Here is a 144,179-nt window from a genome sequence, read left to right as displayed (position 1 = left end):
CACTTGCAGTGTTCTTTAAAGGGGATGTGATAAATATTTTTCCACCCAAATGCATCATTCCCTGAAGTATTGTTTAAAAAACCTTTGGTAGCATTTAATTATTGGATTCCAGAAAATTGCATCCACACAATTTTCTCTAGTATTTTATCCCTTATTTGATCCCTTATTCTCTTTCTTGAGAATTCAGATGTTGTTTGTCTCATGGCAGTCACATTCTGTCCCGTGCGTTTAAGGGACTGGTTTGTGTTGATTTTTGAAGCCTCTGTCACTGTGATAGCACAAACTTTCTGGTATGAACTGACATAGTGCTATTACCTCACCTCTTTGGAGGTGTGGCTTTTGATGAGCTGTGTGATAAGAGTAGAATGCTGTCACTTTTTATTACATGTTTGCCTTTTGACAATTAACTTGCCCTAATACGACATCCTACTGCTGCAGAGTTCTTGTGACTGAACCTGCAGCGAGTCCCAGAACATGTTTCAAGATGGAATGAGGTGCCATTGACGAATATCTTGTCAAGTTCATTTTCCCCCCTACCTCACAGTTGTACCTGGACTTCAGAGATGAATAAATAGTTCATCAATTTCATGTGGCAGAGGGGACTCAAGCTGAGGAATGGCTTGGGATAGATAAAGTTTCCCAGTGTGGCTCTCCTATCCATTGCATAGGAGATGCACTTTGAAGGACTAGCACTGAATTGGGCTAAGGCTTGAAGAGCATTAGAAAAAGAATAGCTTTTTGTTGCTGTCTAGAAGGACCCATTATTTCATGATTACACAAAGAAACTAGAACTGGCTATAGGGAGATGCTCTTAAAGCTTCCTTTGATCACAGCAATGTTTTTTATCCACTCCTACAATCTTACACGGCCATGTTTGCTTCAGTTTTATGGCAACATCTAGGCAGGGTGCCACTTGGACTCATGGTAGGGAAGCTATGAAAGAATGGCAAAGTGAGTGAGAGGGGTAAATGGAATCTGCAGCTGTTAAACCACAAGAAAAGAAAGTCTGGCCAAGACACACACACCACCAGATGAGATAACGTGCCCACAGAGCAATACATGTGTGGAACCAGTCACAGAAAGACTCCTATGTGCCAAACTTGGTGTGTGGCAAATTCTTATCTGTATCATCGCTTGTATAATTAGTCATGTGCTTCACTGACATGAACCACAATTAGTGCCATCTCCACCAAATATCAACTGGGTTAAAAAGTATCTGAAGAAGTGTGCATGCACACGAAAGCTCATACCAAAATAAAAACTTGGTTGGTCTTTAAGGTGCTACTGAAGGAATTTTTTTATTTTGTTTCGACTCAGACCAACACGGCTACCTACCTGTAGTTAAAAAGTAAGAAAGACGTCACAGATTCAGGCCTAGACTGCAACATGGATAGGACTTTTATTTGATTTAGCAGCGTGGAGCACCTCTTCAGCAATGGTAAACCAAGGCAGTTGACTTGCAGCTTGTTGGGGACACAGAGTGTAGCCACTGTCCATTAGCAAAGCAGGCTGTTCACTTATGGAAGCCTTATAAGCCCTATTGAGGCCCTGCAGTTGCGATGGGAAAACATCAACAGAAAAGGGCTCTGGGGCCACGCCTCCAAGGGTGGGCGACCTGTGGCCCTCCAGATGTTGAACTACAACTTCCAACATCCCTGACCATTGAACATGCTAACCAGGGCTGATGGGAATTGGAGTCCAACAGCATCTCGAAAGCCACAGGTTCCCCACTCCTGCCTAGGTGGAAGCTACTGTCTATTAAAGACACCACCACCAAAATGCCCCTAGGACGATTCTACTTCTGTTCATCATATCTGGCAATGATACGTTTCTCATCTTCTTCTACTGAGCAGTGAGGGATCTTAATTATAAATACTAGCTTGGGAAAAACTGAGAAACCATTGTTCAAGATCAGGTAGGCACACCTCCACAGGACGCTTGCTGCTTGATTTTAAAATAATGTAGTAGCCTGTGGGAGGGCAAGTTAGGGATTATGTTATAATTGGCATTATGTTATCTGGAAGAACTTGCTCTGCCCATGCAAGTCGAAGATTCTGCTTCTTCAAACATGTGCTGCTTGTTGTGCATGTCTGGCTGTAGTGATTAGAGAGATAAATGATGAAAAGGCATGGGAGGTTCCCCCCACTTTTTTTCTTTTTGAACGTATGGATGGATGTTAAAATCCCAGCCCACATGGCCCCCTCAGCTCCTCAGAGTAGCTCACAATGATACTACTGGGAGAAACTGCAACAACGAAAACATAAATAAAACAGAAATCAGGAAGGAAAAAAAAGCAAGCAAGTAGTGGGAAGCTTCACAACTCTCCAAAAAATGCCCCCCAAAATCATGCAAAGAAGTTACTGGATAGTAACACCAACTGCCAGGTAAAATATAAAGCCAGATCAATTGCTGACCCTGTAAGACTGCAAGAACAGAAGGTTTTATGATCCTCTTAATGGACATAAGTAGAAGTGCTGGGACTGGGAATTTTAGAGTAGGTGCACTCCGCAGCTGAGAAGAACGGGCTCTGTGTGCCAGGTGCCCTAGCCTCAGACAAAGCTGGCACACAGAGCTGAGCCTCACCTGACAACCCCAGTCTACTGGAAGCTCATATGGAAGAAAACAACTTTGGCCTAGTCTTTCAGGGCTTTTACGGTCAGCACCTTTTGATTGAGTCTGACAGGAAAGTAACAGGGAGCCAATGCAGTACTTTCAGAACGATGTTATTATATGTATTCTGGCTCACTTCTGTCAGCAGTTAGACGGACTAATTTATAAACAGAGTCTTTGCACAAATTCTTATACCCCACAAATAACCCAGAGATGCATTTTAAATAAAAGGACACGTTCAATTCATGTAAAAACGTTCTATTCATGTAAAAAAGAACACGTTCTATTCATGTAAAAACACGCTGATTCCCTGAGTGTCCGTGGGCCGGATTTAGAAGGCAATTGGGCCGGATCTGGCCCCTGGGCCTTAGTTTGCCTACCCATGATGTATATCATGGAGGTGAGGTCCTCCTTTCCTAAAAGCAGCTGCAGTTGACAAGTCAGTTTAAGGCCACAATCCCATGCACACCTACCTAGGGTGCATAGAAAACCCCATGGAGCACAGTAGGTCTTACTTTTAAGTAAACGTTCATAGGATTAGACTGCATGCATGAGGAACTCCTAGCCACAGGTGCTACCTGAGTATCATAGCTGCCAAGTTTTCCCTTTTCTCACGAGGAAGCCTATTCAGCATAAGGGAAAATCCCTTAAAAAGGGGGATAACTTGGCAGCTATGCTGAGTATCCAGAACTGGAAACCTGGATTTTTATTGGGAAATCAGTGTAGAACAGGATCACAAATTGGATCTAGATATTTCCCTTTCATCCAAACCTGGGATTGGTTACTGGAACTTTAAATATAAGCTTAGCCATGCCATCTACATGGACTCAATACATTTTGTCAATTATGTCAAACACTGTTATTATTTTATTATTGATATAATAACATAGAAAGAGCTCTGCTGGATCAGATCAAAAGCCTATCTAGCCCAGTATCCTGTTCTCACAGTGGCCAACCAGATGTGTAAGGGAAGAAGCCCTGGACCAAAAGCACAACAGCCTCTCTTTTGCAGAAATCCTGTACAGGTGTGTGAGCACAGGTATGTTTTTCCTGCCAAAGAAAAAGGTGCCTTACTAGGAGGTTAGCAGACTCCTTAACCATGCTTTTAATTAACCTGCTCAGTAAATTTCAGTGAAACATATCCAGTCAGAAGTAAATTCTGCTGAATTCGGTGGGGATTTCACCCACTGTGAGCCTTTGTTTCCTTACTGCCATGTTCATCCTTGATTAGGCAGTGTACAAACTCCCATTTACTCTGCACCCAGTGCACTCTCACACTGGTTTGAGCCTCAATCCATATCTATCCTGTAGTTCATATGCACCAACTCCCCAGGGCCATGGTTGCCCGGCCCCAAGCTACAAAATTTTAAATGAAGGGGCCACCCCCCCTACATTTCCCTTCATCATTTCCAAAGCTTTCTTTGACTGCACATAAGCCAAACCCCACATCATTTTAATACACCTGCTTATTCCTGGCCATCATTTGATAAAACCCAAAGCTAAGTCTGTGGAGAAAAGATGGAAGTCCTCAGAAACTTCTGGTAAATAACTCCCCACATCCTGGTTTTGACAGTGCTGGCCACTCTTTGCTGGAGGCACTAGTAAGATCTGGGACACACGAAAACATAACACACCCATTTGGGAGCAGATCATGAACACTATTCAAATTTCACTTTCCCTGCAGCTACCTTGTGTAACAACATTAGTTGGCAAGTAACTCATTACGCGTATCTCATGAATCTTTCGTTGGTCCATGATGAAGTTGCCAACACTGTTATTTTCCATATACTGTAGATTCATAATCGGAAAAATTAAATTCCCAAATGGAAGAAACTGCCTTGTAGTTATCTACAATTCTTTTGACAAGTCTTGTTTCCTTATGTGTTGGTGTCTGTAAAAATGCTGCATTTTTTTCATTAACTTGCATCTTACACTGCAGTTTCAAATTGCTTGGTCTATCTGGTTGTAACAACCCACATTTGTAAAGACCGGAGGGTAATGTATTACACATAAAGATCTTTATCATGAAGCTGGCATAATGGCTTCTTTAAGAATGTCATTTAAAAGGAAAGTTAAAGCCCCCATCCTTCATTTGGCGCATACCCAACATTCTTACAGAAATTCTACTTATATTTCCTCCCCACCCCCTTCAGTGAAAGGTAATGACATATTTGTCGAACCAATTCAGCATGTGTTAGAGTTTTTAGGCCAGAATTCTAATCATACTTATGTGGGAATTGGTTCTACTGGGTTCAACCTTTGTAAATTTGCTTAGAATGGCAGAAGCCGTGTGTCTCTATTAAATGTGCATTTCCTGGTAGATTAGGGTTCTAGTATCACAGTCAGTACTCTGCTACTAAGTATGCAAAATGGTGTTCAGTCATTTGCAATTGCAGCTATGGCCTAATTCTCAGGTACCATGCTTGCTGCCAAGAAACCACTCTGTGTGGGTACTATCAATGCAATAAGTTCATTATGGGAAATGGTTTCTCACCACGCAAGGGAACCTCCTCTCTATTGATAAGTAGGTGTTTCCTTGGCGTAGTTGAAAATGGCCCAAGCAATGTGGGTGTTCACATGGATAGGCTACTATGTAGATTAGAACCCATAAAGTTTGACTTCCTGGTGACAATCACACAGTTGGAGTAGCACGTAGGAGTCCTACAGTTCCCAGAGTTCCCTGGGAAGAGAGACCGGCTGTTAAACTGCCCTGAGAAGTTTAGCTCTGGCGACCTAACAACGCTGATCATCCTTAACAAACTACATTTCCCAGGATTCTTTGGGGGAAGCCACAACTGTTTAAATGGTGTGATACTGAATACTGAGGGGGCTCAAGTCAACATACACTAGGTGACTGAAAAGCTTGTGCAAAAAAAAAAGTCTAAACACCTGCAACAAATAGAAAGGGAATTTAATTATTTGAATGAAGTAAAACAACCACCACCACCACCACCTCCTCCTGTTAAAAGTATCAGAAAAAAATGGCCTCACCTTAATCAGTCCCTGGTGGTTTTTTGTTTGTTTGACCTATTCTATGACTCATCAAGTGTCTGTGTTCCTCAAACAGCCTCAGAATTAGCTGGTGAGCACTAGGCAACCTACATCCTTGCATGGCATATTGCAGTGTTGTCATAGCAACAGGCACAGGATGAGTTAGCAAGCGCAAGGAGCCGCAGTTGGGCTAAGTAGGTTAGAATGAAATGGAGGCTAAGGATTCTCTTTTATCCTCAGTGAGATCCTGCCAGCAACCCTCACTCCTGCCCAGAGTATCAGAAATATGATTACATTAACAGTACTGGCGTTTAGGCGGAATCCACCACAATATTATGCTATGTCTGGATATATAAGCGTGCACGCACGCACGCACGCACACACACACACACACACACACACACACAGAATAATACTTCTGTGAAGTTTTGTTGAGGAACTTAATCACATAATTGGTAACAAGGATGATCATTCAACATATAGAAGCAGAAAAGGGCTGTATTTTCCTTGGAATGAGGAGAGGTGCATTCAGGACACATTGCGAATAATATGCAAAGGATTCCTGGCAGGAGATACTCTGCACAGCGCCAACAGCTGGGGAGTCAGGAAGGAACAAGGTCCAACACAGAGACCTTCTTGCTGTCTTGAAGGCTGCTGAACTGCCTAACAAAGATAGGAAAGGTTCTAACTGCAGAAATGCTCCGTATCCGATTAAGGCATATGGAGTGGTACCAATGCCACTCAGTTAAAGCTCTTTTTTTGCTTCCCAGACACTCAGACTCCTTTGACTGGTGACAGGTCTGTTTTACAGCTGCACAGAAAACACAGCCACTTAGCTGTCATGGCTTTCCCAAAGAATGCCGGGATTTATAGCTTTTTGAGGGTATTGAAAAGTCTCAATTAAAAATGGCGACCTTCCTCCATAGAAGCTAAAGTCCAGGAGGCACAGCTAAATTGGGTGTGGTCAGCATGCATGTCAGTGGTGAGGGCTGGAGCCTGCAGGGGTTTGAACTTTCCAAATGAAAAGGTTGGCATGACCTCAGTCAGAGATAGGGAACTCGAGGCCCAGGTGCCAGATGTGGCCCTCCAGGTCTCTCTATCTGGGTCTTGGCATTCTCCTCAAGACACTTGCCTTCCACAGCAACAACGCCCCTCACTAGTCCTGCTTTGCCACCTCCTTGAGTGTTTTTGCCGACTGGAATGTGTCCTTGAGCACTGATAATGCTTCTGGCTTCCTTGGACGGAGCAGAGAGGGAACACATGTGAAGAAACTAGCCTATTGAACAGAGGTAGCATTCATGTTGAATGCCCCAACCACTTTTGCCTCTGGGCCCACCCACCACTGTCACGTGGCCCCCAGAAGTTTGTTCAGAAGGGCATGTGGCCCTTGGCTTGAGAGTCTCACTCTGACTCAGAAGACACCCGAGTCAGAAAGGGCCAACAACCCTGGCTGAAGAAAAGCAGATTGCTGTTTTGGAGCATTGCTTTCCACATTCTGTACTTTTTTCAAATAGTTTGCATCCATGGCTGAGAACCTGAATTATCTTTTTCCAAAGCCAAAGCTGTAATACATTTCTTGGAAGGAGCTACCATTCATATTTTACATGAAGCTTTCTTTCCATTCCGTTAGTGTCATAATAATAAATATCGGCTTTCTCATGCATAGCAATGTTTTCACCCCTTAGGATCTCAAACTGCTTTCCAAAGGATTGTATAATAACAACATTAGTGACTTCATCATAGCAGTTGTATCTTGCCTTCCATTAAGGCTCGGTTCTGGGAAACATAGAAGCACTTATTTCCAGCTGAAACTGATTTGGCTGCCTTGCCAGCAAGCAGAGGCAATCCCCATGCTGCTCAGTTTAACTGCCCAACTCCTCCTGGGGTTATAGAAAGTTTTATAAAGGAGAGTTCCTCTATGTACTGCATGACTCTTGGTGGGAAATTCAATATTTAGGGTACGTTATAACTCTCCCAAACAACTTGGTTAGGAATCTCCATGTTTAATTAATTTGTCCCTCTTTCATTTTATGAATAGTAAATGCCAAATCTAATTTCTGTGTCAATATATGCCATCTGAATATTTAGCCAAACATCTGGATTGTGTGGGGACAGCAACAAGAATCTGAATGGATGATTATTGCATCAATATGTTATGTAGGTGTCTTCTATTGGTGTCAACAACATTTCACCAGTTCATATGTATTAAGGAATCTAGCCAATGCTCCCCCCCCCTTAGAGGTAGAGATATACTAATTTATATCTGCATCTGATGCACATCTGCATAATGTTGATAATTGAATTCATCTTTTTAACAAAGCCCCTGAGAGGTCTCTGCAGTTTCAGAGGGCCAGGCTTTGAGGCTTTCTGCACATCAGGGTCAGTTTACAATGGCATTATTATGTAATAATAATAATAATAATAATAAATCTAAATATATCCAAGTGTTGCCATCAGTCATCATGTGATAAATTATCATGGATCATTGCCGCATATATAATCAATTACATGAAGGCTTTCTCACTGATTATTTTGTGGGCAGTGGGAAAAGGGATCCCTGCTGTTGATTTTGCCTCACCAGAGCTTGTCTGCCTCTCTGATTGGGTGAGCTTTGCTGAAGGCGGAAGTGGTTTTAGAAACTGTATGGCCCAGTGCAAAGGATCATGAGAAAACATGGGAAATAGAAAGTGTTGCATATATAGTAGTTTTGAAGGAACTCAGGGTTGGTCAGAGAGGAGTTCCTTTGGCTTCTGGTAGAACTTTGCATTTTGTTTTATTTCTACTTGGCCTTGAATCATAGGGTATACAGTGGTACCTCTACTTATGAATTTAATGCGTTCCGAACACACATTTGTAAGTTGAAAAAAAATTGTAAGTCGAATCCCATAGGAATGCATTGGGAGAAAAAATTCGTAAGTCGAAGCAACCCTATCTAAAAATTCGTAAGTAGAAAAAATCCTATCTAAACCGCATCCAAGATGGCGGACGGAGCTCCATTTGTAAGTAGAAAAATTCGTAAGTAGAGTTATTTGTAAGTAGAGGTATACCCACTGTATACACATTATGGGCTTAACGCACAACAAGGCTGCTTTTTCTTGCTGTGTACGCATCACCATGGTTTGATGCGTTTACTCTCCTGCCATTGTCTTCCTCCAGTTCCCCCCACTTCCTGACCCATGACCAGCCCTACGTTCCTCAGTCCTTTTCTGTTTCAGCTATGTTGCTAGTCCTCGGGTTTCTCTTCTTTGGTTTCCTTACCTTTCACACTGCTGCCATCAACAGGCTTCATCAGTGGCTCAGCTGGCTCCTTTGCTTGATATGCTGGTGGAGAGGGCAAGCTAAGAAATGTCAGAATGCACTTACGTTCTCCCAGGAAGCGACATGAAGGTGGCTAACCAATGTGTGTCCAGTGGCCATTGAATAAATGCAACTTAGCTTGCTGTGAAGTAGGAAGAGACACAGTAGCTGACTGGGCTTGGTCCCTCTTTTTATGCTCCTGCTTGCTTCAGTGACTGCCTCTGTTTCTTCTACAGGGCAAGATAAACTGCTGCTGAATACATTAATCAACCGATTCCAGGTCACTTCTAAAGGTGTGTGTGTGTGTCCCTGCCTAGATATATGGAGCAAATGACCCACTCATCAAATAGCTGGTCTGGTCCAGTGCTATTTTTTCTAAGTTCTTCCAGCTTTAGGAAGAAGTACCGTGTTTTTCCAAAAATAAGACACCGTCTTATATTTATTTTTCCTAAAAACAACAACACTGTGGCTTATTTTCAGGGGATGTCTTTTTTTTTAAATTAAGTATGGTACAGTTTAACCTACAAGGTTAAGCTGCCTATCACTATGGCTTATTTTCGGGGTATGGCTTATATTCCTTGAATGCTTAAAAATCCTGCTATGGCTTATTTTATGGCTACATCTTATTTTAGAAGAAACAGGGTACCGTATGTGTGTGTGTCATTTTGAGAGGGAAGCCCTTTTTATTCCATATTCTGTTGCTATGACTTTGCATCTTGACTTGTTGTTGTTGTAAAAATGCACTCCTATCCCCCTGCCAGCAAACTGCTACCATTTGCATGCATATTTTCAAGTTATATAAGTTGTTTGGCAAATGAAGCAAGCTGCATCATGAATCAGCACTCATTGTTTATCTCAGTCACTGTGCATAAGCGCCAACCCAGCATTTCTGAAAGGTTTTTATGTTTCATTTATTATTGATCAAAGGTTGGTATCCATGAATAAAAGCTTGATAAAAAAATCTCTTTGTTCTGCTCTTGTCTCCATCAACAAGAGATTAGAGATATTGGCAGTGGAGTCTACAAGGCAAGCTTAATCTCTGCATTTTACATGGGTTCCCTCACCTGCAGGAGGGTTTAAAAGTGGGCAGATCATGGGATGCATTGGACCCACAGGATCCAACACCACCAGCCCCATTTCCACAGTATATTCCCAAGCAGAACAGAAAACGGCCCCAGCCTTGGAGCTGGTGTAGTGATTTTCTCTCACTTGGATGCCGATGGGAGGAAACCAGGGTTGGCCCTACCATTAGGCAGAGTGAGGTGGCTGCCTCAGAAAGCAGATGATGAGGGGCATGTAGTAGACTCAGCTGTGAAGCCACCTCTGTCTCCCCTAACCTAGCCTCCTGCAGGATAGTTGTTGTTTTCGATTTTAATATTAGAAAGTCCAAATAATGCAAGAAGGAAGCTCAAACCATCATAAATCTGTATGATCTACTGCCCTAGAAGCTGATATATCTATGATTCATCCTATTTCACCTACCCAAGATTTTGTACTGGTGTTACTTAAGTGATATTAAAGCATATCTGTTTTCACCCTTCCTAATGAATCAAACTTCCCACAAAAACAAGGAAAGAATGAAGAAAGGTGCCTCTGCTTTTATTGTCTGCTACCAGCTTCTGCCCCACCCCCACGTTTCAGATTTCCTGATGATAATGGCTGATTGATTTACAAAGCAAACAATGAAAAGTCTGTACCCAAAGAGTTTATCATTTTATTTATTTATATTTAGAAGCTCAAGAGAGTTGCTGGTGCAAGTGAAAGCTATTCCTTTCTGATGTTAGTGTGACATACCCACACCCCAATTGGCAGAAGCCTACTAATTTGTTCTCAGACAACTGGTTTTTTAAATAAATAAAATCAAATGAATTTATATTTATCAAATAAAATACTGCCCCTTACAATTGTTATAAAAATAATTAGAAAGAAGCAATGAAAAAGAGCAATGACAAATAAGGAGCAAATGAACAGGAAGGAAAAAACCCCAAAGTGGTAGCAGAAAAGGTGATGGGGGCCTCATAAAGTGAGGTCAGGGGTCATGTGTTGGTCCCCAGCTACAGGCTGCCCACCCATTGTTTAACCTCAAAGGAAGGAAACAACAATATTTTTCCGGAATAGAGACCCTGTGTCTTAGAATGGTTTTACACTGCTTCAATGAGCGCTGGAAACATTCTCTGATAGGATGAGGTTCAATAAGGAAGGATTGGCTTAGCTCAGAAGCTGCCTTTCCCTCCATTTTTATATATAAGCCAATCACAACATCAGTTTTATACCTTCCTCAAAGTTCCCCGGTGTGGAGGAAGCAGACCCTACAAATCTGATCTTCTGTCAACAATAACATCAAGTATAACATCAAGTTGGAGAAGGAACTGGCAAACCACTCCAGTATTTTGCCAAGAAAACTCCATGGGCATAAAAAAGGAGAAGCTTTGAGATGAAAGTGAGAGTTTCCAAGGCATGCTCTGGTTCATGGGGTCATGGAGAGTCAAACACAACTAAGACGACTAAACAATAACAACATAACATAAAGTGTGGTACCTTTACTCCAAGCAATCTGAGCTTCCTCCTGGCTTGCTAGCAAAGTAGAACTGTGTGTGTGTGTGTGTGTGTGTGTGTGTGTGTGTGTGTGTGTGAGAGAGAGAGAGAGAGAGAGAGAGAGAGAGAGAGAAAGAAAGAAAGAAAGGGTGTACACATGTGTGGAAGTGCCTTTCAGGCACATAATGATTTAGCACAGGCATCCCCAAACTGCGGCCCTCCAGATGTTTTGGCCTACAACTCCCATGATCCCTAGCTAACAGGACCAGTGGTCAGGGATGTTGGGAATTGTAGTCCAAAACATCTGGAGGGCCGAAGTTTGGGGATGCCTGATTTAGCATCTCAGCTGAAGATGGCAATTTAAATGCAAGTCAGCTAGACAGGGTATATTGCAGGATGGCACTGATGTGGTGAGTTTATTGTAACTTTACTCTGAATGGTTAAGTCTTTAAAACAGAATGCAAAATCACAGTCTTGAAGGGGCTGCTGCTTCATTAATTCCTGCTGCCTGAGTTAAAAACAGATCCAGGCTTGCCACAAACCCAAGTGAAGCAGTGCTTTAAGACACAGATTCTCAGTGGACATTTTTTTGCACCCAACTTTCCAGTTGGGTGCAACTTTCCCTATCATTTTTTTTTTACTTCCCTGATGTCTTCATGGTTAGCACTGGTTCAGATAAAGAAATGAAGACAAATATTTCTACAAAGAGAAGATGATTATTTGTTTCTGGTGCTATAAACCTCTTACATCAATGGAAAACCGCCACTGCACGCTGAATACTCCAGGGGGGAAAGAAATGGCAAGTGTTGGTGAAATAGGATGTGTATACCTGCCCATTGATGTGCACTCAATTGGTCACCATCTTAGTAGGTATCACAATGATGAAATGTTTGATTTAGATTATTGGAGAGAAGAGCTTGGATCCTCACTCATCACAGCCTAGAAACATATTCTACAGATGAACTATACCACACTTGTATTCTCTGTGAATCATTCACAAAAGAGGCATGTAATTTGTATTCCATTATGGAGGTTTGCTGACTATCCTTTGTTAGGCTGATCAATTGCCAAAGGTTAGAATGAATTGGATCATGTAGCAAATTTGTAAATGTGATGATGCAACTGTCACAGGCATTTCAGTGAGCTGTTTAGCATGATTGATTGTGGAATCCACTTCACTGAAGCATCTTAATTTTTGGGGGGGAGGTGGTATTAGATGCTTTCAGAATGAAACTTTGCTTTCTACTGTTGGCTGTTAGGTGTTTTGCTTTGTTTTCGCTTTCGGCGAAAGAGTATCTGTTTTAGTTCCAGCCGTGATATGCCAATAGAGGGCTGTCATAACTAAGGCCATGGGTAGGCAAACTAAGGCCCGGGGGCTGGATCCGGCCCAGTCGTCTTCTAAATCTGGCCAGCAGCCGGTCCAGGAATCAGCATGTTTTTACATGAGTAGAATGTGTCCTTTTATTTAAAATACATCTCTGGGTTATTTGTGGAGCCTGCCTGGTGTTTTTACATGAGTAGAATGTGTGCTTTTATTTAAAATGCATCTCTGGGTTATTTGTGGGACATAGGAATTCGTCCCCCCCCCAAAAAAATATAGTCTGGCTCCCCACAAGGTCTGAGGGGCAGTGGACCGGCCCCCTGCTGAAAAAGTTTGCTGACCCTTGGCCAGGACTATACCTCTAGGTATAGTCCTGGTGGTGCGGGGCGCCAGGGCGCAGGGCCGGCAAGTGGGGCGCTGCGCGGCAAAGCCACGTGGAAGCCGTGCTGCACGCTGCGAGGGCGGGGCGGCGGAGCGATCTCCGCGCCTCAACGTCAGGGCGCCCGACCTGCTCGAGACTGCCCTGCCCTTGGCTAAGGCTACGTCTCATCTAGTTACTTGCACTGGTAAGTGCAAGAGCTCCTCATGGTGACCCACACAGCCACATCCCCCAAACTGCAGCCCCAATACATTCTCTGATATCTACCATGCCAGGTGTGGGGAACATTTGGCCCTCCGGACATTGCTGAACTACAACTCACATAATCCCTGGCCATAATGGCTGAGCTCGATGAGAGTTGTAGTTCAGCAACATTTGGAGGGCCAAATGTTCCTCTGGAGGACCAAGATGCCTTCTTCTGAATTCACTCACGACAGGTGAACATGGACTCTATTTGCCCATCACTCCAGTTGCTACCCCATTGACAAAGGAGCAGTCTAAGCCTTCAGGCCACAGAATGTCTGTCTGCTAGTGAGTCTGACTGCTGTAGATTCACCTGTCAGGAAGACTTTAGCAGGGGTTGGGCTGGGTGACCCATGGATCACTTCCAGCTTTAAGATCCTACTTTTCTGTGCAAGTCTATAGACGAGTTTATGCTGCTATTATAAAACCAGAAGATGAAAAACATCATTGTCCAGAGACCAAGTGGGAACTACAGGCCCATAATTTAGACCATGCTTTTAAAACATAATAATAGTTATTCCATACCATGGCAATCTGAAATGGAGCATCCGTCTTTCCCACCAGCAGCCTTTCCAAGAAAAGCGGCCTCTGATATCTCAGCAACAACTTTTAGGACACACACCCAGATGTCCAGCCTTCTCAGAAGCCCCCCACTCCCTTCTCACAACAACTCTTGCACAAATATGTCAGCATCCAGATGTTTGTTTTGTTGCTCAGAAGATGTGTTGGCTGCCTCCCAGATTTCCTAATTCTGTAATGTTGCATCAGTGTGACTCACAAGTGATTTTCTGTATGTGCCCTGTCCAAGCTAGATTTTAAATTAACCATTTAATAGGACCTTTTACTCAAAATCTTCACGACTATTATTTTTTTAAATCATCATGATACCAGAATAGAAACAGACCATTAGAGAAAAGTAATTCAGACCAGCTTTCCCCAATGATTTGGATGCCATGCCAGCTGAGGCTGATGGGAGCTATAGTCCAAAACATCTGGAGGGTGCCTGATGGGCTGGTTTAGATTTTAATGCTAAGCCAAACTTTGCTTAGTGGGACCGCTAGGGAGGAGCTTGCAGCCTCCCTAGTCCTATTTGCTGAGCTAAACCATGGTTTGGCTTGGCATGCCATATGGACTGGGGCTTGTGGTTAAGATCTCTCTTCACTAACCATGAATTGTAACCACAAACAACCCTGGTTGCCTGCTCGAGGGTTCCATCTTCCCAGAGTCTCCTGGATATCACATTTCAAAAGCTAGGGAGAGATCTCCTGTGATTCACTTCCATTGATGAACCACCAACCAGTTATCTGGTTGTCATGCCTACAATTACGTACTGGGTTGCAATTAACCTGGCAAAGGAGGACCTCCGAGGACCAGCAGGCCTGGACCTACCATTAGGCAGAATGAGGCAGCTGCCTCAGGCCACTGATTTTGGCTTTTACGAAAGGGCAGGAAATAGTTAATTACTGTGGTTTTGCTGTCAAGGAGGGAGGGAGATGCTGGTGGGCTTTTCTGGCTGAAGTGCCAGAATAACTCGGATGGCCTTAGATATAAGCACCCTGACTTGGGCTTTTCTGGGCCAACCCTGAGCATCTGTGACACTATCTAATAACATCAATAAACTAATAAAATCAAGTCTATCATCTTTGCAATGGCAAATGATATAAATGCTACTTTATAAAGTAACATAAAAGAAATTCCTGCCCCGAGAAACTTACAGCCTACATGGAGCAGACAACAGAACAAGGAAAAGGGAGGGTATGGCTGTGTACACTTTTGCTATGCACACACTTCTGTTTACACCCACTGCAAGCCCACTACTGTTTTGGGATGTGGTATACAGTAGGGCTGTGCACTAGATCAAGTCAAATCTCAAACTGAATTGGGCGGATTTGTGCTCTGTTGGATCAGCCTGAAGCAGCTACAGATCACTTCAGATTCGTTTGGATTGTCCTAATAAACTTGCAGAGATTTGTGCCGATATTATTATTACTATTTATTAAATTTGTATACCACCCTTCATCTGAAGACGATTGGGCAGTTTACAACATAAAAGTACAAAATGAAACCACAAAATACCGAATAAAACAAAAACAGACCCATAACCCCTTTCCTACACACACATTTAAAAGACCATATAATTTTTAGTCAGCCAAAGGCCTGGTTACAGAGAAACGTTTTTGCCTTGCACCTAAAGATATGTAATGAAAGGCACCAGAGGGACCTCCCTGGAAAAAGCATTCCACACGACGAGGAACCCCCGCATTTTCATGTGTTTATCCACAAACCAAGCTTCATCTGAATTGACAAAAAGGTGACCTAGCTGTGTTCTAAAGGTAAAGGTAAAGGGGCCCCTGACCATCAGGTCCAGTCGTGTCCGACTCTGGGGTGGCGGCGCTCATCTCGCTCTATAGGCCGAGGGAGCCGGCGTTTGTCCACAGACAGCTTCCGGGTCATGTGGCCAGCATGACAATGCTGCTTCTGGCGAACCAGAGCAGCGCACGGAAATGCTGTTTACCTTCCCGCCGGAGCGGTCCCTATTTATCTACTTGCACTTTGATGTGCTTTCGAACTGCTAGGTGGGCAGGAGCTGGGACCGAGCAACGGGAGCTCACCCTGTTGCAGGGATTCGAACCGCCGACCTTCTGATCAGCAAGCCCTAGACACTGTGGTTTAACCCACAGCGCCACCTGGGTCCCCTAGCTGTGTTCTAAGCCAGTAATATTTATATCATCCCCTTTAACTACTTTTAAATTCTTAAAATCAGGAAGGTTCAAAAGTTATAATGGGAAGGTTTCCCAATATGCTTTAAATGTATTTATGGGTGAGCTAGGGCTTCTACGATTCTGGTCCACGTTTGTCCTCCAGGTGTGCGGCCGGGGCTGATGAGAGTTGTAGTCCAAAACATCTGGAAGTCCCCAGCAGCTTGGGGAAGGCTAGTATACAAAGCGTAGGCCATTTCAGCCAGTTGATGTAAGTCAGCTCCGCTTGCTTTGGTGCAGAATGGAGTCTACTCCTATCACAGAACTGTAAGGCAGAATCAAAGAGCACTCAGTAACACACAGCTGAGCATCTCCTCATAAAAGTTACAGATGACTAACCACTTTAAGATCATTTTCGCATTGTCTCAATAGGTTGCACATTGAGACTTCATCTGTACCACAGGCCATTACCTCACTGATCGTGCTTGCAGCAAGAACAGCCACGCCTGCTTAAGGGGGGGAGGGGGGGCTGGAACCTGAAAGCAAGCCAAGTCCTTCTTCAGCTTGAGAAGTAATCGAGTTAATTCTAAGTATCTGCACAGGAGGCCTTCAAGGAAATCCCCGAGTATTAAAGGAAGAAGTATTGATTATGCAATAAATGTCACTCTTCCCCTGCCTCTCAGTCAATTCTGGAGAGGAACGAAATAGGCTGATAAGATTGCCACTGGGCCAGTTTCAGGCTAGTCAGAGAATGCTGCTCAACAGCTCTCCATTTTCTTTTCTTGCTCATCAGCTTAAGGCCCAGTTTTCATCACAGCCCCTCCCCCACAACTTGTTGACTGTGCTGCACAAAACCTCCACATGGTGGTGCTTAAGCAATGTGTGTAACGTTTGAAGGCTTCCCCCTTGACACTTATTGATCTGGTTGGGTGCAGTGGGGGGGGGGGGTCATGGAATTTGCATATTGGAATTTGTGTACGTCTGTAGGGATCACGGGAATGTGAACTAGCAGGCAGAAGAGGTGCCTGCTGATTCTCTCCTGTCAATGCTGTTTTCCCCTTAGCTGGGCTCAGTTTAGGTTTCAGAGCCTGGCTGGAGAAAATACCTATTTAAAATTGTCTGGTAGGGGCACCAGCACTAGCTGGGACAAGGATTAAGCAGGCTCTCTGCTTCCATCTGCTAAATGTAATCTGCAAGGGTGAGAAAATGTGTGTATGTTATCATATAAAAATGAGCAACAAAATGAGGTTTGGTTTGCTAACTCTTCCTATTTAGATCTGGAAATATAAACATATATAACATAGTCTTATTATGACTAGTTCAGCAATGCCTTTTTCTTTTTTTAATGCAAGAACCCTATTTATTTAGTGTTAGACTAAAATTAAGGACACCTATGTGAGAAAGAGCAGGTTGTTAATTGAGATGTCATGTCAACAGTTAGTATAAACCGTGATTTGCAATTTTGCTTCAGACCACACTTTCTGATTCTGGTTTGCTGATCATTGGCAAACATGCATAAAGATGAATGAAAGCTACAACTACTCCTAAAAGGTTGGCAACCTCTTGTTTTTTTTGTGTGTGTCAGTTTTTGTTTGCTCTGTCTTAATTAGAAATCCAAGGTGTATATATAGGGAGAAAATGTAGTATAAACACCAACAATTGGGAAATATTTGCATGTGAGTGCCCCAATTGGAGAACAGCCTTTACCAAAGGTGCCATGGACTTTGAAGACACTCAAACTCAGGACGCAAGGGAGAAACGTGCTAAGAGGAAGGCACACTTGGCAAATCCACACCGTGATCAACTCCTGCCCGGAAACCAATGCCCCCACTGTGGAAGCGTGTGTGGATCCAGAATTGGCCTCCACAGTCACTTACGGACTCATTGTTAAAACCGTGTTTATGGAAGACAATCTTACTCGGCCATGAGTGATCGCCAAAGAAGAAGATAGGGAGAAAAGGACAATTTATATTAATAGATAAACTGGGAAGAGGGCATGTCCTGCATATTTCACGCTTGATATGCCTTATGATTGTGCATATACATTCTCCACCCCAAACCCAAACTCTGCTTCGATAGAAGCCAAATCCCCTGACCAGAATGCAGAATAGAAATCAGACAGATCTGCAGGGGTTTGAATCAGCCAATCTGAATGACTGAGTCAAGGAGAGAAAGAAGGAACTATCAGAGTACGAAAGCTTACATTTTCTAACTGCTGGAAGTCCCCCACTGCCTTCAGAGAGTTCATCAGACATTGTCCTACTTTTTCTAGCATTCCTCCATAATCATAAAGAACTGAACAAGAGATTTCCATTTTAAATTTTATGTTAAAGATGAGATTCTTCGGGTGATGAACACTAGTATAGAGCTATCAGATTTTGCACTTTCAAGGGTGATCACAAACATGAAAGTCTCACCTCCCAGCCATGGAGGGAGAAAAAGGAAGTGATGCAAGAGGTGTTAGTTTTCTGCTAGCATACAAGGCCTGAAGTCATTTAGCGATGAAGTTTTTTTACAAGGTGATGTAGCTGAACAGCAAGCAGTGTGGCGTGATGGAAAGCCTTCATCTCCACCTGACTACAGCAGAAGCTCTACCCGAGATCCCCAGGGATTGTTGGGCATTCAGCACATAGTGGATGTGCATGTTTTCATGCTTTTGGTGCTAACATTTTTCTTTGCTAAATGCCAAAGCTTTTGAACAAGCCACCAGATCACTCTCAATGCATGCTGTGACTTCAGCCATTTCAAGTTCTATACTCACCTTCCTACTAATCCAACTGGAATTTGTCTTTCTTTTCTATACGCTTATACCCAGTGCCACTTTTTTTCTCCAGTTGAAAAAATGTCCCTGCTTATACTAAAGGCAGGCAATTTATAATCTTAAAACTACTTAAGTTTGAAAACAACAACAGTCGCCCAGATGAACTAACAGTGCTGATGGAAAACATGGTTTTTTTAATCTGCTAGTGGCGTTAGGGGTTGGCTTTCATAAGCATCAGCTATGAAATGCTCAAAGTGTTTCATTGACATTCTATCAAAGCCAGGGTGGTTGTCAGCCACTGGAATGCGTGTGTATATGTAAGTGTGTGTTAGTAGTTTGCAGTTTGCTCTGCCTTTGAAACCCATGGCTGATCTTGTTCTAAATGGGCCCAAGTGTGAGCTGAAGAATTCAGCAGTATATTTAAAAAAGCATAATTATTTGCTCTGATGAATGGAAGATTGGTTTGGAAAATCCTCCTCCAAATCTCGTTTTAGTGGTGTATATGTGAAACACATTACTTTGAAACCTTCTGAAGAGTAATCTTAGAATGTTTATATTAATAGGCGGTATATTTGAGCTGTTTGCACCCAGAGATTGCAGTGATTGCCATAGCAATGACGTAGCTCCTCTGTTTGTTCTAAGAAAGACAGTTGCAAGCTGTGCACTTTGACCTTTAAAAACAGACTCTATTTTGATTAACTGGTCAATCCAACCTGCACTTGTTGTAAGGGGGGGGGGGAGAGAAGGAAGGACAAAGCTGGGCAGACAGTCAAATGAAAAAAAGATCAAACCAGTAATGCCCTTTGCAGCAGGGAAATGACTTTCACCAGGGTAAGATTAGGGATCATTTACACCTCCATTTTCCCCTCCACTTTCCCGCAGTTTACCACTGAATCAGAGTAAATGGCAATTGGGTTTTCTGTGGATAGCCATTTCCCCCCAATTCATTTGTATGGAGTGTGTTTTCAAGGGGAAAGCTGCAGGGCAAACACAAAACCGCAAAGGGTCCAAAACCGCAAAGTGGGGCTTGCTGAGCAATACATTGTAGATGGCGATGTGCTTCTAGATGCACATCTGCACCCACATCTTTGAAGGCTCTTTATGTGCATGAATGTTTCTTGCTGGATTGCAAACTGCGTGCAAAAAATGCTGGTTTGAGAGGAAAGTGGATTACATGCTTTCTCCAGAGCTTCAGTGGTGTAACACCAGTGCCAACTGTGCAAAAAAAAATGTTTTTTAGTGATTTGTCTTACGTTGCTGGAGGGACCCAGGTGGTGCTGTGGTTAAACCACTGAGCCTAGGGCTTGCTGATCAGAAGGTCGGCGGTTTGAATCCCTGTGCCGGGGTGAGCTCCTGTTGCTTGGTCCCAGCTCCTGCCAACCTAGCAGTTCGAAAGCACGTCAAAATGCAAGTAGATAAATAGGAACCGCTACAGCGGGAAGGTAAACGGCGTTTCCATGTGCTCCTCTGGTTTGCCAGAAGCGGCTTTGTCATGCTGGCCACATGACCTGGAAGCTGTATGCCGGCTCCCTCGGCCAATAATGCGAGATGAGCGCGCAACCCCAGAGTCGGTCACGACTGGACCTAATGGTCAGGGGTCCCTTTACCTTTTTACCTTACGTTGCTGGTACCCTGTAAGTTTGTGTTCCTGCCTGATTTTGCTAGTGACCTGGATGAACCCTGGTCTACACCAGTGTTCTTGGGTCCCCAGATGTTGTTGGACTACAACCCACATCAACCCTGACCATTGGCTAGGCTGGCTGGGGATGATGGGAACTGTAGTCCAGCAACACCTAGGAACCCAAGGTTGAAAAACACTGGCCTGCACTGAACACCCACTTAGGAGTGGACGGCTTTGTAACATGTTGATTCTAAATTTGGCATGCCATAGTTTCCTGGTTCATTGGATGGCCATGTAGACGCACAGTGAAAGGATGATTCAGCGGGCTTTGAAAAGGACATCATATCCTCTGCAGAGAAATTCAAAATAAGTCAGCAGAGGCTAAATGGAGATGGATGACAGAGTAAGGTTGCATGGCTTGTGAAGGGTGGAGTGGGGCATTAGCTAGACATAATTGCTAGTTAGGTGAGTCTTAAATGTGAGACTTGCAATGAAATGTTGCAGGAAGTGGTCCCAGGGTTTAAGCAATGTAGTATTTCCTAATGAGTCATTGTTGGCATAAGGCCCAAGTAAAATGGAGCTCATGGGACTGTGTTGTTGTGTGTGACACATACTTGTGAATAAAATAGTGGGAACCAACTAGCTGAGTGGGGTGAAAGGCAAGGGGAGAGTTTCCACAATGGCCAAATACATTGTTGCATTGTGATAAATTGCAGACAACCCTTCATCAAAGTGGCACAACTTGAGTCGTATTTACTGGCTCCCAAATTTCCTCTTTTTGTGATTCTGCTGTAACGTTTGAAAGTTTCACTTGCTCATCACTCCTGTGCTGACATGTGCAAACTCCGCTTGGAGGAACATTGCGCACTGTTGTACAAGTTCCCCCTCTGCACATTAAATCAGATGCATGAAAAGAGGAAGTACTAATATGTCCAAGGGTCCCAAAGGTTTTTTTTTGTGTGTGTGTGGGTGGGTGAGGGCATGAGCACATTTCTTTCATTCTTTATGACAAACATTTTGTATGTAGGCTCAAGGGAGAAGTGAAAGGAAAGAATATAAAGTAATATTAAGCCCAGTTAAACCAGCCATAACATGATGCATGCTAAAACTGTAGTTTATAGTCTTCTAGTCTTGAAGAAGGGCTGAAAGTGAGTGGCAAAGCATCTGCCTTGGATGAGGAAGGTTGCTGGTTTGGCTAGCTAGAAGAAGCCCCTGTCTGAAAAACTGCAGAGATGCTGCCAGTCTGTGCAGACAATGGTTCTAGTTGGACCAATGGTCTGACTTGGTATAAAGCAGATTCCTATGGTCCTAGGAGATAAAAGTACAAAGGTGTTACAGAAATAATAATATGGGCGGCTTCCAACAGAAGAATAAAACACAACAATCTATTAAACATTAAAAGCCTCCCTGAACAGGGCTGCCTTCAGATGTCTTCTAATAGTCTGGTAGTTGTTTTCCTTTTTGACATCTGATGGGAGGGCGTTCCACAGGGCAGGCGCCACCACCGAGAAGGCCCTCTGCCTAGTTCCCTGCAACTTGGCTTCTCGCAACGAGGGAACCGCCAGAAGGCCCTCAGCACTGGACCTCAGTGTCCGGGCAGAATGATGGAGGTGGAGACGCTCCTTCAGGTATACTGGACCGAGGCCATTTAGGGCTTTAAAGGTCAGCAGCAACACTTTGAATTGTGCTCGGAAACGTACCGGGAGCAAATGAAATGGAATTTAAGCTATTCACACACACACACCAAATAAATCTGTTACAGTGTGATGGGGGAAGGGTGGGGAGTAGCCATGTTCTAGGAACACAAAGTAACCAGGTTCAGCTTCTGATAAAATTAATCCATTGGCTGGCCACAAAATTATGGGTAAAAATGTTGGATATCTGCAATGGTATAAATTCTGCACCAACAATTTTAAAGGCGTGCAATAGCAATGGAGGAAGGCTAGGACAATGGTTGGGAAAAGGAACGTAAGACTGCTTCCCAGATTGATTGTGGGTGTGGGGAAATTGTACCTAGTTACCCTTTACCATGCACAAAAAGCAAAGAGCTTGCGTGAATTGTGATGCTTCCCTTATACACATATCAGTGTCCGATCTTAGAAACAGAAAGAAAGGTAGCGTGTCTGGATGCAGCCTTAGAGAGCCCAATGACAGATTTTCTGGAATTTATGTATTGAACAATTCTGCTCAAGCATGGTGGGGGCAGGGGTTGGCAAGGGAGTAGCGTATTGTAGTTGTTGTTGTTTAGTCGTCTTAGTCTGGATCCAAAATTTAAATCCTTGGCACAAAATCAGTATACACAACCTTGTGCATAAGGGAGTAGTAGTTGAAATTACATTTTAGTCTTTGCAGCAAAGCTTCCAGCTGCTCTTAGTGATTCAGTTGAGTTTAATTAGGTTTGAAGTTGACACAAATTTTGGAAAACAATCTAAGTGCACTGTAACTTAGGAACTAACAGATGTCTGGGCTTCATGCTTAACTTGAAAGAGATACAAGGAGGGGGGGGGGACTAGTTCAAATTTGGTACACAGCTGCACAGATCAGATGACTCTTGTCAGCTGAATTTCCCTCCTTGCTGGCTCTTGGTGATTTATCGCAGGCAAAACTCTGACCTTTGTTTGGTCGCAAAAGATTCCATCTTAGGAACTTTTTATGAAGGCTGACAGAGTAAATGCTGACAATGATGGTGGTAATAATTCACAAACTAGGGAAGCAGGCAATGACTGTACATCACTGCGATATCTACAGAAATGAAACACAGACAGCTTAACTGTTAATGATTTGCTCTCATTTTAGATGCAGAAGCATGCAGGATAAAAGAGAGAGAGAGAGGGAGGGAGGGAGGGAGAGAGAGAATGAACGAGAGAGAGAATAAACGAGAGAGAGAGAGAGAGAGAGAGAGAGAGAACAGGGCAACATCATGGCACATGTGGTATGCTTTCAAGTCCAAGGATGAAAGGCTTGAGAAAGCAAAGCCCACCCCTCACCCCGCCCTCAGTTAAAAAAAAAGAGAGGCATCCCTCACGCATTCAGCATCATCAGTCAGCATTGAAGTAATTGGAAGAGCACCCACCACCATGAAGTCATCGCAAACAATACACTGAGGAAGGAAGGGGAGGGAGATCAGCAAGGCGTTTCTACCTAGAACCTCCTGGGAAGGGCTGTAGGAGGCTTAAACTGTATGAGGCTTAAAGTGACCGCCTGCTTGCCGCACGCAGCGTAGATGCTTTTCTGGGTATGTAAGTGAAGTTTGTAGAAGGTGGGGTGGTTTAAGTCCTCAGCCTAATTTCGTATGGATGGCAAAGAAGGTGAAAGGGTGGCAGAAACAAGAGGAGGGGGGGGGAAAGGTGACCCTCCCCACTGTTGACTCTGGCCACATCCATAGATGGTATGCTGGCTCAAGTCTTGACATGCCCAACGTGGCTCATAATAACACCACCAACTTGCAGGAACAATAAAAAAAAATCAAAACATAGCATCACATTTCAAAATAATTCAAATAACAATTCATTTCCAGAACAAGTCAACAAACGTACAAAAAATACAGAGTCAGCAACTGAGAGGCACTGTGGTTGTTGTAAATATCCTCTTCCCAGGCCTCTCTTATTACTGTTGTTGCTGAAACTGGCCCTATGATATGTAGCAGAAGGAGTCCATGTGCCTTAGAGGTGTATGGCTCAGCTATTTGTGTCTTTATGGCTCTCTCTATGCAAGTCGTGTGCTCAGGGTGGGGGGCTGTATTTGCAGCTCTTGAGGTTGATGCCATCTTGTCCTTCCTCACATATATCTATCTGTGACCTACAGAACCAATAACATTACTTCATTCCTATTCTTCTTCCAAGTTGACCTTGAAGTTGCTGAAGAAATGCATCCTACCATTGCCAAGGAATTACAATATAGCCTTCTCCAGACCTGGCAAAACATCTGGGCAGGCTGAGCTGATGGATGACCAGAGGTATCAGGAGGATGAGCCAACCCTCTTTGTCTTGTCTCTGAGAGATTTAGAAATCCCTGGCTCAGACTGCACTATTGTTGATGCATCTCCACTTAAATATAATATTTTATTTGGATTATAATTTTGCTGTGCAGGACTTCAATTTATCTCCTAAATGCCATGCTATATAACACTCATATTCTGTGCATTATTGTAAATGCAATTATTTTCTGCAGGGGCATTATGGCACATGATGAATGATAGGCATCATCTTAATGATATATTGAAAAATAAGCGGTACCAACATTGCACTAGAACAGTGGTTCCCAACAGGTGGTCTGGGGACCCCCAGGGGTCCGCGAGCTATGCCAGAGGGGTCCGCAAGATGCTATTAGAATAAAAAATATATTAAATATATTTCGTATGATAACAGATTTTTTGTTTTGGCCGCTTCCTGCATGAGCAGAGTCTAGCGCAAAACTAGAATTAGATAGAGGCAGTAGTTCTGCTGTATGCCGTTAGGTGGCGCTTTACAAACACGACTGTTTTGCAAAGAGGCAGCGCGCGCATTCTACTAACGCTCACCTCCCCAAGATGCTTTGCGCGCGTCGGCTTCATTTGTGCGCTACTGCGCAGGTACCCTGTCTTCTCCATTCTCCTCCCTCCTCCCTGGCACGCACTGCCTCTTTGCAAAACAGTAGTGTTTGTAAACAAAGCGTTGTTTTTCGCGGAAGCTACAGTTCGCGTAGTTTAAAATGGACCGTTGGTTAAAAAGTGGTTCGTTAAAACGACAAAGGCCTACAGATGAAGAGGAAGAACTGTAAAAAACGTATAAATATAAAATATAAAAAGACTCTTAATTTGGCTCTCACTTTTTAATTTTAGGATTAGTAATTAATGGGGGTCCTTGTCACAATAGCGGCTCGATGAGGGGTCCTCGAGAAAATTTTGTTGAGAACCCCTGCACTAGAATTACACTTAGAGTGGAGTCTTGCCATGGAGCAAGTCCCATTGAACACAATAGGACTTACTTCTCAGCTGATGTGCACAGGAATTGCACACTTAACCTTTGCTGCTTTCCTAACTGACCAGTAGGTAAAGAGCTTTGAGGCTTGCCTACAGGCTTGCACAAGCCCAGTGGAATTTTTGACCTTTTAGTTTTGAAGGGCAGGTCCCCATGCTGTATCTTACAAAATGTTTTTTTAAATGTATCTCAGTTTCAAATGCAGCTTGCCATGCTGCTTGGGGAAAACAACAAGTGTAACGATCTATTGGACTCCTGGGACTAACTCTATGATTCATTGGATCCAGTATTCCATACTGATGATCAGAACAATTATAGCAGGGGCTGGGGAGGTGTGAAACAGCAGTTTCTCCACTATGTCCACAGTCCTGTTGGCTCCTGCCAGGCAGGACAGAAGACACGTGTGTGTGTGTGTGTGTGTGTGTGTGTGTGTGTGTGTGTGTTTTGCTGCCCCAACTCTGGATTGGGTCCCCCATCTGGCAATGGGCAGGTTTAGGATCTAGCAAGGCTATAGCTGGCCCTGCTCTTATTAATGTCCCATTTGGGACATTGTGCTAGCTACCAAAGGTGGGAACACTGCCAGCAAGTTGCTTTCCCAGCCAGATGGGCACAGTATAAATTATTATTATTATTATTAAGCTTATCTGGCGCTGTGGTGCAGGGATCCCTTGGGCGCCCCCACCCCACGGGGGTAACACACACGCCCGCCGCCTCGTCCACACTTTCCTTAGCTGTGCACGGTGTGCTGCAGCTCGGCACTGGGCCCTTCACAGCAGAGGCCGAGCAGGTCATAAGCCCAGGACACCCTCGGCCACGCGGTACAGCTCCCGCACGTTTGGGTAGTGCAGGAGGCTGCGGCCCATCCCCACGCCACGAACTGGCTACCTTGGCCGGGGAAGAGCAGCACCGAAGCCTCCTCGGGAGCCTGGCGCGCCTTCCCGCTAGGCCCCAACCACACCGTCTCATCCTCCGCTGCGTCCTGCAACCATAGCTGCCAAGTTATCCCTTTTTTAAAGGGATTTTCCCTTATGCTGAATAGGCTTCCTCGCGAGAAAAGGGAAAACTTGGCAGCTATGCCCGCAACAGGCCCGCCACACTCACCACCTCCCCTGCACTAGGAGGCCTCGGGGCTCCACCTCGGCTGAGCCATCACCCCGCGGAGAGCCGCAGGGCTGGGAAGGGGAGAGCGCAGCCTGCGGAGACGGCGCTTCATTTCCTTCCCGCTGTGGCGGCTCCGTCCTGCCCGGCCCAGACTCACGCAGGCAGAGGGCAGCCAGCGGCCACAGCGTGCTGGGTGCCCAGAGCACCGCGGACGAGGAGGAGAGTACTGCATCCATGGTGGCGGGTCTCTTTGCCCGGGGAGGTGCGCTGAGCTTTTGGCCGCCGCCACCTTCGCCACAGCCAAGCTCGGGGAGGAGGAGGAGAAGGCAGTGTCATGGAAGCGGTGCTCTGTGTAGCGCTGCAAGGCTGCTGCTCGTGACTCGAGCCGCTGCCTTGCATGAGAGTCAGCCGGGGAGGGAGGGGGTAGGGGAGCCACTTTGCAGGGAGCTGGCGGGACTTGCTGGGGTGCCCCTGAGAGGCCAGGCGCCCTGGCGCAATGCACCAGTAACCCCAAAGGGAATGACGTCTCTGGTTGGCCCCCTCCACCCAATCCTGGCCTCTAGAAGCCCTGGTTTGGGGTTTAAAATGGCAGCCTAAGCTTCTATACAAGGTTGCTGTCACCAAAGGAAACCAATGATCTCTCTAGCAGGCTAAGAGAACCTCATCCTTATGCCAGAGTAGAAATAGTGAGGGAGGCGTCACTTGCAAGCCAACTGTTTCTAGCTAAATCTGAGAATGCGGATGTGTTCTTAACCACAGGGAAATGGTTTCCTTAGTCACAGCAGTTAATCATACCAGTTGGGAGAAATGTGTTCAGTTGGTTCCAAAGGTCCTGTTTCCAGATGATTTTTACCCTCTCCCATTCAAAATGACTCACATTTTTTTTGGTGTGTGTGTGTGTGTGTGTGTGTGTGTGTGTGTGTGTGTGTGTCTAACTCACATTATGGCAAAGTAAACAGTAGCTGTGTTATTGGAGAAGTGGAGGCCCTCTTAAGTGTCTGAGGCATAGCCTGTCACTGACTAAACCATGCTCTCAGAGCCTCTGGTTGACGGGAGAGACAAGAGGAAGGGTGGCCTATTGACGTCAATGAAGCCCACGCTGTGCTGCATTCATATTACTCTGTGTCTTGGCCTCCCCTAGTATGCTAAAATTCCATGTGAGGTGCTTGAAATTTCATGTTTGTGCTGCTCTCCCTTCAACCAAAGAGCCGATTAATTGCCAGGAGCTTGAAAGCTACTTGATTCCTTCTTCAAAGGTCTGAAACAGAAGGGGGATTTCCATGAGTAATTATTCAGGCCGTGCCTGTGCAGTGCACTGTAGGCAATGGTAAATTGATCCAGCTGCTTGCAAGGCTGGATGGAAAAGTGCCCAGGGGCCCCCAGGAATACATCAACAGATGGAACAGGATTGTGTTGTCATCACGTGCTCAGCCTGGTCTGCTGAGCATGCTCTGGCTTGATCTTCACCGTTAAGCTTGGAGGGTGGTGGTTTTTTTTGCTTCCCTGTCAGTGCTGACTTGCAGTGTGAAGCAAAATTTCCAGCCGATGTTGCAACCTCTTCTCGTGAAGTAAAATGGATAATTTTAGATGAGCTGAAACTGCCTTGACATTTCCCTTCCCCTTCCTTGCCTCCATTCCCCTCCCCAAACATCCTGGCTTTACTACTCCACAGAAATCCTCCCAGTGACAAAGTCTACAAAAATCGCTGAGAGCGCCCAGCTATCTACGCAAATAACCCAATTTGGCAAGGTTAACCTGTAACTTGAGGCTATGAAAACACAGATTCTTCTCTCCAGATGGCAGAGTTCAAAGTTCCAGCTACTTCCTGACTGAATGTGCGCAACTTATTGTGATTTCAGTTAAAATGGGGGTCAAAAGTAGTAATCTAGCAACAAACGGTTTAATGAGTTATATTCTCCTAGCTCCAGTCAAATTTACTTTACTCATGTTTATTTTATTATCAGTATCTGGAATTTCTTTTTATTTTATGCAAATAATGTGAATTTGTTCAAATATATTATAGAGTTATCTGTCATTTTGAGGATTTAGAGCAGGCATCCCCAAACTTCGGCCCTCCAGATGTTTTGGACTACAATTCCCAACATCCCTGACCACTGGTCCTGTTAGCTAGGGATCATGGGAGTTGTAGGCCAAAACATCTGGAGGGCCGCAGTTTGGGGATGCCTGATTTAGAGCCTTTCCCCAGTAATCTGACCACCATGACTTGTGCCACCGGCCATAGTCTACTGCATCAGTAGTAACACAATTATTTTATCTAACAAAATTGGTTTGCTTTCTGACTCATTTAAATTCCCAACACCCTTGTCAGAAAGTAGGGGTGTGGATTTTTGGAATAAATAATAATAATAATCTAGTATTTGGGTGGCATCTGCTGGGCTAGAGCCCAGAGGAAAATCTGTGGGTGGAGCCAGGAACAGGATCTAACAGATTTTTAGTGAATGTCCAAAAGAGATTTGTTTATTTATTCAAACTGGTTGATTTTTGCTCCATTCCTTGCAAGGTTGGTTCTGGAGGCAAAGCTTAGAGACAACAGGCTGCCCCCCCCCCTTTCCCACATAGTCTTTCATGCAACTTATGACTTCTTTGGTCATATCATATAGAATCCTGGAAACTCCAGTTTGTACCGGGAATTGTAACTTTGGGGCTGCCAATCAATTCTCAGCACTCCAAACCAACTACAGTTCCCAGGATTGTTTTTTTTTGTGTGAGGAAGGATTGGTGATTGTTTAAGGGGTATAAGAATGTTTTTAATGTGTGGGATATATATCTCTTCCTTGCTATCAGGCCCTTCTAGGGAGCAACTCCTGAAAAAACAAACCTGGAAGGGCTAGAGCTATAAGGATAAAACACTGAGGGAACAACGTGGCCATGTTTCATGCTTTTTTGATAAATGATCCTGAAGCCAAGCCAAGCAAAACAGACCCCCCCTCCCAAACCCAGTGAGGCTACCCGCTGGTCCCAGTTCCCTGGTTGGTTAGCAAATGTTTCAGGAAGGTTTGACCAAGAGTGATTTGCCCACAACCAGTCAAGGCAGCTTTGCACAGGACACAGAGCAACAGTGCAAGTGCAAGTGAGTGACTGCTTATGTGTTCCGAATAATTCACGTTTTTCCCTCAGGATTTACATCTGCGAATGTTAAAAAAATCCTTACACCTCAATTTAAACATATCTGCTTGAAAGGAAATAGGCCCTTTTCCTTTGGAATCCACATACTTATTTATAAAACAGTCCAATTTCAGTCAGCGTTTCCAGCGTGTCATAAAAATACATTCAAAGCACAAGAAGCACTGGCAGCTTTAAGATGCGCCGTCGGTAATAAGATTGTCTGGTAGGCAAAGAACGAAACACTTTTAACAACAATTCTTTTTAAAGAACACATGTTCTTTCCTTCCTGAGCTAAGTGTTAATTCTGCCAAAAAAGAATGTGGAAGTGTGAAATTTCGCTATCTGCTGCCTTAACTCTTGCCATGTGTAATTCTGGGGAGTGTTTGCCCCTCAAAAATTTCCCTTTCCTTTCCCTTTTTCTAAAATGCAAAGCAGAAGAGCAAGAATAAAGTTCATCCAGTTGGTTCTGTTTTGCCCTCACAGACAGGGTCATTAAAGAAAACAGCATCTGAAAAACTGCTGGCAGGACTCCTGGCTCGACTGAGGTACACTCCAGGAAATCAGCACTCTGAGTTCCAAGCAGAGAGCTTATGATTAATTTTGCAGGCATTTATTGTGCAATGTCAAATGGCTACTGGCCAGCTCAGGAGTTAAGCCAGGAGATGACTATCAAACAAAGCTGTTATATCTGGCAGCTTTTCTCAAAGCTGCTGTGCAAAACAGACATATTGAAGCTAATTTCTGGATTTACTAGAGACGCATACTTTTATCCTTGGGATTTCCCCCCCCCCTTCCCTTCTGAAATGGAAAAACATGTCCTGACTTGCAGAGTGTGTGTGTGTGTGTGTGTGGTCAAGATTCATACAGTGGACAGTTTCATGGCTTCTTTGGATGTTTACTAGAGACAGCTTCTGCTCTCCACCCCCACCCCACCCCACCCCACTCCACTCAGCCCTTCCCTGGTGACCTTAGAAGGAACTGCTTGCATGTTATTTCACTTTCTAAAAATGAAACTCCCCATCCCTGCGAAGGACTTGACTGCCTCTGTTTAGCTAACGAGAGATGAGGGGCGTTTTTGAACAAGCAATCAGAAATAATAGTTTTAGATTGCCTTTGGAAATGGTGTCCTTCTCGGGTTTACCTTGGTTTAAGGTCAGACAGAAAACTCTGTTTAGACAGTACCTGGCACAATAAAGCTTAATGTGTAACCGGGTTTTGTCTTTCTTCTGTGTCAGCAGTTGGCAAGGGGGTACTGTAAATACGGATCCCTGTGAGTAAACAGATATCTGCGTGGAAAGGGGAGGGGGCAGCTGGTGTAAATCAGTTTTGAAATTCATGCCCGTGTTATTTTAAGTGATAAGATTATTTGAGTGACCTGCCAGCCATGCAGGTGCGTGGGTTTCAAAAACAGGAAAGAGCCTTGTTTTAAGAAGAAAAATCAGCTTCTGAGGCAACACTAAGAGCTTGAAAAAAAAGGAAAAAAGAAACTGCCTTTGTGGTTACTTGATTCTACTTTCTTACTAGCATAATGATTTAGGTGGTGCAAAGCATCATGGGACAGCAGTGTTGCTAACCACAAACCCCAACAGTTACTTACGATGACAAAGTTCTGAAACAGGCCATGGAACTTTCGGAAGAGATGAGAAATCAAAAGTTTCCCTTTGAATTCCCTCCGCCCTTCAACTCTTTTGTTATCGTGGTTTAAATGGATTAATGCAGAAGTTCTTGGAAGCTGTCATTAAAAAGGAAACTTTTACAAATTTTTGCCCAAGTTTTCCAAGAATCTCCAATGTCTATTGTCTTTTTTGCTTGTTCTTTTGTAAAGTAAAGGAGCCTAAAGATTAGAACTTCAAGTTGGTCACTGAAGGTGTTGGTTCCTTCCTTGAGAAATGGGGCATCTTTAAGAAAGAACTAATTAATCCTTATTCTTCCCCACTGCCGGTCTGGATTTTTAAAATTATTCTTAAAAAGAATGTCCTTCACTACTATGATTGACACACAGCATTTGATATTAAACAAATTATCAGGCTGGTGGAAGACCTTCCTGAAATGGAGTGTTTTTTTAAAGAATTAATGCACACAAGATATTTGATTAAAATAATACTTGCTTAGATCATCACTTGAAAATCTTCTCCTTCACTCAAGGTGCATTGCCACCACTGACAGATATTATTTCCCTGCTTAAAGCTTTAGTTTAGTTTATTTATATGCCACTTTCCCATAGCAATAATGCAAACAATTGGAAAATACAGAACATATCAATACAGTGGTACCTCTGGTTAAGAACTTAATTCGTTCCAGAGGTCCGTTCTTAACCTGAAACTGTTCTTAACCTGAAGCACCACTTTAGGTAATGGGGCCTCCTGCTGCCGCCGTGCCGCCAGAGCACGATTTCTGTTCTCATCCTGAAGCAAAGTTCTTAACCTGAGGTACTATTTCTGGGTTAGCAGAGTTTGTAACCTGAAGCGTTTGTAACCTGAAGCGTTTGTAACCCGAGGTACCACTGTAAAACAAATTAAGACAAAATCAATTCAACAAACAGGATAAATTCAATATTACAAAGACATAATCTAAAGTAAGCAAGCAAGCAAGCAAAAACATCAGGAGACCCATTGGTAAAGGGGAAAGGGGGTTCTTTACTTACAGTTACTTAATATTCACAAAGGCAGCTTTGAATTCATAGATTCATGAGATTTCATAGATACCTCATGCAGGAGGAGAGGGAAGAAAGAGAATGAGCAGGAGGAAGGGGTAGTACTTAGATATTTAGTGGGACACCACCAAATGTATTTTCCCTGACTACCCATTAGTCTCAACGCTGCCCTCTGCTGACTGGGGGCAGGTTGCTTATACCCAACAGTACTGAGTCAACACAGTTCAAGGGTGGGGAGTATTCTTATCAGGCTAGGAGGTTCATAGCCGCCTCCTCACCACAGCTTTAGGGGAAGTTGACACCAGGAAAAGGGAAGTGCTGGGGAGGGCAATGATGGTGGGTCTGCTGACTCAGCTCCCCAGATGGTCCAGCTGCTGGTGTGAGTCTTATTGCACTCCAGGGGTGGGGTGGGGGGTGGGGGAAAGGAGAGCAGCTAGCCGGGCTCCTCTCTTCTGTTTGTACAGTTTAGATTTCAAAGAACCCCATATTTTCCCATGATACGATGACTTCTGCAATCATTGCATGATTGAAATCCATTGAAAGCAGATTGTGTGAAGAGAATCACTGCACAAATGACTGTTGCCATGCTTCCAACAAGCTCAGTTGGGTTTTTTTTTAAAAAAAACTTTGTCCAAAGAATAGTGACTGCAGAATCTTTCAGGCAACCTGTTCTGTTGTGTCCTAAACAATTGGAGAGTAGTATAAAGGATAAAATGGGTGTCTTAGATCATATCCAAAATTAGTTCCCATCTTCATTGCTGTTATTTTCATCCTTCAGTTGGCAATCAAGATGACAAGTCATTATTAAAGAGGATCAGAAGTTTATGCAGGGTGCCATTCAGAGCAGTGAGAATCTCCATGTAATAGAGCAAAACATGCCACACACAATTAATCCTCAGAAGCACCTATATCCCTGTCCATCTTACTGGTTCTACACTTTGACTTACAGTCAGTCAGATTTTTATTGTTTGTAGCCAATGGCTGTTACCACATAATTTAGAAAAGCAAAGTAAAAAACCCAAAAGTAAGTTAAAGGTATACTTTTTTGGAAAATGCATGTTGTTGAAACTTAAGATTGTAAATCTCAACAAGTTGTTGTTGTTGTTGTTGTTGTTGTTGTTGTATTGGTATTCAACACTGTTTTGGGTCAGAAAAGTGGCCACTCTGTAGCTCATTCTTGCTGCTAGTGCCTTTGATATGGCTTGAGCCATGTACACAAAGATGGCCATTTGCTGGCCTATTAAAGAATCTGCTCATCAGATATTCTGTAATTTTTTTGTCCCGGAGCTTTCCCCACGAAAACCCACTCTTTAGCATTCGACCGGAGCAAATGTCAGTGTGGGTTTTCCCCAGATTGATGTTTGCTCCAGTTGAGCTTTAAAGAGTGGGTTTTCACAGGGAAAGCTTCAGAGCAAAAAAAGTACACTTGGACACATGAGCTTTAAATAATAGACAATGCCTGGAAAGAGTGGAGGAAAGGTAAGTGTAAATAAGCTAAGTGTGAATAAGCTCCTAGTCTTGGAAAAGTAGACATTTGAACCTTGCTGAAAATGGACTTCTTACATACCTATCTACCTACCTCCTGAAATGGTGTCCTTAAGTTATTGCAATATTGTAGTTTGGGCACAGTACTACACTATGACCTTTCATGTGTACGAAGCAGAGTGCACAGTTTTAGCTAAAGATTATACTGGGTGGCAATAAGTCTCTTGAATTCCTGCATCATTTTGCTCCACTGATATAGCGAATAATTAGACTGTTCAAAATTTACTAGGTTAAAAGGTAATGATAAACACAAGCCAATGGTATTTCAAAGGTAGGTTTGGCTGTTTCCAGACGTTTGACACTTCAATCTTGACCACCATGAAAAACAGTAGTGCAAACTCAGTGTGGACTACACGAAGCAGTCATATACTGAACTTATTTCACCCAAGAGTGAATATTTGGATACATCTGCTTTAATTTGACCTTTGTTGTCTAGTACTAAATCCCAGAATGCTTATAATTCAGGACCATTTTGAAGAAGTAGAACTCTGAGTGTGTTCCAGGCAGGTCTACAGAGTTTACTGTCTATTATATTCTTGGCTGCTATGCTTCTGCTGGTAAATGACTGATTACTGGAATTAGTTGTAACACCTACATGTACAAATAATATTACCAAGTGTGCAGAGTGTTTAAACACTACTTAATATTACCTGTGTCCAAGTTAATATATAGACACATCATAATAGAATGGAAAGTATTTTAGAAAACTGAGCAGTCATTTCCAGAAATTAAAAATAAAGTTTGCATCACATTGTTATGAGCCAGTTACTTTGTCTTCTAAAGGGTTCTTCAGAAGAGCCCAGATGAGGTCATGAGTCATTCAAGGCTTAAACATCCAAATGTCTTGTGGCTGTTCCAAAATTCTTTCATCAGCATCCCACATGACATTAAGAGACAGTTATAGTATTTTGTTTTCCTTCCAAGTTTGTATCCATTTGTTGGGAAAGCCTGGAAAAAAACCTGTTTTTCAGATTGTTGGAAAGCTATTGGCTCTTTTGCGTAAATCAGTTCTGTGTTCTCCTTTCCAAAGTGAGCAGCTTTACGTGGCGTAGAGTATAGCTGGATTATTCATGGCTTTCAGATGGTCCTTCTGTGTCTGTTAGTCATCCTTCTAATAGGAAAATTGGCCATGCTATGATGGAAGTGTCACAAGGCTGGCAGCTCAGCGATGGACAAAAGATGCATCCTCTTAGCAATGATACCACATTCCTGCTGTTATTCCATCCAAAGCCATCTGTCATGGCATTGCACTCTGCTTCTTCTCCCAAGCTTTGAATCATGTAGTTGGAAGAGACCTTGGAGGTCATGCAGTCCTGTCCCCACTCAGTGCAGGATGTGCAACGCAGATGGCCACAGTGGCCAAGGGGGTAAATACTGCTTAATGGGGATCTGCACAGTTTTTCTTTTACCTTTGAGAACCTGGAATGCTGCACTAAAAAACCTTAAAGGTGCAATTCTATGCATGTCTATAAGCAGTGCTTTTTTTCCTAAAAATTTTTTTAGGGGATACTCTCATTTTCCTAAGCATATTGAAATACTGCCCCTCAATGATGCCAAACTTAGATTCACAAAATGTTTAGGGGTATGTGTACCCCTGCGTCCCCCCCCCGAAAAAGCACTGTCTATAAATTCAGTGTGATTATTTCCACATAATATTGGATTGCAGGCTAAACGTGGCAACCAGCTTGTGCAAACATATAATCTTTGAATAATGTATGCAAGATAGGAAAGTATGCAATGAAGTCCTTAATTTTCTGGATCCGTTTCAGTCAAGGCTTTGGGCTGGTTTTGATCTAGAGTGGTTGCCTGAGTTTGGCTGGGTGGTAATGTTTTGCAGCAGTGCCCTTTCTACTTGTTTGACCGAATCCGGAAGGTGGTGCTGGGAAAGTATTGTCTGGCTCCTTGCAAGCCCTAGGGCCTGATGTTATCTTTCATGCTGTTTAACATCTACATGAAACTGGTGTGTGATGTCATCTAGAGTACACTATGCTGATGACATACAACTCTCTTTCTCCTTTTCAGGTGTGGTGGGATATCTGGCTGTGGTAATGGACTGAACAAGGGCCAGTAAACTGAAACTCAATCGAGACACGACAGAGATACTGGCAGTAGATGGTTCTGCCGTCTGGGTAAACAGAGTTTCACCTGCTCCCCCAAAGAATCCCAGGAACTGTAGCTTGCCCTCCACAGAGCTACCATTCCCAGCACCTGTAACAAACTACCGTTCCCAGGATTCTTTGGGTGAAACCATGTCCTTTAAAGGTATGGTGTGTATGCTGCGAAGTGTTCACTGACACTGAGGCATCGCATAGCAAGTCAACATTGCCTTGATATATGCTTACTGCTTGGCTGGAAAGTTTATATGGAACTTCTAGGTGTAATAATTTGTGCTCTCAACAGGTTAAAACATATGAAGGCATGGGTTTTACAACTCAGACAACGTTGAGCTGAATATGGGCTGGAGATGTTGTTTGAACAGTCTTTTCTTCGGGGTCCCCCCCCAAAAAAAACCACTTGAGAAACTGGTAATCTCCAGCCATGAACTTTTTTTACACGGGAACATTTTAATGAAGGCTATTCCACATGCATATCTTTTGTTTGCTTTGTGAATTGCAAATTTGTCACTAGTTAAGTGGGTGGGTTACATAGTCATACATTTTGATGTACGAAGCCAATTGTGTTCACTGTTACACTGTCCTTGAAGTACAAAAGTTCACTCCAGGTGGCAGCCCTACATTTTGTGGGCCTGTAGGCCCAATGTTAAAATGCCTTGTTTCCACCCCCTCTTTAGTATGTTGGACTGTATCTTGTCATCTTCCTAGAATCTTCCGGTAAATTCGTTGGAGGACATTTGATGAACATGCTCCAGCACTAAGGATGTCATATGTTCCTTGGAGTTCTCCCTAGACAGTTTAAGCTTCTTTGAGATGCAAAGTAGTGGAGGGAAAGTCATGTTTCCCACAAAAAAAAACAAAACAATTAAAAGTTCCACGAACTTGGAGTGGTAAAGAGTCACATGTAATCCTTTACAACAGCAACAACAAAATCAAGCTGTTTATAGTTCTCATTAACTGCAGAGGTTTGGGGAGGAAATGATGAAATAAGAACTAAGGACTGGAAAGTATTGTGACACAGAAAATGAACACCAGGCTAGGTCCATCTAAAGCCAGCCAAAACCCTATCCCCAGTCAAAGAAAATACCTCAAACAAACAAAAAGCCCTCCAAAACAAAAGGAAAAGGAAAAATAAAAACTTGCCTGCTGGATGAATCTGTCTATGAATCAGAGAAGAAGTGGAAACATTGTCTCCCTCGGTGCATGATTTGGAGCAGAATTAGAATGTATGTATATCACTGCTGCAATTGAGTTTCAGGCTGTGTACAAATTCTTGTTCTTTTCCTCAGTTTGGTTTGAAGCTTCCAGTGGCTTTGTGAAGATTTGTAGGGGTTTGCCCCAGGCAGAATGGTTTCTACTGGAACTGTCTCTTTAAGGAGGCCCCGCATCCACCCCTACTGGGTTACAGGCTGCTGGAACTTAGCTGCCCCAGGCAGAAGAAGGGCATGTGAACCACCATGACTCTTGGAGATCATGACCTTATTTTGCCAAAATGGAAAGAGAGGGGCAGATGGGGATAGGTGAATCTGACCATTTCAGTTCCTCATTTTTTTCAAATTGTAAGCTGAGCTCTTCACATCTACACATCAGTTAGTGATTACCCCCTGCAAAATCCTCATGAAAATCCATCAGCATTTTTGCGTGAAATTCATCCTAGATCAGGAATATCCAAAGTCCATTTCAGGGGCCTAAGCTGGCCTGCCGGTCAGTTTAATCCAGCCCCTGTGGCCTGTGCCAGTTTATTTCCTGGGGTAAAGTCATTTAAAAAAGCTCAATAACTTCAATCTTAAAAAAGGGTCAACTTTGGTCGGCCTTTTGGTCAGCCCTCACACATGTTCACTTCATCAAATCTGGCCCTCTTTGACCCCTGTCCAATTTTTGTATGCAAGATACACATTTTTGTATGCAATTTCCCCTAAGCTAGAGATTCCCCCCTGATATAATGAATGATTACATTTTATTTTCACTAGTATGTTCATTTATATGTCCATCTTACCCTGGTAAGTGCAAGTTTGTAATGTAAAGGTAAAAGGTAAAGGACCCCTGGACGGTTAAGTCCAGTCAAAGTTGACTCTGGGGTTGCGGTGCTCAGAGAATCATAGAGTTGGGAGAGACCACAAGGGCCATCCAGTCCAACCCCCTGCCAAGCAGGAAACACCATCACAGCATTCTTGACATATGCCTGACAAGCCTCTGCTTAAAGACCTCCAAAGAAGGAGAGTCCACCACACTCCTTGGTAGCAAATCCCACTGCCGAACAGCTCTTACTGTCAGGAAGTTCTTCCTAATGTTTAGGTGGAATCTTCTTTCTTGTAGTTTGAATCCATTGCTCCGTGTCCACTCATCTCGCTTCAGGCCGAGGGAGTTGGCATTTGTCCACAGACAGCTTTCTGGGTCGTGAACCAGCATGACTAAACCACTTCTGGTACAACGGAACACTGTGACAGAAGCCAGAGTGCATGGAAATGCCGTTTACCTTCCCGCTGCAGCGGAACCTATTTATCTACTTGCACTGTCATGCTTCCAAACTGCTAGGTTGGCAGAAGCTGGAACAGAGCAATGGGAGCTCACCCTGTTGTGCAGATTCGAACAGCCAACCTTCCAATCAGCAAGCCCAAGAGGTCTAGACCACTGAATAACTAACTGCACAATTCAGGGAAGTGCAAATTTCGAAGGATGTATGGGTTTCAGTTCACATATAGTTCACTCCCCTACTTACATGCATTCCACTCATGTGCAACGACATTTACACTGGTTGCTGGGAAATAAATTTATTGGCCTTCCCTCACTTGGGTGAGTGAGGGAAGGCAGTAGGCACACTGGGCCATTTTCCAGTGAGGGTTTTCCAGTGTTTTCCAGGCAGCAGCGAAGGGACCAGGGCAGTCTTGAGCAGGTCGGCCGCCCTGGTGCTGAGGGGCGGAGATTGCTACCAGCCTGGCGCCCTGGCGCACCGCGCCACCGGGGGTCTACCTAGAGCCGTCCCTGCTTGGGACAGGCTCGGCAGTGGCCCTAAGTGACTTCCAGGCACACAGCCCTGCAGTGCAAATGAGTCTCTCTCTCCCCCCCCCCATGCACCCTCCCTGTTAAATTGGGGTGCTCCCTACTTTACACAATTTCACTTATTCATGTGGGGGCCAAGTATGTAAGCCCTGCATAAGTGGGGTGGGTGGGTGCCTGTTTTATTTTGGAAAGTGTGAATTAGGTAAGTTGGCTGAAAAGTGTGTACTGAATGGAATTTCCTTCCCATCTCTAAGAGCACAAGCCTGAAAGACTGCCATCTCTTGTTGGCACTTCGCCAATCAGCGGAAAGGGGGACTTCCTGAATACCTTAACTCTCTTATTAGAACAAATTGGGGGACCTGGTAACTGGGTGTGGCCACAGGATATGCTAAGAAGGGGCCACCAACAGAACCCCTGGACCTATCACTCTCCAAGTCTCATGGCTCTGGGAAAGGGGCCATTGGGGTGCTTCAGGCTTCACTAGTTGGGAGACCCTATCACAAACTAAGCAAGATTACCAGGACTGGACTGAATTCCTGGTGTCTACACTAAGGTTAACTGAGAGGACCTAGGCACATAGAAAGGTGAGGTATAATTCACTGAGAAGGAGCTGTTACTGCTCTAATAGCTTGTGGGTATTTGGGACTGTACTGACTGGGGAAACAAATCCTGAGTCTGTAAGGTAAAGGTATCCCTGACCATGAGGTCCAGTCGCGGACAACTCTGGGGTTGCGGCGCTCATCTCGCTCTATAGGCCGAGGGAGCCTGTGTTTGTCCGCAGACAGCTTCCAGGTCATGTGGCTAGCATGACTAAGCTGCTTCTGGCGAACCAGAGCAATACATGGAAATGCTGTTTACCTTTCCGCCGGAGTGATACCTATTTATCTACTTGCACTTGACGTGCTTTTGAACTGCTTAGTCTGTACTAAGGGCCAAAACTCAATAAATCTGGAGTTGCCATTTTGCCTGTATTATCTTCAATTGGGTTCACATTGAGCATATTCCCCCATGGAACCCAAAATAAAGCAGTGAGCATTCAATGTGCCCCTCCCCCCAGGACAACCCCGCAGACCTCATGCTAAGGAAGTGAAACCCAGGAAATTCCCTGGGCTTCTCATTGCTTGGAGAAATGGAGCAGACGTAGCAATATGTACAAAACACGTTTGCATACAGATGCTTTGGCCATGCACAACCTGTCCACGTGCTTTAAAGTTTAACTTACTGAAATTTAATTTTTCAGAATATACTTTAAACAGATGTTCATCCCACATGTAGTTTGCAAACGAGCCCAAGTGTTCCTTTTAATGACTAACACTGGCATTTTTTAAAAGGTGCACAATGATGCAAAAATGCACGATACTAAAAAAAGATTTTCCCCAAATTATTTTAGGATACTTCTGGATGTGTGCTTAATACTGCAGGTCATTCAGATCTCACAAATGGGTGGTTGGAAACAGATTTATTTTTTAAACTGCTCGATTCCCTTCAGAAATGATGGTAGTGGTGAGGCATATGTGCTTGTATTTTGACGCCAACCATGTTGGACACTGTGCAAAACTTGAATATTGTAGGATTAGTGTGTCCCATGCAAACATCCTTCCAGAAAACCCTTACTCATTATTTTCCTGCATCTTACAAGAGAAAACAAAATAAGTAAATCACATCATTTATCTTTGTACATTCAATGTACACTGAACAAAATTTCCAGAAACTGGATTTAGAAAACAAGGTTGTGCTTGAGGTTTTGTTTCACTGCAGTACAGTTATGCTTGAGCTTGGCCAATCTGAGAAGCAAGTGAGAAAACTGCTGGTAAAAATCAAACACTATTGTAAAGTGTTGTTAGAAGTGCTGCTGAGTCTCTTTTCAATTTCTGTTTTCTCTTCCCTCAATTTTACTTTTGTTTTTAATTGGAATTTATTTTGATGCTATCTTAAGATTCTCAAACACTCTGAAGACCCACAGGTGGAAAGGAAGTGTGTGTGATGCTTAAAAGAGCTAACAAAAATAACACATTTTTGACAGTCACACGCCATAACTCACAGCATTAGCATTGGTTTTAACATTTATGGTTTTCTTTTCCAACAAGCCTGTCAAACAGGTTGAAAGCCTATAAGACTATCGCCAACACACAGCTGATAAGAAACAGTTATAAAACCACTTCTTACTACTAACCACAAATAAAAATATCAAAAGCTATGCATGCATGCCAAAATTATAAACACAAATTATGTGTGACAAATGGTGTTGCTAGCGAAAAACCAATGTCTCACTGGTTTGGGGTTTGTTTCATTTTCATTCTTGTTTCTTTTTTATATCACCATCAGTTTTTAATCGTTTGGGCAATTGGTGATATTTAACCAAGTTAGCAAACTCAAGCCTCTAGAGATTCCTATTAGGAAATTATATTTATTTACCAAAATTTATTTTGTCTCTATCTGTATAGGGTTTAACATCATCCTGTGGTTGAGATGGCTCACAGCAACGCTAAGAACATCACTAAAAGCAGTAAAAAGAACATTTCAACAACAACAACAAAGAAAGCACCTCAAATCACCTGACCTCAACTCTTCAATGGAGCTCCTTCCCACTTCTTTCTAAACGCCATCAGCGATGTGTTCCAGAAAATCTCCCCTGGGAGGCCATGCTACAGACTCAGGGCCACTAGCAAAAAAGCCCTGCTACTTCTTGAGGTCAACTTGACTTCTCACATTAATGGAATACAGAGAAGGGCACTCAGTGTAGATCTCAATTTGGTTGAAAAAGATTTATGGGAAGAGGCAGTCCTGTAGATATGCAGGGCAAAGGAAATGAAGAGCTTTTAAGACTAATTAATGCCAGCACCTTGAATATTCCTCAGAAAGCTAACTCATCTCCCTACAGCTCCTTTCAGGCACTCAGTGTGGTGTGGGTATGCTTGGTGCATGCAGAAATGATGGAGGCTAGAATCATAGAATTGTACAATTGGAAGGGACCCCAAGGGTCATCTAGTCCAACCCCCTGCAATGCAGGAATCTTTTGCCTAATGTGGGATTTGAACCCATGATCCTGAGATGAAGAGTTTCATGCTCTACTGACTCAGCTATCCCAGCTATGTTTCATGTTTATTCATCAAATCACCTTATTCAAATCGAAATTATTATTCTTATGGGAAGTAATGCTGCTTTTTCACTCAAGACTGAGGAAAATTGGGATGGAATTTAGATATGTCTTATACCATAGATTCATTCCCAGGTTATATCACTTTTTATATGCCTTGACTGCTTATACACAAAACCTTGGTGAAATTGGTTTAGGAACTGCAAATTCAAATCCATTCAGACGCTGCTAAGTGTCATGTGACAAATAAAGCAATTACTATGTTGCCATAAGCGGCTTGGTAAGAAGGTGACTTTTCTGGATTAGATAACCAAGAGCTATATACTGTTGAACACAAAACAAGATGTGATGACGTGTGTCTGATATTGCTCAACCTGAAGCATGAATAATGCATAGAGTGGAAGCTCCAACTATTGCAAGCATGCACAATGTGTCATTCTCTGTGAAGGAAGTTCAGACTCTGAACACAGATGTGTTCTGAGCATCTCAGCTAATTGTCATTTTTTTAAATAGAGAAAGTTCCTTGCCCTAATTGAAAAAGACATATGGCCAGGGTCATGTTAAGGATCAAAAGCAAATGGACAGTTTCCAATAACCCAAGTTATGTTCTGGGTAACTCCCTGCGCCACCCATGGCTTCCTGACCCTCTGCTCCTATTTCCTCCATTCTTCTCCCACTGGTCAACCTCCCACCCTGACCCTTTGTCCTCCTTTATCTCTGGCCTTGCCAAAATGTCTAGGATAACCAAACGTTGCATTTGGAATCACTTTCATGACTTAGAGGCACATTTACGAAGCGTTTTCTGGGCACAAAATGCCGTGTCTCTGTGCTGATTTTGAATGTGTTTCTCGTGTATATAGAGAGTACAGCCTGCCCTATTTACAACTTAAGCTGCAACTATGCAAAGAAGCCACAAAGATGTAGCTACTTTGAGTTACTTCCCCTGGTTTCCTAGAACTGATCTAGGATCTAAGAATTAGGGCACCAGAGACACTGTCACCAGTGTGTGGGCCTGAACATGTCTTACATGCAAGGAACTAGCATCAGCACCCAGCATGGGATTCCGTAGACAGCGCCCACTACAAAATTGGCTGCCCAAATAAATTTGTGAACATCCTTCAGCTCTTCCATGATAACATGATGGCAACTATCATGGATAACAATGGCTCTCAAAGCGAACCATTCACAGTTGAATCAGGCATTAAACAGGGATGTGTTATCGCCCCAACTCTGCTTATTATTTTCATTGCCATGATCCTACATCTGTTGAAGGGAAACTCCCCACCAGGGTAGAAATATATTGAACAGATGGAAAGCTCTTTAATCTGAGTAGACTGAAAGCAAAGAGTAAGGTAACCATAACTTGCGTCCTAGAGCTTCTGTATGCTGATGGCAATGTAGTGTGTGCACACTCAGAGGATGGGCTCCAAACCATGCTAAATATCTTCGCAGAAGCTTATGGACAACTTGGCCTATCACTCAATATCCCAAAAACCAAAGTGCTGCACCAACAAGCACAGAACAACCCCTCTACAGTGCCACAAATCCAACTTAATGGTGTAACATCGGAAAGTGTTGATCACTTTTCCTACCTGGGCAGTTATCTTTCCACAAGGGCCGATATCAATGCCGAAATCCAGCATCGCCTGAGCTCTGTGAGCTCAGCTTTCTCCCGATTGAAGCGTAGAGTGTTTGAGGACCAGGGCATTCATAAGGAAACCAAAATGCTCATTTGAAAACCTATTGTACTATGGTACCAACTTTACTGTACGCTTGTGAAACATGGACCTCTTATAAATGCCATCTCCAGCTCCTTGAAATATTCTATCAACGGTGCTTCCAATTTTTATTTTTATTTACATTATTTGGAAAGACAGGCAAACTAATGTCAGTGTACTGGAAGAAGCAAAGATCACCAGTGTCGAAGTAATGATTCTTCAACATCAACTTCATTGGACTGGTCATGTTGTTTCGATGCCTGATTATCGTCTTCCAAAGCAACTACTTTATTCCCAACTCAAGAATGGAAAGTGAAATACCGGTGGACAAAGACGCTTTTAAGGCAAACCTTTAAAAATGTAACATATAAAGCACTGATAACTGGGAAATACTGGCCTGCGAGAGCTCCAGCTTTTACCAAGACTTTGAAAAAGCACAAACTCAGGGCAAAAAGGAGAAATAAGCTAAGAGGAAGGCACATTTGGCAAACCCTCACCGTGATCAACTCCCACCTGGAAACCAATGTCCCCACTGTGGAAGGACATGTGGATCCAGAATTGGCCTCCACAGTCACTTACGGACTCACTGTTCATGGAAGGCAAACTTACTTGGCTATAAGTGATCACCAAAGAAGAAATAAGACTACAAATGCCTGCCTTGTGCATCTCTTTTAATCCCCCCCTCAACCCATCACTCTGCGGAAGTGTCAGTCATCTGGATCTAGCCGTACTTTTAATTTCCCATAATCCCCCTAGCCTAGTGTTGCTCTGGGAATTGTGGAAAATTTAAAGGGTGGGCAGGCCCAGTTGCTAAGCATTGCTTAGAGTGCTGGTGAGCCCACCATGGCCCATCAACAGAGGAACAGACCCATCAGAGGACATTTTGTTCAGGGCTCCCATAGATCTGAATCTGGCCTCACACAGACTGTGCCACTCCTTCAAACAATAACCAATAGCTGGCTACTTGCAGAAAGCAATGCCCTTTAAGTGCAGTTTGGCTCAGAATGAGCAAACGTCAATATTGATTTGAAGGACACGCAGACCCTGGGACCATGATTACTCCAATGACTGTGAACCTCTCAGTTCCACTGGGCTTCAGAACATTTCCAGTGTGCAACTGTCCTTGGCCCAGGAATTCAGATTTTCCATGTGCAGGTGAGAGAGAAGCCTTGTCCCTTTCTCCAACACTGTGATGCCTTCTAAAAGGCATGGAAGAAGCAATCCCCCTGTTCCTTTTCAAGAAGGAGTAAAACTGAAAGATACTGAAAAAAAGGGCGTAGAGACTAGGGAGTGGAGACTATGATTGCCTGGGGAGGATTTGGCCTGATCAACTTTGCTTCCCCTCGCCTTGATATTCCCACAGAAGGCAGTGCAGTTCATGTCATTAAAGTGGAATACTTTGGTGCAGAACATGCACATTGCCAAAGTTCAAGTGATCACAGAATCATGGAATTGTAGATTTGGAAAGGACCATGAGGGTCATCTAGTCCAACCCCCGGCAATGTAGGGATCTTTTTGCCCAACATGGGACTCGAACCCATGACCCTGAGTCTCATGCTTGGTCGACTGAGCTATCCTTCTTAATGATTAGTACAGTGGATGCTCAGGTTGTGAACATGATCCGTGCAGAAGGCACGTTCGCAACCCACAGTGCCGCATCTGCGCACGCGCGGGACGCAATTTGGTGCTTCTGTGCATGTGCAAAGCGCAATATAGTGCCTTTGCATATGTGCGAGCACCAAAACCCAGAAGTAACCCATTCCGGTACTTCCAGGTTCAGCGCAGTGCGCAACCCGAAAACACACAACCTGAAGCATCTGTAACCTGAGGTATGACTGTACAACAACACTGCAGAGGATGTGCCTTGTGGTCTCTCACCAGCCCACACGCATTTCCCCTCCCGAATTGCGGGGCAGAGAATAGGATATATCTGTTGCTAGCTCAGTGAAACGCTGGCTCGCCCATCTGGCAGAAATTACACATGTAACAGTAAGCCCTGAAACATTTGAGACCAAGAACATTTGTCAGTTGTCGAAGAGGGCAGCCTGCATTTGCTTCCTTCACTTACAGGGCATGTTTTACTGCTTAGTCAGCTGTTAGGGAGGCATACAAACCTTTTTTTCAGTAGAGTTGTGGTAGAAAATAACTGATCAGTAAGTCAAAAGTGTCAAATCTGTCTGGGTAGGTGGAGGCACTAACAGGAAAGCAGGAAACCTTGTCTGCAAGTTTAGAGCTTGTGGAAAGGAAATAGTTTCCATCCGACACAGAGATTGTAGACTAACTTTGACAGGAGGGCTCAGACATTTCTCCCCCTCATCCCACTTTAATGATTTCTGCTTGCTGCAGTTTAGCACTCAAGGGAGGAAGTGTGGCTTTGACTACATTTAATGCTTTGGATTGTTCTTACTATCGACATTGCAGACATGGAGAGACATGTGTGTAGAATAGAACACCCATTAATGGGTATGCACAAAACAAACACTACATCTCGGCTAAACCAGACCATACATCTTATCTTGAATTTAAGCATGTTTGCTCTGTATTAAAAAAAACTAGCACATTTGCACATTGCACAAACAGTCTAGCGTTATTGCTGCATAGACTGATTTTTACCACAAGCCTGTGATTTCCTATTAATATATTTTTAGTAAAGCGATTAAAAATCTGTAGCCACATCCCATGATACAAACTTTAAAATATAAACACCATTAGAACATGCAATAAAACAACCCCGTTAAAACAACTTAGTTATCATTAGTGAAACCATAGTTAAACTACGGTTTATTATGACATCTAAACTAGGCTGTAAGAAAAGCTTTTCAGACAGCTTGAGCTTTTAATTAGAAATGCAACCATCTTGCAAAGAAGTGCTATCATTAAAACTGCATGTGAAGCAGGAACCTCATAGAAAAAGGGGCCTGAAAGCTGTTATCACTTCATTTACTTGTCAGGACAAGGAGGGTGCCTCAAATACCCTTGTACTCCGGCAAATGATGTCATTAATTTTGTTCTGGAAGAATCCCCCTAGGGGGGTTCCCTCTCCTGCGTCCCCATTCCACTGCACTGCTGTTAAAACTACCTGTTAAACAATATGCCTGGAGTCCTGTTCACAACAACAAATGTACTAATAGTGTGGACAAGGGGATGTGTGCAGAGAAATGGGTAGGAGAAATCCCAGCTACTATGTCTCCTGCTTAAAAGGAAAGTCTAAAAAGATGGAGTGAATCTCCTGAATTGCACTCTGGCAACTGTGAAGTTTTTCCAGGGCTGTTCTGGGCAGATGAGAGGGGACGGTGGTCTCTGTGTTGTTGCATTCTTGCCAACAGAAAGTAGGCCTGAGTCAGACGAGTCCCTTGGAGTCCATGCAACAAATACGTTCAGGGCCAAGGGCTAAGTATGAAAACAGCTCTCTGCCCTTTCATGTCTTACGGGAAGGAGCGTCAGCCTGACCGGGCTGTAACTGAGATGCACGAATAAGCCTCATGCTCTGGAGTACATGGTTAATGTCACTGTACTAGAGTAATCTAAATGCTACTGCTGGGTATCTCAGTGCGTGCCAAGTTATTTGAGTATCTGGTGTACTGACAAGTTCCTGTGAAAGCTACTTGGCCAACATCTTCTGTAAGGCATGGATGGCAGCTCGAAGCACACACTGTTGCTATGAACAAACAATGCCGTGACAAGTTGGATATTCCTCTTTGTCGGTCAACTTACTCTCTTCACTCTGCTTTTCAGGGTACAGAACAGCTTCACGACAACATCCATGCAAATTATTGAAGCAGTCCAGGACTAACAGACAGTCCTTTATCTTTTAATTACCCTTGACAGAAACATTCCTCATGACGCAAAACATCCAGGAGAGATTTCGAAGAAGTACTTCTTTTCACACAACACATAAGTGGTGATGGCCTTCAGCATAGGTGGCCTTAAAAAGGATTAGACAAATGTATGCAAGACAGGCCTGTTAATACCTATTATGAATTAGGTTCTAGTATGACTCAAATTGATGATGATTATTATTTTTGTGTATATTTCAACAATCTCAACGTTTGAGAGTCAATAGCACAGATGTTGTAAAGTGGAGTGTTGCAGTAAGCTGGCTGTTTTGCTGTGGCTAGTGTTATCCCCCCCCCCTATAACAAAGGTCAAGACCCTAGAGGAATTACAGTGAGCTCATGAAAGTACTTAAGTGGATACTGAAAAATGCAAACTTGCGGAAAATTTGTGGTGATATCTATTTAATGCCACCGAAGGAGAGAACACTGGTTACTCATACCTCATTGCTGGTTGTGAAGGGGCCCTCCTAACATTTCAAGCTTCAGGGACCCCAAAATGTAGGTCCATCACTGAGACGCAGTATATCCCTGGTTACAAGAGCTGGAGAGAAGTAACAGAAGATGCCCTCATCTGTTGGTGAACTTAATGAGACTCCTGGCTACCTCCTGTTGGAGAGAGAATGCCAGATCTTTCTCAAATTTCACAATGCTTTTGTTATGTTATTAATAAAACAGCGAGTTGCCTGACAAATCTGTTTTCCTTTTTCCTGAAGCAAGCAGGGCACTTTCCTTTCCAGAGCGCTAGAGTTTTTCCATAGTTTTCCATCGAACTGACTCACCGTGTAGTAAATCTCAAGTTCAATTGGTTACCTCAGTGCTTCTCTCATATGAATTTCTACACCACCCTTCATCTGAGGTTCACAGGGTAATTTAGAATATAAAAACTCAAAAATGCACACCATAGTAACAAACAAAAACAATGTGTGTGCATTTGAATGTGGCAGACGCTGCAGAGACAGTGGCCAAGCCCATCTGTTTGGATAGCTGACAGGCAGAGGAAAACCATCCCAGACAAAACAGAAGTGTATGCTATCAACTTCAGCTCTGTATTATTTATGGACATGTCAAGCAGTAAGGGCATTTCTTTCATACATGAAGCTTAAATATTGTTGTGTGGATATAAAACCTACACTGGTCCTACCTCTTTTTGCTACATGTGCATGCTTGGTGTAGAAATTGCTTTTCAGCCTGTGCTTTCTTTTCCGCCTTAACAACATTCACATGTTTAGCCCAAGTAGCTAAGGAGGCTTAAAGGCATTATCAGGGCCATATGTTAAAATATCATAAATCTTCCATGGGAAGAAAACCTTTTTCTTTAGTATGTACAGCTACTTTGACTGTTATGTACTAAGCTCATAGCTGTCAAGTTCTCCCTTTTTTTTAAAAGGGGAATTCCCTTATGCTGAATAGGCTTCCTCGCGAGAAAAGGGAAAACTTGGCAGCTATGGTAGGATCCTAGAATGCAACAACCTGATTGGCCTGCAGGAGCAGCCCAATCAGGCTCCAGGGAGAAGCAGAATCAACCAATCAGACAGAATCAACCAATCAAAGCCTGAGGTTTGGGGAAAAATTCACTCACTGTTTTATGAGCTGCTATAAAGAGCATGGAATCACTACACGACTCCGAGTATATTTCATTGACGCTACTGTGGGAGGTTTGTGCATGTGCACATGCATGTGTGTGTAAGAAAGAGAAAAAGAGTTTTGTGTGCATATTCTTGCACATCTAAAATCAGTAAAGGATCTGAATTCCAATCGCTGTAAAAGGAAGGGAACAGCGGTAATCACAGAATGAGATCCTACCTGCCTACGTACTATCTCGCCAGAGTGGTACATGCTCTGGTTATCTCCCGCTTTGACTACTGCAATATGCCCCAAAGCTACCTTTGAAGGTAGCTCGGACAATGCAACTAATCCAGCATGTGGTTGCTAGACTAGTGACTGGGAGTGGCCACTACATGTATAATTGGCACTAATTAGCTTCCACACATTGCTTTCTTCAACCATTGCTATTGCTATTCCACCACTTGCCATCCATACCATATCTGGAGTGTGTTGATTTGTCCCTCTTTGACATCACTTGCCCCCCTACCTTTTTTTGTTCTGTCCATGTATGCAGTGGTGCAGCAAGGTCCAGACTGCCAGGAGCCCTATAGAAAATAGAAGAAAGGATGAGGCACATGTGGGCATATTATGCATAAATGTGTGCAATGAAGCTCTGACAGGTTTTTTTTTAATGGAAAAGCAGCCTCACTAGGCTATGATTTTGAGCAAAGAAGTATACAGTAAGCGGAAATGTGAGATTTCACTGTCAGCGATATAGTGCAACACATCATCCCTACCTACCTTCTTTCTTGTGAAATGTGAAGCCACAAGAGAGGGAAAGTAGTTTTGGAGGAAATGACATAGGGGTTATGTACCTCTCCCGCCTCCTCTGCTTAAAATGACAGGGGTCAGAGTCTAACAGTGTGGTCCCAACAGCCTGGTGACCAGGTTCTAGCAGCCAGGCCAATCGGCACCATCCTTATAGACTCATACTGAGGAGAGCATAAACCTTGGAGAGTTCTTAAATAAGGCCAGCATGGCGCCAATTGGTTCCTCAAGTCTCCTGATTCCACCTGAGCTGGTGGGCTTCCATTTCCCTTCTTGCCATTTTTAGGGAAGGAGAATTGTGGGAACAAGTTCAGGCCAGGCATTTTCTCCACCTGTATGCTGTCCTGCTGTAATTTTCTTTTGCAGCTAGTGTGGGGGTTCCAATCCAAATTAAGACCCTAGTGTGGGGGATAGGGGAACTTTAACCCTTTGCCCTCCTGAGATGTGATCAAGATTCATATTGGAGGTCTACACCATCAACTGTGATTCCCCAAACAAGGACCCATTTGTTAGGGTTTTTTTTTTGGGGGGGGGGGGTGTAATGCAAATTTCAGGCTTCTTAGCTTCCCCACCAGGGTGCTGATTTGGATTTTCTCCCACTCCACCTTCTCTGCAACATTATCTGTTTGAACACACACCCCAACCCTGCACTTGAAGGCAGAGCCATGTGACTAGCATCAGATGTAGTTTGATCCTGGCTGCCAAATTTCCTGGGTATGAGTCTGAACAAGTTACTTTATTTTTAAAGTCACGGCTTTGTTATACACATTTGCATATAACCCCTTTGCCCCTTCGAAAACAAGGAAGTTGTGTCTAATTTAACAGTGTCTAGAGACCCAGGTGGGTGGAAGACCTTGAACATTTACATCACGTTAATGTCTTAAGCTGGGGGAAGTGCTTAAGGAAAAGCAAAAGGAACCATTTGTTTTATTTCTGCAAAACAAAACAACAATGACCCTTAGAATGAATTATTGTAGGCATTATTTTAGGTTGATGGGAAGCTCTTGAGGTGGATTTTCCTAAGGAAAAGACAGAGGAAAAGGAGAAATCCCTAGATGACTCCAAAAATAATGGAGTCATGCAATAGCGAGAGAGGCAATGCTATGACTTACCTTGCTTATTCGTTGTCTCCTTTCATATTCTGCAAAAGTAACAGAGAATAGTTTTAACAGCTTGAGTAAAACCAAATATGATGCAGAGATAAGTAAGGGAGCTTGCCAAAGGACTTCCCTTTCTCTAAGGTGTTACATACATGATGTTTGTTGTTTCAGTGGTACAACAGGAACCAGCAGACTCCACACAGGCCACCAACCTTTTAAAGCCTGTGGATATGTTTGGATTTTTGAGTGAGTGTCAAGGGCACCACACCCTCTGGACATTCTGCACCAGACTTTCCCCCACAATCCTTTGGAGCAGCACCAATCTCCTCCTTCAAAGCTGCCCGCCATGAAAGAGCCCACACCTCAGAGATGGAAAGAGAGATTGTGTACACAAGCACACTTTGCTTTCCCAAGGGATCAGGGTAAGAGTTGAATTCAGTAGAGTTAATTGGTGCCTTGAAAAGCACAGGGAACTCAAAGAGGAAGTAGGAAGGAGTGTCAGGAGGAAAAAGGTAACCATGTTCACCATCTCATGACCAAGAGGACAGTGGGTAGACATGTTCAGAGGCTACATGAGTGCTGCAGGAAGACCTCAAAGGTGCCGTTGCACTCGTGGGTGCAACGTTAGCAAACTTTGCTGTAGAACAAGGATGGGAAACCTGTTGCATTCCTAGTGTTGGAATAAAATTTCCACCTGCCCCAGTGAGCCTGGCCAATAGCTAGGGATGGGGGTTGTACTATGGCAATACCTGTAGAACCACAGCTTAGCCACAGCAAAGCAACAGCTGTAGGGGTTGTAGCATTTTCAAATTTTGTATGGCAATCATTACTTTTAGTGGAAGCATTAAAGCACATGCTTAAAACCCATACAGTGAAATCGGTATGATAGAAAAGTGCTTCATTAGGCTGAGTTGTCCTTCGGCTGAATTGTCTAGTGGAAATTTCAAGAAAAAATCCCACAAAATAGAGTTGCCAACTGATCAGCACTGGGGCATGCACTGCATTTTAGAGCACCTAGGATCACTGGAAATTTATAATGGACTTTTAAATCTGTGTGAGTGGATCCTGAAGTAAGGGATGTAGAAAATCATTTCAAGCTAATCAGCCCTTTTTGAGAATTGATCCCACCTTGCAGCCTGTGTTTGCATGGATAGTGGTCGTGCACGCTGCATGCAACAATAGCTCTGTGTCTGTCTTCAGAGGCTGCTTAGCTCTGAGTCTGATACACATACAAAAAGATATCCAGTAAAAATAAGCGAAAGCAGCCAACATAATCAGCTTTGATATAATTCTCGTTAAAAATGAAAGGGGGGGGACTTCTCTCCAAGATAATCAAAAGTATCCTGTAAAATAACAATAATTATGGAGGAAGTGCAATGTGGGATAGGATTGAGTGTGAAATCCAAGAAAAATAGTCACCATTGTTTTCCTGCTGACAGTGAACTAGACCAATGTAAACAAGACTCTGATCATGATCATATATGTTAAAAAATAAAGCTTAAAATACATTGTTACTCATAAGTAGCATGCCAGTTTGGTGTAAAGGAGGATTATATGCTTGTCTGAAAATTATTTGCAGATCTGATTAACACCACCAACCCATTTCATTTTATATCTACTCTATCTATATCTGTCTGTCTGTCTGTCTTGTCTGACTAGAACAATTAATGGGGTGGAACTCAATGTAGTAAAGTACATGAATGGAACAAGGTGTGCTTGCACAATGGGGCTCCTCCTTGCTCCCTGTGTCCCCTAAATCTGTTCTGGAAGTTCCCACAACCCCCCAAATAAATTTGGGGAGTGCAGGGGGGCTCAACAACTGAATCCTACCCAATAGTTTGTTTCTAGTTTGCTCCCAATATTTGGAAGTTTTAAATAAATAATCTCAGCTAATAATTTTCCACCCAAAAAGAATTTGCAGAAGTCCATGGTGTGTTCATCTGAAGTAGGAATGGTCTCCTTCAATTCAAACACCTAGTATATGTCAATATACTAAATGTGGGTTTCTTTACCCACAGATGTGGTGTGGTTATTGGTCTTATTTTTTTAAAAAAGGTAAATGACTCCTGACAGTTAAATCCAGTCGCAGACGACTCCGGAGTTGCGACGCTCATCTCACTTTACTGACCGAGGGAACCGACATTTGTCCACAGACAGTTTTCCCGGGTCATGTGGCCAGCATGACTAATCCGCTTCTGGCAAAACCAGAGCAGCGCACGGAAACACTGTTTACCTTCCCGCTGGAGTGGTACCTATTTATTTACCGGTACTTGAACTTGACGTGCTTTCGAACTGCTAGGTAGGCAGGAGCTGGGACCGAGCAACGGGAGCTCACCCCGTCCTGGGGATTCGAACCGCCGACCCTCTGATTGGCAAGCCCTAGGCTCAGTGGTTTAACCCACAGCGCCACCCGCAAAGAAAGGAGTACATTTATCATAAATAAAATGTTTTTTAGGGTTAAACGGGAGTGCTACAATTTGCAGTCACACTGGTTCTATCTAGGCTCTGAAAACCCCTCAGCAGATGTCCATGTGTATAAAAGTCATGTGATACTACCCATGTCATTATTGGCATTAAATAAATACTTTGTATCCTTAAAATAGGCCCTGCTTCAAGTACAGAATCGGGCAGTTGTTTATAATGCTTTAAATATACCAACAAGAATGGCTGCCAAGCATGTAATGAATGAAGCACAAGTGTACAGAAGCGCAGTAGGCAGTCGGGGGCCTGAGGTGGGTAGGCCTGTAAGATAATACCAAGGACTTATTTTGCAAAGTAGGCTGTAAAAAGAGTCTGTGTGTATAATTGGTGCCAAGTCCTACTCTGGTATACTGATGCAACTCCACTGAAATCTCAGGACCATCTGCTATATATAGCCTTCAGTCAGTGGTTTTCCAAAGGTTGGGGATTCAATGGAATTTTAGAAGCTTTGACACGCTAACGGGATCCTGTGAGGATCTTCCAGGCTTCTGCAAATGATTGCAGGCCACTTTCTCGGAACGGTGTTTACTGAGCCGATACATTTTAAGAAAGGATGTTTTTGTGGCTAAATACCATACACACATACAGAAAAGGAAAGAGAAGAATCAAGGGTACTAAGTGAAGTTTATATATGTTGAAAACATGGCATTTATATCTATTCCACATCTCATTTGTTTCTCACTTTTGTCATGCAATACCCTGGAACAAATATCTATGTTTTTTTGTTTTGCTACAACAGCCAGGTAACAATGCTACAGGGCATGGACCCACCTATCTGTGCATAGATGCACTTGGGGCCCTCTTCAAAAAATGGCAATTGTGTTGACCAGACATCTGATGGGGAGGGAGGGTGCAGGAGAAGGAAATTGAAGTCAGAACCTCTACTCATTTCCGGAACATGTGACAGACACTGTTGATAGACCAGTGTGGTGTAGTGATGATTAGGCAAGGGTTGGGAAGAGCCAGGTTCAAATCCCCAATCGGTCCTAAAGTTCAGTGGTGGTCCTTGGACCAGGAATTATCTTTTTTTTTTAAACATACTTTTTATTAATTTTACAAACTGCAAAAAAAAAACGGTACATACATAAACACCTTTTCCACCTCCTTCCCACCCACCCACATGGATCCTCCCCTGCCACAGAAGTATCTCATGTAGGTGAACAGTCAGAGATGGTCCATTTTATGCTTGGATTTCTGTCCTCCTCCCCCTCCCCTGACCCCAAAGCCCCCCCCTGCCACCAGGGAGCTCCAGCAAACCAGGGCAGTACGCAGGAGGACATCCATCCAACCATCTATTATCATACCAAAAAAAGAAAAAAATTGAAATAGGAAAAAAGAGAAAAAAGAAAAAGCAAAAAAAGAGAAAAAGAACAGTACAAAACAGAAATTTTTTTTCTTACATTCATAATTGTAAAACCATATTTTGTGGGCTTCTCCTCCCCCCCCCTTCCCCGGTTTTCATCCCTTTTTTATCATCTTTAACAGTTTCTTACTTTATAAAAATACACCTTTATATCTTATACAACTTATAAATCAATTATTATCATTTTCACCTAATGTTCAAATCACTGAAAAATCAAACTCCCATTTTATCTTCCCGTGCCTAATTTTTACTCCCTCTATAAGCCTCCATATTTTCACATTTTTCCAAAATCCATTCACTTTTAAAACTATAACTATTCTCAATTTAACCTTACATCCCCGATTACCGGCTCCACCCCCCCCAATCCAGCAAATTCCATAATCAGCAGACCAGTTATAAACCTGTTAATCCATCCTTATAATCACAACATCACTTTCCCTTCACCCCACCCCCTGTTTACAGTCTTTTGCCATCCAGGCCACCATACAAGACCCCTGAATTTCTTCTCTTCTCTGCATATTTTTTCCTTCTTCCCTGTGGGTGTTCTGGAGTTCCAGTAATACCAATCGTGCCCCCCTCAAATGCAGGGCACTCCATCCAACTTTTTGTAGAGTAAAGTCATCATTTTTTTCGTGGTGTGCTTCATTTTGTGTTGAATCATCACAGTCCTCATCTTCATCTTTTTCTTCCAAATCACAGTCACCATCATTGTCATTCTCACATTCATCTTTTTCAGTTTCAAAAGCTTCATCTTCTAGAAAATCATATTCTGCCATCACCATCTGAAATTGTTGCTGTAACTCTTGCCGTTTTGTCTCCTCTTGACATAGTTCTATTCTTGTTTCCCACATTAAGGTCAAAACAGACCGCTGGAACTCAGGGGAACACTTTTTTGTTGACATAGTTCAATCCTGCCAAGGTCAAAACTTGTCACGTGGGGTGGAATATGATCACAGTTTATTTTCTCGACTCCATTTTAACAAGCTGGCTGCATTCTTCAAGTCTTATTGACAATAAAGTTCGAACTCACATTTCACAAACATTTAAACCAAAAAAGAATTTCCACAAAGTTCAGAAATACAATGAAATAAAAATTGACTTATAAATCCTAATCAACTCACTGGGTTGTCTGGGCTGCCGGCTCCCGAGGAAAAGAAAGGTTTTTCTTAGTCTTTACCTCTTGCTGCAGGGCACTCACAACCACAGTCTCTCTCCCCTTTCACCCTGCATTTAGGGGAGATTCTCTTTGATGCCTTTGAGGGATCCTTTTAAGTTAAGATCTTCTGTTTACGGCTTCGGGTTTCTGTTTACTGTCTCTAATGTTACCGTGGGGGGGGTGGCTTCCTCTTTTCCCCCTCTCTCCCAAATCCAAATTGCCTTAATTTAAATTCCAAACAATCCAAATTACTCACAGTCTATTCATTTGCTAATTATTCTTGGAAGAATTGGCCGCCTCCACTTCCCAGACTCGCAGCTTCGCGCTCTCAGAGCAGCAGTGTCAGCCTGTCCGCCGCGGTTCACCTCCTCGCTCTCGGGGGCTTAAACAAAGCCGATCCGGGGAGGAGAGAGCCTGCTTTTGGCGCCGCCAGGCAAAATCCGTCCCCAAAAAGCTCGATTTGGGGCTTTTAAGGAGGTGTTGCTTCGCTGGAGCAATTCCCTCCACCTCTGAAGCGCCGAGGTCCGCTCCGCTGATCGGACCCCCGTCTGAGCAAAGATGGCGCGGTCAACCGGAAGCCCTTGGACCAGGAATTATCTCTCAGCCTGAGTTACCTCACAGGGTGGTTGTGAGGGAGGGTGGAGAAAGCTGTGTATGCTGTCGTGAACAGCTTCGTTTCCTCCTCCTTAGAGGAAAAATGAGCTATAAATATAATTTAGGTTGCATCAACACCATACCTTTAAGGCACATTTAAAGCACATTTAAAGAATCATGGGAGCTGTAGTTTGCCCCTCACAAAACTACAATTCCCAGCACCCTTAACAAAAAAGTCTTTGGTGGAAGCCATGTGCTTTAAATTTGCATTACATGTGCTTTAGATGCATGGTGTGGATACAACCAGAGTTCTCCATGTGCAGCCTCAACATCTGGATCAAGCTGAAATACCCTGTGAATACAGAGTATGTACGCTGCACCCATCTGTGGTTTCTCATGCCTGGAACCTTCCTACATACTGTTGGTCCCCACATGGATTTGGGTGCATAGTTAGAGAAATAGAAAACTCCCATCTAGTAAAAAGTACACCCACATTTTATCTAATAATTATTTTGTGCTATACTGTACTTCTCAGTTTCAGTATTAATACCTTCTTGGTGACTTCATAATCATTTCCAGGAAAAAAAGTGATAGTGATGTCACACTCAAGGGATTATTACCCAAGGTGGGAAATGAACAGCAGTAATAATTGAATGCTTAATAAGCAAAGTCTCTGTTTTCATGCAAATGGCATTAGCTATAGCTGTGAGGAATATAGAAATGTATTATATAGAAGCAGGAGTGTTTATGAAACTGACTTTTTATTCGTCATTCCATGAGGCGCCAGTTGCTTTTCAGTGTTTTCATTTTGGATTTTTATATGTGAAAGATTTAGCCTGTGTAAATAGAAAGTCTGCTAATGAAGAGTGAACCTCAGATTGGTAGGGTTGTCATATTTTGAAGAGCAAAATAGAGGACACATTGCCGACTTCTACTTTTAACTATGGATCTCTATGGCGACTCTCATTTTACACACCTATGAAAAGGAGGCCATGTCCTGGAAAAAGAGAACATACAGTAACCCTAAGATTGAGGAGAGATATTACCGAATAATTTTTTTAAAAAGTGTAGACATTCAGGATGCTTCTTGACTGCCACTGTTTTCTGGTGGGATCCAATCACATGCGGACAAATTCAGGTTGCACAACTGAAGCGGATCAGTGTTCTTGCACAAAAGTGCCAAAGGTGTGATAAGAAAAGAGATTTGTTCTGAGAATTTTTAGGACCTCTACGCAGAACTACAATTCCTAGAGCTGCATGGGAAGAGAGCTTGAGTGTCAAATCAGTTTAAACCTGTGGTGTAGCTGCAATCATACTTTCCTTCAGAGTACATGTCAGACAGAAGGAGGAAACCTTGCCCTCAGAGTACAAATTCCCCACTTTGTAAAGATTCCTCCCCGCTCTGGATTCCACTATATTACTTGGTTTGCTTAAAAGAGCCTGCAGCTGAAACCCCATGGGGACTTCCCTATGAGTCAGGGAACACACACACAATCTATGAGAGCCCTTTTAAGTTCAGAAGGGCTGTGTGAGCAAAAGACTGTGGGTTGAGAATCAGCTCATGCTCAGTCCTGAAAGGAAAATAAATTGGGTATTATCCAATCCCCCTTTATCCCATCACATGGAAGGCAAGCAGTGATAACATGATGATGGCAATGAGAGAAAAGACACCCATATCATCATCATCGTTATTATATCACAACTAATAATAATAATAATAATACAGTGGTCCCTCAGTTTAAGAACAGTCCTGTTTACGAACGATTTGGTTTACGAGCTCTGCAAAACCGGAAGTAGTGTCCCGGTTTGCGAACTTTACCTCAGTCTAAGAACAGAATCTGAACGGTGGAAGGGCACTGGTGCTGGGAGGCCTCATTAGGGAAAGCGTGCCTTGGTTTAAGAACGGTTTTGGTTTAAGAACGGGCTTCCGGAACAGTTTAAGTTAGTAAACCGAGGTACCACTGTAATAATAATAAATATATGTATGTCTCCAGGACAACCATGGGCATATCCCAAATTATAGCTGGTTGCTCATATTTGGTGGGTCATACACTTGATTTGAGATTTTGTACCAGATAATGTGATTACTGGGTGATAGATTTAACATAGTTATCTTGTTATGGAATCTAGCACAAATTCTGAGTGGGAATAAACTTATAGCCACTTCCAATGTCTGCAAAAATACAGGATCATTTATGATGGTCCAGCCCAAATGCTGATGGATCTAAGTGGTTTTCTAATGGGGATCCCATGGTCTATTATCCAGCTGAAGCCTAGTCAAATTCTAAAATGGGGAGATGTCTTGTGTGGTTGACATTATTGTTTCTATACCCTTTCCCACTGGCAAGTGTCTGTTCAGCACCTTGTAATATAAGGAAGCTGGGGCAAAGAAATGGCTAGATTCACAGAATGTTCATGGGAAGACTCAAGGTAATTCTAACCCAACCCAGGCCAGATAGCATTTTAGTGGCTATCTTGTGGCAAAGATAGTGAGAAGGAAAGTCTACTTTTCCATCAACATTGTGTCTGCACAATGCTGTCCAGAAGATCTCTTCCAAGTAATGAAGGGCTTGTTATAGTCTAGCCTCCATGAGGAGTTGCAGAAACCCTCAGGAGCTCTTTGCAAAGTACATTGCATACAAAATCACTCACATCAATGCCAAATTGGACTCCACTTATCATGTTTACTAGGATACTTTTTATGGGGTTTGTTTCCAGCCTGAGGGTGGAGAACAGAATGCTTGGAGTAGGGATGAAGAAGGAATGGATTCTCCTCTTTGAACTAAAGAACTCTAATGGAACGGAACTTGCAGTTGGGTTACGCTCTTCTCCAATTTTAGGCATATTGCACCTGTGCTAGATTTATCTCAAAACACAAGTTGGAGAAATTTTGCAAACACGGTATGTGAAAGAGGATAGACACTTTGGGCTGTATTCATGCAAAGGAATCCCCCTTACCCTCTGCCATCCTCAAAACTGCTCCAGAGTGTTGGGTAACCCTCTCCAATCAGATTTAGGAGATGTGGGGAGAGGAGAGGGGGAGAACATTCCATCATCAAAGGAGAAATACTTGCGCTGGCGGGATGTTCAGTTTTGCTCTATTTTGAATACAGTCCATGGATTCTCAATCCCCATTGCAATAGGGTTTACTGTAGAATAAAATTAGTGTTGCAATAGAATTTAGTGTTGTCAGGGCTAGATTGTTTCCTATTGTGAATTAAATGTCCCGAGATCCATTTCACTTTTTCTTTTAGCTTGTTGCTTGACAGCAAGGCCTGTAAAGTGCTTCCAAATTGCCTTCCTGAAAGGTGGTAGAAAAGTGTAAATGATTGATAGGTAGGTTTGCAGTGCGATATTGTAATGCATAAGGAGGAGTGAGCCTCCTCTATCTGCATTATTTATTGACCGAATGAGTTTTCCTTGACAGAATAGATTGAAGTGGTTCCAGAAGGCTTCTATGGCAAGATTTGCTGATCACTTCAAAAGGCATAGCTTTTGACTTAGGCCTCAATCAGCAGAGTTCGTTTTGTTAGCCGTTCAAATGAACCCCCTTGCATGTTCAGTGGAGATGGGAAGGGATGGTGGGAATGTGCCTAACCAGCCCTGTCCTTCCTGAATGGAGACGCTCACTTGTCATGCGTTCAGTGTTAGTGAGAAAGGGGCCCTACATTTGTGTGAGAGCTACACCTCCAGAGATTATATGAGTCTACCATTCTTTCTCAAAGAGGTGGATTTTCTGCAGTCTGAAAAGAGGGAATAAAGAGGAATATAGGAAATAATGATTTGATGCTGATGCTAACAGATGCCATGGCTGCTTCACCCACCTTGAAATCGGCTCTTTTGTTTCAGCAATATATTTTTTTTTTGGGGGGGGAGGCAGGGTGAGGTGAATTTCTTTTGGCAGAGGAGAAGAATAGGAGTGGCTGCCATGTTGTTTTTCTCAGCGACACCTTTTTAAATTTTTGGGAAATTCCAAATGGTTGCTGCCAAAGAAAATGGCCAACTCCTTTGCCACTCACTGGAGGCCACCATTATAGTGGACAGCAGTCATGGTTTGCCGTATCTTGAAGAGCAAACAAGGGGATGGCCCTAGCTGCTGCCAGCCCAAGCCAGGGAAAGAGGTGCTTGGGAGTGGACATGGGTGTGAGGGGCCACCACCTGGCAGCCGTGGCATGAAGACCAGCCCGTGCCTGAGCCTGATCCCAAAAAATTGATATTTCCTTTAAAATGTAAAAATCTGCCTTTATGGCCATGTTTGCCCTCCTAAAAAAGGACATTTCAAGGTTTTCATGGACATTTGGTAACTTTAGCATAGTCAGAACTAATTTTAGGGGGGCAGGGTTTATGGGAGGGCAGAACCAAGATATCTGCGGTGCAATTGGTCAGTTAGTTAAGTATTTCTATTTATTTACTTGATTTGGGGGTGGCAGCTATCCCCCTGTACCTCCCTGGCTATGCCCATGACAGCTGTGGAATAACTATAGACCAAAACACATTTCTACAGAGTGGGTGGATCATTCCTCCAATGACTCCAAGGTAGCAACTGAAGCAGACTTGTTAAAAAGATTATGTCACAGCGTATCATTCCATGCGACAGTATTCTTATTCCTGAACAGTAGTTTTTGAAATATATATCGGGTCAAATACCCAAACCAAACCCAAAGGTACTTTTATTATAAAGTTTAAAAGAAGAAGGAGTCAGGAATGAACCAAAATGTTCTAAGCATGTACGATCCGAAGTCAGGCCCATGAAGTGTCAGTGAAATTATCCGGAGAAAGAGAACTGGGGTTGGGCAGTTCCATGAAACTGTTTCTCCTTTAATTACTGTACTTGGTCAGTTTCATGACATTTGGAACATATCCTTGCATCTTCCCCAGCTTTAGTAGATATCACATTAAAAAGCAAGTGAACAAAGTGTGGCAATTATACAGCCAATGCTCAGTGTGGAAACATTTGATAATGTGATGAATATCTACTTCAGGGGCTTGTTGGTGTAAATGCGACTGTCTTACCACCTCTTCCTGACTGTAGCCCATTCCACTCATTTTCGGTACCTGCATTCAGTTCCCCCCTCCACACCCAAGGGTGCTGCTAACACAGTGGTTTGACTTCACCCCTGGAGGCACACTCCATTGTCTCTCAAGACAGACGTATGCCAACCATAGCTGCCAAGTTTTCCCTTTTCTCGCGAGGAAGCCTATTCAGCATAAGGGGAAATCCCTTTAAAAAAGGGATAACTTGGCAGCTATGATGCCAACAACCAAAGGAGAAATTGTATTTTGTGTTTCTGCCTTGTGTTTTTATGTTGTGAACCTCAGCGGAACCTCATTGCATGAGTAGCCTTCCTTTCTCATTCAATAATTTAGTGCCCTAATCTTAAATACCTTGCTTGGAAAGAGGCAATTTCAATATGGCTTATTTTCAGGTATGTTGGTACAACTCACACTACAAATCTTGTAACTTTTGCAAGGTTACAGCATTTTGGAATGCAAAGATGAATAGCATTGTTCATCAGTTACACAACTATGGGCTTTAACAGTGAAAGTTTAACAGCTACTCTTTGAACATATGCAGAATATTAAAAACGAAAAGCAACCAAAGATGGCAGTGGGGAGGTGGGGAGGGATATGTTGACCTGGGATTATATACATGCTTTGAGATGAACAGTGTTCTTTTATTATTAGTTGCTGTTTTATTTTTAAAAGAACATTTTATTAACCACATATCATGTTCATATATGCAACCTACCTGGTAGTAAAGGTAAAAAAGGTAAAGCTAAAGGAGCCCTGGACAGTCAAGTCCAGTCAAAGGCAACTATGGGGTGCAGCACTCATCTCACTTCAGGCCGAGGGAGCCAGTGTTTGTCCACAGACAGCTTTCCGGGTCATGTGGCCAGTATGACTAAACTGTTTCTGGCGCAACGGGATACTGTGATGAGTGCCAGAGCACATGGAAATGCTGTTTACCTTCCTCCCACAGTAAGAACCTGACTGCTCTTGACAGCTAAGGTACAAAAGTTTATTCTTCATAGAAATAACTCCAGATCTATCCTATGAGTCTTCAAATGGACTGGTACATTTCTAAGAATTCCTGTCATCCTGTCACAAATTCAGAACAGACAGGAAGGGCAGTTGTGGGTGTCTGGTGTGGCAGAACAGGGTCAGATCTAGAAAGGCCTTATAAAAAATTAAATGAATAGTCTGTATCTGCCTGACAGGTCCTTAAGTGGCAGAGCCACAGTTTTGCTTGAGACTGGTTGACAAAATAAGTGTCACTTTATGACAAAACCAAATGTCAGAAATAATCATGTTGGGTTTTGTGATCAACTGGAAAGCATTTTGATGGTCCATTTCTTTTCTAGTGATGTTGGATTCATGAACACCTGAAACATGCAATGGTTTGTTTTTTTAAAATGGCACAAGGGTGGGATGACCAGGTTCTATACTTTTCAAATTTACTCTTTTTTAAAAATTAAAACAACAACAACAACTGGCCTTGACTCCATTCAGTTGATTTTTCCATAAGCAAAGTAATGCAGTGCTCTGCTCTCCCATATTCACAGTAGTCTATTGAGAAAACGCAATGATTCCTCAATTCATATATTAAATATTCACATGGTTGCAAGAAATGGATTGATTTAGTGGCATGTTCCTAGTCACATCCACACCATACATTTAAAGCACATTTAAAGTAGCTCCATGAGAGGTAAACTAAAGTTCCCAGGATGCTTTGGGGAAAGCTCATGTGCTGTAAATGTATGGTGTTGGTGTGACTCCTATTAAGCATAATGTGGTATATTTAGTCCTGGAGATACTCTCAGCTCAGTAGAGTTTTGTTTCTACTGTGTACCATTCTGATGCAGAGATTATGGGACAACATAACACAAGGCTCAGCTGGGGCAGAGCAGCCCAAAAACAGGAGCCATAGACCAAGCTAGTTAGGACTGAAGAGCAAGTCTATTTTTAGTGGACTCTCAGGATCAAGAAGCAAGCCCGGACTGAAGGACAACCAAAGGATACAACCACACACCAGAGCTCAGGAATACTTTGTTACCCAAGCAAAACTTAACCAGAACAGGAACTATCATATTCCTTCCTATCAGCCTAGGAGGATCCAGTGGTTTGACACGGTCAGTCCAGGATTTGAGATTACTTTGCTGAGAAGCTGCCACCTGCAACTCAGTGGATTCAGTGATCTGCTTCCCCCAGATCCCAGCAGCTTCTGATAGTTCAGCTGCCCATGACTGCAGAAAATTCATGCAAAATCCCATCAATGAGATTCATAGCCTGACCTGAAAAAGGTTAGACCAGGGGGAGTCAACCTTTTATACCTACCGCCCACTAATGCATCTTTCTTGATGGTAAAATTTCCTTAGTGCCCACCAGTGCTGCAGTAACATGTGCTGTAGAACCCCCACCACCACCCACCTGGAATCCTGAAACATCCACTAGTGGGTGGTAGGGACCAGTTAGACTTAGAGAATGGTCAATGAATTTAGCTCAGTGTAAAGGCCACTTGACCTTTTCACCACTTCTCTGAGATTGTCACAAAGTTTCCTAATTGGGATAGATTTCTCTTTCTTTATAATACATTCACCTGTTAGCTAGGACAGCCCTGGGCTCTTTTCATGCATGTTAATAATGCCAGGCAGTGGAGGAGCCTGCTATTGTCATGCAGCTCTCTCCCCACCCCCATGTCACATGTTTATGAAACCCCTCTAATGTCTGAAAAAGACAAAGGATGTACTTCTAATGTGACAGTTGTCATTACCATGTAATCATCAAAGTGGCTCTAATGGTTACGAGGCATGTCCAAAGTCCGTTTCGGATTAGGGTTGCTGTGCCCATTACAACCAAAAATGCAGAACATAAAACACCACTAAAAAGGAATGTACTTCATTACACAGTATAGATTATAGCTCTTCAAACACATCACTTTGGCCTAATATTAGGGTTTAAACAGTAAGTTAGAATTTAGCTCTTGGTTTTAATGGAATTTGACCATGTTTAAAAAACATTCTCAGATAAACAGAATGCCCCTAAAAGCACATCCTTTAAATATCTTTGTTTGGTTATGCCTTCTTCTATACTATGAGATAGTGGTGGTGAGGTCTGTACACACTTTTCTTGGGTTCTCCCCCCCCCCCCAGGGAAGCACAAACAGAAGTTTGTTCCAGACCTCCCCCTGCCCCCATTTTCTGTTTTTTATTTGTGATTTCATTTCTCTCTCTCTCCCTCTCTTCCTCCCTCCCTCTCCATATGGAGCAAAGTGAAATTAAGGCATGCGGGGGGGGGGGCATTTGAAAGAAGAAAGGCTTGGAAAGAGCTCGTGTTTTCCAAGAGTCTGCTACAGCTGTTAATTTGTGGAAAACCTCAGTGGAAAGTAAGCAAGATGGCAGCATCATTTTACATGAGAATTCGGAAATGGCCAAATTCCAGTCCTTGGCTGACTCTGGGACTTGGGTTTCATTGCCAAAGCTTCAACTGGTGTCATGCCATTTTACAGATAATGTTGATGCAGCTGTAAAGGACTCAGATGTTCTTCTTCAGTGTGGAATTTTTTGCTATACACTCAAATTGAAGTCTCAATGAATTGTGGTGTTTGTCTTTGCTCAATAGATTATGGTGAACATGTTTGAGAGAGAAAATGAAAATAGGGTTTATTTTTATTGTTCACAGAGACTGGCTCTATCCAGACCTCAAGTGTCATGAACTTTGGCAAAGTTCTGAGGCAGATTTGAACTTTGTGGCTTGGGTAATTTTCAGCATCTCTCTAACAGACACGTACCAAAAAAATGTATTCTATACACTGTATAAGACTTGTATGCTCTGACATGCTAATGTTTGCTTTTCAGATGAGATTTTTCTTAAGAACTCAGCTTTAGCCAGGGAGTGAGGGGAATGCAACAATTAGCAATTTGTTGCCTTTTCATGACACTCAGAATCAGCAGCTTCATTCCATAGGACCAGCCCAATGGAACAGTTTTGCTGAGCTACTTCCAACCAAATATGTGGGGAACAGGATAAAAAGTACAATTATTTCTTATTTATTAAAAATATTATATCCCATTCTATAGCTTTGAGAAACTCTCAGGGTGGCTTGCAAAAGCTTCTCAAAATAAAATCACATTCACCTACTACAGGAACAGAAATTACATGGTGTCCATATAAAACCAACATTGAAGAATGCATTTGCAAACAGACACAGTCTCATCCCATTTATTCACAGCAGTGGTTCCAAAGAATCAGGACGTCAATCTGCCCACTTTCCCCAATACAGTCTTCAAGTCTGACAGTGTGTCAGGCTTGTTTCCCATTGCTTCACCAACATTTGCATCCCTGTACCATCACCACCTTTGTCTCAAGCAGCAACTGAGTTCGGAAAAGGCAGCCCATGTCATCCCGGGTGCCAAGGAAGGCTTTCCACAGCCAGGAACCGGTCTTGCTCATTACAGTAGTCTGGATATGGGCAACCCACAGCACAGAATTTGCAATGTCAGGCAAATGTCACAATTTACTACTTGTTGGCAGCCTACAGCCAGGTGTGCTGTCCAACTGCTCTGCCCTCATACATGTGCAAGGGATGACGACAATATGGCCAAAGACAACCAAAGGCAAAACAAGAACCTGCTCTTTCTTTTGTCTTATCAGTGTCTCACCATTGTGGGATTTTCACAAGGAAGGCAAATAATACATCATGGATGCCTGTTGATCTTTGCCATATATGGGGGGGATTCATAATTTTTTTTATACTGCTTGATTTTAAAAAGAATGAGGTGTGAGCGTAGGGATGTCAGAGGTTATCCACACACACCCTATGATTTTATGATTTAGTTACTGCTGGAGCAGCATGAGACTAAGCCACAGAGGAGCGTAAGAATGAAATCATAAGAGGAACACATACAAATATTGTTCCCCACCCTAATTGTTTACTTGCCTTGTGAAATTAAGTCAAATGCTGGTTAATCTTGTGTAACTGGCATGTTTCCAGGAATAAACACTCACCTAGCCTCAAAAGAGCAAATTTCAACCCAAGGTGAAACACTCTGCTTTATTTTTTACTTAACATGTTCTAGAGCTGAGCTCTGGCATCCAAAATAGGCTCTGCTGCTCAGCCTGAGGCCGTTTCAAGATGAGAACCCCTTCTTCTTCCTAGATTCTTTTGATGGTAAAGATCAGGCTAAGATAGAAATAGGCCACCACTTGCTAGCAGCACAATTTAGGATGTGGTTGCCAATGTGTTCTCAGAAATAGTGTTATTAAAAATATTTTTGTTTTGCCTTTCCATCAAAGACACAGAAAGCTGCTTGGAACACCATTAAAGCAATAAAAATAATCTTGGATTAGTGCTGCCGACTTGTGAAATACGTCCCTGGGTAGGCCCTGGAGCTGAGTTTCTTTGGGTCCAGGGACAGAGCCTCAAGCAGATCTAAAGGAAGAGACAGAAGAAAGAAGGCGAGCACAAAAGGATCTACAGCACACAGCTTCTTTCTTTTTAAGAAAAGCTGGCCAAAGAGAAGGAAATGGCCTCAAACCTTTCTTTTATGGCAACTGCCACAAAAGGAGGGGGAGGAAGCTGGACATACCCTCACTTTCCTGATTCATTGGCAACCTAACCCTGGACTATCCAATTCACGTTTCATCAACACCTGCTGCCTATCCACCATTGCAGCCTTAATAAGGATAGAGTGTGAACTGACTCTAGTCACTCATAACCATACCTATTGTTGCATCTACATAAAGTCGAGTACACAAATGAAAACAGTGTTCTGCACATAGCAGAAGCAACAAATAGTCAGTAGGAAGACCATACTGCTGTCAGTTGGTGCACATCACCAATGTATTTGAACAGTGAGAGACAATGCAATGTCTCCTTGACCACCTGTTTGTGCATTGTGGATATGTATACTTATATACTAGGTTTGTTATGCCATCAATGTGTATTTACTGGTCCCTTCTGTGCACAGTTATTGTTTGGTGCAATGTTGTGATTCATGGATGTTGTTGTGGGAATGTTGATTGGGAGTGTCATGTTACTTACCAGTTTTATTCTGCTATATATTTTGCTGTTGAGACGACATATGGTTTTGGACTACTACACAGATGTAATACCAACCTAACTGTGCTCTAGCGGATGCCAGCATAGCAAGCAGGAACACAGGATAGGGCTGGTTGGGCAGTAGAGAATGCAAGGAATGTAGTCTCAGCAACACAGAGAGTCTTCTAGCCTCATTCCGAACAACAGCAGAGATCAGGAGGGCACCAGCATGTCAAAAGCAGTCCCTCATCAATACAATGGGTGGAGGAGAGAAAATTAGGCACCATGTTGGTGGTGTTTTTTGCACAGATAAAGATCTCACAATGATTATTGTAAGCCTTCTTACAATTAATGTTACAAGCAGAATCCCATTGTGAGCAGAAAGATGCAGGGGTCATGCAAATCAGACTTCGTCCCGTCCCGTCCCCCGCGCCCCCCCCCCCAATGAATGTGCAGATACAAGAATGCTTAATCTGTATTCTGGCATGTAAGAGTGAAGCAGCCCCATATTACATCACACACAGATGCAGTTATAATTTAATCATTTGTTGTTGTGAACTTAGAGGATGAGGGTGGGGGGACACACAGCATCCAATGCTCTTTCTCCCACCCCTTATTACTGTTATTTACACTGTTGTGTGCAGTCACTTAAATCAGCCGCAGATATCAGGATAAATACACAGTTTAGTTCACAAGATTAATGTTCTGTGTTCAGATCTCAGTAATGCTGTTTGGCAACACTGATTGCTATTGGCACTGGGCTGCTTAGCAGAACACAGGATCAAAATGTCATTCCTCTCTGTATCTCAATGCATTATGTCATCCCCTGTGGATGTACTCGTATCCTTTCCAATAGTTCTCCTAGGGAATAACCTAATCTACAACGTTACACATCTGGTGGTGAGACTACATGATGCTCACAGATCTAAACTTGGATCCCGTCTTTGGTTCCCACATCTGAGTATAACTTGTTCATGTATTTTAGGAAATTATGGCTAATAAAATATTGAAAAACAATCATCTTCCTATCCTGCACAAATCAGTGAGCGATAAACTCAAGACACATGACTGAAATATGCATGCCATGGCACCATCTCCTTTGCATTGAAATCTTAATGCCTGAATGTAAAACCAGAGGCTTCCTGTTCTGATACTGCATGGTGTTTATTTTTGTGGGGTGTGTGTGTGCTGTTGTTTTGAGGGATGTGTTACCGTCTCTGTTATTGTCGTCAGTGTGTATGGGAGAGAAAGAAATGGATCATGCAACCAAACATTCCATGCAAAGTATTAAGTCTTGTCATCTATCTGATTGCAAAGCCATTTCTGACTTGTGTGGGAAGTCTGTGCACTGAATAATAGCAGGACATTTTCCAGGTTATGAATCAATGGAAAGCACCCCAGTGGATCTTCAAAGCGAAATGAACATACCATGAGTACATTTCATATATTGATATATGAAATATACTAAATGTGAGTTTCTTTACCCACAGATGTGGTGTGGTTATTGGTCTTATTTTAAAAATGGTAAAGGACTCCTGACAATTAAGTCCAGTCGCAGACGACTCCAGAGTTGTGGCGCTCATCTCACTTTACTGGCCGAGGGAACCAACGTTTGTCCGCAGACAGTTTTTCTGGGTCATGTGGCCAGCATGACTAAGCCGCTTCTGGTGAAACCAGAGTAGTGCACGGAAACACTGTTTACCTTCCCGCTGGAATGGTACCTATTTATCTACAGTGGTACCTCTACTTACGAATAACTGTACTTATGAATGTTTCTACTTATGAACAGAGCTCCGTCCGCCATCTTGGATGTGGTTTAGATAGGATTTTTTCTACTTATGAATTTTAGATAGGGTTGCTTCGACTTACGAATTTTTTCTCCCAATACATTCCTATGGGATTCGACTTACTAATTTTTTCGACTTACGAATGTGCGTTCGGAACGCATTAAATTCGTAAGTAGAGGTACCACTGTACTTGCACTTGATGTGCTTTTGAACTGCTAGGTGGGCAGGAGCTGGGACCGAGCAACGGGAGCTCACCCCATCGTGGGGATTCGAACTACCGACCTTCTGATCGGCAAGCCCTAGGCTCAGTGGTTTAGACCACAGTGCCACCTGCGTCCCTTATTGGTCTTATTTAGCTTATGGCTAATACATTCCAATAAAGTCCTCACAAATGGAAATATTTGAGTAGCTCAAGAAGAAATGATGGCAGCAATAGGGTTCATTTCATTGGTCAGGGTCTTACAACTTCAAGGAACAGCCAGAGCTCAGCATCTGATTTGCATGCAGAAGGTTCTAGGTTCAATTCCTGGCCTCTCCAGGTTGGACTGAGGGAGAATACTGAGCTAGAGGGGCTGTTGTTCTCATTCACTATACGCAGGGCCTGCCCTATGGCCAGGCTGGGTGGCGCAGGGCACCCGCCCGCCACGCAGCTGCGCCCTGGCAGCCGCGCTGTGCCCGCCCGCCGCAAAGCTCCGCCCGCCCGCCGCGCTGGGAAATGGGGCGGGCCGGGGCAGGGGCACCGGAGGGATCTGTCGCACCAGGGCGCCAAATATACTTCAGACGGCCCTGACTATATGGCAGCTCCCATGGTTCCTAATCTCATTCCCACCTTATTGAAAGTGCCTTGTGGAAATGATCTGCCAAGAGCCCAAATCCATCCATTGATCCAGGCTTGCTGATGGCCAGTCTTTATCTTGACTGTGACTGTGTCTTAAATGATGGAGCTAAATGCATAAGAATTAGTTGGTTCATAACAAGGGCTATCTTCCTTACTATTATATTTTTAACAGTATTTTTTGTTTCTTCTTAATGATATACGTATATATAGAGGTAAAAAGGAAACACTTCTCTTTGCCCCCCAAATAAGCTTTATTTAATGGAACAAAATGAATGAACACTCAAAAGATTTTCAGACAATATTCATGAAATTCATGTTATTTCTTCAACATTTTCTTTAGGAAAATCATTGATTAACCCGTCATAGTACCATCCTGCAGTACAGAACTTTCAATCACTGAAACTGTCGAACTCGTTAAATGCTCTTGAAATAAAGGGCAAAACATTTAATTTTTGACTCATTGCATCAATATGGAAAATGTTAAAAACAGTTTAAGAATTGTCTTGGCAATTGGAAATGTGGCAATCTAAATCACCAACTGGGAAACTTTGATGATATAAGGTCCTAATTGTTGGGAAAAAATTATGGGAAGTCACACAATACATCTTCAAAAACAACAGGATCAATTTCCTCTGAGTACATATCCAGTAATTTTTGGATGCTGTTGCCTGTTTTCACCCCATCAGTGTACTAGGGAGGGGTTTGTCACCGCGGCACTCCTTGGTGTGTGGAGTCCCGCAAGGTGCAATCCTTTCCCCAATGCTTTTTAATATCTTCATGCGCCCCCTTGCCCAGATTGTCCGGAGTTTTGGGCTGGGTTGTCATCAATATGCTGATGACACCCAGATTTATCTGTTGATGGATGACCGTCCTGCCTCGGCCCCGGACACATTGACCAAGTGCCTGGAAGCTGTTGCTGGATGGCTACGTGGGAGTCGGCTGAAGCTAAATCCTTCGAAGACAGAGGTCCTCTGGCTGGGTCGGGATGACATGGGGCGGGGGGGCCAACTTCCATCTTTCGCTGGGGCCCAATTAGTGTCAGCCCCTTCTGTCAAGAGCTTGGGGGTAACCTTGGATGCCTCCCTTTCCATGGAGGCACAGGTTGCAACCACAGCCAAGGTGGCATTTTTCCATCTCCGCCGCATTAAGCAGTTGGTCCCCTATCTCTCTCAACCTGATCTAGCCACAGTGATCCATGCGATGGTCACCTCTAGGCTTGATTATTGTAATTCGCTCTACGCGGGGCTGCCCTTGAAACTGACCCAGAAACTCCAGCGGGTGCAGAATGCCGCGGCGAGGCTCCTTACGGGGTCCCGGCTGCGGGATCATATTCATCCAGTGCTTTACCAACTGCACTGGCTCCCGGTGGAGTACAGGATCAGGTTCAAGGTGCTGGTTTTGACCTTTAAAGCCTTATGCGGCTTAGGACCCTCGTACCTACGGGACCGCCTCTCCCGGTATGACCCACAGAGGACATTACGGTCCACAAATAATAACATATTGGAGATCCCGAGTCACAAGGTGGCTAGGCTGGCCTCGACCAGGACCAGGGCCTTCTCAGTACTGGCCCCGACCTGGTGGAACGCTCTGTCCCAGGAGACTAGGGCCCTGCGGGATTTGTCATCTTTTCGTAGGGCCTGCAAGACAGAGCTGTTTCGTTTGGCCTTCGGACTGACGCAGTCTGACCCCACGGTTACCCTCCCCTAAGGTTTTATTTATAATGGTTTTATCTTATTCGTAGATTTTTAATTTTAAAATTGAATTTTAACATTGTATTATTCTGTTGTTTTAACTGAATTGTTTCTTTATATTTGTGTTGATATTATTTGTTGTTAGCCGCCCTGAGCCCGGTCTTGACTGGGAAGGGCGGGGTATAAATAAAAATTATTATTATTATTATTATTATTATTACTTTCCAAAGAGCACCTGGAATAAGTCCAAAGTTGACTTTGAAGCATCTTTTCTTTTTTCCAGCTGTACAACTAAGGCCACATTCACGCCATACATTTAAAACACTAAGACACCACTTTAAGCAGTCCAGGCTTCCCACAGGGAATTATGGGAACTGTAGTTTGCTAAGGGTGCTGAGCGTTTTTAAGAGACTTCAATTCCCAGAGTGATTTAACAATCAGTTCATCTTCATGGGGAATTCTACACCCATACACAAACATACACCTACCTCTGTTCTCTATTCACGCTAGCAGAATTAATTACAGTTTGTAACCTTGGGTTACAAACATCTCGGGTTACAAACACTTTGGGTTACAGACTCCGCTAACCCAGAAGTAGTACCTCGGGTTAAGAACTTTACCTCAGGATGAGAACAGAAATCACACGGTAGCGGTAGCAGATAGAGAGGTGTGATAGAGAGCCTGGGAATGACTAGGAGCTACCTCACAGGATTATTGTGAAGACAAGAGCAACATAAAAATTCCCAAAGCATTTTTCATGTGTAAAGATGTTCTGTCAATGGGAGTTAGACAGCCCACACTCAAAAAACTCAAAGGGGAAAAAAAACCATTTCTCTTTGTGGCTTAAAGAAACAAAACAGAAAACAAAACACCCTCCATTATAGAAAAAGTTTGGGATAAAGAAATATGCCTGTCCGTCTTATATAGTTTCCGGCAACCTAAAATATAATAATAATAATAATAATAATAATAATAATAATAATAATATTCATTTGTTTGTTTTAAAGAAAAGGAAACATAAACGATTACCCAGAGTTAACTTGTCTCTGGCCTCTTGTCTGGAGAATCTCTTTTATGAAGTAAATATTTATGTGTTCGGATTCCCTGCAGGCCTGAATAATTATTTAGCACATGGCAAGTCAGGCCTGCAAGATAAATCTGCTCCAGCCGCCAGCAATGGAGGAAATGCATTTTCCAAAATCCTCTGCTAAACCACCAGAATCGGAGAGACACCAAGCCAAAAAACATTCTTTTCAACGAGAGCCTGCTAAAGCTGTTGGGAAACAGGATCTTTTGGAAAGAAATTGGCCTTTCTTCCTTTGCTGGTTTTATTTCTCCTTTAAATCTGCAGTAGTGGAATGAGCGAATTATTCCCTGGGGCAGCTGCTGTGAAGCATCACATATTTTATTCTCTGGACTTGTAAAATAAGCAAATCAAAGAGAGAAAGTGGCAGGTTTTTAAGAATTTCTGGAAACTGGGCCACACTTGGGATTTCTTGCTCCTTTTGTTGACATGCGCCAGACATGTCCATCTCATTTGTCAGTTTCTGGGTGTCTCCTACCTGCCCAACACCCCATCCTTCCTAATAAAAATAATAACAGACAATATAAACCTGTGATGCAGGGCCTCCAGGCAGTCTGGAGAAAGGAGATAAATTGAGGACAGAGGAGTGGCGGTGGTGGGATACTTAGCACTCCTGGGAGGGATGGAGGAATTAGATAAAAACTGCACATCTGTGTTAAGGGCACATAGCAAAGCCTTGCAAAATGAACCTGGTAGAATCCTAACCATTCCAGAGCATCCTTTCTACAACAAGCATTTGCTTATAAAGTAGTTCATAAAAGTGGTAGGAGGGTTTTCCTCTCAGTTCTGTTTCTCTGAAAAACCCATTAATATACAAATATGCCATATTGCTTTGTCAGACTCATATCTAAACAATTACCGTGCTACTTATATACCCAGCTGATCAGAGGCCTTCTTCTGCAGATACCACCACATCAGGATGCATGTTCCAGACAATGTCAACATTGGGCCTTTGGTGTGGTGACACCTCCCTTTTGGAACTCCCTCCCATTACATACCCGACAGGCAGCCATCTCTGTGGTCTTTGCGGCGCCTACTAAAAAGCCTTTATAAGTGGAGACTTTTATCCCAATCTTGGAATTTGTTTTTCCGTAGTTTTCACTGTTGATATTTGCATTGTTAAATGATCCTCGGGGTTCCTCCCAACTCTACAGTTCTATGATTCTAACTCAGGTAACCAGAAATGAAAGGAGCTTAAACAAAAGAAGCTAAGCGTTCTCTAATTTTTCATAACAGGCATTATCTTTTTGTCTAGGAAAGGTATCCATTTTAGATGTTTGTACCAGGCCCAGAGGAATTATGCTTGCTTGTTATAGTCAGTTATCACACTTGGTTGCTTCTTTCTGCCTCAGCACAGGAAATGCCTGCAGGCATTAAGGAGTTCAGGGACTTGTCATTCTTGAGGGACTTGGTAAATTTGGGGTTCATGTAGGCTTCTCAAATTTCTATTCTTAAATTCCGTTCTCCACATTACCACATCAGTTTGTGAATTTCCTTTGAAAGTTCTCATGAAAAATCACCAGCAGTTTAGTGCGAAATCCTTCTAACACACACAGTTTTGTAAGCAATGTTGCCTACTATAATGCATTTTTGTATCTTATTTTCACTAATTATGCATTTATATGTGCACTTTCTCCTCACATATTCATGTTTGTACATATTACTTGGCTGGAGAAGTGTTTTGCAAAATTCAGAGGAGCATGAATTTTGAAGGATGGTTGTGATTTGGTTGGCCTATTGTTTGGGAAGGTGTTAATTAGGTAACCCCACATTTAAACATGAACTGAATATATAAACCCACAATTTGGTTTAAATTTCTCCTGAACAAGTCTTTCCCCTACCCTGATCCTCAGGCTTTGGTAATTTGTACATGTTGTCTTCCATATGTTTGTGCCCTTGCTCAAAGCTCCAAATTGTACTGGATATTTTATTCTCTTTTATTCAGCTTGCTTCCATTCTATGTGTAACTGCTTGATGTAAAAAACAAATAAGGGTTATTTGGCTGTGGAAATGGGTCCAGACAGAGCCACATCTTTTTTTTTTTTACTGCAACAGCCTTATAGTCTTTCCTACATGATTAATTGTTACCTAAAGTTCTCTAGTTAACAAGATCCTAGTGGGGGCAATTATATGGAAAGATCCAGCAGAGTGCATTAATTTCTTTCTTTAAAAAAAAATGCAACAGAACAATGAGGTAGGGGGAATAATGTAAGAAAGAGTATGAGAGGTTGCATACAGGAAATTAAAAGGCTCACGCTGTTTCAAGAGGAGTGTATTCCTCCTTATATTGTGGTCCTTAAGGAAGCTGGAATTCTCAGGGGCCACTATTATAGAGATCAAATGACTTGTAAAATGAGTTGGATAATGTTTTCAGTGTTGAATTAAAATCCCATTGAATTAATCAATGGCTTCATTCTTCCGTTTTACAACGTATTTATTAAAGCAATGGGTTGTCCTAAATTCTGTGCCCACACGGAGAGTTAACAGCACTGACTGAGGGCCCATTCAGTTTCCTGTGGTTCAGTGCATCGCCCCCAGGAAAATATCGAAGGCATGATTCAATGTGTGGCCTCTGAAATCACAGTGACATGTTTACAATCGAGCTCCTCACCAAGGTAAACTGGCATTCTTCCTGTCCTGTCAGTGGAGTGACATGATTTATGACCTACTATCTTAATCTTTCCAACTGAACTCTGAAGTTAAATTTGTCATGAGGACTTTGGACATCTGTTAGTCATCAGTTGATATGTGGTACAGACAGCTAATTTCCATTCAGACAATATTCAGAATGAAACCTATCACAGTGACCTGAAAGAGGAAATCCCAGCTGGACAGGGGGGGGGGGGGGGAGAAGAACAGCTCTGCAATTTTAGAATTGCAAGTCTTCTGGATAAACTGTACTCCTTAAATACATATGTAGGAGATGAATCCAAAGGCCTAGCAAATGCTAGTTAAAGACAACCTGGGTTGGTGAAGAAAGTCCTGAGGAGAGACATCCACTAAGAGTGCACAAAAATCTCTCCCACCCTTGGTCGCTGCACTGAGTATTTGTATCTGATACAATTTCCATTGTACCTACTTTCCCTCATATAACCAGCATGCTTAGCTCTAGTTGATGCATGAAGGGGTTACAACCATATTATAAACTGTTTGGTCAGACTTGAATAGGTCACGCCCCCTCTTGATGAGTGATGAAGGGTCAGCAGTTTCTCTTTGTTCACTCTCTTCCACCATGTGAATCTGACCACTTGTTTAGAAACATTTTACCAAGTTTTGTAACTAAGCTTTTCTGCCTGTGTTTTCTTGCTGCTGTATGGAAAAGCACATGAATCTGACCTTTGAAAAGTTTGTAAGTAAACCATTTTTTAAAAAAAACTTACCAAGCTGTGTGGTCTTTTCTGTGCTATAGGGAAAGCTTTGAAAGCAACTTTTAAAGGGTGTATTTTAAAGGTCTAGCAGCCCATATTTCCACATGCTGCATGTTTTGTAATTTTAAACCTCTGCTGGGGCTCACTTACCAGCGAGCGCTTGCTAGAGACTGCATATAGGGATCAAGGGAAGTCTTCTTTAAGTCAATAACAACTGACACTTTTGAATAAAAGTAGAAGTGTTAGATAAGAATACCTCAAATTACATGTTTTTAAACTTAAAGAGGTTCTTTCTGTTGTGGTGAAATGTGAGCTGAATCTCATGTTTACCGGGCACTGATAGCCATGGTGTGAGGAATAGTCATGTCATAAAGCTTCCCTCAAGATTTCCTAGTTGTATAAGCTGTTGGAACAGTATGCAAAGCAGCATTTGGAAACTGCTAAACCACTAAACTAATAAAATAACCAGCCTTTATGTTTCTGAGAACAAGGAGGAATGGATGGGGGGAATGTTCAAAGCAAACAAGGCTGCTGAAAAGAAGCAGCAGCTGTTTTTCTGTGTAGACATGTGCTTGGGCAGCTGGAAGTCAGGCATGTTAAGGATCACACTGACTGATGATCCTGACTCTCCTACCTGTATTGCTCATTTGTAGAGGGCCACTTTCTTAGACTCATTCCACTGTCTCCTATAGGTGGAATAATAATGCTGGTTGTTGTAGAGATTATAAACAAAGCAATCCCTGTGAGCTCTTTGAATACTGTACAGTACTTTGAAATGCTGTATACATGCTAACTGTTTTAGGATGCCTTTCTGTCAAGAAATGCCCTGCAATAGCATCAATGAAGGGAAACCATCAGGAAGTGACCCTAAGCGTATACATTTCCCCCTAGAATTTAAGTCTGATTTCCCCCCTGTGGCCCATTTCTATCAATATTTCCTGACGTTTCATTCCACGCTGGAGTTCAGCACAATGTACCAGCAATAACTGCGTTCTGTGTTTATTCACACTTCAAACGCTTGACTGTGATAGCTCAGCAGAAAAAAAGTTGCATGTTTATATCCATGGCTTTATGACAAACAAATATTTTTACTGCTAACTCAGACATTTCGGGACATAGTACTTAGCTGTAGTCCAAAGTCCTACAGAGGAGCAGCACTCTACTTCCCTCTAACAGCAAGAATGCTGATAAACAGTCATACAGTGGTACCTCTGGTTACGAACGCTTCTGGTTACGAACGCTTCAGGTTACAAGCTCCGCTAACCCGGAAGTGGCTGCTCCTGGTTGCGAACTTTGCCCCAGGATGCGAATGGAAATTGCGTGCTGGAGGCCCCATTAGTGAAAGCGTGCCTCAGGATAAGAATGGTTTCAGCTTAAGAACAGACCTCCGGAACGAATTAAGTTCATAACCAGAGGTACCACTGTACTTGTAAAGGGAGTGTGTGGTCATTCAGCATCTTGGGCCCACCATTATTTCCAAGTTGCAGGCAAAGGGGAAAGTGCCCATACCTCTGAATGGCGCCTGATAAAGTGCCGTGCCGCATGGGAAAGGTAACTGGTGTCCTGTGTCTGCCTGCATCAAGAGCGTTGATACCTAGGCTGTTTATACACCAAGGTGCTAATGCCCATATGGGTCACACAGCTCCTGTTTTTCCATATGTGCTTTTGTGCACTTTTATCCACACACGAGCACTTTCAGTGTAAATCTCCCTCCAAGTTTTCCATTCACACTAGTGGACGGTGCTTGATGGGTTGTATCCATAGTCTCTGTGCATTGTCCCCCCTCCCCTAAGTTACTATTTCCCTGCACTCTGCAAGTTCTGGAAACTGAGTTCCATTGTTCCCATGCACATAGGTGTTTGTTTAGCTGTGTGCATACACTTAAGGAAAATGTTTTGCCCATGGATTCAAGCAATAATGAACATTCACTAAAGCATAGATGATGATAGATGGTAGATGATAGATAGATGATAGATAGATATAACAAAGCAGCAGGTAAAGAGCCAGGTGGTGTCAGGATGCTGCCAGTGGCTCCCAGCTGATTGCCCAGGAAAGTATAAAGACAAGGAAAAGTTCCTTACAGTCCTTTTTTATTTCAGTCTTTACAGAGAGAGGCTATAGAACTGAGTGAATCTCCCCCCTCCCGTCTCTCCCACTTCCTCATTCGTCATTCTCATCAGCTCCTCTACGGGTGCTACTATGTGCCCTCTGTCTTTGAGCTCTTTGCTCTCCTACTTTTAAGGCTCGCCAGGTTCTGGGAGATGGCGGGTCTGGAATGCTTTCTAATGACATGTCAACTGGGTGTTGTTCTGGCTCTCCCATTATTTCCCAACTTTCCCCCTCATCTGCCTCTGAGCTGCCACCTCCCTCAGTTGTATTTTATTGCATGAAATATACTCTTTGGGATTCCTTTCCAGCCCCCTCCCCACCTTTTGCTGGCTTGGCTGGGTTGAGGTTCTCCAAGTTTAAAATGTACCTCTATTTTATCTACTCAGCACTGAACACATCATCGCCTCACCTCAGCTTGGGTTCCAATTGAAACGCTAGAAAATTGGATAGTTGCTTTAAAGTACAAGCTTCATTTCACTTTGTTAATAAGTACCCACTTAATTATCTCTCTGTGTGTGTGAGTGTGTGAGTGTGTGCAATACTTGTCCTTGGCAAGGATTGGTTTTTGAGGGATTATACCTAGAGGAAAAGGGTGTGGGGCAATTCTGCACTATCACTTTCTTTGACGTGTCTGTTCTGGGTAGTTTTTTTTTTAAAAAAACTGCACACTGTTAACAACATCCTTATTTGAATTGCTGAGAACTTTGTGATTGCTCTATTATTACTAAGGAAAGAGTACCTTGCACTTCTGACAGCCAGGTGGTTGTGTTGCTTCATCTACTTCCATTATTTACTTGGCAGCATTTCAGGGGCATGTTTTCTTTGAAAATTGTGCAACACCTTAAGTCCCTTTAAGCTGAAAGCTATGTTGAAAGTTCTCGGTGCCTCTTGAAAGTTAACCCATGAGACTTGGGAGGCTTGAGTTTTTGATGCACTAGATTCTTGTTCAGAAGCTGTTATGGGCCAATCTCTCCCTCTATGCCAATTGGTCCTCTATGGCTGGCTCTGTAATCATGGTGACAACATGAAAAAAGGTGCTAAAACGGCCTCTTAAGCTGGCCAGGTGAGTCTATAGTTCAGTTTACCCAAACTTAGGTAGCATGATAGAGCATATTTTTAGGGCTTCAAGCACTTCTTTCTAAAGGGTTTTTAATTCATATCCAAAAGGATTTCTCCCCCTCACCCGGAAGTAGCTTCTAATTTGATCAGGGAACTGGGTGTGTGTGTGTGTGTGTGTGTGTGTGTGTGTGTGTGTGTTTAACGTTTTATTTCACATTCCCTCCAAAGCCCTATTGTTTCCAAAGGGTGGGGAGACACACAGAAGGCCACAGTTAGTATTATTTAAAATGCCCATGGATACAGGGCCGGTGCTAGGGTTTTCTGCGCCCTAGGTGAGATTACCTTCCGGCGCCCCCCCCAGGCGTCTGACTCCTCCCTGTGGTCCTGGCCAAGCCTTCACCCCCTTCCCTTCCCAGCGCCCCTCCCGCTTACCTGCGACGTCGACGACTGGGTTGCTCTGGCTGCCCTTGGGCTTCAGCCACAGACCCCCGGGCACAACAGCAGCTGCTCCCGCCTGCCCAAAAAGTAGAGCGTGGCGAAGTAGAGCATGTGATAGTGAAAAAGGCATAGTATGCCTTAACTGAGTCTCTTGTTAGTAGAAGTCGTAGCATTAGTATTAGTACTAGTACAGTAGTACCTCGGGATACGAACACGATCCGTTCCGGATCGTGGTTCGTAACCCGAAAAGGCCGCAAACCGAGCGCGTACTTCTGCGCATGCGCGGGACGCGCACGCGCCGAAAACACTTCCGGGTTTACGGAGTTCGTAACCCGAAGTGTTCGCAACCCGAGCGGGTCGTAAACCGAGGTACGACTGTAGTATTAATTTTATTATATATACCCCATCCATCTGGCATATATAAAACATAGTAAAATATCAAACATTAAAAACTTCATGATGCAGCTGTGTTTCCTCTTGGGGCTTGTGAGAGCATTGCATTGGATTCTCTCTTTCTCTCTCTCTCTCTCTCTCTCTCTCTCTCTCTCTCTCTCTCTCTCTCCTTATTTCTTTCTGCCTGGCATGATCTGAATGAAGACATTCCTGGTATTTATAAAGCCACAATGACTTCTATCATTAATATTATTGCCTGTTCCCATGAGGTGTCTTCATGATTCCTCATAAACATTGTTTCATTAATGAAGACAAAGCATAAAAAGTAGGAAGTTAAACCCTAGTGCTTTCATTTTCTTGCTTCTGCATACCAAATGAATACCTAATAACAAAAACTACCCTCCCAATGTATCCATCTGCCTGCTAAAATACCAGCTTTCCTGCCCTGTTACTGTGTTGAGCAACTTTGCTTGTATTCACTGAGGACTGGAAACAATACCATTTGGGGCTAGGCCCTCTGAAAAAAAAATCTATTGTAAATTGGGTGGAAAAACACATTCTTACTCCAAATTCTGCAAGAGGAATTAATATATGAAGCTGGCTTCTACTTCAGACTCTGTGTTGTAAGCATTTGCGTGTTCACACTAACGCAGAGAGAGAATAATGACTGTATGCAGAAAAAAGAAAAGCTGTGTGGGTTTGTTTGCACCACGAACCTTCTGAATTAACTCTAAACACTCATTCTGCAAGGCCTTTTCAGCTTGCATCTAGGCCACCTTTCTCCTCTGCATTCACCAAGTGTTCTGAATGTGTTGTCCTAATGATTGCTGGGGGCACACACAGGTCCTCGCACACAGGAGCATTCACATAGATATAACTGGGGGTGGGAATTAGTTTTCAGTTCCTAATGTGAAGCTACCTAATTTATACTTCCTGAAATAATGTATGAACCAAAAAGCACCTATCTTTTGAAATTTGCAGTTTTCTGAATTTTGCAGTGGAGTTCTCCAACCAAACAATGTGTCCAAAAGTGCCTATGTTGGGGAAAATAGCATGCAAAGTACACAATATGGGGAAATTGCTTCCAAAATACTGATATTTGCATGTATGCGCAAAATTGCACAGAAATGTGCAGAATTGCATTAAAGTTGTATGATATGAGAAATGCACACTAAAATGCTGGTGAATTTTCATGAGGCCTTTAAAAAAAAAGTTTTCAAACTGATACAGAAATGTGTAGAATTGAATTTAAGACTGGAAACAAAAAATATCAGATTTTTCCATCTCTGACCATAGCATACAGCACCTGCTTTGCAAGGAAAATGTCCCAGTTTAATCTCCATCATCTTCAGCTGGGACTGGGAGAGATTCCTGTAGGAAACTCTGAAGAGCTGCTGTCAGTCAGTGAGAACAGGGCTGGATAGATGGTTCAGTGGTCAAACTCAGTATAAGGCTTGTTCCTATAGCCTGCTTCTGCACACGAGCATCCGTGGATCAGGGCCAGTGAAGCTAAGATTTCCAATATTTCAAGATTTCCCATTGAACTAGTGCACTGCCACAGTTTTCGTCAGACAGGATTCAAATCCCAACTCAGCCACAAAGTTTGGTGCGTGACTTGGAGTATTCATTATCTCTCAGCACAATCAGCCTCACAGGGTTGTTGTGAGGATTTAAGGAAGAGGGGAAGAACAGTGGTTGTTGCCCAGAGCTCCTCAGAGGAAAGGCAGGATACAGACGTTATACATAAATACCATTCTCGGATGGGCCTCTGCCAAGTCACAGGGGCTGCAGCATCTTGCTTGCAGAATGGTTCACTGCCCCACCATGAAAATCTACTATTTATAAACTCACTGTTTATTTGTTGCTTGTCCAATTAATGTCAAAGAATATGCTATTCACATGCCTCTCTCTGAGGACAGTTGGCTTCTGCCAATATTTTTTGTTTAAGGTTGGGGTAGTTTACAAACGCATGCTGAAATGTTCGGTTTGCAGAACATTGACCTGCCAACGCAATATAAAAAAAGAGTATGAAGAAGATAGCTTCCCAAAACTTCAGCACAATATGCAGAATCTCTTCTTCATGAAGAAAATAAATCTAATTGTGCTGCACAGCATTTCCCTTAGATATCAATTTATAATGATTTTGAACATGGGAAAAATCCATCATATCCCTAGGCAGGTTATTACCCTGACTGTTAATTGTTAGACACCTCATGCCTCACATGCATTTGTTTATTTTGGCTTCTGTCCACTGCATCTAGTTACATATTTGTCAGCTAAATTGAAGAGCCATCTGCTACCAGAAATCTCCTTTCCACAAGGGGAATTCATCACCTCTCAATAAACCTCCCCCTTAACTTTCTTTGGGGAAAAAAGTGAAATAATATTTTCTACTTGTCATTACGGGGAAGGTTTTCCAGAACTCAATTCTTGTTTGTGGGGTGGGGGTGGAGCACCTTAAATTATCTAATTGTTTAATTTAATAATGCCTACATAGGAAATGGTAAAGATAATAATGATAATTATTATTATTGTGGGCAAGATTCAAGTAATGACACCCATCAACAGAAGCCCTGCTCAAGGGCTGCCGCTTGCATTGAGGTTTACCCCCTCTCCTCCCCTGTGCACCTCATGTCCCCCCAAATGGCCGGGGGTGGAAGAACCCCCAGAAATGCATGTGGGGGGAAGGAGAGGGGAGCTAGTTGAAATGCTTCCACTGACAGAACCATCAGAAGAGCACAACATTTAATTCTTCCCAATGCCATGAAAAAGTTACATTTTTATTTAGATAAAGTTCATACAATAGCTTAGCTTAGGTCTTAAACCAAAGCACATACTGATGTTTTCATGTCCTGTTGATATTATTATTGTAGTGTGATCAGTCTTCATGGGATTATAAGCAAAAATGACTGCCCCAAGGAATTTACCATCTAAATGACATCTGAGGGTGTGGAGAGAGGAGAGGGAAGGAAGGGGCAAAAGTAAGAAAAGGTGAGAGGGAGTAAACGTGAAGATTTCTAACCTATGCTCAGTGGTAGCCAAAGCATATATCAGTGGTTCACACATTCCACCTTGTGGGGCCCAACTAGATGTCATGGCAACAGGAGTGACTAACCTGTTGTTGAACTGCATTACCTACCTGTGCAAGAAACATAGTTGTGAAGGTCCATGGGTGTTCTTGAGCATAGGTATGTCTCCAGGAGATTAGAAGGTCATGCGAATAATAATAATTTTAATAATAATTTATTATTTATATCCCGCCCATCTGGCCGGGTTCCCCCAGCCACTCTGGGCGGCTTCCAAAAAAACAGAAATTCTAAAATACAGAAATCCATCAAACATTAAAAGCTTCCCTAAACAGGGCTGCCTTGAGATGCCTTCTAAAGGTCTGGTAATTGTTCTCTTTGACCTCTAGTGGGAGGGCATTCCACAGGGTGGGTGCCACTACCGAGAAGGCCCTCTGCCTGGTTCCCTGTAACTTTGCTTCTCGTAATGAGGGAACCGCCAGAAGGCCCTCGGAGCTGGACCTCAGTGTCCGGGCAGAACGATGGGGGTGGAGACGCTCCTTCAGGTATACCGGACCGAGGCCGTTTAGGGCTTTAAAGGTCAACACCAACACTTTGAATTGTGCTCGGAAACGTACTGGGAGCCAATGTAGGTCTTTTAGGACCGGTGTTATGTGATCTCGGCGGCCGCTCCCAGTCACCAGTCTAGCTGCCGCATTCTGGATTAGTTGTAGTTTCCGGGTCACCTTCAAAGGTAGCCCCACGTAGAGCGCATTGCAGTAGTCCAAGCGAGAGATAACTAGAGCATGCACCACTCTGGAGAGACAGTCACTGGGCAGGTAGGGACTCAGCCTGCGTACCAGATGGAGCTGATAAACAGCTGCCCTGGACACGGAGTTGACCTGTGCCTCCATGGACAGCTGTGAGTCTAAAATGACTCCCAGGCTGCGCACCTGGTCTTTCAGGGGCACAGTTACCCCATTCAGGACCAGGGAGTCCTCCACACCCGCCCGCCTCCTGTCCCCCACAAACAGTACTTCTGTCTTGTCAGGATTCAATCTCAATCTGTTAGCCGCCATCCATCCTCCAACCGCCTCCAAGCACTCACACAGGACCTTCACCGCCTTCACTGGTTCTGATTTAAAAGAGAGGTAGAGCTGGGTATCATCAGCATACTGATGAACACCCAGCCCAAACCCCCTGATGATCTCTCCCAGCGGCTGCATATAGATGTTAAAAAGCATGGGGGAGAGGACAGAACCCTGAGGCACCCCACAAGTGAGCGCCCAGGGGTCTGAACACTCATCCCCCACCACCACTTTCTGAACACGGCCCAGGAGGAAGGAGCGGAACCACTGCATGACAGTGCCCCCAGCTCCCAAGCCCTCTAGACGGTCCAGAAGGATGTTATGGTCGATGGTGTCAAAAGCCGCTGAGAGATCCAGCAGAACAAGGAAACAGCTCTTACCTTTGTCCCTAGCCCGCCGGAGATCATCGACCAGAGCGACCAAGGCAGTTTCAGTCCCATGATGAGGCCTGAATCCTGACTGGAAGGGATCCAAATGGTCCGCTTCTTCCAGGCGTGCCTGGAGTTGTTCCGCAACCACTCGCTCAATCACCTTGCCCAAGAATGGAAGATTTGAGACTGGGCGATAGTTGGCCATATTGGCCGGATCTAAAGATGGTTTTTTAAGAAGCGGTTTAATAACCGCCTCTTTCAGCGGGTCTGGGAAGGCTCCCTCATGGAGAGAAGCATTTACCAACCCGCGAAGCCCATCGCCCAGCCCTTCCTGGCTAGCTTTTATAAGCCAGGATGGACAAGGATCAAGGAGACAGGTGGTTGGTTTCATTCGTCTAAGCAGCCTGTCCACATCCTCGGAGGTAACAGATTGAAATTGATCCCACAAAACTTGACTAGACAGGACTCTAGCACTCCCCCGCCCCGGCCCTGCTCCCACGGTGGAGTCTACCTCTTCCCGAATCTGAGCGACTTTATCTGCAAAAAACTTTGCAAAATCATTGCAGGAGATCATGTGGCCCGTACTGGGCCCGGATGGAGCAGGTGGTTCCGCTAAATTGCGAACCACCTGGAAGAGTCTCCTGCTGCTGTTTTCTGCAGATGCGATGGAGACGGTGAAGAAGGTCCTCTTCGCCGTCGCCATTGCCACTTGGTAGGCTCGAAGTTGAGCTCTAGCCCGTGTCCGGTCTGATTCAAAATGAGTTTTCCGCCACCGGCGCTCTAGCCGTCTCAACGACTGTTTCATTGCCCTCAGCGCCGGGGAAAACCACGGGGCTGTCCGGGCTCCATGCAATCTGAGAGGGCGCTTCGGAGCCAGACAGTCAATAGCGCTGGTTAACTCCGCATTCCAGCGGGCCACCAGGGAATCAGCTGAAAGGCCATCGACATGGGATAAAACATCCCCTACCACTCTTTGGAAGCCAATTGGATCCATTAAGTAGCGGGGGCGGACCATCCGAATCGGTCCCACCTCCCTGCAGAGGGGAAGGGTTGCGGAGAAGTCCAGTTGCACCAGAAAGTGATCTGACCATGGCACTTCTTTTGTTTCGCTTTTACTTAATGTCAGATCACCAACATCCATAGAGGTAAACACCAAGTCCAAGGCATGTCCGCGGCTATGAGTTGGGCCAGACTTATTCAGGGACAGCCCCATGGTGGCCATGCTTTCCACGAAGTCCCGAGCGGCTCCTTGTAAGGTCGTGTCGGCATGGATGTTAAAATCCCCTAAGACAACCAAGCTAGGTGTCTCCAGGAGCACATCTGACACGACCTGAAGCAGCTCGGGCAGGGAATCCTTGGTGCAGCGGGGAGGTCGGTACACCAAAAGGAATCCTGTACTGCCTCTATTGCCCAACTTCCAGAACATGCACTCAGAGAACTGGGTCTTCCCAATAGGACGCCTGGTGCAAACTAATGACTTCCTAAAAATCACTGCAACCCCCCCTCCCCGCCCAGATGGCCTGGGTTGCTGTGCATAAGAGAAACCTGGTGGGCAAGCAGCGCCAAGAACGGGCCCATCGGCTTCCTCCAACCAGGTCTCTGTCACACATGCCAGGTCAAATCCTCCATCCACAATCAGGTCGTGAATGGCGGTGGTCTTATTCATCATCGACCTGGCATTGCACAGCAGCACCTTCAGGTCATGTGGGTATCCCTTGCTGATTCCAATATCCGTCCGGTCAGGACCAGACCTGGAGGCAGGGATAGTCCTCAGACAACGACTAAGTCTGCCTCCTCGGTAATGACATGGTCTGGTCTTAGCGTAACTCCTCCTCCTACCCGTGACCACTGAGATCGGTTGTTCCAGTGCACACACCCCTGTGGAATGTGCCCCAGCCATTTTGCTTGCTGGGACCCCCTCCCGGGCAGCCCTGACCCCTCCCCTTAAAAACAAAATAAAACCTCTGTAAAAAACAGCAAAGAACTCAACAAAAGAACACAAAAAAGACAATAAAACAATAAAACCAAAAACAATAAAAATTACAAATACACTAAAATTTAACAGATTCCCACACCCAACTAAAAATCCCTCCCACCTACCACCCCAAACACAATAAAGCAATAAAACCAAAAACAATAAAAATTACAAATACACTAAAATTTAACAGATTCCCACACCCAACTAAAAATCCCTCCCACCTACCACCCCAAAGAAGATAAAAACATAAAAAATTCTTTAAAAAGCATTTTAAAAAGAACTCTGTGCTGTTTCAACTTCCCCTGGGCAGCACCAGCAGCAGAGCGGCGGCAGCAGTCCTTTATGAGGCCTTCCAGGCCCCGCCCTAGACCAGGTGGAAGGAGGCAGGGACAGGGCCTGTGGGCACTCACAGCAGGAGAGAGTCCTGGGCAGCACCAGCAGCAGAGCAGCGGCAGCAGTTCTTTATGAGGCCTTCCAGGCCCCGCCCTAGACCAGGTGGAAGGAGGCAGGGACAGGGCCTGTGGGCACTCACAGCAGGAGAGAGTCCTGGGCAGCACCACTCTTTGGGCATTCCAAATAAAGGTCTTTCTCAGTTTCCTGCTATTTCCATATTTAATATGTATCTGAACAGGGAAACAACATGGAATGCAGCCTGTGGGTGTGAGGCCACTCTCATCAGCTGCGTCCAGTCATTTCCCATAACTCCCATGCCACTATCATTTGCAGAAGCTACTCTCTACACCATCCTAATCCATTGCTCAGTGACAAAGGGGGAAGAGATGGCCAGGGAGAAGGAATAACAATCCCAACGGGTCTATCCCTTACCCTTCACCCTTGCGCCTTGGCTGCCCCTAATCTGCAGCTTTCCCACCCTCAGATCCTGGAGCCTTGGTGCCCTTTCCTACAGGCCCAGAAGGGGCTGGATCAGAGTTATTGCTCCTAATAAACAGCACAAAAAGCTTGAAAGGTGTTGAGATTTTCAGAAAATGAGGTGTTGAGACTTGGTGGCTTTGATAAAGCTGTTAAATACACACCCACACGCAGGCACACACTATTTGGAATTTTGTTCTTGCAGGTGATAAATTTGGATTACCAACTTGGCTTATCTCCTTTCCCTGGGTTTGCCAGTGTCCCCCCCCCCCCCCATTGCAGGGATCTTGTGCCTTTAACAAGAGCGTGGCAGTATCCTTTTATCCAGAGAAGCTTTCCTATCACTGTATCCACTTGGTACACAAAGTTTTACTTGCTGGGTTTCTGTTAAAAGCACAAGAACCTTGACAGAGATTTTGCTTGCTGTTGGCAGCCTTGCCCTACTGAACACACACTGTAGTCGGAATTAAGTCTTGCTGAGTTCAGTGGGAATGACTTCCCAGATAAATGGGAATAAGGAATGCCGCCCCCACGTATCAAAGAAAACAAGGAGCTGGGGTGTGAAAGAGGAGGAGCGGCTAACAGAGAGATGTCAGACATCAAGTGTGTGTGTGAAGGAAGAACAGTGAGGCTGAGAAAAAACATATTGCTTAATTGTGATTTTGCATTTCTCTCTCTAACGGATCCACAAACAAAGGGCTCATGCCGTGTTCTGCACCTGGATTAGCAGATGTTGCACAAAGGTGTTGGATATCTTATTTGCCAATTCACCAGTTCACTGACAAGCCCAGGTTTTGTGTTTGCAGGCATAAAAACAGGGCTGTACCTATGAAGACAATAGCTGGCTGACATTACTCACTTTTTTTCTTAATTCTGTATTGTTTTGATGGAGCCGTAATGAAGGCAAACATTTCAATGATTGTTTTGAGGCAGACAAATGCACTGTTAAACTTGCTCAAAGGCTCATGCTTTTCCGGCACATTGGATCAAGACAATCTTCCATGGAAAACAGCTGTTGGCAGACCTTTATTAGCATTGCCATTAGCGAGAGGATTCAAGATCCTCCCTCCCCTCTACAACCTGGTGAACCAGCTCCCCTTCCTTCTTCAGAAAACCTTGTGCTGTGTCTTGCTGTTTTCCAGTCTTGTGTTTATGACTTTCAGACTGCTGATTTGCTTTGTCTGTGAAATATAATTTTGGTAAATTGAGTTTTGAACTGGACATTTTAAGTTGCTTTTGGAACTTCTTTTGTTGAGCTGGGGGTGGGGTAGAAGGATATGAGAGAATGAATAAAGAAAGAATTATTCTGAGACATTCCAAATACGATGATCAAAACAGAATTCATATAAGTTCATTAGAAAGTTTTTTTCCATGGATATGTTTACACTGGCTGCCTTGCTTTCATTCCTGCTAGAGCGCCTGTTCGTCATAGTGAACATTTAGGATATTTTCACACTGAAACTAAAACTGCTTCTTTGCATTTCCTAAGCCTGTACTGAAAAGATAAAAACTTGTACTGAGTCAAATGTGCATATGATTTTTGAACTGTCTCTCTTCTAGTTTCTATTCCACAGGAACATCTACGCATGCACACAAATGTCATGAAACAATACCACAGGTGAAGTGTTGGGAAGGTTTTATTGAACACAATAGCTCACCAGGGCTCATATTTCTCCCATGTTAGTCTATATTACAGGGCTTGCACCCTGTAGGCATCTAACCATCTACACCCAAACTGCTGCCCAATTCACAAGACTGTGTGTTGATTTGTTCCATGAGCTGCCATGGGCAAATATCCCACCAATTAGTTCTTCTAGAGTAATTTCCTGCATCTGGGCATCAAGTGAAGTCACTCACAGCTTGGCTCATGAAATGGGTCACGTGATTTGGTTATGAGTAAGCACTATGTTTATGCAACAGTTATTGCACAGGTTATTTTTTGCCCCCCCCCATGTCCCTGAGTTTTCACTCAATGTTTTTATTCCTCCCCCCCCTGCCACCCTCACAGATACTTCCCAAATAATTTCAAACACAAATGTACAATTACAGGAAAACAGTCCATTGAACAACAGCAATATGTAAATGCTATAAGTTGGGCTTCCTGCCTTTTGGTCAACTACAGCCAGTCACTTTCCTCATTTTGTCCCAGTAGATAACTGGGGTTTCCAGAGCCAACAGGCTGACAGATTTCTTAGCACTTGACCTTGCATTAGGTTTACCTGATGTTTTGTTCAGGTAGAAAGATGGTCAGTAGGGGAAACAGAGGGGAGGTGGAGCAGTTCAGCTAGCTGCCCAGCAGCAGGGCCAGACCAAGACATTTCACTCCCCAGGACAGAATAGGTAATGGAGCCACCCTCTCCTGGACAAGGCACATAGGTCTGAAGGATGGCCAAGTTATTTTGGGACCCGAGTCAGAAAAATTCCACAAGCATCTCTCCTTGGGAGATAGAAATGCAACAATAAATCAAACAGCAGTGTCCGCCACTCAGAATCAGCTACCTGAGGTGATTGACTCATTCTGCCTAATGGTAGGGCTGTACCAACTCAGCAATCATGATGGTCAAGAATGGTGCATTTCAGAAGTTGCTGGATTATAACTCCCATCATCCTTAACCATTGACCATGCTGCCTGAGGCTGATGAAGAAGAAGAGTTTGGATTTGATATCCCACTTTATCACTACCCGAAGGAGCCTCAAAGCGGTTGGGAGTTCAACATCTGGAGGACCATCAATTCCCTATCCTTGTTTCCAGGGCGAGTCTGTAATCTAAACCACACAAGCATAGTATCTCCAAGAGTGCCAAGATTTTCATTGTAGTCACTACAGAGAAAGTCACACCCTGAAGGAAAGCCTTTGGTTGCCAAGCTTACCAATTTTTTTAAAATTCCACAATTACATGCAGGTAAGATTGATTTTAGAGAAACATTCAAATGACAAAGGCCCATTCTGACTTCGGTTTGTCAACTATGGGTGTTGTTGTAGTAGCAGTAGTGCTTTTTAGAAAGAAAGCATATAGACAGCCCTGTTATACCAAAATAACCTCACACATTTTTATTTCTTTCAAAACATAATTGATTGCCTTTTCATATCATATGCATTTGAATTTCTCATACATCATTCACAATGGGTGTTTAATAAACATTTCTCCCTGCCTCCACTCCTATCCTAGCAGGTGCTTTGAATAAGTATTAACTGTGCACTTAAAAAAAACCTGTTAATCATCAACAAGCTGTGTTGCATAAAAACTATTCTCTGTAGCCTTCTCCTAATTGTGGGAGAGACCATTTTTCCATAACAGTGACCTTCAGTAACACCTGGTACCTGAAGCTTGCAAAACACTGGGCTTGAAATCATATTGTACAATGTATTGGCTTATCAGCTATCCAAGGTCATAAACTATGTGAACAAGTGGAGTGTATCTTATGTTTCAGAGGGCTGGTGTTATTCCAACATCTAGCTCCCTTTCCAACAAAGATATGGTCTCTGGATCTTTAAAAACAGGACTAATACACATGCTCCCCCCTTCCACCAAAGCTTTGCAAGTTAGAGCTAATCTACCATGTGTTCTGTGTTGCTGGGAAACGTGTTGTGGCAGCACAGCGAGTTCTGCTTTAAACAGCTAGTTGAAATGTGCTCAGAACAAAGCTTATGTGCACTGCAGGTTGGCTGCAAGATTATATTTCTTGTGTTTACTGGTTGGCTGCTGTGGAGGGGGGGGGGTGAAACTCTAAACGTGGACAAAGTGGAACCTCATAAACCTGATCTAAAGACATACTATGGACAGGCCCCATAACAGACATATTATAGACAAAAACACATCTTAAAGGGGCTTTCACATACCCAAACAACCCCGTATAAATTGCTTCAAAGCCTCTTTTGCAAATGAGATATTTTGTTTCTTAGGCTGTAAGTCTAAACCAAAGTGGTCCAAAATGTGGCCCGAGGACCACATGCAGCCATTGAGGCTATTTTTGTTTTGCAGTCCTTGGCAACATTTGACAACAACCCCGGCCCAGCCCTCACGCTGCCTTCCTAAAGCCAGGTAAATGGGGCACTGTGCTTTGTGAAGGAGGTGTGAAGGCTCTGATAGAGTCCTAGAGTCGTCCTCCTTCCTTCCCAAAGTTTAGTTAGCACTTTCCCAGCTTTGGGAAGGAGTAAGGAGGGCCCTAGGACCCTGCCAGAGCCTCGTGCCCCCTTCTCAAAAGCCTGAGCATCACTTGGCTGAATTTGGGAAGGCAGTGTGAGGGCTGGGGGTGGAGAGCGTCAAATTTTGGCTTCACTCCCCATGTGTGGCCCATGGATTCCATGTCAAAGTACTCTTGAGGCCCACTTAGTATGAAGAGTTGGAGTGCCCTGTTCTAAACACATATTCTTTACTGGAGAAATAATAATAATAATAATAATAATAATAATAATAATAATAATAATAATTTATTTCTACCTCTCCTTCAAAATTTGCACTTCTCTGAATTTTGCAACACATTTCTCCAGCCAAACTAATGTATACAAAAATTCATATATCAGAGTCACATTTGCATAAAATGCCCATATTAGCTAATAACAAAGCACATTATATTAGAGAAATGGGCTTTGCAAAAGTGTGTATATTAGACAAAGCTGCATACAAAAATGTGTATGTCAGTAGGAATTCACACTAAAATGCCGATCACTTTTCATAAGGACTTTAAAAAGTAAATAAATTCGCAAACTGGTGTGAAAATGTGGAGAACCCAACATAAAATTAGAACTATGAGAAACCAAAATTGACAGAGTCACCCGTCCCTGTTCCAGAATAAACGAGAATTAAAACAGCAGCTCAGGCTGTACTTACCGTATTAGGAAAGGTATTGTTGGTCCTTGGCATACATTCAGCAGATGTCTCTTGGAGAATCTGGTCACTGTCAAGAGTAAAGGGCTTCAGGATCCTGTGTTAATAAACAACCCCTGCTAGAAGCCAAACGTAACTTCATGGGGTCCTAAATACCAGGATGCTTTTGTTACACATTCTCTAGCAGAGCCCTGCAAAGACCTTCTGTCATTGATTTCAGGAGCTTCCAAGGGTGCCTGCTGGTGGACTTCTGGCTTGATTTTGTGAGACCACTTGCATCACGCCACTTGCCTTCCTTTTCACTGTTATTGGTGAACTTTATCACTGAGAAACAATGCACATGATCTATGACCCTAGTAGTAGGCATCCTAACCCAAGTGGATCAGTGTGGGCAGCGCAGGTCCAGCCAGCAACCCGGCCTAGTCTAATGTTAGCTGTCACATTTTTTTCCCTTACAGAAAATGACTGATAGAAACATTTTTCGCTCCAATGGGTCAGGAACTGAGACCCGTTCCAAGTCTATTAGAATAAAACTGTCCCTTTCCAAGTCATCTATACAAAGCAACCATCTTCACAACCCCAGTCAATATCTATTTAAAAATACTGGCAACTCAACAATATGTATTTGCATATATAAACATATTTAGCCATATGTTTGTGTGCCTCAGCTCTTGATGCATGAATCTGATATTTTGGAAGCCATCATTCGAAGACCACCTTGAAAGGAGCTCTGTTTTTTAACAGATGGCTACTGTGCCCTCTAGGAAAACGTGTCTCTCCCCCCCCCCCATCAAACTGGCACAGGTCCACTTTTCAATCAGTACATATCCCTTTGGAATATATGGCATGTGGTCTTGGCAGTGGGGGTGCTTACTTAATGCAAGAACCAACTGCTCCAAAGAAAAATAATATAGCCCCCTCCCCATCCCAATTTTCTCCATCAAAAGAGAAACTATGGCAAGAATCCATCCTTGATTCTGAAATTCAAGTCACAGCAGCAGCAAATACAGGGTCCAACTAAATGTATCCCAATGAATTATGTGTTAGTCTGTTTGCATAAGCTCCCCAGCCTGTTGGTCTTCCAAACTGCTTTTTGCTGCTGTTGCTGCAGAAAAGAAAAACAAAACCCCCCAACCTGATTTTGCAGGTTGGCAGATTTCAGACTGGATCAGCTGGCTGGTTGTGCGGCCAATTTCCTAAGCTACTTTGAAGCTGGAAAGAATTTTAGAAATAATAGTGTCCTTAGCCCTCGTAAAAGTCATATATTTTTTTCAGATGAAAAAGTGCCAGCAGTGCGTGGGGTGTGTCTAAATCCCGGGCTAAGAAAGTCTCCTTTCCTGATTGCTGTGTATATTTACAGCTGCTAAGCTCACAACTCCCAGTAGAATCACATGACCATTTACTGCGTGGTGCCTTTAAGCTGCATAGAGAGGTGGTAATCTGCAGCATCTGGCCATGTAGCCAATTGAACATCACCACATCTCTGTTTCTTGAGCTATCCAATTTCCTGCAGGACCATGGCAGGGCTGCATCCACATGTCAGCTCAGAAGCTTTGTTGTTGTTGTTTAGTCGTTTAGTCGTGTCCGACTCTTCGTGACCCCATGGACCACAGCACGCCAGGCACTCCTGTCTTGCACTGCCTCCCGCAGTTTGGTCAAACTCATGTTCGTAGCCTTGAGAACACTGTCCAACCATCTTGTCCTCTGACGTCCCCTTCTCCTAGTGCCCTCAATCTTTCCCAACATCAGGGTCTTTTCCAAGGATTCTTCTCTTCTCATGAGGTGGCCAAAGTATTGGAGCCTCAGCTTCACGATCTGTCCTTCCCCTTCATGGATCAATGCCTTGTCGTGGCGAAGGGGCTTGAATAACTCAGAGAAGCTATGAGCTATGCCATGCAGGGCCACCCAAGATGGACAGGTCATAGTGGAGAGTTTTGACTAAACGTGATCCACCTGGAGAAGGAACTGGCAAGCCACTCCAGTATCCCTGCCAAGAAAACTCCATGGACAAAGACAACAGCTCAGAAGCTATCATGCAAAATTGCCAGTGGCGGTGGCTGCTGCCCAATCCACACTGCTGATGAATAACCAGGATCCTGATTTTCTCCCCCGCATCCCATACTAGTAGCATTCAGTGGTTAAATATGCTAGACTTTATTAGGTTGCCCACAGAGAGCCACTGAGAAGCTGCAGTGCAGAAGCTTTGCTACCGGTACCTTCACTAATCTTCTGATGAAGGTAATATCTGACCACAGCAGGTCCTCTTGTTGCCCCATCCTAATTAAACCAGTAGAGCAGGAATGGGAAATCGGTGGCTTTCCTGATGCTGCTGACTCCAACTCCCATCAGCTTCACCCAGCATGGCCAATAGGCAGAGTCAGGCCTGATGAGTGTTGTATTCTAGCAACATCACCATGGCACTAGTGTGTGGAAACAATGAGCTGGAGAGACGACAGGTAACTGGGTCGCCATATAGTTAGAACTACCATGGCGTAAAGCTCTTGTATGATTGCATCCTTGGACATTCTCCTTTACAAGGGTTGGATAAGATGATTGGAGAGATTCCCATGGGAAAACTGTAGCTGGTCATATGAGACTGTTAAAAATGAATAGTCTTATGTCGGTTCAAATAATATTTTGTTGTAAATAAGGGTATAAAGAGGTTCTTTGCAAGGAATATTTGCCTCAGGTGCCCATGCAGACTTGGTGGCAGCACCTGGCAGCTGCTGCCACCTCCCCACCATCTGCCTATGGTGTTCCCAATATGTCCTAGAGCACATGATGTAACATTGCTGTGAGGCATTGCAGGAAATTAAAATGGCGCGCGCGCACACACACACACACATACACAGAGAGGGGAGAGGGAGAGTAACCTGGGACATTCTGGGCAATTTCTAAAGTGGCACATAGCTATCCACCACTATGGGTAAGTCCAAGGTCAAGGGTCACACCGTAGAGGAAACTTTGCTGAGGGCTCTGTTCAACCTGCTGCTGTCTATCCCAATGTGGTCTCCTCTGAGTGGCAGCTGTTTCCCAGTGTTAGGCAGAGCCTATTGAAGCCATAGTACTCAGGATCCTTTGAGTGGAGATGCCAGGCTAAAGGGCCCCTGGATGGTTAAGTCCAGTCAAAGGCGGCTATGGGATGCAGTGCTCATCTCGCTTTCAGGCTGAGGGAGCTGGCATTTGTCCACAGACAGCTTTCTGGGTCATGTGACCAGCATGGAGAAACCGGTTCTGGCACAACAGGACACCGTGATGGTAGCCAGAGTGCACAGAAATGCTGTTTACCTTCCCACCACAGCAGAACCTATTTATCTACTTGCATTGGTATGCTTTTGAACTGCTAGGTTGGCAGAAGCTGGGACAGAGCAAAGGGAGCGCACCCTTTCACAGAGATTCAGACCACCGACCTGGACTGAAACCTGGATTACATGTTTTACATGGAAGATTCCAGGTTCCGGCTTGGATGTTTGATGCAAACCATGTGCTCTGTAGCTGACCTGTAAGTTTTAAGATTGCAATAGTTTTGTTTACTTTAAAGAGATGTCCAATAGAAATGATCATCTGTATTTATTCTATGTGCAGTAGCTGACCCTTGCTTTCCTTACTGAGTTTTGTTGGACTTTTTCACCAACATAGAGTGTGCACAGCGACTGGAGCATAGAAATAAAAGGTTGTCTGCAATATCTTTGCTTGGTTTTATTTTCAAAAACATAACAGCCAAAAGCTGCAAGCCATCACCACCCCTCACCAGCAGCTTACAAAACATTTGATCAACTTAAATACAGTTTCAAATAATCAATTATCCTATCACATCCCTTCCTGCATCCAGTGCAGAAAGTAACTCCCCTTTCTAATTAGGCAAAAAGTCAAGAGACCACAGGTGTGCAGCTAAGTAGGTCAAACTGCAAACATATACCTGTGAGCTTCAATTAACAAACTCCGTTCCTGCGTAGCATCATTGACCACTTTAAGATAAAGAAAAACCAACAAGTTTAACTTCATTTTTTCAATATAAAATCAAACTGTTGCTCCTAACCGATTCAATACAGCCTTAAGGGTGTTCATTTATTGCAAAGCCCTTGCTGCCTACCTTTATTTTACTTGGGGAAGGGAAGCAATCTTAAAATGAATGAAAAGAGAAGCTATATTAGGTGACACATTTACTGAAGCAACTGTGTTGACCCCCTTTTTTAAATGCACAGTAGCCTCAGTCTTGTAACAGGCATAAATATTGGCCTTGGATTTGTTATTGGAACTGCCACTGGTGATTTGCCATAAATAGAACCCAAGCAAACCCTCTCTGTTTGTTGTTCTTGACTTGGTATCGAGTGGTGCTTTCCAAGAAACAAGGAAAAAACGGGATTTACAGTGCTGACTTTGACTCCATTTGGCAAGAGCAAAAGATGGCCCACAAAACAAGAAAAGTATAGGCATGAAGCAAGTAAATGGGTCATTCCGAGAAGCAGTGTTTTCCTTTGTGGCCCACTGGTCTGCAAATAACGAAACCTCACAGAAACAGCTGGGGAGGCCAGCCATTTAGGGTTCTCCTCTCTGCAGCACCCCATCTTCCATTCATACTCTAAGTACTTTCCATACAAATAACAATGGCATGCCAAGTTTCCTCTAATAAATACTAACACTTGGGTTGCAATCCTACCCATACTTAACGTGGATTTGGTCCTATTGTGAGCAGACCTAGAGTCATAGAATTGTAGAGTTGGAAGGGACACCAAGGGTCATCTAGACCAACCCCTTACAATGCAGGAATCTCAACTAAAGCATCCAGTAAAGATTGCCATCCAACCTTCGCTTAAATACCTACAATGAAGGTGAGCCCACCACCTCCTGAGGGAGTCTGTTCCATTGTTGAACAGCTCTTACTGTCAGAAAGATCTTCCTGATATTTAAGCAGAATCTACCTTCTACAGCAGGAGAAAATAAGCTTGCTCCACCTTCCATGTGAAAGACATTTAGTTATTAGCTTGTCAATAGCCTTACTAATTGTGGCACTCAGAAATGGACACAGTACTCCAGGTGTTGTGTGACCAAGGCAGAATAGAATGGTACTAGTACTTCCCTTGATCTGGACACTATACTTCTATTGATGCATTCTTAAATAGCATTGTCAGAAGCATTACTGAAATCAAGATACACTATGTCTACCTGATCCACCAAGCTTGTAATTCTATAAGAAAAGAAGAAGAAATGAGGTTTGTCTGGCTTGACTTATTTTTGAGAAACCCATGCTGAGTCTTAGTAATCACAACATCCTTTTCTAAGTGCTCACAGACTGTTTAATTATCCATTCGAGGACTGTTCCTGGTATCAACGTCATCTTTTTTAAGACGGGGAAACATTTGCACGGGATTGCCCTGTTGATGTTTATATAGCACTTATACATACAAGTGCTAAAAGTGCTTCATGGCTATTTTCTCAGGGATATTTAACAATATCTTGGTTAAGATTGACCACTGTTATTACCCCCATTTTAGAGATGGAAGACTAAGGCTGAAGCAGCTTGCCTAAAACTGTTATATCTCAGCCTCCTGCCCTACTCCATCTGCAATATTGTGGCTAAAGTATAATTTAAACTGTCCCAATTATAGATCATTCTCATAAGCATTAGGTAATGCTCGCCTCAGAGAAGTCACCAGGAAACTTCAAGAGCAAGAGCTGTTTCAAATGTGTGAGAATGTGATGAGGGTTTTTCCCATCCAAACTCAGTACTCTGCTACTTCATTATGCTGCACTTTTCTAAAACAGGATTTAGAACCATAGAACACTCAAATATTTCATTCCATCCATGAGAATTCATCGAGGGTAGCTCTTATCGATATACAAGCAAAGTAAATGTGGTGGGTGGAGGTAGAATCTGGCATTTTCCCACAAGTGCATAACATCTGACCATTAGTTGTTTTAGTATTTATTCATTTGTTTGGACTTCTAGCTTACTAGAAGTCATATGGTCACTCTCCCACTCCCAGGAAACATCACACTGATGTTTTCTACAGCAGTGCACTTGCAGGGCAGGCCGAACCTGTTGAATTTCTGTCTGCCACATAGCTTTTAGAGATACAGCAGCCTTGTAAGGAAGAGAGTTGGTAGCCCCTAGCATAGCTTATTCTATCCCTCAAATTCCTAGCAGGTTATGATATAATTTTAAAAACAAAATAATAAAAAATAAAGCCTAGACTGAAACAGACTCAAAGTTTAAAAACTTCGAACTCAAATGCCAAAGACAGGCAGAGATGGGGGGAGAGGCATTTTATAACACTCAGAAGAGGTTCAAAGTTTGGACATTCCTTTGCTACATATCAGATGCAAATGTATCTTACAGAGGTAGAATTGCCTTTGGGCCCACTTTTGCATGGGGCACTGTTTTAGCTTATCAGGCCCTAATTTTGTATTCTTTTTGTTGACGTCGAAAAGCTTCCAGATAACAAAAGAAGCAAAAATGTCTGAGGCATCCTCTTTTTTTGTATCCCATATCTTGTTTGAAACAAAACATGGGATATAATAAAATGAAAGCTATGCTGTGATTCCACTTCAGTATTATCTGAGTGTCTGTCTGGGTCACTTGGCTGGGCTGAAAGACAACCATTATTTGCAGGCATAGAGAAGTCTTGTAACATTTATGCCAATGGCAGGAACCTCTGGAAAAATCCATAAAGGGCCTGTTTCAGGACTCTGCAAGCTGTCAGTCTTTTTCATTACTGCAATATTGAAAATGTTTCCAGTGTTTCAGAGCCGAGGTAAAATGACTATCAGAATTGAGTCTTTGTTATATGGCCAAGGTAGAAAGAGAGAACATTTAAAGTAACTGCCTATTTCATTCTCTCAAGAACACGTCCCAAATGGATAATGTTCGGAGATCTTGCTTGCAGAGGTCTTAACAGGAAATGGGCTCAAGTCAGAAAATACCAACCACGGTATCTTGCCTCTTAGGCAAAAGCCTGAAGATTTTTTAGTTTTAAAAGTGTACTGTTGGTTTTTCATTCTAAGCTTAGAAAAGCATAATAAAAACAGCAAGCAAATAATAAATCGGAGAAGACCAAAGCATCCTTTTGTGGGGTGGTGATGGAGGTGGTGAATATTCACAACTGCCCGTGGAGAAACCTTCAGCGTTTGCTAGTTTTTACTGACATCCCCCAATTTCAGATGTTCTCAGTTATGTATATATGCACTGTGCCATAGTTTAGTTGCACCTCAAGTGCCTATTTTTTTGTGTGAGTTGGATGAAGGAAGACCCAGCAGAGTTGCCATGAATCATATCTCTGTTTAGTATTAATATGCTATTGTTCATTCTCATGCCCAAATACCACCCTGCACTGGAATACTGGATCAACTTCCTATCCTGGTGCTATCATGAAACATTATAAATAGTATTTGGATACCTCAAATATACCTGAGCATGGATACTTAGCTGGTGCTTTGAATTTCACAGGTGAACCTGTAATTACAGAAGGGCTGTAGCTCAGTGACAGAGCATCTGCTTTGCAGGCAGGAGGTCTCAGGTTCTATCCCTGGAGACTCCTGTCTGAAACCCTGGAGCCCTGCTGCTGCCAGTCAGAGCAGACAGTATTGAGCTAGATGGCCCAGCTGGATGACTGCGTATTAGGCAGCTTCCCCTGTTCCTAACCATCTTGTCCCATTTAGACTCACTGTGACTTTCTTCTTCTGCATTGCAACATGGTGTCCACATTATATCAAGAGGAGGTTGATCCTGGTTTGCCCTCTACAACTTTGCTCTTTAAACTTATCAGCTCTGTTGTGGGACTGTGGTGATGAAGCCACAGGTGCCAAAACAATTCACGTCTGTAGCTGTCTGTTTTTCCCTAAGGAGGACCAAATCAAACAGTGTTTGAAAAAGAGGAACAATGAGACAAGAAAGGAATGGAGAGAGAAAGGCACAAAGAAAGAAAACAGACAGTAAGGCCTAATACTCTGAATGTATTGTTGTGGCGGGATCATGTTAAGGGAGATAAGCTCTTCCGCAGACATGTCCCAGTGCTGATCTTGGTGTAAAGGAGAGAGGGATCTAGGCCAGTTCTTCCATTTCACTCTTGTCAATTGTGTAGCATGGTGCCTTTCGTTTACTAGGGCAGATTCCCACCCACCCCATCCTGTTCCTTGGCATGAACTTCAGACACGGTGACTACAATAGTGCATTCCTCCTTCAGATTATAACCAAACAAGGTTAGGGGAATTTATGAACTCCTTTGCTGATGATATCTGGTTTGCTTCACAAAATTCCTTTTATCCCCCGCACCCCACCTTTAGTTGAAATCTCTTTGAGTTCCAGGTTTCCCCACTATTCACCCAATATCAGCAAAAGGCTCTGAATGGTATCCATCTTCCTCCAGACACCTCAGAAACAGAATGCTCCCAGCATCCACATGACTCCTCCAGATCCATGAGCTTCTGCTGTTAGTGGGCTCCAAGCAAACATCTTGCCCATTCCACTGACTGCATCAGGCGCAGTCGCCCTGTGCTTTTAGAGGCATGCTTCTTTGTATTCAAGGAAAACCCGAGCAACTAGGAAAAACAAAAGATATTTTTGCTGTGAGCCAGCCAAATAGTTCTTAGGCACGTAATTCGGGACTTGCAGATGCACTATAAACCATAATTAGAATGGGATGTGGTATGTTGGTGGTGGTGGTGGGGGAGATGGGGAGTGCCATTTGAGCATACTTGAAAACTTGTTGCCTGAGGGTTTTATATATACAACACATGCCTACACTTCCTGCTGTTGTGAAGCAGGCAGGGGAGTGAGGGGGGGGGGATATGCACAAAATTTGTGACTCATTCAGGGTGTTTCGTTGCTTCTGCTTTTTAAAAAAATCCTGTCTGTGTCACACAGAGGTAGCATCAAAGCTTATCCTGTTTCAGATGTTATTTTCCACCCCCCTCCCGCCCTGTTAGCAATGCACTGCTTAGAATAGTACTGTTCTTAATCCGACTGTTTGCTTTCACGACAGAAAGTGAAGGACAAATTAATTCTCTTCCTGCAAGTAAAAACAGAATGGCTTCTTCCCCAAGTGCAAATAGTGTGATTGAGTTTCCAAAGCTTTGTTTTTGAGTAGTTTAATTATACTTCTACTGAAGCCAAACTGTCAAAACACGGTAGCCAACCATTTCTTTTGAAAATGCATTACCTTTCTTACATAAAAGCCTGTAATTGAGATTGGAAGTGAAACTATAGCTTTGAGCGGAAAGAACAAGGCTGCATTTTGTTGCCAGAAGGGAAACAAACCAAATCCTTATGTTCAAACTTCTGAACTGGAGTAACAGAAGCTAGTAAAAAGAAAGTAAAATGGGGACATGAAATGAACAGCCTTATTTACTAATTTAATCAGCAACCGGGGGTTTGGAAGGGTATAATTCTGACTTCGCCATCTTTAGTTTAGAGTAGCCCACATGAAGATAGTTCTGGCTTCTTCCAAATAATCCTAACAAATGTAGGTTTTTAATTTTATTTTATTTTATTTATTGAATTTACATACCACCCTATACCCGGAGGTCTCAGGGCAGTTCACATAAAAAATACACAGTATTTTAAAATTGTTCTGGCTTCATAAACCTAAAATTCCCAGCAACATTAACAAACTACAGTTCCCAGAATTCCTTGAGGGAAAGAATGTGTTCTGAGTGTGCCTCAAAGGTATATCACAGGGGTCACCAAATGAGTCCCCTTGGCACAAACCCTGGAAGTGGGTTTCCTTTTGCACAACAGGAATTTTCCCTCTCTGATCTCCCTACCCTGCTTGCTACCTTCTCAATTGGTTTTTTTTTGGGGGGGGGGTAGAGAGAACCCCCCCAGAACAGTGTGTATAGGTCACTTCATCTGGGAAGCTTCAATGCTTGCGTTGATGGGAGGTTTGCCACAGGGTGTTGAATTCTACCCATAATGTGCACACAGTCCAAATAGGCACACCACACATGCTGCACTCAGCTCTTACCTAGCTCCTAGGTACAGCTTGTGTATCCACAGCAGTGACCAGCGAAGGAATGACAGCTGGGAGGAGTGCAGAAAGAAGAAACGCCGTTGTACACCTGCAGCTGCACAACCAGACACCTTCATCTGCCCCAGGTGCAACAAAACATGTCTCTCCTATATTGGCCACTACAGTCAAAGCAGGCACTGTAACTCTCCAAGGGCTCAACTTCACCCCCAAAGGTGCACTCTCCAATTTTCTCCCGAGAGAGATGGATGCCGATCTATTTGGTCCTCCTGAGGCAAACTCAGAAAGTGACTACACATTATTGTACTTTGGAGCTACACAGACAGTCTTGCTTGTTTCTGCTTTGGCCTAATTCTCCCACTGCATGCTGTTGCCAAACTTTCCCGGTCCAGGAATGGTTGTAGCTGACACACCAATTGCAGTTAGTAAAAGGCACACCTAGCCACAGAGGCTACCCAAACAGAGCTGTCTCCATAAGCACCCCAAAACTGCAAACCAGCTCCTTCAGGGGAGTGCAACTCCATCCAGGGTAGGCAACTGACCCATTTTTCAGACATGGGAGCTAATGACTCACAGTGCCTCCATCTTGCCAGGATTCAAGTTCAGCTTGTTTATTCCTCATCCATCTCACCACTGCATCCGAACCCTGCCCCAGGGACTGCATGGCTTCTCCCAATTCAGATGTTATGGAGAAATAGAACCGAGTGTCATCAACATACTGATGGCAGTACCTTACCCCCAGTACTCTTAATGAGCATTTCCAGAGGCTTCATATAGATATTAAATAGCACTGGAGATAAAATCATCACTAGGAGTTAAGTAGAAATGTGGGTGAGGGTGATTCAGGAACAAACATGTTAGCTATTCCCCCTCTTAGTACTGTTCTTGTCACTTTTGAAGCAGGCTTTCTGTACACATCAAGGTTCCCTACATGTTTTAGAATCCTATAAAATCAGGTCTCTAAGTCATGTAAAATCATGATTGCCCCCCACAAATTGGAAAGTGATGGAAACAGCAAGGTCTGGTGTTGCTGGTAGTTGCTTATCCCTTCTGCTTTCCCTCACATGTTTGCTTAATTCCTAATTGCATCACCTGGAGAGAGCTTGAACATTTCCCCCCAATAATTAAGTTAATTCTAGACCACCCAGAAAGCTGAATTTTGTTATAGGCGCGCACGCGCCCGCACACACACACACACAGCAAGAGCCAGTGATAACTAGAAAAAGTATAAATATGGAAGATATTTGCATCTAATGCTCAATGCTTGGGGCATGATGTTGACCTCACAACAGAGGCCCACATTCCTGGGCTGAGCAAGTCAGGCTGTACATGCGTCAGAACGTTGGTCTGTGTAAGTTCCCTTGACACTTCCTGCATACACTTCAATCAAGATATGATTTCAGAAGGGGGACTTCCAGTAGCAGTTAGGAGCTTGTCTCTGTGCTGTATAGCCTGTGGGGATTCAGAAGAGTGCAACAGTTCTGTGCAGGCAAGCATTAAGGATATGGTTATACTGCGGATCAAGTATCTGCTTTTTGTGCAATGTTGATTCCATTTATTATCTGCTCTCTGTTGCTTCCATATTAAAACTGCATTATTATTATTATTATTATTATTATTATTATTATTATTATTATACCGCCCTATACCTGGAGGTCTCAGGGTGGTTCACGGAACAAGCTCAACACAAAACACCACAATATATATAATCAAAATAATAACAACAACCCAATAACACTCCCCCCCCCAAAAGAGACATATTTTAAAATGGATTTGTAGCCTCTGTTGTGGATAACTGGGCTATTTTCAGATGGGGCATGGCCATTCTTGTCAAATTTTTAGGACCCCTTTTTATATACAAAAACCACTCTCTACAAAATTGCCATATCCTTTCTCCAGTTTTTGCAACAGTATGTAGCACCATAACAAACATTTTAAAACATATTCACAAATCTGGATTTATACGGAACCAGAGACAGTAGGAGAAGAATGAAAGTCCTAATATGCCTTTGTGTGGCATGGTATGATATATGCTCTACTTCAAACCAATGCAGTCCTTTTCCTTGGAATGGGATTTCCCTGGCACTTTGAAGTCCATTGGTTTTTAGTCAATGTAGTCCAGATATGTGTCATTGATACCTAGGGCCAGGAATGGGTTGACATGGCCAGACTCCTCCTGCCATGGCTCATGCTCCAACCGTTGCCCTTGGCCATTGCTGATGCCTGACCTCCTTGCTCACTCTTTTACTTTCCTTCTCCCTTTGGATTTCTCTCACTGGCTGAAGGGGAAAAGAAGCAGCAGCTGCCTAGCTCTGGTGTAGAGGAAGAGGGTAAGCAAGTGGGGGTTGTGGTGGCAGTGGCGAGGTGGCCCCACTGAATGTGTCTTGCTTGAGGGCCTCCAAAAAGTCTGTGGGTGCTTCAAATCCGAACTTGATTCATGGTCAGTCAGTAGTTCTGACAAGCCAAATGACTGTTGACTGCATCGGGAATTGTGGGGAAACAGGTCAAGTCATTCCGCACATATCAAAATGTATTTTTAATCCAAGCATATATTGTTTATTAAATGGACGTTCTATGTTGTGTTTTTCCACTGTAAAGGCAAAATATACATTTATTAAACAAAATTGTTTCCTGTGTAGTGTGTCCCTGGGACCCTTTCAGAGCTTTTTTTTAGCCTTTGCCTTACCCTGACACCTGAAGTCCCAAGGCCACTTGTAATTTTGATTAGATATGGGTGTAGTTCCTTTAGCTTTACCCTAAATTCACCTTAAAACACACTATTAACTATTAGCTGCCACCATCAATTGAGTAAGCAGCAGGAAGTGCCATGGAGGAGTACTGTTTGGAGAGCTACAGTACAGAATTATAACTCTGCCAGCTTCTAGTCTCCAGCTGCCTACTCTCCAAAGTGTTAGCATAATCCTTCATAGTGACTTGGCTGAAAGAACAAATTCAGTAAGATGGGTGAGATAAGCTTGGTAGAATTCCCTGAGCAGTGGCGGAGCTGGCGCCCATGGGCCGTGGCGCGCCTCCCGGAGGGGCGTGACATGCGTTCTGGGGGCGTGGGGCGTGCCTCTCGGAGGGGCGTGACGCCCATTCTGAGGCCGTGGCGCGCCTCCCGGAGGGGCGTCGCACAGCTTCCGGGGGCGGGGCACGCATTTGGGGGTGGGGCGGGCACCCACGATGGCGCCCCTTGGAGCCCGTCACTCGGGGCAGCCCGCCCCCACCGCCCCTATCTTCCTACGCCTCTACTCCTGATATCAGACCACAAGGACTCCAATCCTACATGAACATACAAGGGCAGCCTTTCCCCACCTGATGCCCTCCGCATGTTTCGACCGACAACTCCTATCAGAACCAGCTAGTGTGGTAAGGGATGATGGGAGTTGTAGTTCAGTCACATCTGAAGGCACCAGCTTGGGAAACACTGCCATAGGGCAAGCCCCATTAAACACAGTGAGACTTACTACTGAGTAAGAACTGCATTCATTAACCCTCACAAAGAAAATGAAATAGTGAAACAAAAAGCAAAATGTCATTAATGCTTGTCCTTGGGTGATATAGCATTTATAACTTACTTGGCTACTAGTGGACCATAGCAGATTGCACTGCTTCTTGATTAGCAGGGTGGTGCCACGGAAAATCCAATAGGCCTAGGTTTTGCCACCGCTGACTGAGGATACCTTAGTAGCAGCCTTGGTTATTTCCTTATAGGAAACCTGAATTAGGAAGACAGCCTCAGGGCCAAATGTGATCAGGGAAGATGGAACAATAGATCCAGTAAGTTCAGGCTTGTCCCGGCAAGCTGTACACATCTGGCTGATTTGCCAGTGTCTGGGGTTGTCAGAAACAAAAGGCAGGAAGAGACAGCTTACCCTCCAATTGCAAAGTGAGGAGCAATGTGGCATTTGGCTGGCAGTCGTGCAGGCAGGCTGGCCAGAAGAGATACAAAATTCACTGGGGGTTACATTTAACTCAAACAACTTAACGCAGTATATTCCTACCGGTAACTGTATATGCTTTCTCCCTTTGACTCAGGGGTGGACTTGCTATCAGACAGAGTGAGGCAACTGTTTCAGGCAGCAGGTGTCAAGGAGTGGCAGCAGGCCACTCACCATTATGTTTGGATCCTAAGCTAGGTCATTGTCTCCATTCCTGTCGGTAACCCTGGAAAGCTGTTGCCAGTCAGTGTAGACTTTTTCAGCAGGGGGCTGGTCCACTGTCCCACAGACCTTGTGAGGGGCCGGACTATATTTTGGAAAAATATATATGAATGAATTCCTATGCCCCACAAATAACCCAGAGATGCATTTTAAATAAAAGGGCACATTCTACTCATGTAAAAACACGCTGATTCCCGGACCATCCACAGACCAGATTTAGAAGGCGATTGGGCCGGATCCGGCCCCCGGGCCTTAGTTTGCCTACCCATGGGGTAGACAATACCAAGCTAGGTGGACCAGTGGTCTGGACTTGATATAAGTCGGCTTCCTAATAATAATACTGGTTTAACCTTGCAGTATAGATGTGCTGAAAAGGGGTAGCTGGACACAGCTTCCACGGCGGTAATTGCAAGCAGGACATGGCACAGTACCTGGGTGACAAACCAGCTAACTGCAAGGCAGTTTGGCACTTCCACCCCTGGTTTCGCACCACACTTGCATTGTTGTTTGTGTTTTATCTGCTGGTTTGGCTAGCAGAATCAGTGTAGGGATCTGCACAGTCTTTGCAATGAGTGCATATGCAATATGCAAAATTCAGAGCATGTGATGCGCACGAGCTTCTCTGGAAGCATCCGAAAAGAAAAGGCTTCAACAAAGAGTTGCACCTCAGGGAGGGTTGATCAAATCACAGAATTCAGGCGCCCTCCTTGTTTGAATGAGTTACATATGTGATCTCTTTTACTAACATAATATTTCTTTTTTGAGTTACCCAAGTTTCCAAGAAAAAGCAAAGACTACGAAGCTGATTTTCCCCCAAGCAACGCCTCAGCTAAGCAAAGTCGCTTGGCTCAGGCCACCCACATAGTCATTTCTGTAACCCAGGAGTGGCTCCTCCTGACCTACATTGTAGGAATCATGGCACCAAACAAATAACAACAAAACCATCGGAGATTATTGTTTTGTAACTTTTTGTGGTTCACTTTGCAGAAGAGCTGTTTCACAAAATCTAGGCCTTAAGTCGCACCTGAGGGCAGCCCAAACATGCAGAATGAGTGTGCTACTAGCTTCGAAGTGATTCTATATATGTATTGAGGCAGTTTCCCTACAGTAAATGTTATTAGTTCAATGTTGCTTTCCCTTACGCTGGTAAAAAGGTGGCTTCTAATGTTTTCTTAGCCTGCAATTCCAGACATACTGACCTGGAAGGAAGTCCCATTGAACCACATAGGACTTATTCATTTATTAAAGCAAATTTTCTGAGTAGGCATACACAGGAGTGAAATGTTGAATGCTATAGGGTCTTAAAAATATACAATTTTGTTGAGTTGGACATTGATTACTCCGGCTGGAATTTATTCTCATAGGATAAATGTGGTTTGTTTGTTTTTTAAGGACTGTGCCATTACAATGGTACCTTGGTTTAAGAACAGCTTAGTTTATGAACAACTTGGATTAAGAACGCTGCAAACCCGGAGGTAGGTGTTTTGGTTTGTGAACTTTGCCTTGGAAGCAGAACATGTTCCGCTTCCTTTTGAGTGTGTTCCATTTGTAAATTGAGTCCCCCACTGCTACGGGAAAGCACGCCTTGGTTTAAGAATGCTTTGTTTTGTGTTTTTTTAAAAAAATCATTTTTATTGATTTTCCAATAAAAACAGCCACTTAACATATCCATCAAATCATAATCATAATCCAATTAAAAACAATAAACTAAAATAAAAAATGGGATGCGGGTGGCGCTGTGGGTTTAACTACACAGCCTAGGGCTTGCTGATCAGAAGGTCGGCAGTTCAAATCCCCGTGACGGCGTGAGCTCCCATTGCTCGGTCCCAGCTCCTGCCAACCTAGCAGTTCGAAAGCACGTCAAAGTGCAAGGAGATAAATAGGTACCGCTCCAAGTGGGAAGGTAAACGGCGTTTCCGTGTGCTGCTCTGGTTCGCCAGAAGCAGCTTTGTCATGCTGGCCACATGACCTGGAAGCTGTACGCCGGCTCCCTCGGCCAATAATGTGAGATGAGCGCCGCAACCCCAGAGTCTGTCACGACTGGACCTAATGGTTAGGGGTCCCTTTACCTTTACCTTTAAAATAAAAAACAACCAAATTACAATCCAAATTATTAATTATTAATTTTTCCAGACTTCTCATAGTCTGGACCTCTGAAGTATACAGGTACCTCCAATATCTTTGTTCCTGCCTTCTTCTTGTTGTTCTCATATTTTCCACATTCCGATCTTAATGCTTTAAAGTTCTCCGTCCTTGGCTATGCAATTCTCAATCATGTCAGAAACCATATATTCTTTCATCCATCGAGTACTGCTTTATTTGTGTATATATATTTGCCAGCACAGCTTTTCCTGACTTCATTCCAATCTTCCAATCTGGGCTGTTGTCCATGTCTATCATTTAAAGTTTAATGACGCAGCAACTCCCAAGTTGTTAAATTATTCCAATCCGGGTTGTTGTCCAAGCCTCTCATTTGAGCACACTGTTTTCAATATTGTAATGTAAATGAACTGTATTCCACAGATATAAGTCATTAGGCGATCGATCAGCTTTCCCGGAGACCCCACAATCCCCCCTCTGGGCCCTAGAAGGGGGGTTGCTAGACATCCATTTAGCCTTCTCTCTCACTCATAATGAAGAAATTCTGCAAACAGATGCACTGTATGCTATCCCAAATTGTTATCTCAAGTCACTATAAAGTCAGCTAGCAAGTATTTCCCTCTTCCCTCGAAATAGGGAGGAATTCTCATTTTTCCGTGCTGCGTCATATTAACAAGCGCCATCTTGTTTCTTCTTGTTTCTTTTTTTATCTTTATCAAGTCTTTCAAGTCTAAGTAAAGCTGCACAATTGAATACTTAATTATAAATAGAAGTCCATCTGTATTTTTCAAAAAGAAAGAAAGAAAAGGTTTCTTAATGAGGCTTGTCATGGAAAAACAATTGTAGGTATTGAGAAGAAAAAAAAGAACATACCAATCACCTCCGCAATCCAAACACCATGATGAGAATCTCTTTGAAGTCTGAGCTTAAACACCAGGGACTGTGCAGTTCTGCAGGTTTTTTTCTCAGTCTTCTTCAGTCCAGACTATGTCTGTTTATTGTCCAAATCTAATTATTTTATCAAACAGATATTTCCGGCTATAAGAGTGACTTCGGAGAGTGCCAGCCATGCCGTGCTCTGGGACCCAGCATCCTACCGCTTGCACCTTGATGCAAGCTGACAATCACAGACAATCTGCGGGTCTACGAGACAGTCCTCCCCCACGCTGGGGAGTCTGCCAGGGCTAATTACCGCCATATCAACCCTGAATTACCGGCATGGCTGAGGTCCGATCGTGTGGGAGTCAGCCATTTCTCACCGCCGGAAACAGGAAGCCCGGTTTAAGAACGCTTTGGTTTAAGAACGGACTTCCAGAATGAATTAAGTTCGTAAACCAAGGTACCACTGTACTTTGGATCCAGAATGAACCAGGGGTGTTTCATAGTCATGAAGTAGAAGTGAAGTGCCTGGAATAAAAACACTTGGAAAATGAAACTATTCTTGCATTCTAGAAGGTGTTGTTGTTGTTGTTTGCCTAATTTTGTAACAATTTACAGCAAACTCTGGAACCTTTTCCTTTCGCGGAAGACACCAAATTTAAGGCGAAGAAGAGGAAGGATGACAGGGAGCAAGTTAGCACTGTGATTGGCGGGTCAAGCTGTCAATGGAATAACGTCTGACTCAGCTTGTAGGCATCTGGTTCTAAAGGCTTCGGTTTATAGGTTCTGCTCCTTCGCGTCCTGTTCCTCTTGCAATCAAGCAATTTGGGAGGGACTTGGAGGGAACTTCTGAGCCTCTTAATCCCTTCTCCTTTGTGTTACTGAGAGAGAAGCTTTATGTCAGTGTGACCTGATGTCAGCTGAACATAAATATTATTATTAAAAGAAGCTTCAAACACTGTTTGATGGATATTGGCTAACACATGAACTCTTGCACATATCCGTGTAAACATTTGCATGAAACTTACCAAAGGGCATATCTACATTTCCTGTGTGTTTTCTTGAAAATACTCCGGGGTGGAGGGGAGCTGACAGGCCAATAGAAACTTTTTAAAATTAAAGGTGGCCAGCACATCACACCCTGGACCTGCTTGTCTGAAATTTGGCAGGCTTCCTTCCTTCGGAAGCCTGCCACCCCTGCAAATTTCACCCAGTTATATTTTAAGAATGTAAAAGTTTTGGACACATTGAAATCAATGGGAAATACAATCAAAGCTTTGTTTAAGAAACAAAGCAGCCCTTCCAACTGGGAATGAAAAGAAGCAGCCTATGCCCATGAAAGAACAAAAGAAAGTGGCTCCCCAAAAGAAGCAACAAATCTGAACATGGACAATCCTTTGCAACAAAAGAATCAGACCTGTACATAGGGATCAGCAAATCTGTCACTATTCAGTCCTCCCCGTTTCTCATTTCTCCAGTCTCAGATTCAATCCTCCACATTTCTGTGGCAATTATTTTTAATGAGGTATTTTAGTGTGAATTTATCCCAATGAACACATCTGTATACTGTTTGTACATAATGTTTGCAAGCAGTTTAGCTAATATAACACATTTTTGTATGTTATATTCACTCATATTCAGTGGAACCTCAGTTTATGAACACCTCGCTTGACAAATTTTTGCTTTACGAACGCTGCGGACCCATCTGGAACGGATTAATTCACTTTCCATTACTTTCAATGGGAAAGTTCGCTTCGGTTTATGAACGCTTCAGTTTATGAACAGACTTCCGGAACCAATTACACCCATGCTTTGGGTTAAGTACGCTTCAGGTTGAGTACTCCGCGGAGCCGTCTGGAACGGATTAATCCACTTTCCATTACTTTCAATGGGAAAGTTCACTTCAGTTTATGAATGCTTCAGTTTAAGTACTCCGTGGACCATCTGGAACAGATTAATCCACTTTCCATTACTTTCAATGGGAAAGTTCGCTTCAGTTTATGAACAGACTCCCGGAACCAATTGTGTTCATAAACTGAGGTGCCACTGTATGCATTTATATGCACACTACAATGTAATATACTGTATCCATTTTTGTACATATTGCTTGGCTGGAGAAATGGACTGCAAAATCTGGAAATGTGCAAATTTTGAAGGATGGTTGTGTTTTGAGTTTGCATATTGTCTCTGAAAGTGCAAATTCACTAGGTTCATTGCAAATGTGACCTGAATTGAATTTCTTTCCCCATCGCTGTCTGCATGTTGGTAGCTGTGAGAGTTCCAGTGTTTCTATTATACTTCAAATACATTTTCTTTTTAAGTATTTGCTCTTAATTTTTATTGGCATTTTACAACTTACAAATTCATTTTATAAGGCCGAAAGTAACGTTGGATCTCTGTGTTTTACTACTGTTCCTGGATAGTAAACTGCTATGAGAATATTTAGATTGTGGTTCATTCATCCCCATTATGGTTGGGTGTGTAGAATCCAACTAAAGGACAATAAGTTAAGAAATTGGAGACATTAAAAACATTTGATAATACATCCAGATATGATTCCAGGTGGCGTGAAGCCAAAACCACTGCAGAACAAATTCGTTTTACTTTTATCTTGCTTCCTCATTCCCCTTATTTATTCATCTGTCACTTGTTGAAATTGGCAGGACAGGCAAAGCAGGCAAAATGACACTCATGAAACCTTTTAACAGGAAAACATGGCAGCTCATAATTTATGGAGCCTTTTCTACTCAGAGGAAGTATCCCTGCATGCTTTCCAATCCTGGAAGATCAGAAGCCAGCACAAACTGTGGCACAATGTGGGTATTGCTGAAGTCATGGTCCCACAGCCCCCTCATAATCCTATTGCCCCTTCACAGGCGCAACACCCAAATGATTAGGCCTAAAGACTGGAACAGGTGGGGGGGGCCACGTAAGTCATTGGACATACAGTGGTACCCTGGTTCTCAAACCTAATCCGTTCCGGAAGTCCGTTCCAAAGCCAAAGCATTCCAAAACCAAGGTGCGCTTTCTCATACAAAGTAATGCAAAATGGATTAATCCATTCCAGACTTTTAAAAACAACCCCTAAAACAGCAATTTAACATGAATTTTACTCTCTAACAAGACCATTGATCCATAAAATGAAAGCAATAATCAATGTACTGTACTTTAAAATAAATAAGACAGTATTGTAGAAGATGAAAATTTAAAAAAAAATTCTTACTTGCTCTGATGATAGTCATTGTTTGGAGGGGGCACTTTTATCCATTTCTGCAGTCATGCAATCAATCAATCAATCAGCTGAACTGGGTTCCACACAGTCAAAAACAAAAACGCAAAATAAATTGCAAAACCAAAAGCGCCAAATACAGTGGTACCTTTGTTCTCAAAGTTTGTTTGACTTCTGAAATGTTTGAAAACCAAGGCACGGCTTCTGATTGGTGCAGGCACCCTGGAAACAATAGCCGACAACTGCACCAGACGTTCGGCTTCCGAAAACGTTTGAAAACCAGAACACTTACTTCCTGGTTTGCGGCGTTTAGAACCAAGGCGTTTGAGAACCAAGGTACCACTGTTTCCAGTTAGTTGGATTTGAATGCATCATTTGGGGTGCAATCCTATACACATTTACCTTGGGATGCAATCCTATACACACTTAACTGGAAGTAAGTCCAATTGAACTCAAGGGAGTTCATTTCTAAGTAGGCCTGTACTGTTAAAAAAAAACCCGCAAAAACCTTGAGGTGAGAGATGTCATGGTATGGAAATACTTTCTCCCCCAAGAGTAATAAGGTATAAAATAGAGTGCCAGAGTGCTAAATGGCTAGCCCCTGGCCTCTATAGTTAAAATGCCTGAATAGATTTTGAACATTAAATTTTAAGCAAAGTAAGTTTAGGCTGGCAAGAAATATTCATGATTTTCAGAAGCTCGTTTTCATAATTTACGACTTGCAAGGTATTCCGGCATTTGTCACAGGGAGCCAGAGAGCCGCACAAAATGTTAATACCTCTCCTCCCCTCTTCTTCTGGGCGTCTGGCAGGCATGGGGGGCCTCCTGAGTATTCCCGCTCTGCAGTGTCATGGTGTATGTGAGGCATACAAGATGGGGATAGCTCTGCGAACATTTCACATCGAGAGAGAGAGAAGGGGTTCAGCCTCTGCACATCTCATTTACACTTTAGAAGGCCAACTTTTTGCCTTTGAAATGCTAACTCCCCCAGCCCTGAACAGGCTTAAACCACAAGAAAGCAAACATGCTTCAGCAGAGCAAGGGACAAAGGTCACCGCCTTATTTTCATTTAGGAGCAACCGTCATTACACAATGCTCCGTCACCTGCTCCTGGGATCTGAGAGATCTGTTACATCCCTGTATGCTTTTTTTTTGGCTTCAAAATAATCAAAGGGAGACAAAGAACAGGAGTGTTTATAGCTGCTTTGATTAAATGGCTATGAAAGCACAGGGAGCCCAAAGCTGCCTTTGTTCTGCCTACTTCTGCTCTTTCTCCAGGCTGAGGAATGTCGGCACTTGATGTTCTCTCTGACCAGCACCCTGGGAATGAATGGCAATTCTGATTCTGCAGGACTGTCATTCATGTAATCATGAGGGGGGGGGCAATGAAACCTTCACATAATACCTTTCTTTGAGCATCCAGTCATGGGAAATGCTTGCAATGAGGATAATTGCGTTTCTCAAAATCGGTGCCATGTGAACTGTCCCTTCATTCCATCGGGTGCAGATGTTAATCTACAGACTTCAAATGATTTGGGGAGAATAAGGGCTGTTTCCCCAAACTGTGGGTAGGGGTGTGTTGTAGAGGATGCTGTTGCAAGTTACTTGTATGGCTAGGGGAACATTCATATTTTATGCCAATCAAGTGAAGGCCACATGCCAGCTCGGCAATCAGGAAGCCACAATGTTTACATCCCTCTTACCAAGTAGTTTCGACAATGCATGGAGTGCCTCTTGGGAGGAGCCTCTTGGGAAATATTTCATAAGCAATTCAAGAGGAATGGATACTTTTCCTCCTGTTCCAACCACACTTGCAGATTTCACTGTAGCTCACATGCGCTGAAGCCTTTTGAAGCCCCGAGTCGGATGAAGTGCAGTTTTTACCTTGTGCCTTGAGAAGTATAAATTACTGCTGCTTAATGACTTGTTTTATGGTTTCTGTGCATGCAGCAATGTACCCCCTGCTTGTCCTTTTCTCTTCGCCTCCGGCTCTCTAGACAGGCAAGCTCCTCGGGTAGTAAAAGTGTTCCTGAACTACAGGCTACAGATGGTGGGAGTAAGGGAGGGTGTGTGACTGAATGCCCCCCAATGAAAATACATTCCTCCACGGAGAAAGCTAGCAGGTCGGGGAGAAGGCTACAACCCTTCCCCTTTATGTCTCCTTTTCCATAAGCGGGGAGGAATGTTCAGTCATGTTTTTGCCTCACCTGCAGTCCAGAAAGGTTTTCCAACCGCATGATTAGCTGTGTGTCTAGAGAGCCTCTCATGCCTGAACATGTACAGAAAAGCAGCAGAGCTCTAGAAAGTTAGCATAAATATATTTGGGAGGGGGGTTTAAATCTGGACTTCAGCAGAGAATACAAGGAGTTAAGATCATTTTAATAGCATAAAATGAGGGTGTTTTAAAAATAGGCAATTGACCTTTGAGGGATGGGAACCACTGGAGATGAAACAGCTGGCTGCCTTAATAACTCTTCTGTTCCTCCTCCTCATGTGGCTTTTGAGAAACTTGCGTAAATAGCCTCTCCGAGTGGGATAGCTTTGGTCTGGACATGTGCTGCATGGCATCATACACTAAATCTTCATTCTGCTTCCAGAAGACTGGTAACACAATGTTCTAGACACTGCCACACATGAAATCTGAAATCAAAATTTAGGAAGTGCTACTTCCTAATAAAGTTAAATGAAGAGAAGGAAATTTAATAAAGGGAAGTGACATCAAAAAGTGAACGACAGAATGCGGTTGGGTGGATTCCAATCCAGTCATAGAGATGTTGGAAGGGACCATGAGGATCATCTAGTCCAACCTCCTGCAATGCAGGAACCTTTCACCCAACATGGGACTCAAACCCACAACCCTGAGATTAACAATTTCATTTTACTGACTGAGCTATCCAGCTCATACTACACCAGGCATAGGCAAACTCCCCTCCAGATGTTTTGGGACTACAACTCCCAACATCCCTGACCACTGGTCCTGTTGTCAAGAGTGAATTTCACTAGGGATGATGGGAGTTGTAGTCCCAAAACATCTGGAGGGCCGAGTTTGCCTATGCCTGTACTACACTCTCGAGAGCCAATAAATAAAGTAATAATATTTATTATCATCACTGCCTTACATCCTATCTTGTTTCCATGGCTTTATCAACTAGGGCCTATTGATCTTAGGTGATCTTGTCAGGCAATAATCATATAGTTGGTTGCTGCTCATTCGATGCTGGAGGTCTTTGCTCACATTTCACTAGCAACCAATAATATTCAGTAACAATCCCCGCCCCCCAGTCCGGCTACCACATCCATTCTGACTGCAAAGTGATGTGGGTGCATGACTGCGATGGGCACCTATTGAATAATGCCTGTGTATCACTAGTAACACAGCAGAACTTTTCACCTAAGTCCAACTTTTAACATTGTCATTGGTGCCCCTTTGCTTATCCACAGTGTAGCTGTGGAGGCTCCCTGCTTCCCTCCCTTGCATAGCCAATGCCTGAAAAGCATGGGAACCCTTAACAAATCAGTTATTTCAAGGCAACTGGCCTACTCTCAGAAATGATAAAGCACATCTCCCCTGATTTCTTTTTAAGTTTGCATATAGGGCAATGAGTTCTCTCTATGGCAAAGCTTACACAATCAAGGGCTGGATTTTTTGCTAGCTTCATTACTTTTATTATCTGGAAAGGCCCCAGGAACTTCAGGCTGATCATTCAGCTGTATGCGGTGATGAAGTTCAGTGAGGCATTTCTGTATTCTAGTTTCTATATTATTCATAATCATCAGAAAGTGGATTCATACAACAATTTGAAGAGGAAATCCCTCGGCATTACGTGCCTGCCTGTGACATCACTTCGTGCTAATCGCTTACCCGTCTATGCTCATCCTCACCGCAGGCCACAACTGTTGTATCAGCTAGGGCCTTGCACTGTATGGAACGGTTCAATTTCTGCACTTCCTGCTTAGCACACACAGACACATGCATAAATAGCAACAACACTAGTATGTGCAGAAAGTTAAAAGTGCCTGGGGCTCCTTCTGGATGGGCAGCATAATGGCTATCTGCTGGCCAACGTGAATTAGGGTTGCCAGGCCTCCAGGACTCCAGACCTGGAGTCTCCATGTTTGCCTTTGCAGGTGGCAAGTGGAGGACTTGAATTTCCAGGTGGGCAAGAGTGCCTTTAACTCTAATTTTTGTTATTATTTTAGAGGACTGTGCATGCAGGCTGCAAGCTCCAGCCTAGTAGGAGCTGGCTGCAAATTATTGTGCAGATACTTTGTGGGGGACAGAAGGAAATTGAATGGATACAGTACTGACTGGCCATTGTTTCTGGATACCTTCATATCTGTATAATGCTTTCTGTGTGAGGTGACCATTGAAGATGTTCCCAAGACTTCAACTAGTGTGTAATGCATTTGCTTGGACTCTGTCTGGTGTAACCAGAAGATAGACAAAATTTATGCAGGATAGTTTTTTCTGGCTCCTTATATATAGCTTGGTGCTGTTCAAGATGCTGATGTTATTGTATAAACCCCGAACAACTTAGGACCCAAATCCTTGAAGGAGGGCCTCTCTTTGTACCAGCCAACCAGGGCTTTGAGACTGACAGGGGAGGCCCTTCTCACTCCTGAACAAACAGGAATAGCTTGTTAGGTAGGGACACTGGGCAGGGTCTTCTCTGTGGTGGCACTTGGCCATGGAATTCTTTCTCTCTGTCATATAAGCTGCTGAAGTCATGTTTATCCAGGCTTTTGCTGGTGTTTTAACTAAAACTGCCCCGGGATTTTGATCAGATGAATGGCAGTTTGGAAGTCAAAGAAATAGATAAATAAACAATCCTGAATCCCATGGGATGCCCTTCCAGGGACCAAAGGATTGTGCTCTATAGAAGACAAAATATTTTGTCAGTTTGTGCAGGCAGGAAAAAAAAGTGAGTACTTCCCTTCCTCCCCCAACATGCGAAAGTAACATTTGGAACCACCCTGCATGCTGTTCTCGTTCTCCATTTACCCATGAGTATAAAAAGCAAACAGCCTAGGTAAACAGGAACTTGGGGCTTCAGTGATGAAAAACTTCAGGCCCTACCCACATGCACACAGAACCATTTGCCTAGGGCCCTGAAACTGTTCTCAGAGGATTATGATTCATGCCAAGCTCACCTCCTTCTCAAAAAGTATGTGTGCTGCTTAGTTACATCCGTCACTGAGTTCCTCTGTTATGCAATTGCTTCCACATCACACAAAACACCCTACCACCACTCGATTGGCACTTCTCCTGGCAGCTTTGGCAGAGCTGCCAACACGCTGAATGAGCGTGGATGATGAACTCGCTCTGAGATAGTCCCTCTGGGTTACACTGGAGGCGCATTGGCAGAAGCTACATAGAAACATGCAGAGTTCTTTTTCCCCCCTTTTGGCCTGGGCTAGACCTGCTTGCTGAATAGCTGAAGAACTTCTTTCTTAATAAGGCTTTTTTCCCCCACTCCAGCCATTCACAAGCACTTGATTCACCCATCTATTTTTAGATCATCTGTGATGTGGGATATTATTGCAAGCAGAGTAAGGAGAGAGCCATTCATGCCCCCAGAGTTCTAAAGTGGGACAGAACAATGGCAGAGTGTTGGGGGCAGGGAGAGGGACAAACAAACAGAAGAGTTAAAGAAAATAAAACTGAATGGTTTGTTCATAAGGGTTTAATTACATCAAACAAAAGAGTGGGTTAGTGGAGTGGAGAGGCCTTGGTGCCATGAATACTATGACTCCAGCCCTGATTGGCATGCTAGCTTCCTACGTTCTTCAATAAGGAACTGCCAGCCAACTCCTTCTAAAATCTAAAGTAACCTTTTGTGATGTCACCCAAGGCGGCATAGCATGAGTATCACATCAACACTTTCCCACAGAAAGGACAATGTGGTGCAGTGGATATAAAGTGGCCTAGTGGGTATAGTTTTTGGATTTGGCTTAGGGATCGCCCTGTTTCAGATTTTGACTGAAGGGCAGAAGCCACTGTGGGCTGACCGGAGCAGGCGATTGCACAGAGGCTCCGAACTACGGTGGCTGCTGGAATCATAGAACTCATGAGTTGGAAGGGACCACGAGGGTCATCTGGTCCAACTATCCGCAGTGCAGGACTCTTTTGCCCAATGTGGGTCAAATGCACAACCCTGAGATTCAGAGCCTCATGCTCTACCAACTGAGCTATCCTACTTGTTTTGAATCTGGGGTGGCCTGTAACAATACCTTCTCTCTGGGGCAATGTCAGGATCAAAAGGAAACCTGGCTCCAAGGTGAGAACATTTGTGAACTCAAGTTGGATTCTGTCTCCTAAGAAGCCTTACTGTGGTGCTCATATTATAGAGGTGGAACGGCAGAGACAGCCCAGCCTTTCATAACAGCCTCCCTAGCTACTGCTTTGAGAAGACTATGGGAAAGTCATGGTTGGCTAAAATAGGGGGAGTTACAGCAGGACGTGTGGGTTTTCATTACCAAGACCTTAAAAAGGTAAAGGTAAAGGGACCCCTGACCATTAGGTCCAGTCGTGACCAACTCTGGGGTTGTGGCGCTCATCTCGCTTTATTGGCCGAGGGAGCCAACATACAGCTTCCAGGTCATGTGGCCAGCATGACAAAGCCACTTCTGGCGAACCAGAGCAGCACACGGAAACACCGTTTACCTTCCCACTTGGAGCGGTACCTATTTATCTACTTGCACTTTGATGTGCTTTCGAACTGCTAGGTTGGCAGGAGCTGGGACCGAGCAACGGGAGCTCACCCCGTGGCGGGGATTCGACCCGCCGACCTTCTGATCGGCAAGCCTTAGGCTCTGTGGTTTAACCCACAGCGCCACCCGCATCCACCAAGACCTTACCTTTCCCCATATAATGCAAGCACTGCAGACAATGGATTGATTTAATATAGTACACATAGTTTTTTCTTAGGAAGCATTGATAGCTAAATATTTTGGTGAAAAAGTGGTCCTTAAAGCCAGACGCACTGCCAAAAATTTGTTAGGCTTTAATTGAGTCACAGATAATGTTGCTGCTGTTTAAAATCTGAAAATCAGTTGTGGTTATTTTGAATTCCATATTAGGACATTTATTTATAATGGTTCTCTTTAGTATTTCCCATCAACTTGTTTCTCCACTGTACAGTATTGAAAGAATCACCCAAGGCTGACTTTGTCGCTGCTTGTAGCACCAGGGTGTTTGCAGCCTAGTGAAAACAGATCTAGGCTTCTGGACGAATATTTTTGGGTACTGAGATTTATATGTGCTGTCCTCTGCCTCCACTGTCAGAGGTGTTATGCCTCTGAATACCAGTTGGTGGGAATTGCAGGAGTGGAGGATGTTGCTGTGCTCAGGTCCAGTGTCCAGGCTTCCCATAGGCCTATGGGAAGCCTGGGCATCTGGTTGAGAAGACGGTGCTGGACTAGATGGGCCATTGGCCTCATCCAGTAAGCTTGTCCTATGTTCTCATGTTTGCCCCTCTCCCCCAACCCCTCATGCAAAAAACAAAACAAACAGTCAGAGCCAAACAAGACATTCCCAAATGATCGGGGATCAAGGAGATATTCAGAGGTTGAGACTCATAGAATCTTAGAGTTGGAAGTGAGCCAAGGGTCCTATAGTCCAGCCCCCTTCAATGCAGGAATCTCAGCTAAAGCATCCATGACAAATGGCCACCCAACCTCTGCTTAAAAATCTCCAAGGAAGGAGAGACCACCACCTCTCATGGGAGTCTGTTCCACTGCCGAATAAGTTCTTACTGTCAGAAAGGTTTTTCGAATGTTTAGTCGGAATCTCCTTTCTTGCAACTTGAAGCCATTGGTTTGAATCCTATGCTCCAGAACAGGAGAAAACAAGCATGCTCTCTCCTCCATGTGACAGCCCTTAAGATGTTGGAAGATGGCTATTATATCTCTTCTCCGTCTCCTCTTTTCCAGGCTATACATTCAAGTGCTCCTTGTAAGACTTAGTTTCCAGACCCCCGGTCATCTTGGTTGCCCTCCTCTGTATACATTCAAGCTTGTCAACATCCTTCTTAAATTGTGGTGCCCAGAATTGGACACAGTATTCCACGGTAAGGCAGAATAGAGTGGTACTATTACTTCCCTTGATCTGGACACTATACCTCTGTTGATGCAGCCTAGAATAGCATTAGCTTTTTTTTGCTGCTGCATCACACTGTTGACTCATGTTAAGCTTGTTGACTCATGTTAACCAAGACCCTAGATCCTTTTCACATGTACTGTTAGTAAGCCAGGTGCCCCCCATCCTATATTTGTGCATCTAGTTCTTCCTAAGTGCAGAACCTTACATTTGTCCCTACTGAAATTCATTTTGTTAGCTTGCACCCAGTTCTGCAATCTGTTACGGTCATGTTGAATTCTGATTCTGTTTTCTGTGGCATTAACTACCCCTCCCAATTTGGTGTCATCTGCAAATTTGATGAGCAACCCCTCAATTCCTTCATCCAAGTCATTCATTTTTTTTAAAAAAAAACTCTTCCACAAATGCTGCTGAGGAGGATCTCTTCTACGTGCAATAGGACAGAGAGGCTGGTCAGAAAATAAACAGTACTATACACGTCTCACAAGCAAGACTTGGAAGCTGCCAGCATACTCAATATCCTTAGGCAATATTCCAACAACTGGTGCCAATGCATTGGCTAGCAGGATCTTCTTTCATCCGCTGCAACTAATTTTCCTGCAGAAACAACTCTGATGTTTGCCTAAGATGGGGTTTGGAAGATGAACTGACCTCAGATCAACTGTGGTTTCTCTTTCTGGAGGTGACTAAGGGCCACTTCCAGAGATGACTAAGGGCATATTCATAGACTTGCACTAGTACGGCAGTCATTTCCACTCCTAAAGGAACCCTTGGAATTGAGGGGCTACAGGTCTGTAAATTGTAAAATGCAATGCTCTGCACCTTCACCAGACTACAATTCCCAGTATTTATTGGGGCATGAAATATACTTGGAGTTGAGAGTGAATGTCATACTCTTTATTCAGCTTGTAGCAGCAAAGGAGAAGAAGAGAAGAATGGCTCTTTCCCCAAAACATCTGCTTATATAGAGTACATTATGTACACAATGGGCCTTGCGTGATTGGCTACTTCAGGGCTGCACCTGTAGGCCAATCAGGTTGCAGATTCACTTCCGCCAGCAGCCTGATTGGCTGCTCCTGCAGGCCAATCAGGTTGCGGATTCACTTCTGCCAGCAGCCTAATTGCTGCTCCTGCAGGCCAATCAGATTGCTGATTCACTTCCACCTGGAGCTGGATTGGGTGGCTCCTGCAAACCAATCACACTGCTGCATTTTGGATCCTATTGTTCTAGGATTCAGCTCAGTACATAACAGGGCAGCAGTGACAAACTGGTACAAAATAAATATATGGTGCATCCCGATTTATCCGTTTTGTTTTCATTCAGCTTCTCATTCTTCCAATCTTCAGCTCTCCATATTTCCACATCAGTTTGCATTAATTTTTTTAAAGAAATTATTTCTCCTAATATACACATCTATATGCAATTTTGCCCCAAACTCACATTTTCGCAAAGCAATTTTCTCTAATGTAATACATTTTGTGTGTGTTTTCCCCCACTAATATATTCATTTTTCTGGACACTTTACCCCATTGTATACATTTTTGTACATATGATTTGGCACTGCTAACTTTTAAGGGAAAAAAATGTTGGTTTTAATTTGCCATTTGTAAATGAGGCATATAATAAAAAAGATGCAGCAAAACAAAAGTAGGAACAAAATAGAGGGGGGTGATTCACCCCCCTCTATTTTGTTCCTACTTTTGTTTTGCTGCATCTTTTTTATTATATGCCTCAGTTACAAATGGCAAATTAAAACCAACATTTTTTTCCCTTAAAAATATCTGAAAGAAAAGATCCAGGGACTCACTGGCTACTTGCTCCCCTAAACCCTATTCTGACTTCCATATGCGAAGTCTCCCATTGCTAACAGAGTGAAAACCTTCTGTATTTCTGCTGCCAAACTACGCAGCAAGGGGCAGATATGAGGCAGGGTGAACTGAGCAACAAGAAAAAGGGATTGTATGAAGAAAAGGGGGAACTGAGGGATGGGCTGCAGAGGAAAAAGGATGCTAGAGGTAAGGTTGAAGAGAGACCTGTAGGACACAGAGAGAAAGATAGCTGAGAGATAGGGGTGATAATCTGCGAAGTACTAGGGAAAGACAGAGTGCACAGTGCAATGGTCTGCAGAGAGAAAAAGAAGGGGAGGCTGAGGAATGGGAGGGAGAGGGACTGGAATGGGAGAGAGGGAGTAACTGAAAGAGGATGCTATGGAGGAGAGAGAGAAAGTGAGCCTATTATAGGGTGCACAGAGAGAGAGAGAGAGAGAGAGAGAGAGAGAGAGAGAGCGAGAGAGCGAGAGAGAGAGAGAGCGCAATGGAACAGAGAGAGAAGAGAAGGGAAATGTATTTGAATATAGTAACCTAGCCAACCTAGCAGTTCAAAAGCACGTCAAAGTGCAAGTAGATAAATAGGTACCACTCCGGCAGGAAGATAAATGGCGTTTCCGTGTGCTCCTCTGCTTCACCAGAAGCGGCTTTGTCATGCTGGCCACATGACCCGGAAGCTGTACGCCGGCTCCCTCAGCCAGTAAAGCGAGATGAGCGCCGCAACCCCAGAGTCGTCCACGACTGGACCTAATGGTCAGGGGTCCCTTTACCTTTACCTAAGGAGTTAACAGACTTTATTAGACTAAGGAAGGCTGACAGTCACACCACAAGTTTCCTCAAAGAAATGGTATGTTTTCATAATGTTCTAGAACTTAGGATATAGTACCTCCTTTTACTATGTTGCTGTAATCATTTACAATATATTAATTGTTTGCCTATCTGTTGATGTGCTTACAAACTGATTTTGGAATAAAATTAATTAAAATATTAAAAAAAATTAATAAGCAAAGAAAGAGAATGTATTTTCTGACAAACAAGGGAGGGAAAGGGAGCTTAAGGCACAATGGTTTTTAAAAGCCTTGAGGGTTAAAATAGTCACAAAAATACTTTTGTGAAGCTAACATTGCAACACTTTCTTCTTAAATGAGTAAAGAAATATAAATGGTCCTCAAAGTGATTTGAGTTGTGCACCCTTTGCCCTCAGGGAACACTGTGTTCATGACACTGAAACAGATGTAAAAATAAGAACACTATTATTATTATTATTATTATTATTATTATTATTATTATTATTATTATTATTATAACCATTCTCTTCTCCTACTGAACAGACTGAAGACAAGCTACAAAGAAATACAAAATATGTCAAGCTATAATGTGGTCATAACTTAAAACAACAACAACAACAGAATGGTTGCAGCTTCTTGGGTAATGCGCCATACACTTAAAATGGCTACTTGGCTCAGAGTGCAAAAAGTGTAGGCAGACATAGTGGGAACCAGCATGGATCTCAGGCCTCAATGGGGACTTAAATGTTCAGCTCCAGTTGATTTCTGGAACTGGCCAAGCAAGCCTCTTAGGCGTTTCTGTCTCATCTTGGAAATCTTTTCACTCCAACATGATGTCCTCCAGATCTTGGACTGCATCCCCCATCATTCTTGACCATTGGTCACAGCTATGGCTGATGGGAATTGTAGTCCCAAACATCTCGAAGGCACCAGGATGATAGTTCCTCACTGCTAATCTTCACTTACTTGCATCTTGGGGCTGTGTTGCCTCTGCTTTGGTACATAAAAGTGTTACTTTTAGGTGCCAAGAACTCCTGGGGCCTGGGCCATGTTATTAATTAAATGTATTGTTGATTATAATAATAAGTCCTGTAAACTACAGCCAGTCCCTTTTTTTTCTCCACAGACCACCTCCAGTCACAGCAAGCAAAAGACAATATGGCAGACAGCATGATTCCAGGTCTAGCATATTAAGACAGGGGAGATGCCCTCAAAGGGTACATGAGGATAAGTGCCTCCCTGGCACCATTCTTGGTTTCTCACCATCTGTGAGTGCACAGAACTCATGACTTTTGTTCTGTGTCCAAATTCAGAACCAACCAAGCTGAAAAGTTTAGCCAGTCGCTGTGTTCTCTCAGTCTGAACTGAAATGTGTCCAAAACATCTCATGTGAAACTGGCAAAGGAAATATTGGACTAAGAACATTTTAGAAAAAACCTCTCGCAAGGGCAAAGAAGGAATTAAGTGCTAATATTTTATTTTCCAATTTTTCCACAAACTGGCTCCCTTTTCAAAAAGGCCTGGCTGCACTGAAGGTTTTTGCCCTCTTTAGAAGGCAAGTTTTTAAAAATTACATAATGGAACCTAATACATATGGAAGCCTTGTAAATCGTACTTCTTTTTATTTATGACTTTGGGGGTGGGGGGGGGAGGACATATGGCATGTCATGACAATCTGAGTCTTGTTGGAATCCTAACCATACTGAATTCCATTGGACTCTTTCCCCCTAGTACATACACATGTTAAACACATGAAATAGCTTTGTACTAAGTCAATTTATTGAGTCCAATACTGTCTGTTCCGGGTAGCAGTGGCTGTATAATGTCTCAGGAAGGTGTCTTTCAAGCCCTGTTGCTTGAGGCCCTTTGAAGTGAAAATGCCAAACATTGAACTTGAGACCTTCTGCATTCTTTACTTATTTGTAGAAATCTTTTGTGCTGCTCAACATACACTATACCAGAGCAGGTGTACATTCTAAGACTTGAATACCTGTTCTATGACTAAGCCATAACCCCTCTCCTAAATTTCTACTTCTAGTTCCATAACTGCAGAGGTACATGTGAGAAGCCACAGTAATATTGACTGGTATTTGAAGACACTCCCTCTGTCAACCTGTGGAGACGATTAGGTGATGCTGTGATACAGGAGCAAAGCAGCCCGGTCCAATGTGTTCTATGTTTGTTCAGTATCTTACAGCTTTGTGAAAAAAAATGATCTACCAGCAGAGGCAGGCTCTGTCTCAGATCAACACAGGCATGTGTCCTGTCTGCACTGCAGCTGTAGCAAAAGCTGGAATCTTAAGTACAAATACTTACGGGATTCAGGAAAAATCAGTTGGACTCGCTTCCAAATAAGCATGTTTAGGGTGGGTGAGAAAGCACTTCCTTTTTATTCCTTTAAAATTTTCTAGCCCAGTCTTTTGACCAAAACCAGACCTTCTGGGCATCTTACAATTGGATGGAAACATTTGTATATTGAGATGGTTGGCTCCAGAGATCCTGTGACCAGAGTTCCACTTAGGGAAGGCAATTGCAGGAACTGTCTTCTGATAGAAGGGGGAGGTGATTTTCCCCAGGGCTTACTATTTTGCAGAAGGGGTTCGATTGCATACCAACAAATTTAGGTTTGCACAATTAACATACATTAAAGTGCAAACTAAAAATAAAAATAAAAAAATCAGATTATTTTGCAGTAAGGAAAGTGATGGGGAAATGCATTATATAGTTTGGGGGTAACAGCTGATTTATGGGAAGTCATATAACCTCCATGCAAACAAATCAGAATGAATGGTCTATAAAGAGCAGACATCTGACATATAACCTCCATGTAAGCTTTATGCAAACAAATCAGGATGAATGCTCAATAAACATCCGAGTTCTCCATTCAGTCCCCTATGCTCCCCCAGCAAAAGTGCCTCCCGCCTCCCATCAACAGGAGACTTTGCTGGGTCAAAAGTCTTCCATACTGTACTCTGGATCCATGTCAGGCTGTTTTAGAGAATTCAGTTTCTTGCCTTGAAAATTAAATAATACAAAAACTCACAGCCTCTGAGGGCTTCCATTTGTTTGCTACTGTATTTCAGATTTTTGGCAACATTTGACAAAGGGGGAGAGTTTGCATCTCATACTTATCAACATTTTAAATCTTCCAGTCTGATTTGCATAGTATTATCTTATTTCTCTTCACTGTCTATAAGCTGCTACTTCTTTGGGATGTTGAAAAACATCAAATGCTCCTGTCTCATCCCACTGTGGGTGGAGACTTGTCTGAATATTTGAAATGTTTTTGTTGCAGATCTCGGATACATCCAAGCTCTGGCCAATGGAACACAGAAAAACCCCTCCAAGGGCCTTAATGTTATCATTCTGGACAGCCGAAGCCTTGGGAATAAGGATTGTCAATGTTACCTTGAAATGTATTTTTGTGTCTTGCCAGAGTGTTATCATTCTGAGAAGCTACAAAATGCCTCAGGGTCTGGGCACTGGGCCAGACTCTGTCCTTGAACAATTCTGTGAAGCTCCTCCCGACTCCCACATATCTGAAGGACAAGATGGGTGCACAGACTTTTGCAAAAGCTGCACCGATAACACCACCTGCAAGCCTGAGAAAGCAGAGGCAAGATCAGCAATAGCAGCTTACAAAATGACAAAAATGCCACTTAACAGGCATGGAACAAACTTCATGAAGTGGTAGAAAGTGAGATCACCCAGTGACCTTTGAAAGGGAACTCTTTGAAACTTTCCCTTCTTCTGCCCTCAGGTATTTTCAATTCACGCATCTGCCCTCTTTTGAAAATCATGCCTGGTTCCTCTGTGAATTAGTTATATTGGTAGCTTCCATTATGCAGTTCAGTGACAAACTTGTTCCATGTCGCAGCCTCTTCTCTCCTTAAAAGCATTCTGATCCAGGCCCCTCTGTGCTTTCTGCTATAGACATGGAGTTCTTGTGCCTGCAAACCTCTCTGATTAAATCGGCACATGCAAAAAAAGGAACATAAATGCATCTGCCATGGAAATGAATGGCCCTGGCAGGTGGGGAGATCTGTGGTGTGTGGAACTCCCTTCAAAGGCAACACCAACACCAACACCAACACCACCACCACCAACAGCAACAACAGCAGCATGTGGCTATATATTACGCAACACCACATATGCACAGAGGGTAAGTATTCCTAAGTACCATATGTATCCTCTGATATGCAGAGTTACATTGCATGGATCTCATTGGCTCCATGCCTGCCAGATATGCTGTGCCTTTAACATCTATACTCCATGCAGGCAGAAATGCAGCTTCCTCAATCATTGTTGCCCCCTGAGATGACCTGGGATTGCTCCCTGGGATGTTGCTGTAAAAGGCACAGTGCTTCTGTCAAAAAGAGAAAGTGGGGTGGAGGAAAGGAAGAGGAAGTAGTAACCTTAGGCTTGGCAGAACTTGTACTGAGGTTCTTCCTGTTGGGTGTGCAGATGAACAGGGCATATGTGCTCAAAGAGGTGTGAGAGGAACCAGCATGAGATGAGGACAAATGTGGCTTATGGGGGCTAGATATATTGAAGGAGCACATTTGATCCCACCCAATTGGCCTAGGCAGACATACTGTATATTACGTTGTACATTCGCCTCTTAGTAAAGCCCTGTTAGCAAATGAAATTAGGCAAAGCACGTATGTCTTCGTATTTGCACTCACTGAAGTAAAACTGGTTTTCACTCTTCCTAATGTGGTTGGTTCTATTTCCCCCCTGTAAGCAACTGCTAGACTGTTGTTCTTTTAAAAAAGAGTGGGGGTGGGGTGGGGAACAAGGCCACATTGTTCAAAGCAAACACTCTTCAGTATCTGGTGGAACAAATACACAATTGCACGCCCAGACCTCAATCTCTAAACCCAGCTGGACAAAGACAGAATGAAAATGCATGCAACAGCGAGAGGAAAAACACCTTTATCTCATCTCAAAAAGGCTCCATCAAGAAGAATTCTATAGCTATGCTCTCTTTTTTTTGTTAGCAATACCCTTTCAAAAAGCTGAAAATAGCATTTATTTTCCTACTGATTTTTGTCTACCCATTGACTTTTCCCATCCCCCTCTGCTTTTTTTCTAGAAAAATAGCTGAAATTAAATAGCTCTTTTCCTTAACTTGTTTAAACACCTGCAGCACCAGCCACAAAAAGTGTACATTATCTCTGGAAACTGTCACTCAAGTGCTCCTGCTTAACAGCAGAGGGCACTCAAAGGTCTTGCTGTTTTGAGGGGACACACACCCAGAATTAGAAGCAGGGCCAGAAGTGCTGTCCTAATCAAGAATCAACTAGTGATAAATCAAGACTATTCACCAATAGCTACTTAGCGTTTGCAGATCTGGGACCTACAAGAAGAACAAGTATTCAGAATGATAGGAAAGATTCTGTGCCCCTTCGCAGGCAACATTCACAATGATGACCAAAGGTTTAGTAAGATATTTAAGAACATGGCACACTCTTATTATAAATTAAGAATCAGGTTCAGCACATGCATTATACTTGCCTTGGCACTGCAGCCAGAAATATCCTCCTCAGCTACAGCCATAATGAGTGAAATTGCTCACCAGGGATTGCCATCAGCGCATTCTCCATACACAAACATGCAGTAGCCTCAAAAATCGCAGCCGGTTGAACTCAGTCCAGAGCAATATATTAGTTTAATCAACAGCCAAATACTTGTTTGAATAGATGTCTTTTTACTGTCTGTAGAAAGCAAACAGTGATGGAGCTAGGTAAATCTCCTCTGTAAGGGCACCCCATAGTCTACGTAAAACTACTGATAAAAACTCATCTATTGTGTCCATGTTTTTAACATGTAATGGCAATGGAACACAGAGTGATCTGCCATCATCACGTACACATCAGAAGGGAGATTGAGGAATGGGAGAAACAGTGGTGTCACAATGGGGCGGTGCGCTCCTGGTGGCATGTCTCCGGGGGTGACAAGGTGCCACCCCGCCACAAGCAGCCATTGCGCCGCCGCCCTCCCTCCCAGCCTCCCTCCCTCCCCGGCTCACCATAAGTGGCTCCTGCTTTGCTGCTTTACAGCGAGCCAGGAAGGGGGGGGACCAGAGCCACGGCTCCCCCTCCCTCCCTCCCCAGTTTGCTGTAAAGCGGCAAAGCGGGAGCTGCTTACGGAGAGCCGGGGGCCCCCCTCCCAGCCTCCCTCCCACTCTGGCTTGCCGTAAGTGGCTCCCACTTTGCTGCTTTACAGTTAGCCGGGGAGGGAGGGAGGGAGACGGACAGGAGCCGTGGCTCCAAAGAGGGTGCAGCTTTGCCAGCGCCCTGGCAAAGTGGCGTTGGGGAGTAACAAAAAAGTTCTGCACCAGGTACCACCTGGGCTTGCTACGCCTCTGGGGAGAAAGTCTTCACCGGGGGCAGCAGCGTGAAAAACAGTTGGGAAAAAGTGGGAAAAAGTGCAAGAAAAATTGAGAATGATCATAGAAAGTTATGTTTAACACATATGTTTAACAATCATAAATGACAGTCTACTCACTTGGCTCAGTTCAGATGCAGTGGCAAACCATGGCTTGTTGTATGGATGAGGCAGGTGAACCCAAGGCTTGGGTGCTTTTTCCTTCCTTTGAGGATCTTGGTTTGATATAATCATTTGTGACCGCGCTATGGTTTGGTTTGTGCAAAGTTTGGCATATTCAGATAAAACAGGAGACATTAGTTCGTTGCAAACCATGAATAGGAGTTTCTAATCTGCTCTCATACACAGAGTGGGAAGGGGAATCATGTGAGCACAAGGTTCACTGTGGCTCAGTAATGTAATAAAAACCATAGTTTCTTATTACATCTGAAATGGGCTACTGTTTTTAAATGGCTTCCTACACAGAACTGAACTACTTACATTTGACATGGTTCTCACACATTAATAGCTGAGAGACACTGAGTTTATATTTAGAGAACGGCCTCTATAAATAAGCTGTGCTTTAAAATCTACTGAAAACATCTGAATCTTGTCTTAGTAGAGGGTACAGTGCTGGGATAGCTGGGCAATTGTACTGACGCACTGTGTGATGCAGTATGGCTTTGCTCACAATAGTCTAGATCTTTTCATGAAAATGCTTCCATGTACTCATTTTCTCAACCTACTTTAGGTCTAGAAAAATTAGCCATGTGGAGATATATTTGGAGCTGACATATATTTCTGGACCAACCATATACAGGCTAATACATTTATTCCAGATTTACAGAGACATGAATGAGGCCTTAATTGGGCCCAGTAAAAGGAGATGTTTCCAAGAGGAAATAGCTCAGCAGTAGGGAGCCCTGGAATGTATTAAAGAGACTGCCTCTTTGTAATGAGATTAAGGAAAAAATGCTTTAACAAGTCCAAATGGATCTGTCCTCCGTAAGCAGAAGGTGCCAAGGCAAACATAAATACTGTTCTGGAAAGCAAAAGGTTAATAGGCATGCATATATATCCTACAAGTTTTCTATAGCAAAGAAAGCTGGGTAAGAGGCTGATTTCAAAATGCTTAAAAACAGGGGGAGGGAACCTAGTCAAAGAATGCTGCCTTTGTTCATGACCGATTTCTGAGTTCAAACCACTTACCTGTATAGCTTTACTTTTAACTCTTTAGACTGCAAAAATCCTAACGCTCATTGCCAAATTGCTGAGTATTTAGGAGTCCTCAACAAGAAGGTTCCTGTATCCAAGGATGTTTAACCCTCTGCACCAGAGGTTTTCAACCTTTTTGTGTTCCTTGACCAACTACATTCTATCTGTGCCCTGTGGGGCTCAGGAGCCCCTGCCTGCACCTCTCACCCTTTTTCTGAACACCCGCCCTTGTGAAGTGTTCCCTCAACCTCTTCTCCTCTCCCCTCTCCTTGGGAGTCTTCTGGGCAGCCACTGCTGCTACCCCTAGTCTCTGAGCTGCCCCTCCCTGCTCCAAAGAGAGGTGCCTCCTCATACTGCCCCACCGGGGCGTGGGACTTGTCTGTCCATTCCCAACAGCAAGGGCTGGTGGACTGGCTGGCTGGGCTCCCTCACCTGTTTCCTTGCTTGCTTACTCCAAGGCTGCCTCAGCTCCTGGCAACCAGCACCCCCTGGCCATCCCCAGAGGCACCATTCGGCTGGGGAGCTTGTAGCCAGAGCTGCTGCAACAAACAGCTGTTTGGGAGGCAGAGACGCAAGAGGGCATCAGAGCAGGGAGGGAAGGAAGGAAAGAGGGACAGAGAACAGTGTTGCCCGCAGCATCCCTGACACAGCACACTGGTTGAAAACCACAGCTCTATACTAACACTGACCTCACGTCCTCAAGTGTCAATTCTTATGAAGCCATACAGAAGTATATCTTTTTTGGGGGATCCTAAAGAGGCGCCTCCCCAAATGATTCAATGAGGCAGGGATACTGGCTCCTAGGGGGCAAGCCCTTTTGGCCTTCCCTATATTTTTGGGGTGACGCGGGTGGCGCTGTGGGTTAAACCACAGAGCCTAGGGCTTGCCGATCAGAAGGTCGGCGGTTCGAATCGTTGCTCGGTCCCAGCTCTTGCCAACCTAGTAGTTCGAAAGCATGTCAAAGTGCAAGTAGATAAATACAGCGGGAAGGTAAACGGCGTTTCCGTGTGCTGCTCTGGTTTGCCAGAAGCGGCTTTGTCATGCTGGCCACATGACCTGGAAGCTATACGCCGGCTCCCTCGGCCAATAATGCGAGATGAGTGCCGCAACCCCAGAGTCAGTCACGACTGGACCTAATGGTCAGGGGTCCCTTTACCTTTATATTTTTGGGGTAGGGGCCAGCCCCCCATGGTGTCCCAAAAGTGTGGAGCCAAGCATGGCATGCTTCCAGCGGCTGGCTCCTTCTCCTCTTCCTCCTGCTGCGGAGGGAAAGGAGGGTCAAAGCAGCCTCCTGCCAGTAGCAGTGGCAAGAGGAGGAGGAGCCATTGAGCTGTACTGCCACTGTGTTTGGCTCTAACCCCAGGTCTTCCTGACATCCTGACACCATGTGCTTGACATCGCCCCACTCCCCATCGCTCTCACAAGCTGGCACCCCTGAAATGAGGTCTGAGCATGCACGAGGCACAGAATGCTGATTGAGGGGGAAACAAAAAACAGGGTTTGGAAGTGGAGGGGGGGTGCGGAATGGGGTGAAGTGACCAGAAACCTGTAAACATGTGATTGTCTCATTTCCAGTGGGCTTAGATACCTCAGAACCAAATGCTACCCACCAAATGTAAACAGTTAATTAGAAAGCAAAGATTATAGCGGCTTCTGAACTTTTGAGCTTCAGGAAACCCTTCTCAAGCTCCGCATCAGCAAAGAGCAACTGCAGATTGTGTCAGTGTTCCAGTGCATGAAGGGTACTAACCAGAGGGGGTCTAGGGCATCACTCTTGCTCCACGTAGGAAAGGACCACTGATTGTATGCAAAGCAGTGCTACGCAAATGTTCTGTCAGTTCAAGAATTTCTGCTTGAGCAATGGAACACTCTCCCTTCTCCTCCTGCTGTGCACCCCCTCAATCTATTCTATGGGGTCTCCCAATGCTCTGGAGCAGAATTAGAGAGGACATAAGGTGCTCATGTGTGGAGGAGAGGGGGGGGAAAGACCCTTTGTGGAAGCAGAAATCCTTGTGCTGTCAAGATGCGTTCGTGGAATGCTGCCCCATAGTTCTTAGAGACAGGTCTTGCATGCAGACGGCCCCAAGTTCAATCCCTGGTGTCTCCAGTCAAAAGGATCTGTTAGCAAATGATGGGAAATCTCTATGCCTGGGAACAATCAGAATGGTCAAAACTGAGCTAGATGGGCAAGTAGTCTAACCTGGTATGAAGCATGTTATCTGAGTGCATGCTCTGGATATACCCAACACTCTCCTTCACAGTGCACATGTCAATCAGTAGCAGTGGGCAAGCTGCCATGGTTTCTCAGAACATAACTTAAAAGCCACTGCCTTTCTTCAAGGACTTGGTCATGCTGAATTCCTCATCCTTTGGTGGCAAATGCTTGATTTGTCAGCAAGGGAGTCCTGTGTGTGCATTTGCGTGCAACAGGATGCAACAATTGTGGCTTATGGGGCTGAATGGCATGGGTCATAGAATGTGACTTCACATATGGTCCCTATCCAGCATTGCCTAAGATATACAGTGGATTAGAAAGCCCTATTTGGGGAGCCCCTGGCATTGCTCATTGGACCTCTATACCAGTAGCCTCCCTTCAATGCAAAGCACATATTCATATAACTTTGGACATGGTATCTACAGTTATGAGGCAAAGCTATTTTAGAGAGCAACAAATATATAGTATGTCAAAACTTGGGCTGGACCAGGAGTGCTGGCTAACAGAAGACTTTCTCCGAGCTATTTCTATTTTTTCAACCACCAAGGGAAACTCTTTGGGTTTACTTGTGTGTTTTGCCCTAAGGGCTGTGGATGAGGCTGGAACAGAACATGTGGAAAGAAAACACACACGCAGCCAGCTCTTGTAGTTTTGCCTGCTTGGCAAGAAGTACTGGGGCATTGTGTCACACTGCTGGTTCCCGTGAATACTAGAGAAAGGCTTGGAGGAACTGCTGAGAAACAAGAACTCCCTTTTCTGTCCTTTGACAGGGAAGCTAATCCTCAGATTTGGGGATCACGACAGATTTATTACCAACACTGGACAGTTAAACTGGACACCAAAACAGACCCCAGCTCTTAGAGATTTGCGTGTATGGATAGATAACCAACCACTATACTTATAGTGAAATAATTCTCATGCAGGAGCTACTTCTTAGTGTTTTTAAGTGTCAGGTGTAACTTCAGCCTGAACACAGCAGAGTTTGCGCAGGTTTTTCCGGAAGCTTCTGGCGGTAACGTAAATGACTAGACGTCTGGACGCAGAATAAACTATATACAGGATTTATTAAAATAAAAGAAATCCAGAGTTTCTATGTACAACCTTAGAACTCAAAAACAAAGTAAAATAAATCCTTTCCTCTCTCTCTCTCTCTCTCTCTCACACTCACAACCGATACAGCACCTCTCTTCCTACACTGACCACACTCACCACACCACGTACTGTGCTAGCTTTCTCTGATAACAGGTCTCAGTGCTGATCTCAACCAATGAGAGCGCAGTTACTATTGCAGAAGTAGACCTTGGCTTTCTGCCCAGTGTTAATTGCTTGTCCTAGAGTTGAATGTGTGAAGAAGCAATCTGATGGTTTCTCATGCTACTAATTTAGCAAAAACCCGAACACTACTGTGGCACTGCATTGCTGACTTGGCCTCCCAATGGCATAGGTTGCTGCCGGTTATTCCAGCTGAGCTCCCTGCTGCCCTGCCCCTCCCCCTTTAGGTAGCCAGCAGTGCCTTCAGCAAAGCAGCCCTCCCCAGGCCACCCCTCCAACAGTTACTGCTGCCATCAAGACTGGCCCACCCATTAGCCTAAATGAAGCAGTCACCTCAGGTGGCAGGCTGGGGACAGCTGAGAGGGGCTGAATAAAGAGTGAGGGGTCTGCTCCTTCCAAATGTGTCCTCTGAGTTTCATGGTACACCATCAGTCATAGGAGCCAACTCCTAAGGGCCGAGGGGTCTTTCCCTCCCCCCAATAAAATATTTGAGGGGGCCAGCCACCATATGCCATTCAAATGGTGTCTGTGCACCACATCATGTGATCGATTATGCAGAGCAGGGCTTACTCCCCCCCCCAACCCATATTTTATTCAAGTTGGCACCCCTGCCACCAGCCAAGACTTGAGCAGTGGGAAGGAGATAGTTCTTATCTTTAGTGATACTATTCTTCAGGTATTTTATACAGCAGTTAATTATATACCATATATATTGGTACTCTGAGAAGCTGAAGCCAAGGAAATGGCTAAGTCGATTTTCAGAGCATAAATAGCTGAAGAGTCAGGTGGGAACACATTTGCAGGTGGTGATGGAAGCAAATAAATAAATTGTACTCCTCTGCCACTATTGGGTTTGCTCAGTGTTATCCAGCAGAACTCTTCTGTTTGGTGACAAAACATCCTGGGTATATACCTGTGCAGGCAGCTTTGAGACCCTCAAATGCCTGCTGTCCAGAATTAGGTACTGTACTGTATGTATTTTGCAAATAAAGTCACTTGCACCTGTGCCAACTTCAGATGGGCTACCCCTAATCTAAAAGAAATTTCATTTGTAGAGGACCAGGCTGCCATGACTAAGGCTATTCTATCCACCCTTACTAGGGATGAAAGTGCCTTTGAAATCAACAGAACATAATTCTGCATAGGTATAGGTTATGATTCAAATAAAGTATTAAGCTTGGTGCTGTTTTTTTAAGCCAAGCACTTCCATTTTAATTTGATTAAACGCAATTCATAATTGGAACATCTGCATTGGGGTGAGTGGGGGTGGTTACACCACAAAAAAAGATTGAATACATTTGCAATGCATTCAGAAGTATATGCATCTTTTTTCCTTTTCTTTTAAAATGCATTGCCATTATAAATATAAATTCAGCATCTCAAAAATCAGCTAACAAGGACAAAAACCATACATAAAAATAACATATATTTCCCAAACCAGCTGAACTAAAAGCCAAATTAAATAAAGGCGTGCACAGTATAGCTGAACTCAAGAAGAAGCCCTTTCTCTCAGCCACAGCAAGCTGAATCTGAGATGGCGCTTAAATTATGGTTGTATCTTCAAATGGCATAGACTGTACTTTCCTGCTTTTATGAATTAATAACAAATGCATGTATTATTACAGGATCCAGATGTTACATGAAGAATGTTTTTCTTTGATGGATCAACATTGAGTGGCTTGGAGGAGGAAATACACATTTGCTAGGCGCTCTGAAGTTCATATTCTGCAACTCCTTAGTGCAATGCTTCAATCGCTCACAATTTTAGAAGGGTAAGATTTTTTCATTGGCTTAAACCTGAAAACGAATGAAGCAACCACTACAGTGTTTTTGAAACCCGCTAGTTGGACATGTATTTAATTCAGTCAGACCCTATGTTTTAATTTACAACATGTGGCATATTAAAAACTTCCAGGTTGGTGTGCTTGTTGCGTTAGCTAAAGTTCTAGCTGCATTTTGGACATGATGAGGAAAAATATATGGCCTGGAGACTCTGCATAGAGTTGGGCTGAAGTTGCTCCCATCTGCTCCCTCCCAAACTTTTTTGCAGTTTTTGTTTATCTGCTTTAGATTATGCAGTCCTGTATGTGATGTGGAATGCCATGGTCTCTCCAGTACACACATGTAAGCAGCAACATGTGTACAATGATAAGAGCATGAACTTGGCATGTCCCATTTTGCTGCTTGAGGGGTGGCATGTTCCATTTCCTACTGGCTGCAGATGGACAAATTGCGCCAAAGTGTTTGCTGCAAAACAAATCAGACAGCCCAAAGGATCTTGTTGCAATAGCTAACGTCTGTGACAAGATGTTGTGCCAGTGAATATTTATAGTTGTGGTGAGCTTTCAGAGTTTACAAGACAATAAGAGTAAAGCCATTGCAAACAAAAATTTCTGAATGACTTTGTTAAAAAAAAAGTTTAACTCAATTCTTCTACAAAATGAGGACACTGCATGGGAGATCTTTAGCTTGCCTATGGCGAATGGAACTTCAAGAAAGCAATGTCAAAGGATTCACATAGATTTCCCTCTAAGTGCTCTTGCAATGTCTGAAGGAGAAATTCCTCCTTCAGCAATTTATCACCTATTTTGTTGAGTTTAGGATGTAATGTCAAAGAGGTATGACTGAGAGTGTAGAAAAAAGCAGGGCAAAAATATCCAGAGCCATAAAACACAATAAATATAATCTTTTGGGGATTCCCCCGCCCCTCTTTCCCATGTTTACTTGAAACTTCAGCAATGCTGCACAGAACAGTATTTTCTTGAATGGTTTTCCTGAACTGCTGCAGTGCTCCTCAAACCCTTGTGCAGTCAATGAATATTCCCATGGCAACAGAATCATGAAAGCTCAACAGGAGCCCTCTTTGAAAATATCTAGCATATCTGTCTGTGTCTTCACATCTCATTGCAATAAAGCAGGTACCATCTGTAAATGATACTGTGTAGTCATCATCAGACAAACACTGGGGTGCAATTTCATCATGGTTTCATTTTGCTTTGGCTTCTTGTTGTGCAGCAGGATCACGGTCACATTGCAAAATAAAAGCTAAAGGCCCATGATGACAGGATGGAGAAAAGCCTCTGCTTTAAAGCACACCTGATCCTTTTTACTGGAGATTCCATAGACTGAACCTGAGACCTTGTGCTTTGCTTTAAACAATGACGGTTTTCCCTGAAACATCCTGGAAAATGTAGTCCTTTTTAGGATTCCATGGGGGGGGAGGGGAGATCAACTGTTAATTCACTCTGGCAGGCCTGCTGGCTTGGCTCCAGGACCATGAGTGCCCGGGGTTGCGGACCCCGTGGGCACACAGCCTATTTCCTCCCCCCAAACTCATAACACTATTCTGAGTATAAGAGTGTACTCTTTTAAGAGGAATGGCACACACAGAAATGAAAATGGGATGCGCAAGCCCTCCTTACTTAAGACTACTGCTATTTCCACTAAAGAGTGGGGATGTGTAGGGAAATATGGCCGTAATAATCATGAATTACAGCTGAGTCAGCAGGCAGTTGATAGCCCTAGAGAATCCTTTCCCAGCTGGCTTTGCTTCAGCTGTCTTCCCTGTGTTTCCCTACTGCCTTTATTGCTCATTCCCTGGGCTGTCTTGCCTCCATCCGTTTTGCTCTCTGCCTCTTTCCTTCTATCCCCCAGTGGCAGACTTTGGGCTTTCAAATTTCAGCCACTGCCTGTGCAAAGCCCAAATTCATCGCTCCTGCCTCTTGTCTTCCATTCTATGTCTTTGTTGCAGCGCTCCCTGAAACGCCCTCTCAACTCGGCGTCCAGTGTGGGCAACCCTCTAAATTTGCCACCGTATCCCCTGTTTCCACCACCTCACCCTTATTGCCTCCAACTTCCCTGCTTCCTTCTCCTTGGGTACTAGCATGACTTTTTTTACTTCACACTGGGTGCCTAGGCCCACAAGTGCTGCAGAAATGACCCAAAGTCTGGCAAGTATGTGCGGAAGCATCGCTGGGAAGCTCAGCTGATTATGCAAGGAAGAGGGTATAATATCTAGCCTTTGTTTCCTTTGCAACCTTCTCGGAGAAATTTTCCCCTAAATGTCTCTTCCCTCTCAGCACATGTGAGTAGTCCCTGAATGGTTGCTAGGCAACCTTTTGATTTAACCGCACAGAAATTCTTGTCTGTGCTGGGAGATGGAATGACACAAACAGTTGTGAGAAGTGGTAGTTCTTTGGTGTTATCGGCTGGTGATTTGTGTCTCGAAGAGCCTGAATACCAGCCAGTCATTTTATAGCTTTCCTCAAGGGAACGGTCATTTGGAAGGATTTCGCAAAGTGTGAGAGCCAGTGAAGTGCTGGACTAGGACCAGCAAGACCAGGATTAAATCCTCACTTGGACATGGAGCATATTGGGTGACCTTGAGGCAGTCACTATCTCTCAGCCTAACCTACAGGGTTACTGTGAAAGTAAAATAGAGTCGGGGGAGCGCCATGGATGCTGCCTTGAGCTCCTTGGCAGAAAGCAGGTCAGAAATGTAACAACAACTACAACCTGAGTTGCCCCAGTTTATTTAGTAAATAAACTAAAACAATAATATCTGATAGTCTATGATTATACTGAATTGAATTAATTGTTTTGATGAATTGTTGTTGTTTGCTTTATTTATATCCTACTGTATTTGATACGATAGCATTACAATATTCATTCCCCAATGCTACTGTGATTATTATGAGCCGCTTTGAGCTCAACATTCATTGTCAGAAAAGTGTTATCTCAATCAAATAAATTGCAAGTCACAGGGAGACCTAAACCCAGCCCTTGCTTCCCTTTGAGCTCTCTGTGGTTACCTCTCCTGCCAGTGCGAAGTGCCTCACCACTGTTCAGAAGCATGTGCAGCATTATATACAGGTGGACATTTCTCAATTCAGAGGTGGGTGATAAAGGCATCATATATGTGACGGCCCTTTAAATATAGATTTATCCATATCCGTCAGCAGGGTGTGAGGGATCTGCAGGCGTGAATATCATACCAAGCAGAGGCTAGTCTTTTGTGGGTATTTGCTTCTAGGTTCCTGGCTCAGTGCAGGAAACACAGGGGCCAAACACAGGCAGTTTTCTAACATATTCCAAGCTCTTGCTTCCACCAATTCTACAATCCTGTGCTTTAGGTTTTCTGGACACACAGCAGGCAGGCATCGTCGTCCTCCTCCTCCACCGGCAATTCCCGGTAGGCAGCTCAGACCCTGCGACTTTCATCTCTGCTCTTTATGACTGCTTTCGCTTGCTGGAAGATTCCGTGCATTAAACCTGGGGAAATTTATAACTTGCCTCTTCTCACTGCCAAGATGAGCTGTATGCATTTGGCAGCGACAGAACATAACCCCAGCAGCCACCTCCGTCCTTTCGCTGCTAAGTCTGGCTACTTCACAGCTTGCACAGCCCTAATTTGTTTAAGGATTTTTACTAGGCCGAGAGGATGATGCCAAGCGTTGGACTGTAGGAGTTTTATTCCATTTACCCGGGGCTGCTTGGCTTGCAGTTTTACATTATCTTTCACTGCTTCAAAGCACTGTAGGTAATAAAAGCCTTTAGTTTTCATTGATTATTCATGGCAGTTCGTTATGCTCCGCATTCTCAGAGGCCACACAGAGATAGCCTACCAGAACATTTAAAGAGACATTCAACGCTTTCAAAATAATAAAGGATGCCAAATTTCCTTGCTTAGTTAACATTATACTCCATAGATTGCTAACAATGAAATGCTTTTAGCCTGTCCCTTCCGTTCCTTCATGTGGATTGCTTGGGTGTATTTTAGGGGTATCGCAGAGATGGGGAAAGGGGAGTGGCCATCCACTTGGCTTGGCCCGAGAAATTAGCTTTGTCTGTTTCTGTTTGATTGTTCCCAGTTCTGGTGATCTAAACAATGGGAATTTATATAAGCAATAGAAAATATGTACACCAATGGAAAATGAAATTTAGGAACTTTAGCAGGGCCCTGCTCTGTCTTTATAGATGAGATGAAACAGCTAATATAATACTTCCGTCAAGTTCATAAAAGTTAACACACTGCAGGGCACCCCATAAAGCACACATACTTTCATATCCTTCCCACAACAGAAAGACTGGATGGTATGACATAGGGCCAAAGCAGGTATAAAGTTAATTTCACAAATGCAATTAACATGCACATTTTTTATGTTATGCAAATAGCAGCCAAGGGGAAACCTAGCAGCTTCAGAACCAGAACTCTTTCTTTCCATTACATCATCCAGACAAAATTCCCTCTCCATAATGGCTCTTTGCATTTATTCCATTGGCGTCAATTAAAAATGCCCTTGAAATGCAAGTAACAGCTTCACCAAAGGGAATTGGGGGACAAAGTAGTAAAGAAATAGTTTAGCAGTGCCCCATCAACTGCCTAGAGCCGCTGAACATCTATCCATTAGGTAAAGGTACAGGTAAAGGGGCCCCTAACCATTAGGTCCAGTTGTGACCGACTCTGGGGTTGCGCGCTCATCTCGCATTATTGGCCGAGGGAGCCGGCGTATAGCTTCCAGGTCATGTGGCCAGCATGACAAAGCCACTTCTGGCGAACCAGAGCAGCACATGGAAATGCTGTTTACCTTCCCGCTGTAGCGGTTCCTATTTATCTACTTGCATTTTGACGTGCTTTTGAACTGCTAGGTTGGCAGGAGCTGGGACCGAGCAACGGGAGCTCACCCCGTCACAGGGATTCGAACCGCCAACCTTCTGATCAGCAAGCCCTAGGCTCAGTGGTTTAACCCACAGCGCCACCTGGGTCCCTATATCCATTAGGTAGTTACTTCCTTATCTGTCCAAGTCGGCTGCCATTTTACATGGAATTCCTCTGTCTTCTCTGCATCAAGCTTAAATTTATTAGCACCCCCCTCTCCAGCCCATTGCCACCCCCAGGCACTGAAATGAAGCTTGCACAAACATACTTTCCAGTGGACTGTATCTTAAACTGCTACATAGCAGCCTAATCTACTGAAGAGAATGACTGCATGGATAAGAATGGTAAAGCACTTTCTACACTGACTGTGAAAGTCTGTATGTGTCTCCTCAGAAGTAACCCCCATTGAGTTCAATGGAGCTTAGTCCCAGGTAACCGTCTAGGATTGAAGCCTCGATCCTGCAATAAAAATGTTAAATCAACCTTACTGTCGCATGCGCTTTTTTTCAGAGACCTGATTTGTAGATTTCTGAAGCATTTGGGACTGGCAGTCCTACTAGTCTATTCCCAAAGGCCGTAGTATTTTCCCTCTCTTCTTTTCTTCTTCTAAGTCTTGCATCAGCAGAATCTCAAATCCTGGCTGAGCTTCCAGGTTCCCATGACATATTATTGAAAAGATAATGAAATTGCCCACTCTTCCTCTGTTGTAACACACTCTCCCGTAACACTAATGCGCAGCTAAGTGCTTGCTCCATAATAAACCACCCATGCTAATTTCCTATGCTGTAACAGCCCTTCATAACACATGAAATGCTTGGCTTCTGAGAAGGTTATTATAAAGAAGGACACTGTAATTTAGTGGCTCATTTAATAGGAACCAAGAGAAATATGAGGTCTGCCAATGCTGTACCAATGTTCTATTTATATCCAGTTTGGAGTATAGCAAGTTTTATAATGAGGGATAATTTTTATATGTTATTCAGGTGGTAATGGGACTTACCAGGTTACCTTGCCTAAAGTTAGAAAACATTATTTTGCAATAGGTCTGTTAATATGGTGTAAGAAGATTCTTTTCTCTGATATTCAGAGGTCTACATTCTTTAAAATAAAGAACGCTGCGTTTTATTTACCGAAGAAGCCCAGCTTTTATTGGCAAAATAAGATGGAAGTACATTTCTTCACTAAATAATAGTAAGAAAACATTTTTAACTGTACATCATCAAAGCTGTGATACCAAACTGCATTTAATAACATAATAATGCTCAATACTTCATACATTCAAAGGGCTGCATAAATATTGCCGCTTGCAAGGCTCTCGTGAGGAGGGGAACTGGATTCGCCAACTTGTGTTACTGCACTTTGAGTAGCAGCTTGATGTGGTGGTGATGCTCATCTCTCTCTATGCTGCAGAAAGCTTCACTGGTCGATTCTCATATGCTAAACACTGTTAAAGCAGCAATGGGGAACTCTGCAGGTGCAATGAGGCCCACTAGGCCTCCCCAATTGTCTTGCCAAGCCAAACCCACCATATATAATTTCAGGTGTGGAGCAGGTAAAAATGGAGCTTGGCCGAAAGGGTGTTTGCAATGTCCCACATGCAGCACTGACAAACAGTTAAAGGAACTAAAACAAGCCAGGTTATTCTCCAGCCAACTGACGACTTGAGGGGGAACCATTTTTACAGCTTTCCAAATGCCCTCATGTTTCTAGATTGCAACGGAATTTGCTAGCCTGCTTAGAAGCTAGTAGCTACCCGTGGAAAAGGAGGAAACACAGCCCTTTAGCAGGCTAGTATGGACTTTTTTTTTTTTTTTGGCAGGAAAATGATGGATCACTCCATCCCTCCTCCATCAGCCCACTACATTTCCATGCTGGTCATGGAATGGAAGAAGGGCTTTTCTATATTTTGTGGCTAGCAGAAATCAGGCAGAGAAAGGATGAAGCAATTTGCCCCTCCTCTGCAAGCCTATTTGCATGCAAGGCCTGTCAGATGTGAAAGAGGTCAGGGCTTGGGCACTGTCCTCTTTTTCACCTGGTCACCCGACTGCCCATGTGCATGGAATTCCTGGTCACCTTATGGCTACCAAATGGACTGGTAAGTACAATGCTGGAGTATTACAGGAGGACTTCAACATGACACCTAGGTGATTATTAGTTCCAGCAAGTTAAGCATTTTACCTTGCTAGATGGAACAATACCCATTCTTCTTCCCCTGCCTTCTGTTCCAGGGGTGCAGGAGGAGGAGAGGGGGAAATCCTTACTGTGTGTGCAGAAATCTACTGCTGGCAGGACTCATTGAATCTCACCCTGTATTTATGTTTCATTCTTAAAAGTATATAAAGTAGGGGAGAAAACTAAACAGTCAAATTTCTATTTGGCATTGAACTACATGACTTCATGCATGTTTACTCAGAAGTAGGGAGGGGGCAAAACTGCCATTTTCAGTATCTCTCCGTTTATCTCCCCCCCCCCAGTCTTACAACCAGTTCTTTGCATTTCCGCAATTTTTCCCGCCTCATGAAAATTCATCGGCATTTTTGTATGAATTTCTCCCAATATACACATTTTTGTATGGAATTTTGCCCAATATACACATTTCTGCAAAGCAATTTTGCCTAACCTAACAGAATGAAACTTTGTAGGTTATTTTCTCTAATATGGACATTTTGAGGCACACTTTACTCCAGTATATACATTCTTGTGAACAATGCTTGACTGTGTAACTATACTGTAAAATTTGGAGAAGGGCAAATTTTGTAGGATTTCTTTGTTAAGATTCTCATA

General features: G+C 43.6%; 1 long non-coding RNA gene across 1 annotated transcript; it reads right to left on the bottom strand.

Moving 5' to 3' along the window:
• Positions 1 to 49,647: 49,647 nt before the first annotated feature.
• On the bottom strand, positions 49,648 to 93,192 carry LOC118081872 (uncharacterized). Its single transcript, XR_004692138.2, has 3 exons — positions 92,621 to 93,192; positions 51,091 to 51,119; positions 49,648 to 49,755 (listed from the first exon to the last, which is right to left on the bottom strand). It is a non-coding gene; the product is annotated as an uncharacterized LOC118081872 (long non-coding RNA).
• Positions 93,193 to 144,179: the final 50,987 nt, after the last annotated feature.

Source organism: Zootoca vivipara, chromosome 3, assembly GCF_963506605.1.
Source record: "Zootoca vivipara chromosome 3, rZooViv1.1, whole genome shotgun sequence".
In the NCBI taxonomy this organism is placed as follows: Eukaryota; Metazoa; Chordata; class Lepidosauria; order Squamata; family Lacertidae; genus Zootoca; species Zootoca vivipara.
The sequence above is the reverse complement of the archived record's forward strand: the minus strand, read 5'-3'. Positions and strand labels throughout refer to the sequence as shown.